The sequence below is a fragment of the Lethenteron reissneri genome, chromosome 27 (assembly GCF_015708825.2).
Source record: "Lethenteron reissneri isolate LAM-NWPU_2019-01 chromosome 27, ASM1570882v1, whole genome shotgun sequence".
Taxonomy (NCBI): Eukaryota; Metazoa; Chordata; class Hyperoartia; order Petromyzontiformes; family Petromyzontidae; genus Lethenteron; species Lethenteron reissneri.
The window spans coordinates 13,080,294-13,196,650 of record NC_083805.1 but is presented as its reverse complement, the minus strand read 5'-3'; the positions used below and the strand labels follow the sequence as shown (position 1 = coordinate 13,196,650).

General features: G+C 46.3%; 2 protein-coding genes and 1 long non-coding RNA gene across 5 annotated transcripts; 1 reads left to right on the top strand and 2 right to left on the bottom strand.

Moving 5' to 3' along the window:
* Positions 1-2,696: 2,696 nt before the first annotated feature.
* On the bottom strand, positions 2,697-22,086 carry B3GALT2 (beta-1,3-galactosyltransferase 2). Of its 3 annotated transcripts, none has more exons than XM_061561486.1 (2): positions 21,460-22,086; positions 2,697-10,458 (listed from the first exon to the last, which is right to left on the bottom strand). In XM_061561486.1, the coding sequence occupies exon 2, from the start codon at positions 9,767-9,769 to the stop codon at positions 8,306-8,308; it is 1,464 nt and encodes a 487-aa protein (XP_061417470.1). In that variant the 5' UTR covers positions 9,770-10,458; positions 21,460-22,086; the 3' UTR covers positions 2,697-8,305. The 3 variants fall into 3 exon arrangements, with proteins under 3 accessions (XP_061417470.1, XP_061417472.1, XP_061417471.1); XM_061561488.1 differs by having other exon boundaries at positions 21,945-22,086; XM_061561487.1 differs by lacking the exon at positions 21,460-22,086 and adding an exon at positions 12,641-12,772.
* Positions 22,087-56,115: 34,029 nt separating this feature from the next.
* LOC133348566 (calmodulin-regulated spectrin-associated protein 1-like) lies at positions 56,116-110,664 on the bottom strand. The gene is made up of 18 exons (XM_061561453.1): positions 110,392-110,664; positions 91,586-91,707; positions 87,142-87,254; positions 85,394-85,525; positions 80,499-80,669; positions 74,708-74,782; positions 72,217-72,319; positions 71,002-71,141; positions 69,840-69,930; positions 68,861-68,906; positions 65,780-66,602; positions 65,427-65,592; positions 63,918-64,779; positions 63,234-63,319; positions 61,358-61,451; positions 58,946-59,037; positions 58,637-58,755; positions 56,116-57,420 (listed from the first exon to the last, which is right to left on the bottom strand). The coding sequence occupies exons 2-18, from the start codon at positions 91,698-91,700 to the stop codon at positions 57,097-57,099; spliced, it is 3,552 nt and encodes a 1,183-aa protein (XP_061417437.1). The 5' UTR covers positions 91,701-91,707; positions 110,392-110,664; the 3' UTR covers positions 56,116-57,096.
* On the top strand, positions 78,456-82,098 carry LOC133348608 (uncharacterized). The gene is made up of 3 exons (XR_009755813.1): positions 78,456-78,557; positions 80,517-80,660; positions 81,695-82,098. It is a non-coding gene; the product is annotated as an uncharacterized LOC133348608 (long non-coding RNA).
* Positions 110,665-116,357: the final 5,693 nt, after the last annotated feature.

The following is a 116,357-nucleotide window of genomic DNA, read 5'->3' as shown; positions in this document are numbered from 1 at the left end:
GAAGTTTTGCTTTAAGCTTCGTGGCTTCGTCTAAAGACATTTTGCCAATAATCGGCACTTAAGTCCAATGTGGAGAAAACCTTGACCGTGCCAGATTGCCTTATCCAACATGCTAATTTTATATAATTTTGCCAAACAGACTGAGTGTCTCCCATGCCAATTGCTTGTTTAATTATATCGGTCATGCCCAAATCATATTTAGAATAACGTAAAGCATTTTTTCTGTCCTGAGTTACTGTCGGACTGCTGTATTCTGTTTGCAGTTGGCAATTTTTTCTTGGCATGCATGCTGCTTCATCTAGTACTGATACTGGAGCCATGAGTGTTCTTTCGCTTACAATCACCGGCTGGCTAGATGTTTTGAGTGTACGTAACAACCGTGGCCGATTTCGCTTGACCAGTGTCTGCCAAAACCAACGTAGAAACGAACCATCACTGCTGCTCGAGGGGAAGTCGATATGACCCAGTCCTGTTCAGGAGTCGTGAGTGACGTACGAAATGCCAGTGGCACCAGTATCTACAAGCGAGGTGGAATCACAACCACGTGGACCACCACCTCCTGGACAGGACAGTGATTTTCTGCATCATAATGGGGGGTCGAATAAATGGAAGAACCCACGTGGGTGTCTCCAACGACTATTTTCCCCATATCTTTTATGACATTTTGCCCACTATATTAGTGCCGATAATACAGGACACCCTCGACGCTCATGACACTAAGAGCCAGAACGACAGGAAGCATGTGGCCCTTACAGAATTTCAATTGCTGTTTGTCCCAGGATTCCCAATGAGCTTCCATTAGCCACGTACTACATATGCTTGATCCCATTGTTTTAAGGCCCATACTGCCTCTCATCCTTTTCGGTCATAATTTTCCAAAAGTCACTTCTTACCGTGGTTGCTACAGATCTCGTGCCGCTTAACAATTTAACCGTAACACCATTCAACAAGCCTGGTACGAAGGATGATCTGGCCACGAATAATCCGATTCATAGTGCTCTATGTGGTCAATGGCTTTTATAAACTAGCTTGTTCTCACGGTTGGTTGGTCTCTTAAGTTGACCATTATTCAGTTATTTACGATGCCCATGTATGTGACGGGAGACTAACGAATGTGCAATTAATCAAATCAGTTTAACTCCTTTTTTCAATAGAACAATTATTGAGACATCGTTCGGTCGAGGCATTTCACGCCTATTAAAATACAGGCGGGCTCCTATTTACAATGATCCACATTTGCGACATTTATAGAATGGCTCCATGGATCGATTTAAAACTTTGCTATCTCTCTCCGTTCCTCCTTCTCCTCGCGCTCCATCCACGCTTTCGCTCATTTTCTCTTCTCGCCCCCGTTCACTGGAACAAACTGCCCCTCCACATTAAACAGTCACCTTCACGCACTAGTTTCCGCTCCGCACTTATTGTTCCCGAGCTCACCCCACGACACCTTAATCTCGCCCTCACAATCACCACCGTTACTCTTCCCTCTTCATAGTCTCCTTATATGGGTATTACTCAGTCCCCGTTCCTTCAATCCATTCATCATCATCATTTACGGTCGTAAATTTCACTTTCACCGAATTCACGCACAACAGATTCGCCCCATTGCTTCGTCTCATCTATTTCATTCACCTCCTCTCCACCAAACTCTTTGGCTCTTTCGGTAAAGTCACGTAGATAGAAAAAATCTAACAAAAAATCACGACGTTTCGATCGCAACACAAGCCATCGTCCTCAGGTGAAAACGTATAGCAAGAGAGCTGCTGAAGCAGCAGGGCGTTATATAGGCCTGAGATGGGTGCAGCCCAAGGGTAAGTGGGCGGGGTTAGAGACGGAAGATGGAGGGCACCCCAAAGCTGTTGGGCTGGCTATTGTATCGTGAGAGATTAGCGTGTCAACGTAGCTACCGCCACATCGAGGCCTGAGATAGATGCAGCCCACTTACCCTTGCGTCTGATGGCTTTGTTCAACACGGTTGTATTTATTTGAGTTTGATGACCGCTTTTCTGAACACAAAGGCTTGGCTTCGAACAGGTTCTTTTTTTCAGTGGGGTCATTTTTAGGGAGGTAACATTATTATGAGATTCAGCGTAGCAGCGATGGATGTTTTTTTTAAAATCAAATAGTTTATTTTTTTTGCATCTATTCGGACAGCTACGCAGCTGCATGAGATTACAATACAATGCAGATACAGGTCGTGTGTAAATGTAACAGCATCTCAAGACAACGGAAAACACGTTTGGCGGGAGGCTTTTACTCCTAAAACCACATTAAAACACATTCCTGCAGAGGGAGCTCGTAGGAACGTTGGGTTGCTCGGTCAATGGCCTGCAGGGTCAACGGCGGCGTGGTGTATTCCGCAAATATGGCCGACTGTGAGGGCGGGCACAAGCCGGCGTGAGTAGGTTAAACGTTGAGTTTTATAAGGGCACCACGGGGTGACCAGCCCCTCCCCACCCAGCCCCACCCCTCCCACCCCCCACCCCGCCCCACCCTCCCCACCCAGCCCCTCCCCACCCTCCCCTCCCCACCCACCCAGCCCCACCCTCCCCATCCAGCCCCTCTCAACCCTCCCCTCCCCACCCAGCCCCTCCCCACCCTCCCCACCCAGCCCCTCCCAACCCTCCTCTCTCCACCCAGCCCCACCCCTCCCATTTTTGGATGCACGACAGACGGACGGACGGACACAATGGGCTGGTGTAACCAGGAGGTTCCTACCAGTATAAAATATGTGGTTTTGCCTGTATTTATGCATCGGGGTGCTGGCAGAGGATTGATGTTCGAACCAATATAGACATCAGACAGATTACATCACTTAGACCAGCAAAGCAGGAGGTATACGGTAAAACATTTTTAAGGTAAGGTGCGAATGAAAACACTTCGTAGATTAAACAAATGGGTGGCCATAGAGGAGGAAAATGAATTACTGGTTCTAACGCTATAATGGAATTCACGCTCTGACTCAAGGGAATCAGCTCTTCCCTTATGGCAATGAGGGTCCGAATACAATTACTTTCAGAGGAGTATTTGATTCTGTCTCTCACATTATGGGATTCTGGCTCTCACATTATGGAATGTTTGCTCTTAACTGGCATCGGAATTGTGTTCTGAATAGTATGGGATTTATAGTATGACTCGCCCTTTCATGCATCATGCGCACTGTTATGGACTGTCATGATATATATGATAGCGATGAAATTACGTGCAAAATCTTCAACACTTGTGGAGGGTCCCCTTTGACTCCTAAAATCAACTTAAACAAACAAATCTTGGTTTTTATTCGTGTATATATGGGAGGGTGAGTACATGATCCATGTTTTGACAAGTATGAGATTCAGATAGATTACTTTAACAACGGATTTTGATTCTAAATGTGATTTTAACCCTCACTAAAGTGGATTTGACGCAATGACTTGTGGGAGATTCAGGCTGGGATTGATGGAGGGCACTACCCTGTCATAAAAACTGTGATTGACACAATGCTGAATACTGACATACTTAGTTGCCTAAAGATGAAGAACAATGCATCAACATTCATTTTCATCATGCATTTACAATTGTGACACTCAGCTATAGAAGTCATGTTGACTGCATCCTGACTGCAGGGCGTGATTATCGATGTTATCAAAGTCAATTCAGATCAAGGTCACTAACATAGTCCACATGCCAATCCCCATCATGTCTTGAGTGTCACATAATTTGACCAGATAGTCACGACAACGTCAATCATTACCACTGCCATGTGCCTGGCTTATCAGGCAGATTATTTATCGGACGTGGTGCCACATTCCCATAGCCACTAGAAAAGCAGGCCAGCCGAGTCAGGAAGCCCAGATTTCCATGGTAGCAATACCGTGCCAAGTCAGCGACAAACCCAGATGCATGACCAGATTTGAGTGGGCAGTGTTGCTTTGATAAGGAAGCTATAACACATTCACCAAGGCCGTGGGAACATAGCATTAGTGAGCAGAATATATTAATGACTTGGATCTCTGCTTTCGTGGTTGAACAACTTTTGGGCCTCTCCCCTTCCATATACTGTGACATTAAGCATGTTTCCAGGGGGAGCAGTGACGCAGTGGTTCGCGCACAACACTATGGACCTGGTGATCCGAATTCTATTACTGTGGCGAGTGATATCCGAACCATTGTATACCACTTTGCGGGAAAGCAGCCGTAGTCTTCCAATGGATATCCTGGCCCCCACCAACAGAATGTGGAATTTCCACCACTGGCTCAGGCCCACACATTTTGAATGGACACTGACCACTCCTACCAAATGAACCTCATGGCGGGACCCCGACGTCCAGGAAATAAACGAAAGTAAAAATCGAAATTCATTATTTTTTTTGGCGACTCCATCCCACATAAACGCCGCGACCCACCTGGCGCGGATCATTCTGTTGTCATGTCGTCGTCCAAGCGCAGCAGCGAGGACGAATGCGCACAAGAGCTGAACAAGCGAATGCACTCCATGCTCGGGTACGGGCAGGATCATAAGTCTTATCCAAAGCTGCTCAAACTGCCGACACGACTTAAGTCCTTTATTTGTCATAACGTTATGCGTAACACAGTGAAACTGCTCTCTTATCCTCATTATTATTTGTGACCTACCAGTGTCTGCAGCCAGGATCAATCGATGACAATCCTATTACCTGCAGATATTAAACAGATGAGATGCGTTGCACCGTCAATTTCTCCTGTTTTGTAATACTTCTCTTGTCCGTATACATCTGCGCTGATAGTTATTTTTTGCGGTTAAGCCATAGTCCCCACATACCGCTCGTATCAATGCGGATAAGAGGAGCGGCGACCCACTACTCGGTAGAGTAACATTGGTATAAACGCTTGTTACAATATGAACAGCGCATTGAAAACGCTTACTATTTTATGTATACAAAGTGTGTTCACAAATCCACACTGAGTAGCACGATGATTGACAGGGGTGTAAATCATTTTTTTGATAGTGTAAGTAGTTTTCAGTTTCAAAGGCATAGTTTAACAAGACAACACTTGCCACAATCCTTCAAACCCATTGGTGAAAAAAAGCAAAGTTTTTGTTTACATTATAATATAATGTATATGCGAGAGCCGGGGGCTTATGGGACCCCGGGGTCCCGCCATAAGGTTCAAATGTAGGAGTTCATAATTACTTATCCTAAGGTTGCAGACAGCAGAGAGAAGTACAGCAAAAATCTACTGTCATGCTGTACTTCCATGCTCCCATATCTACGTGCCCTGCCTTCACCAACCAGTTAGCGTGGTCAAGCAGTGGCGGATCCAAGGGTAAGGAAATTATGGAGGGTGATCGCCCCCACCGCTCTTGAGACCCCAAAATTGGTATTCTATTGATATTTACCATAGAGAATACAATGTGCTTGTTTATTGACGTTGGGCAACTATGTTTTTGGACCGGCCTCCCCACTTGGATAGTTTGAGATCCACCTCTGTGGTCAAGTCTGGCCTCACAACACGCATTACTACCATGGCATGTATGTTCGTACACATGTTGAGCTTCTTTCGAACCGTACGTAGCAAACCGTGCGAACCGGAGGTTACGGCATGGGGAAGGAGCCCTCGTGCAGAAGTGGTTGACAAAAGGGCTGTGCATGTACGTGCACTTTGCCTCGTGGTGGACCATCCTCGTTGGAAACATTTAATTGTCTTTACATCTTGCACTCCCCCGAGTCTCAACACACCGCAGGCCGAGCCATAAGCGAGACAACACAAGCACGAGCTCAGTTTTATTTCACGAGTGCTGGCCTCTGCTAATTTGCGGCCTTAATTGCACCCTGTATGGTCAGCACACTGTACTGTGAAACTTCATGATAAATAACCGTGTAAAAAAATTCCATGAATTCACATCCTTTTATTTAAGCAGGTGAGAGCCCATTGATATTGTATGTACACAATTGCAACCGAGTAGTCAGTGGGTAGTTACGCTGCACTCTGCATCACTATGACGCCCTAGGCCTACAGCATGCAGATAATATGAAAGGCCCAACACCATAATTCATAGTGCATATACACGTACGTTACATTTCATAGTGCACACAGGGGCAAGGGCTGCACACACACACACAGTGAGACACGTTATAGGCTGTGAGGTTCAGTTTTCAATCGATTCTACATACCTACCAAGGGCGCCTTCAAGACATCAGCCTCAAACAGGAAGGCCCCCTTATCCCCTAGACTGTCTTCTGCAGGGACACTTGATGGTAGAGTGCATCACATTTTGATCCGAGATCTCTTTCGGGCCATAATTTGCGTGGAAACAAAAAGGCCATGCGAATTGGCTACAGTAATACTAACTCACAATATTATTGGAAATGGCTTAAATTGCTCCTTGGGATGTGCATCAAGAACTTGAGTTGATGAGACATCGATTTGATATCGGGAGAGAAAAGGTCAATCAATCAATATGGCAAGGTTCAAACTACACACGGTAGTGATTAGCGTTTGGGTAAGCGCCGGATGTGTTAGGGTCAGGCTAAAGACGTGCCTTGTTAAAGTTGACTGATAAAGGTTAGGCTTGTTAAGTGTCCTATTTATGGTGAAAGATGCCAGGCAGGGTTAAGACTAGGCGTGTTGGGGCTAGCAACATTTTAGAATGGGGTTTTATGGTTCAAGTTACATACCAGGCTTGCTGACATTCAACTTGCCTCCCACACAAAAGTCTTTCTTAAAATTTATACCGAATCACCTTTTATCATTTCAGTTCCATTTATTTTATACGAACCTCTCATCAATTTGCCCAATTTTCGATTCTGTTGTAAGGTTTCGATAGCGTATTAAAGTTTCATACGAACATCAATTATTTAAAAGTTCACGACAAAAAAGCCACAAGAAATGCCCTTTTACGATGTGGGATACTCCCGAGGCAAATTATTTGCATGCACTGGGTGCATTCAGAAAATTTGCATTCGGCGGCATAGCTATCGAGTGGTACAATTGTACCTGGGTCCACGGTTTGAAGATATGCAGGCGCTAGCCTTCAATGTGTGAAGGAAATTGGAGAGGGGACTCCATTTGATTCCCATGTTAACCAAACTGCAACACGATCTGCACCAAGCCCTTACCCAAATCGTCATGTAATTGTGACACTTTGGGTTGGGAGTCTAACGCTGTGTAGAGCAGTAACGTTGAGAAATCGGAGAGTTATGGTCACAGGCTCGCACGACCATACATTATTTAAAATGCTCAGCTAAAACACCTTAAAACATGAAAACAATGTCACTATCGTGTGGTGAATTCAACAACGAATCAGAGTAAAACTCAGCACTGCTGTATTTTCCTTTCGTGGCTGCATAGGACTCGGTGTTGGGGCACTGGCGAAGAAGCCCCTTAATTCAGCAGTGGATTGAAATGGCTTTTAAAAAAACATCCTGATGACGATCACTACCCCTTTGGCACTGCAGCACAACACCACAGCTTACCACAACAATCGTGGTGTTCATCAAGAGTCTTGTGTAGGGGATGACAACAATCCCATACAAGATGATAATCGCTTGCAGCAGTGTTTGTGGCAACTGTCACACTTTCCGGTAGGTGACTGGTGGCATAGTGGGTGAGCTTCATTTCGGTGGGCCCAACCAGGCCTGGTCGACAGTCAGATGTCATGAAAAACACTCATTCATTGGCCCCAAAAGCGCTACAGTGGACCCATAGTTTGTTTAAAGATAAACTGTACTGGGCACTTCATGCTATACGATTTCATTTTATCAAATCTGTATAAGTTATAAAATGTAAACAATTTCTGCAAGGACGTTTAAAAATAAATATAGGGAATTGCCGAGTCCAAACGGTGTCACATCGAAATGTGTTGTGTGGTCTATGAAATTAAACCATAATCTTTCCAGAAGCATTGTTCAGGCTCTTGTCACCAATTATGACTCCAGGTTCTCTCATCTACTGCAATAGAAACGAAATGTGGCAAATGACTGCCCTACTTAGATCAGACGTCATGGATATAACAGCAATAACATCCAAAGGCAGGCAAGGTCACTCGGACATGTGAATCAGATGGGACACAGATGACGTCATGGGAAGCAGTGCAAGGAGTAAGTGCAGCAGGCAGGAGGAAGGTGGAATTGTGATTTTAAAAAAATGGCACAGGGGAAGATTCTGCATGAAAAAAAAACCCTCAAATGCATTACGACAGGATATCCTGGAATGCCGAGCGGAAGCTTGCTGTAAATCGGCCAACATCAAAAACCTAGATCCCTTTCATATTCACGTTGTACGAGCACAGAAATTCAGCGTTCGACATTCCACGTCCATCCATTGGTTCCTCTCCAGGGGCCCGTCAGTTGATGTGAATCGCATTCCGGGGCAGCCTTTCTGGAATCTCCTGCCGGCGCCGACGGGCTCGAATGTTCCGGTTGCGCCCCTTGCCACGCCTGCCCGCGCACGGGCTGCTCCGGTGCTGCTGCAGGTGACCCCAGTAGCGGCGCAGCTCGGCCGGGGAGAACTGATGCGACGTGACCAGGTGGCTGTACTTGCACGCCGAGTAGGACACCCGCCAGTGGTTGAAGAGAAACTCGCTGGGCGGAGCGGTGGGCGTCACGCGGAGTTTGGCCAAGCACAGCCCCACGTAGACGTCCTCCAAGTGCAGCCGCCGGATGGTGAGGGACACGCGGTAGACGCGAGCGGCCAGCGTGCCCGACAGAACGTAGCCGGTGCCCGAGCAGAAGGTGGGGTACCTTTCCCCCGGGTACACCTCCACCGGCATGTACCATTTGCTCTCGGGGTTGCGGTTCGGGGAGTAGCCGCGCATCAGGTAGCCCGTGAAGTAGTCAGGGAGCGAAGGCTGATGGAGCTCTGGCTTGAGAACCGTGCTCACCAAAAACTCCACATTTACAAACATATCGCTGTCGGTCTTCATGACGTAGGCCGCGTCAGGGCAGTGCTCCGACACCCAGTGGAGGCCCATCATGGTCTTTAGCGTCAGATTGTAGTAAGTGTCCACAAAGTTCTGCTGCAGGAGGTCCCCGTGACGACGGCTCTCTTCCTCGAGGAGCGACTGCACACGCAACGATCCTGCCTCCGCAGGCGCCGCTCCCAGCAGGAAGAGCCGTTTGATGACGATGCCCGGCACCAGACTCTCGTTCCCCCACGTTTCACGGATAACCTGGCGGGCGTCGAGCTGCGCCGGCACGGAAGATATGAGGAGCACGAGAAAGGGGTGGCTCGGCATACACTTGTTGGGCTCGTTGAGGATGTACGCAAAGTTTTGGCTCTCCATCGGAACATCGTTGTCACCATCGGAGGCCGCGTGGGCCACAGAAAGGTTCTCGGCAAACTCCACGTGACCCATTGACACCAACCTGTGGACTGCTGGCCCCGACTTTGAGGTGTTCACCTTCACCGCAGTGGCCTTTGCATAAGCGGGTTTCCCGTCGCCCGCGTAATTCGAACGCCCGTCTGTCCACTCCGACCGAGCCCGCAGCGTCCACGCTGCTAGCGCGTCGGGGTTGCGGCGCCGTGTGAACCCCCGCGCGCGGTAGAAGACGCCTCCGTCCTCCCCCACTAGCAGCGGCGGCGGCTGGGGCTGTCGCTCACTCTCTCCGTAGTCTGGCGAAACCGGAGAAAAGGCGAAAGGGGCAGCGTGCCGCGAGCTTAGCCACTGTGGCGGGAAGGCGGAGAGGACGACGAAGAGGCAGAAGATGCTGAAGGGCCCCACGAGGTGCGAGCGGCACCCAAGGTGGCCGCGTTTCACTGACCAAGGAGGCCGCAGGAACCGCACCGGGCGGTATTTGCGTACCGGCATGGCCGAGCAGGGTCCTCAAACGCACGTGTGTGCGTTCCGGTATCGAGCGCCTCGGTCAAGCGCCCCGTCGCCTTAGTGGCGCTCTGGTGGGACGAGCTGAGCCGGAGCCAAGTCGAGTGGACCCCCCTCGCTTGTCTTCAAACTCGATTGAAGACAAGCCATTGGTTGGCCCTTCCTTCGCATTTACGGCCGAACGTGTGCTTGGTCGCACTGTCGAAGCAAGCGCGCTAGTTGAGAGATGACATCCCTTCTTCTTGTGTGAGGAGGCTTTTGTTGTTGTGATAGGACAATTCGGAGGCAGGTGCATGAGAGAGTTCATCTTTTGGTTGACCGGATTGATGAATATTGTCTTTTGAGTGCATGTAAAAGAAAGTGCACGCTTTTAGAAGACTCTACCATCTCATAAAGGTCACACACCAGTGCACAGACATGCTACAGCAGCTGCATTGCAGCCATTCCATTTTTTACCTTGATTTTATTGTAAGGGATGGAATTTTGTGACCTCCGACGATTTGAGTTCACATTTCACCACCGGCAGTAGCATCCCTATTTCAGTCTTATTTTGAGCCTCACATTTGCTTCCGATGATTTCCTTTGTTGTCAGTTATATTCAGCAGCTCCAGACCTCTGCCCGTGTATGCTGCTCATTCCTCGTTGAGACGACCCGGAGGACTTGGTCATCATTCAACCTGGAAATGAGATTAATTCGTCAATAACATGTTAGTCCCGATCTTTATTCTTTGTCACTCCCTAAGTCAGCTTTGTGAACGTGTCTGCTCGTGTTCATTCATTCACTTCATTAGTCACGTGTGTTTTTGGGTGTGCGTGCATGCACAGGAATCCCCCACTGTGCGTAAAGCGATGCGTTCCTGGGAAATGTCACTTGACCCGAAATTACTTAAAGTGATCTTTAATTTCCCATTGACATAATGTTAAAATCAGGGGTTGCGTTCCTGGCTGTCTTTTATGGGGAAAAAATGCGTGACTAAAACTAACGAAGTGTACAAACAATGCACATGATATTAAGTTAACATACATTTTAACGAATAGTAATTAACAAATAATTAGATAAAATTTAGAAAAGATGGTTTGCAGAGCTTCGCTGATTTTTATCTTCAATCCAGACACTTAAAAGTCTTTCCTTAACTGCTATACCAGTTTCACAGCTGCTATATGACTTGTTATAGTGGCAGTCAAATGTGCCACATTTTGAGCACATTGGAGAATGTTTTCCGCTTTAACACGACTAATTCTCACCGAGGTCAAGCATTCTGGCAATATTGACTGCCTTATTACCTGCTCCAAAACGCTCTACAACTTCGAATTTAACCTCTCGATAAATACATCTCCTTTGCATTTTCTTGCCAGAGGCACTATCATCATCATCATTTACTGTGCGTTTTGCACTCATCTTTCTAATCCCTTGGTACTCTTTTAAGACTACCACCGCACGCTTTTTTCCTACCTTAACACGTGATCAAATATCGCACGAAACGGCGGGCTGGCAGACGGAGACTGAACACCCAGGCAGAGGGATCTTCGTTGGTACAGGCTACGCGCTTACGTAACAAAAAATATAGTCCGTTTTTACTTGCGTTCCAAGTAAAGATTAAATAAATATATATTGCGCTTTTTTTTTTTTTTACAACGTAGGGCAAAGCATTACACTTAAAAGGAAATATGTTCACTCACGAATTGGCAACGCACATGTGAGACAACGCACAATGCAGCAACTTATAGCGGGGAATTCCTGTACTGGTATATTGTGCCACTACGCACACATGTAATTTCCTTTGACTTGCATGGTGTTTGCAGGTGTTCGCGTCTCATGCTTGTGTCTGCGTGTTGCATGATGAAGCGTGCGGTGGTGGCGCAGTGGTTCGTGCACTGCCCTGCGTACACTGGCGACCTCGATTTGATTGCCGGCCACAGCCAACACCGTTCGACAGTTACATCTGAACCGGTCCTGGGCCTCCCCCCTGAGGTCAACACACGCCTTAACAATGTAACTTGATCTCGTGTGGAAACATAAACACTGGGAAAACAAAGGTGCGCCGCACACAATTTGTTTTATTTATTTCTCACTCAATATTTATTCCTAACGCTGGTCTTAGCGGGTGGCTTGGAGTAGCGATTGTTAGCATAAGGTACTACCACTGGTGTACAACGTACGCCGATACATAATCCTATCTTAAGGATAGGGAAGTTACGTTGGATTACTGTTCTAAAGCACAGCTGGTAATCGTAAGCGCTATTCACGCATAATTTTTGCTCACCTACACGCACACGTCCGCGGCACCATAAGGGAAAATTAGGAATCTGAATATTTATCCGGGAAGAATCCGATGAGCTATGAAGCTCGTTTTCACGGATGAGATATGTCAACACGATACCTGGAACTATTGCTGGCTAGAATCAAGAAGCACCGATTGTGATCAGGAGTCGAGCCGAGATGATCGCAAGCCGTTACGCTTTCTTCACCACCTTGCCTTGCCGACCTTTAATAGACGCTAACCTTTACTCAGCGTTTGCTGATTATTCACAAAGCATTGTGAAGGTCGACTGGTCTCTGAGCGGGTGTGTGTTTATCTTCGTGGTAGGGAGGGTAGAGGTAGTGCAGTGGTTAGCGCGCTGCGCTATGAGCCCGGCCACCCGAGTTCGATTCCCGCTCACGGCCAACACTAGCGATGACAATTGGAATCGGTCCTAAGCCTCCGGGGAGACAAGGGCGGGCGGGCGGGCGTGGCGTTAGCCGCAGCATCCCATCGTGTGTCGCGACCCTCTTTCGAAGGCTGCTCGCTAGCAGCACTTGCCCCAAAACATTTGTCAAGGTTATACGGGGGATCTTTGGCTGTGTGCGTGCATGTGTACCCGCGCGTGACTGAACGCATCACCACCAGCACCACCATCAATCCCGCCCGCGTCCCCGTGACGCAGCATCTGACACATTGTTAATGAAAAGGATCCTGACACGCTCCGGGCTTAATTGAGGGTTAGGGTTAGGGCCCATGCCCGGGATAGCGAGCCCTGTTGCTGGTGGCTGATGTTTGATGTTTCGAGGTCGCGAGGCTGTCATTCCTTAGTAATACTAATTTAGCACTTTGGTATGATCACGGCCGCGTCACGAAGACACGCCGTGTTTCACAGACCGATATAGTCTGCTAGCAGAAAGAAGGCGATGTTGCTATGCGGTTTTAGCCAATTAAGTAATCGGCAGTATTTATTATAATTTGCCATTACACCGAAACCCACGGCCTGCGCTTTTATGGATCACGTCACTGATTCCGTTAACGTCCACTCGACGGCGCGCGCGTGTGGTTAACTGCAGTGGCACCTTGCAGCTATAACCAGGGCGGCCTTTGGGGGTCGAACCGCGCGCGTCTGCAACACGCAAGCAACGTTGCTGCCACTCGGTCATATCACCGCCGTTGTACAACGGATGTTGGCCTATTCATACCCAGATTGTGCCGATAACGCCCTATCTATCTCGTAGGCTGATCTGCAGGGGCTACATCCTCGGCATACCACGGCGCAGCAACATGCGAGTGTTGGGCCGTGCTGTTACGCTTCAACGTCTATGCTTCCTGCTTTCACCAACCCGTACTGGCCAGTGTGGTGAAGTATGGTCAGACTTATCCCCCACCCTCCTTCTCCTCCTCCCCCCCCCAAGATCGGCACGTCGCGGGGTGTTGGTGACCCCCCGCAGGTGCTGGGGATCAATGCGTTACACTGACCGCACACCTGCTTAAATGCACGAATTAATGAATTGCCACGTGTGGATTGGTTTGGTTGCCACATCTCGCCCGTTGGCTCCTGCAGACAAATGAAACGTCTGATTGTCAGGGGGTGATGAATGAATGCAGCAGAGCGGATCTCGTGCTTGGCACACAGGTTACAGCATACGACGCACACACACAATGCACTCACACGCACATCACTCACACACTAATACATGCATCAATCATATATAAAAGTACACACACAGGACACCCCACAGATAGGTCACTCATATGCAATACACACACACACAGTACCCTCATGCATCGATCGTACATACATCACTCATATACAACACACACAATTCACATGCATACATGTATACATACATCACTCATATACAATGCGCACATACAATACACTCATGCATCAATCATACATACATCACTCATACACAATGCACACACAATACACTCATACATCACTCACACAATGCACTAATACGTACTGTATATGAATACACTAATACATACGCAGTTCATACGTAAGTAAATACTCACATGCATACAGACGTAGTTCATACAGACACCCATCTATAAAGATCCCCCATTTAGCCTTAACAGACTGTAGGGGCAAGTGCTGTTAGCGAGCACCTATAAAGGCCGGCACGGCACACGAGGGGGTAGGTGGCCAACACCACGCCCGGCCGCCTTTGTCTCCCTAGTGTCGATGTTTACACATCGCACCAGATACTCATTTGAGGCTGAGTCGACCTAGGGGAGGCCCAGGGCCGGTTCAAATAATCGTCACTGATATTTGCCGTGAGCGGGAATCGAACCCGGGTCGCCAGGTTTGTAGCGCAGCGTAGCGCTAACCGCTGCACCACCGCTCCCCACAATCCATACATACTTTGATACGTACACTCAGACATGCATTGCTATCTGCTTTATATCCGATCCCTCCACTTTCAATGTTACTATCCATGACTCAGAATCAATCAGAATATGTGTTTATACTGGATGAATCCGATGAGCTATAAAGATATTTTTCACAGATGTCCAGGATAATTGGTTGTTTTATCATTTTATCTGGCAACAAAACTGACACCTATTTTACAAGGAGTCATGTTTACATAGATCACAATACCTGCAGTCGGAATGCAAACAAAAAACACAACTCTGATAATGTATGCACTGTCCTTGAAGTTGATTGGTCCACACCCGAGACAGCTTTCCTTAGAGCCTAGTCTCACATGGTGTTGGACCAAACATGACTCCTTGTTGAAAAAGGTGTCAGTTTTGTTGTCAGATAAAAGGGTAAAACAACCAATAATCATATTTTGCTACTGGCAAATGAGGTTCGAATGATGTAAATGCTTACCCCGAGCTCTCATACTCTGATGATGCATTGTTTTTTAGTTGTGCGCCTTTTGGCGTCATCTGTTCCAACACCATGTGAGACTAGGCTCTAAGGAAAGCTGTCTCGGGTGTGGACCAATCAACTTCAAGGACAGTGCATACATTGTCAGAGTTGTGTTTTTTGTTTGCATTCCGACTGCAGGTATTGTGGTCTATGCAAACATGACTCCTTGTAAAAAAGGTGTCAGTTTTGTTGCCAGATACAAGGGTAAAAAAACTATTATCATATTTTTCTACTGGCAAACGAGGTTCCAATGGTGTAAATGTCCAGGAGTTTCACAGATACCGATGCCAGTTCAGCAGCACATTGATCACAAACTGCTGTTGATGATGATGACGACATTCAAACATACAACTTACACTACTGAAATACATACGTTTATACATGCACTCAGATACAACATCAAGACAAAGACAAACAACACCCGTATAGCCTTAACAGACTGTAGGGGCAAGTGCTGTTAGCGAGCACCTATGAAGGCCGGAACGACACACGAGAGGGTGGGTGGCCAGCACCACGCCCGGCCGCATCTATCTCCCTCGTGGCGATGTTTACACACCGCACCAGGTACTCATTTGAGGCCGAGTCGACCCAGGGGAGCCCCAGGACCGGTACAGATAATCGTCACTAGTGTTGGTGGCCATGAGCGGGAATCGAACTCGGGTCGCCGCGTTCCTGGCACAGCTACCCCGACCGCTCCCCCGACCGCTTCTCGTAACAATTTTAATTCATAAAGTGCCCTTTAACAATCATCATCATACATATATGTGCTGTGCATACACATGAACAATGGATGATTGTTTTTTTACCCTTCTATCTGGCAACAAAACTGACACCTTTTTTTACGAGGAGTCATGTTTGCATAGACCACAATACCTGCGGCCATAATGCAAACAAAACACATAACTCTGATAAAATATGCACTGTCATCTGGTCCAACACCATGTGAGACTAGGCTCTAAGGAAAGCTGTCTCGGGTGTGGACCAATCAACTTCAAGGACAGTGCATATATTATCAGTTATGTTTTTTGTTTGCATTATGGCCGCAGGTATTGTGGTCTATGCAAACATGACTCCTCGTAACAAAGGTGTCAGTTTTGTTGCCAGATATAAGGGTAAAAAAACAATTATCATATTTTTTACTGGCAAATGAGGTTCAAATGATGAACAATGGAGTTCACCTCCTCGATCTACGGACGATGCGTGCCACTGATCAATAGAGCCCTCGACTCACAATTATAATGGGACGAGTTCAAATCCAGGTCAGTAGTTCGCTCAACCCATCACTCCCTGGGCTCGATAAAATCAACACTATATTGTGGTAAGTCAATAGTGGCTGCCCTCCAGCCAGAATAGCTTCTCGCATGCCATAGTAATGTGGAATTTCCACCGCTGACTAAGGGCTGTAAAAAAAATAAGCGCCGCTCCCCGCTCGTCGGAGCTGGAATCCACTTTGACTCGTTTTACCTTCACGATGTAATGGCAATGCATCATCGCTTGCAGTGCTTCGTTAATCCAACGCTGGGTGGTGGATGAAGAAAGACCTCTACACGCCGTATCGGTCATGAGGAATGCACGCCCATGCTTCACAAAGACGAAGATCTCCCGTCTAGCCTTTACAGACTGTTGGGGACAATTGTCGTCAGCGTTATGCTTCTACGCGCCAGTGGACACGGTCATTGGTAACATCAAACTAAACTATGAACTATTTTTTTTTTACCAGATAAGGCTCCATAGGCTTCTTTCTCAGCAGCGGCCTGGCACACTAATGGATAGCTCAACGCAGTGGTACATCGTGTGGCATTTATAGAAGCCATCTACTCTAAATGCGTGCCGTTGATTCTAAATGTGGATGGAAACTTCGGAGGACATGGAAGGAAATCGACGCGACCATGGGGATAGAGACACCGCAAACTTTAAATATACAGCAGCAGGCGTCAGGGTGGGAGGATCAACCCCACAAACCTCCTGTATACCAGGCGAGGTAGTTAACATCTCTCGCCACCGTGCTCAATACGGTGCTATATATCGACTTACCACAATGCCATGCCATCGTTGTGCATTTTCATTACTATGCACATGACATACACAACAGCACAACACACGTTCTGTGCAACATAGACACGTGCATACATCGTAACGTAGACCGAATGGCTCTTGTTGATGTCATGCATAATATGGACAGGGACACGGTTTGCAGCTGATATTGCGTTATTACACAATAAATAAACAGACGATATTGTGACCCCTTTCACACGGATGCGTCTTTCCACATGAAATAAAAAAACAACAACAACATTAAAGTTGTTTGTTTTCGACAAACCCCAATCTGCTCCTCGAGCCATCCGGGAGTGCGTGATGTCAGTAGCATTGGTCCGGCACAGACAACATTCCGGTACGGGTCCCGTTGCACGTATCAGCGAGGTTATGACATCAGAAATAGCACAGATATAAGGGTGTCGCAAATACCATCGGATGTCGCCGAGTTACCGCACGCACGCACGCCTCGACTGTTGCAATTCTCTGCCGTGCGGAGGGAAACGCCGAGCATCAAGAAACGTCTCCGGTGTCTCCAAAAACAGCCTCCTCGACAGAGTCCATCACCCCCCACCCCGCCCACCCCCCCCATGGCCGCACCTTCCACGAGATATGGAAACGTCGTGAAGGAGCTTGCACCGGTTGGTTTCCAGCGCGTGCGAGAGTCCGTTTCAAGGTCTGTATGTATTTACCGCAAGGCCGTAGCCACGGAGTCAACATTGGGGGGGGACCAAATCTTCCAGGGGGTCTGGGTGTCCCCCCCCCCCCACCAGAAAAAAAAATCTAAATTTGAAAACTCATTTCCTGGCATTTCCTGCCTAAAATATTGAAAAATTCACTAACACATGGGATGGACTTTTTATTTATTTTTTACAATTATGCCTAATAGTGTATTGTATTACATTGCTTTGTTTTTTATTTTTTACTTTTTCTTGTTTCATTGTATGTAATGGCAGAGATTAGGGATTAGTAAAGTACAACCATAACCACAATCATATAAACAGAAATCTATTTTAGAGCAATATATTGGGGGGGGGGGGACACATTTTGAGCATATTTGAGTATTTGGTGGGGGGGGGGGGGGATATGTCCCCTACAACAATATATTATTATAATTACGGTCTTGCTTTACCGAGACGGTACGTTGAACTTCTTTGGCACCGCACGAAGTCAACGGCGCCAATCGGAGGTGCGGTATTCGCTTTAATAGCAACCACCCCACTCGAGCGATGCCATCCACCCATCTGACACCATCACGAAACCCACGCGAAACTGCCGTTATTGACTTGGACTTGCTGCTGCTGCTGCTCTGTTGTGACATCCGCTCGGCTGAGGACAGAACGGAGTTGTTCATCTGCAGCCATGGTGGCCTGCGACAGTCTCTTGCCTAACGGAATGCGGTCCAGCCAATGGGCCATTTTAAGAATTTCGAATCTTTATTTAGACCACAAGAATCCGATGAGCTATGAAGATTTTTTTTAATAGATGTCCACTATGGGCGGGTCAGCGAGTTACAAACAGCAAATAATAGCCAAAAAACTGATAGGAGTGAATTTTTTTTGTAAATGATTAGCAAGTAACAAAATATAAATACGTAACAAATGAATGATTTACGTCCCATTCATCAAGATTTGGCAAGGCAACAAAAAAACAACAACAAAACAGTCCCAGACCACAACAGTCCCTCAATAAAATGGCACATGAACATTGAACTATCGATACACAGGTAACGGTCAAAGTTACAAATCACATTTACAAATGCGATTGTATCCAGCACGAATCAGACCGGACACAAAACATATATTTTTTATTTTTGCTCCGCACGTTAAGTTACATTTTCTCAGAGCCAACCGCGCTTCCCGTCTTTGTTTTTTAGCTGATTATGGCGCGTTATAATCTTGTATTGAGAGAGATATAGATAGATACTGGTGAACTGCCAAATGTTACAGGCAGGGACGTTCTCTGCGTACGATATGGGTGCTGGTTCGACTAAACATATATAAATACGTAACACAAAATAGTCGTTTGCTATCGTTGTGAATAATATCATCACAAATTAGACGAGCAGATAATGTCACCTTTATACATCTGTCCACATTCAATTAAGTTACCGTATCTGTTTTTAAAACAACCCATTGCCTCCCCCCCCCTCGCCCCAAATCAAGCACTCCCAGAGGGCCCATGGTTTGTCTAACTAACACACAGGACGCGGTTATTGGCCACGCACAGGGGACAAGATGTGCGAATAAATGATTTGGTGGCGCTTCAAGCTGCGTTGGCTGTGGGTCGCACAACAAAGTGAACGCCTTTGTCAATAACGCACACCGCTCGTGCAGAAGACACGACTTGAACATAATAATTATCGTCGCGGTCCCCCATTGGTGCAATGTTGCAGTCGCCAACTCGTATCCTCTACTCCGTCTCCATGAATGTGCTACGAGGAAGGGCCTTTGCCCAAAACGTCACCTGTTATGTGTTTTTTTTGTAGATATGCGAAGGAGACGTTGCGTGCTCATCTATTTATAAACATACTGTGTGTTCTCTACAGCGACACTGACGATTATTTGGCATTACGTTAGCGCACACACACACAGCAACAAAGATAAACGACCTCGTTTAGTAGAGCACTCTGACCTGGAGAGTGCTGTTAGCGAGCTCCTATTAAGATCCGGCAACGGTTTGGGTCAGCGCCATGGACGCACACACGACCCGGGCCGCCTTTGTCTCCCCATTGCTGATGTCCACGACAATGTCGCACCAAGTTGCTTCTATTTGGCTGAGTCGACCTAAGGAACACCTCGGCCGTAACTCGTCTAGACCGTAACTAATTTATATTTGCCGAGTGCTTGTGAAACTCGGTGTCCCGGTATCGAACCCCGATTAAATTAGTGATGTGGACTAATTACTGTCACGTCGACCTTTATTATTTCACGCGCGCGCTGTGCAGCCCACACACACACAGGGCCCTCCTGGAAACGAGACTTCAACCTGAGCGAGGCTTTCCAGAGTACACACTGCTGAATGAACAACTCCCCTCAATCCCCATCGCCATCCCTCACTATGATAAAAACTAAAATTGAAGCAACACAATACATTTGTTGAAGATATCATAGAAGTAATGGAGCGCAATCAAAGATGCCTCGTATAGCCTGAACAGACTGTTGGGGCAAGTGCTATTAGCGAGCATCTATTAAAGCCGGCACGGCTTTAATATATTCTGGCCGTAAATAAATATAAAGATCCCCCTTATAGCCTTGTCAAGACTGTTTGGGGTAAATGCTGTTAAGGAGCACGAGGGGGCTGGGTGGTCAGTACCATGCCCGGCCGCCTTTGTCTCCCTTGTGGCAATGTTTACATACCTGCACAAAGTACTCATTTGAGGCTGAGTGGACCTACGGGAGTTCCAGGAACGGTTCACATAATCGTCAGGTGTTCGTTTGCGCAGCGCGCTAACCGCTACACTACAGCTCCCCAGCGATAGAAATACACACACACATGAAATAACCGTGTATATGTGCTATAAAGAAGGGTCATTGCCCGAAACGTCACCTATCATGTTTTTTTTTGTTATTTCTGCTTCTGCATCACTGGCAACGTGGTATCACCAACTGTTTTGTTTACAATTATCAAATGCGTATACAGTACTTCACACACACACACACGTATACAGATACAAAAAAAAAACACAATGCAATGAACATAACTGGATGTGGATATGCGAATTGCAAAAATAAAAACACACGTACAATTCTGCGTCTTTTCAACGTAGATTGACGATTGTTTGTGGAATTGAAATGATATCTCGCGCGCACACCCGCACGCATTAAAGCGAGGAATGTAAACACAGGGCCACCGTGTCGATGCGGTGGGAGAGATAACGGCGACACGGGACGCTCCATCAGAAAAGCGCCACGCTCGTCCATACAGAGACTCGCGACGACTCCCGGACCCGCGTCACCTCGCACAGACAATGTCCACTCGTCACCATCAACACGCTCGCATCAACAAACACACGCGGAGACAACGGGACGTTAATAAGATCACCAAAATGCCAAAGACCACCCGTGTGCCTTAATAGACTTTATGGGACGAGTGCTGTTAGCGAGCACCTATGAAGGCCGTCACGGCACACGAGGGCGTGGGTGGCCAGCACCACGCCCGGCCGCCTTTGTCTCCCGATGTTTACACATCGCTCCATGCACACATTTTTGCCTAAATCGACCGAAGCAAGATCCAGGACTGCTTCAGATATTCTCCATCGGTGTTAGGCCGTTCTATTCCCACGAACGCACACACACACACACAACGCCTGTCTCTCGCATGCTTCTATGACCAACCTCGCAAGCGAGGCTCGCTCTATCATTGCTCCACGCTGAGCCGCAGAGCCATGCAATGCGATGCGCGTGTGCGGCCGCGCGAGCGATGGTGATGCTGTCGATGATGATGGTGGTGGTGGTGGTGATGATAATGGTGTGTGATGATGTGCGGATGGTGCAGATAGGATGAGTTGGGGTCACCTCTGTGTCGCGTCGATCTCTTCCTCCCGTGCCTCTTCTTTTTAACAGTCGGGGGCATCGTCCCACGAATTTGGGTCAAGCGCCGTCGATGATTTTATTTTTAAAAAAATATATATATATACGCGTGCGTTACCGTCTTCTTTCTTAGAGGAGAGGAATTCGCAAATCGCGCCGCTGTTGATGCCAGCTCGTTGCCACGGAATAAACACCCCCATCCCCCCCCCCCCCCAAAAAAAAGAAAACCCCACCGCCACCACATCTGCTGCAGTGGCTCTCTGCACAGTGGCCCAGATGTCATTTAATTCATTCATATAGAACACACACGCGCGCACCCGCCGCACGCACTGTATATGACAAACCCATTAATTGCCTTGCGCGGTCTCATTCCACCCAGACAATGAATGCTTCATGGGCGCGCAACGTTCACGCGAGCGCCGGCAAAATAAAATATTGATTACATTGTTTTTTTTGCTGTTTGTTCTCACCCCGTGAAAATGGTAATGCCACGTTCACGACGCCCCCCGGTCTACACGAGGCGTCGGCGACGGCCGGTGCGACGCCGGGGGATGGCTGCCAGGAGCCGACTGTGTCCCCCCCACCCTGCCCTGCCACACCACGGCGCGACGTCCCGGACGTTTTCAGGGATTATTTCATTTTATTCCTCTTCCTCTCTGCTGCCGGGGATGAGAAATTGAGCTTTCTCGCTCTCTTCTCCTCCGGCGCGGCGCCTCCACGCCGACTGCCCCTCCTCGCCTCGATCCGCCGTTCATATTCCGCTCCTACTCCTCCTCCTCCGCCGCGTGCGTGCGAGGTCGTGGCGCGCGCGGGGAGCGGTGGGGTTGTGGTTAGCGCACTGCGCTACGAACCCGGTCGCCCACGTTCTAAACCCGCTCACGACCGACATCGGTGGCGGCGGATATTTGAACCGGTTCTGGGCCTCCTCTGGGGGTCGACAGCCTAAAATGAGTATCTGGTGCGATGCGCAATGCATTAGCACCGGGGAGACAAAGGCGGCCGGGACGTTGTAGTGAGCCGTCCACCCTTCGTGCATGTGTCGGGGCCTCCATAGGTGCTCGCTAACAACACTCGCCCCCAACAGCATGAGCACGTTTTGTGTTGTTGTTGTTGTTAAAAGGATATTTGTCTTTGCGGGATGCGTATGCGTACGTGGTGTGGTGTGTGTGTGTGACGCGAGAATGGAATGTGCCTTATATGACGTGTCCACGTGTGATGCGTGCGCGTGTGTGGATTATCACCTCCTCCGCGGGTGTGAGTGTGAGTCTTTTGTGGGTAATCTGTGCGTGTCGCGTGCATTGTGTGTGTTGTTGTTGCTTGGAGTGGTTCTTGGCCACGATGGACGCTTTAAGGCGCTTGCGAACAGGATTTTCCCCATCAGTCTATTCCGGCATAAATGGGCATCTGTCTCTTTGCACATATTCTGCATTTGCGTTTGACCCTGTTTGGTAATGGTATGCGTGTGGTCTCTGTGTACATACAGTACAGTGTACGTGTCGATACATAATGGAGCAATAGCATGAGTGTTCCCTTTATAATGATATAGCGGCTGCCTGTGTGAGTGTGCGTATGTAAGGTTTGATATGACAATCTATACTCAATATTAATACTGCACACACACACGCCACAGTGAGCACACACACACAGACACAGTAGGGGAGCACACATAGCTGGGAATGTATGACCATGGCATTCACCGGCGTGTTACAATATTCTAATACTCGTAGGAACCTCCTGGTTACACCAGCCCACAGGGGATTATTGTGTCCGTCGTCCGTCGTGCAGGGAGGGCTGGGTGGGGAGGGAGGGTCTGGGTGGGGAGGGGAGGGTGGGGAGGGCTGGGTAGGGAGGGTGGGTCTGGGTGGGGAGGGGAGGGTGGGGAGGGGCTGGGTAGGGAGGGTGGGGCTGGGTGGGGAGGGGAGGGTGGGGAGGGGCTGGGTGGGGAGGGTTGGGAGGGGCTGGGTGGGGAGGATGGGGCTGGGTGGGGGGTGGGAGGGGTGGGGCTGGGTGGGGAGGGGCTGGTCACCCCGCGGTGCCCTTATAAAACTCAACGTTTAACCTATTCACGCCGGCTTGTGCCCGCTCTCACAGTCGGGCATATTTGCGGAATACACCACGCCGCCGTTGACCCTGCAGGCAATTGACCGAGCAACCCAACGTTCCTACCAGCTCCCTCCGCAGGACAATGTGTTTATGGATGTCGTGAGGACTCCTTTCACGTGGACACCGAAGAGCAATACCCTGACTCGCCAGCAGCACGCAGCACAGAGAGGAGTGTGAACTGCTATGTAGGTATGTTTCACTTCTTTCGCACCGTACGATCATCCGTCCCTTCTGTATGGCATAGAGCGTTGCTCCCTCGCGTGCGTGGGGTTTCTCCCGGGTGCTCCGGTATGCTCCCACAACGAAAGGGATGAAAGTATTCTTCATCGAGAGCTGCACATCAATTGTTGGAGCCACCTCACTGCCTCTGTCAGTCAGCCTTTCACCTTTTCTGTGGTTCGTCAGCGATTGCGAGACGCTATATGAACGTAATCATGAAATAGATTTTTTAAAATGTTCCGTCATGGTCTATCCACCGCCGACTCGTACGATCCCGCGAAGTAAATAAAATCCCACAGAGAACCTGCACACGAGCGCTGATTTCAGAGCTCCGTCTCGTCTGTGGATGACCCCTCGGACGCGTTATATTCCTCGCCGATCACTCAGTCATTACCCTTTTGACTATTGGTAATTTAATAATGCAAAAAAGCAAAGAAGATCAGAACTCCGCCTTTTTCACACGTAAATACAAAAAAAATCATGCTTGTTGCGTCCAAACCAATATCGACATTTATAACGCAGCGACGTGTTGACGTGTTGCGTCGCATATGTCATCTCTGCGTGTTTTTATTTACCCGCTGTTACAGCCGCTATGAAGCCGTGGTCTATGTGAAACATGCGCATGTGTGGGCACTGTCTGATATAATTACGATGTAATAATTCACGGCACCTTTGTCAAACCACTGTTGGATGAAGGTCTCCCACACGCCGTGTCGGTCGTGGTGATTTCGGGACCATGCTTCGCCACGTGTGGGCTGGTGAAGGTGGGGGGGGCGGGTGGCGAATTCCTAGGACTAGTTCAGATATGTATGTTAAACTTCTTTCGCGCCGTACGTAAGCCAACCCTGCTAATCGAAGGTGCGGGGGAAGAACAACAAACTCAACACAAGAAGTAGTTCTAAAGAAATGGGGCTTTCAAACTAGATTTGAAAGTGCATAGCTCCAGTGGCTTCCTGATATCGGAAGGAAGAGCGTTCCAGATGGTCGCAAAAGCGCATCATTGTTCGATGGCAGTGCCGGATTATCCTCGCAGCAAAAATAGCTGCATATGCTACGGGCTCCGCACTTTCAAGGGCCCCGCGCTAAATGCTTTCAAGCTATCAATTCCGGTTCAGTGATTCTGCACTTGCTCTATTACTGTAGTACTATACCGCCTTCAACATGTTAATGAGCGACTCGGTGTTATCTGGCTGGATAGAAAATGAGAAAAATACAATTACTTTACTACGCAAGTTAAACATTTGTGTTTTAATATTTGTGTATTTTTTTCAATTTAGGGCCCCTTTATAACAGATGCTACGGGTCCCGCACTCGCTCAATCCGGCAATGTGGCAGGCCAAAATCTGCTGCAGCGAGGATGACCGGAGTTCTCGTGACGGTTTATGCTCCTTGACGAGATCGGCAAGGGTGTTGTATCTTCTTGGTTCTTTCGGTAAAGTCACGTAGAAGGGAAATAATAAAATAATAAAAATAAGCACAATAAAATACATTTTACTATGTTTTCTTTTTATTATGTTTTAGATTTATTATTTTATTATTTCCCTTCTACGTGACGACTTTACCGAAAGAACCAAGAAGATGAATCCCTGCAGTCACGAAAGCTTTAAATCGAAATTGAAGAGTATTGTAGTTCATTTGTAGCAAGCACTTTGTATGTGATGAGTGCATTCGTTCGGCAACCTGATGCCAATGCTGCTCAGCGAGCACGGGACAGATATTTCGGATCTTGCAGTACCCGTCACGACACGGGCCGCGATGATTTCGCCACTAATGTTGGCCGTGCCCGGGGGGAAGTGGAACTCGTGGCATCAGTTTCATATCGCAGTGCGCTAACCATTGCGCCACCGCTCAACCCCTTGTGCATTACATGCCTCTGCCGTACGCATATAACGGCGCAAAGGAACTATGCGGCGTGCATGCACATCGTGTGTTTACATAAAGCGTTGTGGACGGGGAGCGGTGGCGCAGTGGTTCGAACACTACGCTGTGAACCCGGTGACAGCGTATCTGAACCTCCCCTAGATCGACTCAGCCTTAAAATGGTACAGTGCATATTCCGCTGTGTATAATGCGTCATTAGCAGGTAGACAAAGGCGACCGGGCGTGGTTATGGTCACGGCACCTTTGTGCGTGCCGTTCCGGCCTTAATAGATGCTCGCTAACCAGAACTTGCGTGAGCTGCGTCTATTGAATTTCGATTTAAAGCTTTCGTGACTGCAGGGATTCATATTCTTGGTTCTTTCGGTAAAGTCACGTAGAAGGGAAATAATAAAATAATAAAAATATAAAACAATAAAATTCTCACGACGTTTCGATTGCAACACAAGCAATCATTATCAGGTGTGAAAACCACAGCAATAATTTTTTTTACATTTTTTACATTTCTTGCTGTGGGTTTCACACCTGATGATGATTGCTGGTGTTGCAATCGAAACGTCGTGAGGATTTTATTGTTTAATTTTTATCATTCTATTATTTCCCTTCTACGTGAGCTGCGTCGATTGCTTTGTTTGGAGGTGTCCGGCTAACCGCAAATAAATAAACGCACGGCTAAATTTAACATCGCGTCCACACGTAATTTAACACCTCGGGTTCCATCAACACTTACTTACAAATAAATCAAATATACGCCGCACAATATTGTCAACTTGTTAAAAAACCGACTCGAGTGGTGAACACTTCTCCGCAGAGGCCGCTTGATAATGGATGAGTTGAGTGAGTGGCAATGTTCACATTTAACGGCGCAGTGATGTTTGCGCACGCCACGTGTGGGTCAAGTGCGGTGTCAATGCACCGTGGATGCATGCTGATGATATGCAGTGGAGGTGCGTGCGTGTATGTACCCTGCGCACATCGACAGCACGGTCACGTTTGTGTGAGATACGCGTGTGTGTGTGAGTGCGCATGACACGTGTCATATCGTATGTTTATTAGACACGTGTGACAGTGCCTCTGTGTGTGTGTGTTATTATGACGTGGGGAGCGGTGGTTATGGCACTGCGCTACGAACCTGTCTGCTGGAGTTCACGACTAATAATTACTAGAGTATATTTTTAACCGATCCTGGGCCTCCCTTAGTTCGACTGAGCCTCAAACGATTACCTGGTGCGGTGGGTAAACATCAGCTCTGGGCAGACAAAGGAAGCCGGGCGTGGTGTTAGCCACCCACCGTCTCGTGCATGTGCTGGACCGGCCTTCGGAGGTGCACGCTAACAGCACTTGCCCCAAAGGCTATACGGGCGATCTTTGTTTCGTGTATTGTGTGTGTTCGTGGGGAGCGGTGGCGCAGTGATTCGCGCAATGCGCCACGAACCCGGAGAATCTGAGTTCGGATCTCCCAGCCTCGGTTAACATCAGCGGCGGAAGGCGGTGTCTGTGAACCTGTTTGGTAGCCTCCCCTAGGTCGACTCAACCTTAATTGTGATACGTAAACTGCGGAGATAAAGGGGAGACAAAGGCGGCCGAGCCTGATGCTGACTGCATTCGCCCATAAATAGGTGGTCGGTAACAGAACTTTCCTCGACAGTCCACACCTAAAAGGCTCACAGTATGTAATAGCAAGACTCAATATTGCTTTGGCAGGATCATGAGAGGTGTCTTGATACAGTAAATTTGGCTGTGACGGTCCCACCTGAAGACGGAGACTTGTGTTGCCTCCGAAACATGATTTATTTTAGTTATTTTCATTTATTATTATTTTATTTTATTACTATTATTTTTCACCTACGTCACTTTACCGAAAAAACCCAAGAGTAGGTGCCCACCGGCTTTGAGAGCTTCGTCCAGCAGTGGATTGATCACGGCTCATTGCAATTGATACGGAAACGTGCGTTTGACACGTGTACACACATCACGAACACCACACACACAGCGTGTCATTTGTATCGCTGCGTTTCGCTTTTGTTTAAATAATTACGCGGATTATACAGTAAAAGAATATTACGCAGTATGTTTTTATTTGCGAGCACAATATAGCAAATACACCCATAAGCTGTTTATTTCTTCCATTGGAGTTATGCAGTATTATATATATATTGCTTCGCTTGCAAACACTCAATAAAGGCAATTCGCTGTGTGCATCTGGTATTTAATTAAGTCTGCGGTGTGAATGCATCAAAGCGCTTTTATCTCCTCGGTTCATCATCATTCATCACCGGTGAACACACAGACGCAGCAGCGAGCACACACACACACAGCAGTGAACACACACACATACACAGCAGTGAACACACACACACACAGCAGTGAACACACACAGCAGTGAACACACACACACAGCAGTGAACACACACACACAGCAGTGAACACACACACAGCAGTGAACACACACACACACAGCAGTGAACACACACACACAGCAGTGAACACACACACATCAGTGAACACACACACACACAGCAGTGAACACACACACACAGCAGTGAACACACACACACACTGCAGTGAACACACACACACACAGCAGTGAACACACACACACAGCAGTGAACACACACACACACAGCAGTGAACACACACACACAGCAGTGAACACACACACACAGCAGTGAACACACACACACAGCAGTGAACACACACACACAGCAGTGAACACAGACACACAGCAGTGAACACACACACACACAGCAGTGAACACACACACACAGCAGTGAACACAGACACACTGCAGTGAACACACACACACACAGCAGTGAACACACACACACAGCAGTGAACACACACACAGCAGTGAACACACACACACAGCAGTGAACACACACACACAGCAGTGAACACACACACAGCAGTGAACACACACACAGCAGTGAACACACACACACAGCAGTGAACACACACACACACAGCAGTGAACACACACACACAGCAGTAAGCACACACACACAGCAGTGAACACACACACACAGCAGTGAACACACACACACAGCAGTGAACACACACACACAGCAGTGAACAAACACACTGCAGTGAACACACACACACAGCAGTGAACACACACACAGCAGTGAACACACACACAGCAGTGAACACACACACACAGCAGTGAACACACACACACACACAGCAGTGAACACACACACACACACAGCAGTGAACACACACACAGCAGTGAACACCACACACACACACAGCAGTGAACACACACACACAGCAGTGAACACACACACACAGCAGTGAACACACACACTGCAGTAAACACACACACACACAGCAGTGAACACACACACACAGCAGTGAACACACACACACACACACAGCAGTGAAAACACACACACAGCAGTGAATACACACACACAGCAGTGAACACACACACACAGCAGTGAACACACACACACACAGCAGTGAACACACACACACCGCAGTGAATACACACACAGCAGTGAACACACACACACAGCAGTGAACACACACACACACAGCAGTGAACACACACACAGCAGTGAACACACACACACAGCAGTGAACACACACACACAGCAGTGAATACACACACACAGCAGTGAACACACACACAGCAGTGAACACACACACACAGCAGTGAACACACACACACACAGCAGTGAACACACACACACACAGCAGTGAACACACACACACACACAGCAATTGACACACACACACACAGCAGTGAACACACACCACAGCAGTGAACACACACACACACAGCAGTGAACACACCCACACACCGCAGTGAACACACCACACACAGCAGTGAACACACACAGCAGTGAACACACACACACAGCAGTGAACACACACACACAGCAGTGAACACACACACACACACAGCAGTGAACCACACACACCACAGTAGTGACACACACACACAGCAGTGAACACAACACACAGCAGTGAACACAACACACACAGTAGTGAGCCACACACACACACAGCAGTGAACACACCACACACAGCAGTGAACACACACACACACAGCAGTGAGAACACACACACACAGCAGTGAACACACACACACAGAGTGAACACACACACACAAGCAGTTGAACACACACACACAGCAGTGAACACACCACAGCAGTGAACACACACACCCACAGCAGTGAACACACACAACAGCAGTGACACACACACACACAGCAGTGAAACACACACACAGTCAGTGAACACACACACAGTCAGTGAACACACACACAGCGTGAACCCACAAACACAGCAGTGAACAACACCACAAGCAGTGAACACACACACACACAGCAGTGAACACACCACACACACACAGCAGTGAACACACACACACAGTAGTGAAACACACACACAGCAGTGAACAACACACCACCCAGCAGTGAACACACACACACAGCAGTGAACACAACACACACACAGCAGTGAACACACCACACCACACAGCAGTGAACACACACACACACAGCAGTGAACACACACACACAGCAGTGAACACACACACAGCAGTGAACACACACAGCAGTGAACACAAACACACACAGCAGTGAACACACACACACACAGCAGTGAACACACACACACAGTAGTGAACACACACAGCAGTGAACACACACACACAGCAGTGAAACACACACACAGCAGCGAACACACACACAGCAGTGAACACACACACACAGCAGTGAACACACACACAACAGTGAACACACACACACACAGCAATGAACACACACACATCAGTGAACACACACACAGTGCAGTGAACACACACACACAGCAGTGAACACACACACACAGCAGTGAACACACACACACACAGCAGTGAACACACACACACAGCAGTGAACACACACACACAACAGTGAACACACACACAGCAGTGAACACACACACACACTGCAGTGAACACACACACACACAGCAGCGAGCACGCACATACACAGCAGTGAACACACACACACAGCAGCGAGCACGCACATACACAAAGACCCCTCGTATCGGCTTAACAGACTTTTGTGGCAATTTCTGTTAGCGAGCACCTATGAAGGCCGGAACAGCACACGAGGTGGTGGGTCGCCAGCACCACGCCCGGCCGTCTTTGTCTCCCCAGCGGCTATGTTTAAACACCGCACCAGGTACGATACTCATTTAAGGCTGAGTCGACCTCGGGGAGGCCCAGGACCGGTTCAAATAATCGTCACGGGTGTTGTCGGCCGTGAGCGGGAATCGAACTAAGGTGGGGGGCCGGGTTCGTAGCGCAGCGCGCTAACCACTGCGCCACCGCCCCCCACAACCTTTGACCCCACATTCTACCCCGTACCCCCCCCCTCCGCTAGAACTCCTACCCCTGCGCGTAGCCCCCCCCCCCCCCATGCCCCCCTCCCCCGCCCCCCGCAGTCAATCGACAAAGAGCTGTAAATAATTGTTCACAATAGAGGGTGTCTTTTGGGTGAGATCGCGTAAAATATAAATGCGTCATTAAACCCGCCACCACCCGACACGGCCAATCAGTGAGGTTAGCCACGTAGACAACCCGTGCCAATTAGTTGCTGTTTCAGCGAATCGAAAATTGCGTCAAAAATATATGCGACATTGGATTCATCACCATTGAGAACCCGCAGATATTACGGTCCACAGACGCAGGTTAAAACAACAAAAACACGCGCACGGATGCACGGAGGATGAAGTAACGCCGCCTCTTACCACTGGGGCTCACCTCTCGGTGCTGGGCAACCCTTTGATCGGTTTGGCCGGGGTTGCTTTTATATCGGGTAGAGTTCCTAATAAGTGACGCTACTTTATAACCAACGTTTCATATTCTTGGTTCTTTCGGTAAAGTCACGTAGAAGGGAAATAATAAAATAATAAAAATGAACGTTTCGCTGTCCGTGGTGCTGACGTTAAGAAAAAAAACGCCACTTTTTTCAAAACATTTTCTTGCTGTGGGTTTCACACCTGATGATGATTGCTTGTGTTGCAATAGAAACGTCGTGAGAATTCGATAGTTGTATTTTTATTATTTAATTATTTCCCTTCTACGTGACTTTACAGAAAGAACCAAGAATATGAATCACTGCAGTCACGAAAGCATTAAATCGAAACCAACGTTTCGTTTATACGGGGTTCAGCTTTTACCAGGGCAGACAGAGATACGTAATGCATTCACGACATGCACTTTAGAAGCATTAACAAGTAAAATATATTCCGAAATCGAGGGCCACAAACGATTGCTTTCGTAGCTTTTAATTAAATCTGTTGTCGAATTTGGATTTAACTTCGTTAATAACTTCCAAATACGAACCCCTTATACGCTTTGGTGAATACCCATATCAGTACATGGGTTTACCCTCAAAATCGTAAAGTTTGGGTTTCAAATGTATCTGGTTGTTCTCATAGACTGGACCATAATACAACTCTGCAACATCTTCAGCTTCATAGCCCTTGTAGAAGAGCATAATAAAAATGACAACCGTGTCGCATATTTTTCGATTTAAAGCTTTCGTGACTGCAGGGATTCATCTTCTTGGTTCTTTCGGTAAAGTTACGTAGAAGGGAAGTAATAAAATAATAAAAATAAAACATAATAAAATAATTCAGGTGAAAACCAGGTCTGTCGACAGACCTGGTTTTCACCTGAGGACGGCTGCTTGCGTTGTGGCCGAAACGTCGTGAGAATTATTTTATTATGTTTTATTTTTATTATTTTATTACTTCCCTTCTACGTGACTTTACCGAAAGAACCAAGAAGGTGTCGCATATTATTTAGATACCCAGTAGTGAGTGGGAATCATACAAATGCAATAATATACTGCCCCGTGCCACTCCGCCATCATCTTTGATGAACACGGTTGGCTACGTACGGTGCGAAAGAAGTTTAACAAGCATACATCATGGCAATTGTTTGACCATACTTCACCACTGATGCTGACCAGGGCTAAGATTCGAACCCAGGTGTCCAAGTTCCATTGAGCAGTGCCTTTTGTTCGCTGCATATTTTGTCTTCACCACGAGCAAATCAAGAAGACGACCCTTCGGCTACTTTGTTCATGATGATCATCGACAACAGAATGCCACTGCTGTGAGTTTTACGTGACGCGAGAATGGATCTAATTGAAAACATATTTACCATATTCTACGGGTAATAAGACGCTCCAAAACGTAAGTGGCACCCCAAAACTTATGCCCGGTGTCAATTAAATTATACCGATTTGGTCACAAAAGACAACGATCCTCGTATAGGCTTAACAGTCTATTGGGGAAAGTCCTGTTAGTGAGGACCTATGAAGGCCGGCACAGCACAAGGGGGTGGGTGGCCGACCGCCTTTGTCTCCCAAGGTGAGATGTTTACACCACACCAGGTGACCAAGCACTTTCTAGATTTGAAGTGTTCGTGACTGCAAGGATCCATACTCTTGGTTCTTTCGGTAAAGTGACGTAGGTAAAGAAAATAATTAATAAAAATATATAAAAATAAATAAAATTTAACCACGACGTTTCGATCGCTTGTGTTATTTATTATTTTCTTTAACTACGTGACTTTACCGAAAGAACTAAGCGTATGACCAAGTACTTATTTGAGGCCGAGTCGATTTAGGGGAGGCCCAAGACCGGTTCAGATATTCGTCACTGGTGTTGGCCGTGAACGGGAATCGAACTCGGGTCGCCGGTTTCCAGGGAGTGCAGCGTAGCGCTAACCGCCTGCACTGGTCACACGCACAAACCCATCAACACTCACCGGATTATCCGACGCACCAAACAATCTTTGCTTTTAAATACAGAGGGGGGCGGGGGTTAAAGTGTGTGTAATGATCCGTAGAATACGGTAATAGTGGCACTACAATATTTATACCAGCTGTGGAAATTCATATTTAGCAAAATAGAACTTCCCATCAGGGGTAGCGCGTGTCGGGTTTACTGCATTGTTACTGCTGGGATAGAGTCACTAACCCGACACCAGACAATAATACGTTCTGCCAATAAATAACTGGGCAGAATAAATGAATAATTGCACAATCGGGTTTGGCAAGGGAGATGTATACAGGCGTAGGTAGAGTTACATGCACACGTGCGCATGTACTTGTGCGTTCCTTTTGTCAATACATTGCTAGATGCGGACCTTCCTACGTCGCGTGGGTCGTGGGGGGTTACATGGCCATTACACAACCGCGAGTGGTCAGTGCGGGTCGGTTAGTTGGTCAAGTTAGGGGCCATTCGTCGTGAGAGCACAGCTGAGGGCAGCAATGGATTCTGCTGCATTGGCTTCTGCTCACAATAGCGACAGTTAATAGCATAGGCATTAATACTGGTAAGGAACCTCCTGGTTACACCAGCCCACAGGGGATTATTGTGTCCGTCGTGCAGGGAGGGGCTGGGTGGGGAGCGGCTGGGTGGGGAGGGGAGGGTGGGGAGGGGATGGGTGGGGAGGGTGGGGCTGGGTGGGGGGTGGGAGGAGTGGGGCTGGGTGGGGAGGGGCTGGTCACCCCGTGGTGCCCTTATAAAACTCAACGTTTAACCTACTCACGCCGACTTGTGCCCGCCCTCACAGTCGGGCATATTTGCGGAATATACCACGCCGCCGTTGACCCTGGCCATTGACCGAGCAACCCAACGTTCCTACCAGCTCCCTCCGCAGGAATGTGTTTATTGATTTGAAGCTTTCGTGACTGCAGGAATCTATACTCGTTGGTTCTTTCGGTAAAGTCACGTAGGTATAAAATAAATTAAAATAGATCACGACGTTTCGGGCGCAATACAAGCATCCGTCATCAGGTGGGAAAGCATGGTCTGCTGCTGATGCAGGCTGGGTCGAGTGATGTTAATGTGAGAAATTAGCATGTAACTGGGTACGGAAGTTGCTATGTTAATGTGAGAGATTAGCATGATGTTAAATTGAGAAGTTAGCATGTAACTGGGCACGGAAGTTGCTGGGAACTTCATGTCGTGACTGGGACTGTAAGGCAATACATACAATTGGCTGGTTTGTTGTTTTTGGATTCAAGCTAAGACACTGCCACACACAATGGCCTTTGTTTGCGAATGACTCGGATGTCAGGGGATCTTTGACGTTGTCCTGAGAACACATGTCGGGCTTCGGTGAACGTGCTGCAGAAAATGAATGAGCAGGTGTCGGTCATATTTATCTGTCCAGGAGAGCTTCACCGAGTCTCAGGACTTGTTTTATCTCAACTGTTACTCGTTGAAATGATTGGGATGTTTGGGAATTTTTTTATTGTTTGGGCAAAATTCCATTTGTGACCGTTTTGCTTTGTAAAAATAAATAAATACATTTTATCACGACGTTTCGATTGCAACACAAGCAATCATCATCAGGTGTGACAACCACAGAAATAATTTTAGTTTATATATATAAACCCCTCGACTCCCGCTTCTCTCCCACTTAAGTAAAACAATGTATTGTTGTGGTTGTCACAATTGATGATTGCTTGTGTTGCAATCGAAACGTCGTGATTTAATTGATTAAATTGTACTTTTTCACCTACGTGACTTTACCGAAAGAACCAAAGAGTATGGATCCTTACAGTCACGAAAACTTCAAATCTAGAACGTTTTGCTTCGTGTTGGAGAAAACACGAGTACAGTATTCGGAGAAACCAACGGCACACGGGGAGGGGAAACCCTTCCACGCTCCCACACACACACGCACACACACACACGCGCGCACACACACACGCACACACACACGCATGCACACGCACACACACACGCACACACACACGCACACACGCGCGCACACACACACACACACGCACACACACACGCATGCACACGCACACGCACACACACACACGCGCGCACACACACACACGCACACACACACGCGCGCACACACACACACGCACACACACACACACGGGGTTCAACAGGTCACTCGCCGTACCGCCCGTCTCACGGTCATCTCAGAATGCAGCGAGGTTTGGCAAGTTGTACAAATGCATATCTACGTGAGCCACCAACCATTTCCTTTGCAGCGATCGATTAAAGGCGTGCATAGCCAAGCCCTGAATCGATGCTGGTAATAGGATTCGAACCATTGCACCTCGTGTGAACCGATTCAGTGGCGAGTACACGGCCTTCTTCGCGACCCTGAAGTATTTTCATGTCGACTGAGCCATGCGGCACAGTCAGTTGGTAGTGGATGGTTCTCGAAACGGACAAAAAATGTTTACCTTCCTCGGTGATTCCTTTGGCTTATGTCATTGTTTTATTTTTTTGTCTCTGTGAGGGATTTTTGAAAGTCAAGAGTTGCCCTTTCTGACCCGCATTCCTCTTAGAACGCCCACCGCCTTCCCATCCAGCTCCTGTCCACCCTCCTTCAGAAGTGACTTCGATCCAATTCTCCTTTCAGCCATGAGAGGTCACTACTTCGACCTCTCGCTTCTGTCTTAACCCTGCCTCTATCACTGTATTACCAGGTTTTATTGTTATACATGTATTCTATACTCTATACGATATTTAAGCATCCCATAATTTTTGGTGAATTAAATAATTATAGTAGATTAAATTTACAATGTCCGGTATATAGGCCATGAAGAAGGACCATTGCCCAAAATCACCTAATATTACGCCGTTGTCTGTTCAAAATGTTTAGCGTACTTCCCGACATGCAACACACTTGAAATTTGCCATGTGGGTACTTTCCAGACTGTACATCATGCAAAAATTATAAAAATAGACTTTTGTATTTTTTTGGGGGGTGGGGGCGCAATAATGCATTTATTTAGCACAGCAAGTGAGCTGTGACGTCACATCTGTCACGTGACCCGCGCATGTGGAAGCGTAACGCATTGTAGTGTAGCGGGTAGCGCGCTGCGCTACGAACCCGGCGACCCGAGTTCGATACCCGCTCACGGCCACCACCGGTGACGATTATTTTAACCGGTCCTGGGCCTCCCCTAGGTCGACTCAGCCTCAAACAAGTAACTGGTGTGTTGTGTGAACATCGCCACTGGGGAAACAAAGGAGGTCGGGCGTGGTGAATCTAAGTCCCGGGCGAAGCCGGGTAGTAAAGCTAGTACGTTATAAACGAATTTGAGTTTTTTTTTCCAAGGACAGAGATGAGAATCCTTACGTGGATGTTGATAATATCTGTATAGAAAAATTAGGAATAAAGAAGTTGGAGTAATGAAATAATCGCATGTGCAAGATTGCAGGATCGTGAGAGATGGTGTAAATATTGCACTCCTCATGGCAGGACTATTCTCCATAGCATCATCAATGTTGACTTCCCACAACATTATTTATGAGCTGAATCGACCTCCAAGCAGGGTGTGAACTCGCAACCTCCTAAGGGAGTTTTGCGCTCAAATGACCTCCATTTGAGAATGATAAAAGTTGGGCGGCAAGTAGCCAAGAGGACATATGGAGCCAGTTGAGTCCTCTTGAGTCACCATGGAATGAGGTCAAAAGGATTCGGCTCATCTCGACACCTATTCGTGGTGGTGGGGGTGCACGGCCTTTGGCTTTCCCCCTTTGTCTTTCCTTTCCCACATCGCTGGGATCAATGATCCAGATTTGACAAGACAACCGCCTATCCCCACAACTGACAAACACATAATCCTGCGTGCGATGTCAAGCACAGGAAATTGCCCTTCTCCAATCTAAGGGAAATTTCCCAAATCGTTTTCATGCATTTCTTTATCAGGCCTGCTCTGAAAACAAAATTGAGTACCCCTTGAAATTAATCTCGGATTAATATTTACCGACAAAGCGGTACTCATTTAATCACCCAGAAGGGATGATGGGCTGAGTCAATCCCTCCAACCAGGATTTGAACTCGCAACCTTCCGATTCAGAGCCTTTCGCTTTACGGCTCAGCAGAGGTCGCAAACGGGTTTTGATTCCTTACCCGTACCCATACCCGGCCGCACCAGGGTCGCAAATGGGTACCCGTACCTTTACCCGGCCGGGTACGGGTACCCGTTCCCTACCCGTACCCTACCCGAAATGAGTGACAAACGGTTACTCACCAGTGACTCACGGCCCACCCGTACCCGTACTCGGCCGCACCAGGGTCGCAAACGACTACCCGTACCCGTACCCGGCCGGGTACGGGTAGCCGGGTATCGGGTACAGGTAGCCGGTTGTGACCTCTGCGGCTCAGTCACCCGTCCGTGTGTTCAGGATGGTCACATTGGCAGCTTGCCAAATATTCCTTTGCTATCAAGTATAGTCTTCACGCTATGGGGAAGTGCTTTTAAGTATTTGCCTAAATTATTCAGAGAATCGGGCAAGTTGTGCACTCAAGAGTCAGCAGATAAGATGCCACTTTAAAGTGATAAGGATACAATTTATAGTGCAGAGATGACTATCAGAGGCATGACATCGTGGAAGTCAATACCATTAGAAATGAAGTAAATTGGCAGCCTTGGCCTCGTTCAATGAAGCCTGCATTTAGAAATGCATCTATTTAATGAAAACATCTAATTTTTGCTCACTGCAACATCGCTTTTAGGATGGCTGCTAAGTGTGCTTATGCAAGACATAATAACTTAAAGTGGTTTGTTTTAAACAACACATACACGTGTAAGACGCCCACGGCACTCTATGCAAAAGCCATCAGCATGTCCTGAAGGAGTGCATTGTGGTCCTCTGGCTTTGGATCACCATCAAAACACATTTCAACAAATGCGACCGCCCGACAGGCAGCAGCAGGGATAGAGCAACACAACTGAGGGCCGGTTTTATCCTTATTAGGACTCATCAGCACAGTATAGTCACTAATGTTCACTGCTGAAAAGTCTGTCTCGCAAATCACGTAGAGGCTTTGCTTCCACACTATGGGGCCCATTAGCTTGGCTCATGCCACCAAACACATTCCTCCTGCGGAGGGAGCTGGTAGGAACGTTGGGTTGCTCGGTCAATGGCCAGGGTCAACGGCGGCGTGGTGTATTTCGCAAATATGCCCGACTGTGAGGGCGGGCACAAGCCGGCGTGAGTAGGTTAAACGTTGAGTTTTATAAGGGCACCACGGGGTGACCAGCCCCTCCCCACCCAGCCCCACCCTCCCCACCCTCCCCACCCAGCCCCTAACCAACCTCCCCTCCCCACCCAGCGCCCCCTCCCCACCCAACCCCTCCCCTCCCCACCCAGCCCTACCCTCCCCACCCAGCCCCTCCCTGCACGACGGACACAATAATCCCCTGTGGGCTGGTGTAACCAGGAGGTTCCTCCCAGTAAAACCAAATGTATAAATGGGCCCTTTGTTCGAGCCACTGCTACATGATAGTCTCCCACGCCGTGTCGTTTGTGGGAGTTTGTCCAACATATGCTGACCATTGCGGGTTGGTGAAACAGGCGGGTTGGGTGATCCAGGGCTCGTTTATATATCACCCGTCACTGATGTTATCCGTGACCGTAAATTGAACTCCGGTCATTGGGTTCATAGCACAGTTCACTAAACCATTACGCCGTTGCTGCCCCGCTGATAGCGTGGATGAAAAAACTAAAATATCATGACCCTCGCATTAATACATACACTTTGTTCTAAGGAATGGCCGAGCATCAATAACTGTTCGTAACAGTTTGAGTAGTGTCGTTTTTACATTGTTCAAAACGTGCCAACCTATCCATTTAAAAATCACAAATACCTATGAACTTCGTGAGATTTTATGTTCCTATGTAGTAATTCCCTGCCACGCAATGGCGTTTGTGTTGATTGAATTTAAACGAGTTGCGCAAATAACAATGCTCGCAGCTGTCGCTGGTCTATGGGCATACAGTATTCTGCATAATTAGACATTTTGGTAGTGAAATGAGCTTTCTTGATACAAATGTGCACGGTGCGCGATATAATCTTGTCCTGGCCGGAACGAAGCCAACTGAAATTGCCCTCATCTTTAGACCTTGGAACCGAAGCAGAATTGAGCCCTTGATGGTGCTACTAACATGGGCATCCGCCAAACACAAAAACACCTGTTCTGGGCTGCTGCGGGGTGCATGCCATGGGCAGCGCAGGAAAAGCCATTGTTGTAGCGTACTATGCTCTCAAGTCAGGACTCTGCAATTCCGAATCAGCGTGGCGATTAGTATGGCGAGGTCACCAAAGCCTTGGCATTCATGGCTTAGGGAGGCTCTCATCCAGCAGTGGATTGAGAGGGGAAAAAAAGCCTGGACAAAGTGTTGATGCCCCACGGCTCCACAAGCCAGACGAATGCATCTGGCTTACTTGCACAACGTGAATATATTCTGGGCAATTTTACCACTGGCACTACTGCATTAGTAAAGCCATTGTACTTGGAATTACATAGAGACTGCAGGAGATCATAAGTGCATAACATCGTTCAAAATAAATGTACACACAAATGGTGAGTTGAGCCAGGACACATCGCGAAGAGATGATGGATCAGTCAAAAACAATGGAGTGGCAGCCAGGGAACGGAGCACAACTGAGTGTACGTCCACCGATGTGATGGAGCGATGAATTCAGCTCGTGTGCAGGTGCTAGGTGGATTAGTACATCACACGATCGTGACAGATGGTGGCACCTTGGAGAAGCCTTCATCCAGCAGTGGAATGACCATGGTTGAGGAGGACGAATGCAGTCAGAAATAATACATTTATTTTTTCTGCAGACAGAATTCGAGATGTGCAAGGATTTTTTTTTACCACAGCCTAAATTGGCTACCCATGTCAGACATCGCCAAAGGAGGCACACTGTGTAAGTGGATATTCAAATGTACGGCGCCGTATTGACTACATAATGACTGGCCTCACCTCCAATGCTGTGGGGACAGTGCAAACTACGCAGCATGCCATGGAACTTCCGAGACTACTTTGATTCATGTGGGTTTATTTTTTTTTAAGCAGACGGGGCAAAATGCATGAGCATCCAGGGCAAACGCACGTTTAGTTTAAATAGCTCCAACCCTTCACTCTGGCTGACTATATATATCACTGGCTGACTATCAGAGTGAAGGGGTTAACTTAGACTTCTGGTGGGGATAAAATTACATTTCAGCCGTGTGGCAAATCAGCTGTAGTTGTTCTTTGAACAGGACGGTCCCCTGTATCAGGAATGTGGAATTTCCACCACTGGCTCAGGATCCCAATTACAATGAGCACTGCCCCCCCCCTCTCCATATTCAATGGAGCATGGGGACACTTTTATTCCGGTTTAAAAACTAGAATACTTGGGACAAATCAAATCGCATGCGTATGTTAAATGTAACAATTTAAATGCACCAACATGGCGCAAGTAAATTCAGAAGCAGTAGGAAATTCGAGACAAAAATTATGCTCGTCACCGCGCGAGACTCTTGTTGCCTCAACGCATTAGACTTCAACATAAAAAATCAACCCGTAAAAACAAAGTTTTTCACTATAAATCCTTTATATGCGTGGCATCGGTTTTATTTTATTATTCATTTCTGTTTTTCTTGAGTAAGAGTTTCATTTTTATCACATTGGTATTTTAAATTAAATATGACATTTTTTTTCTTCTAAAAAGTGGAAATTTTTTGAATTTTTTTTTCACGAAAATAATTTGTCACGCACAACGAGTATGTGTGCAAAATGTCAGCTCGATTGGATCACGGGAAGTGGGTTAAAAAACGACCGAAAGATTTGCACGGTCGTAAGCTCGCAAGCAAGTGAACTTAATATAAAGGATTTAAAAATTAACCCGTAAAAACAAAGTTTTTCATTATAAATCCTTTATATGCGTGGCATCGGTTTTATTTTATTATTTATTTCTGTTTTTCTTGAGTAAGAGTTTCATTTTTATCACATTGGTATTTTAAATTATATATGTGAAGTATGGGAATTGACGGCAGGAACTTCTTGACGGGAACACACTTTTATTAAATCTTTACGTATCAAAATACAACGTGTAGTCTCCTTTTTTCCGACTTCACACTCCACTACTCTCGTGTAAACTCTAGGCCTCTGGCTACACACGATACCCTTCACTCGTGTAGACCCTACGCCTCTGGCTACACAATACACTCGACTCGTGTAGACCCTATGTCCCTGGCTACACAATACACTAGACTCGTGTAGACCCTATGTCCCTGGCTACACAATACACTGCATTCGGCTCGTGTAGACCTTACGCCTATGGCTACACACACTACACTCGCCTCTGGGTTACACAGAGTCCCGGTCCCGTTAGGACAGCGGGACTAGGTACCGCAGGGCCCTAGGTCTTCATCCCCGTCTTCATTCTTCGCTGGTTACACACTGCCCTCACGCCTGTGTGCATCCCCTTTTATAGCCCCTGCTCACGAGAGGCGGAGCTGATGCGTACTTCAACGTGAGCATCGCTCCTTAATGAACCAATCACGACGCACTCTCTCTACGATCCGTTTTCCCCAGCGCGTGTTAACACTCCTCCACCAATCACACCGCGCTGCCACCCGATCACTCCCTCTCAGCACGTCACCCGTCCACAGCCAATCAGTACCCCGTAACCCACGACCCCGCGCTGACCCCTGATCCTCCACCGTCAGCGCACGTCACCACCTACACAGCCAATCATTACGCGCTGGCATACGATCTCTAATCCCAGCGCGTATCACCTCTACATCACCCCCTCCCACATAGCTTGCAGCCGGCCCGGCTGTTAACCAACAACACAACCTAACGTCAATGCAGTAACAAAGAAACTCCACCTCTCAGTGTGCCCCGTAACGCAACAACAACAACACAACACAACACTTAAATATGAAGCAATATACAGCCCGACGAACAACACAATAAAAGCGAACACCGGAAAACGAACACACTAAAAGCGAACACCGGAAACCGAACGCGCCAAGTGTCTCTGTGACTAAACGCAGTGCCGAGGCGCTCCGGCTGCCTCGACTCCTCACGTGGCAGGTCACACAAAGTAGCGCGACCTAGCGCGAGTCCGTCTGGCCGGTCCGTCGTATGGGACGGGACGTTGGCGACCGTCCGGTGGCTCCGGCTGCTCAAGATCCGGCCGCCGGTGGTCGGCAGCTGTCAGTTCCGAGACACCTGGGAGCGGATCAGGCGGAGACATGTGAGGAGCAGGCAAAGACAATTCCCCCTCAGGGTCGCTGGTCACGTCACATGCTCGGCCCTCATGACACAAGGGGAGGCCATACGGAGGCGAGAACGGTTTCAGTCGGGAGGGGTGGACGTACCAACGGCGTTTTCCCCATTTTATCTGAACGCACTGGGGGCGTGCAACCCGCACGACCTCCACGGGTCCCCGCCACGGCTTCAACAATTTAGGCGACGTAGCCAAAGGTGCCTGCGGGCAATGCAGCCGGGCCTTGTCACCTGGCTTCCAATTGTGCACGGACACCTTCCGTGCCCGCAACCGCTCGTTTGCAATTTGGCGAGCCCGTGAATTAAGCCGTGCGGCCTCCCTTGCCTCTGTCAGCTTATGAATATTAAATTTAATATGCTCTGCCAATTTCGAATTTGCTCGTGGTGCGGACAGACCCAGCTGCGTTTCCATGGGCGGGTCGGCTTCCCGACCGTACATCAGATAAAACGGGGAAAATCCCGTAGCTGCATGGGGGGCCATTCTATACGCGGCGAGGACCCCAGGGACCTGCAGGTCCCAATCAACATGCGCCTCACACACCTGCTGGCACAACATAGAAGTCAATGTCCTGTTAAGCCTCTCCACCATCCCGTCCGTCTGCGGGTGGTACGGGGAGGTACGCACCTTCTTGGTACCCAACAGGTCGCACACCTCTTGCAGTAATTTACTCGAAAAATTCTTCCCTTGGTCAGTCAGCAAGCGTTCGGGAGCCCCCTTGTCCAGGACGTAGCCCTGGACAAAGGCGTCCGTCACAGCCGCCGCCGACTGGTTGGCGAGTGGCCACGCCATAGGCCACCGGGTAAAATATTCGACCCCCACCAACAGGTACTTATTACCCCTAGGCGTGACCGGAAAAGGCCCCAGAATGTCGAGTGCAACGAGCTCGTTAGTGCGCGAGACCTGGATGGATTGCAGCGGTGGATTAGCTGGCACAGGCGGTGGTTTCCGTCTGGCGCACTCAACACAACCCTTCAGAATGTTCACCACGTCACCCCCCATTCCCGGCCAATAATAGTCACGCTGAAGCAGGGCAAGCGTTTTGTTAACTCCCAAATGCAAGAGGCGTTCGTGTGCGGCCAAGACAACCTTCCCCCTCACAGCAGCAGGCACCACAATCGCATGCCGCCGGGACAAACTGTCCCATCTCATCAATAGGCCTTGCTTAAGCTCGTAGGAGCCAGTTCGGTCGTGGTTACCTTCGGAACCCCCCGTCTTGCGGCGCAATGCCAGCAGGGAGCTGTCCGCCATTTGGAGACGGCCCCACTCAATCAATGACATTGAGAGCAGCGAGTCCTGACCCCCAGGGGTAGCGGGACCATCCCCAATTGGTGTGCTCGCGGCCGCAACCAACGCCTCCCTACCTTCCGTAACCGGCGGTTTACAGCGTGCCGATCCCGATAAGCACGCACATTTGTGACAAGGCAACAACCGCGACAGGGCATCGGCATTTGTGTGTCGCAAGCCTTTACGGTACGTAGTCGTGAACTGATAGTCCTGGAGGACTTCCAACCACCGCGACAATTGGCCCGAGGGCTGGGCGACCCGCAATGAATACTGGAGCGCCGCGTGGTCCGTCCGGACCGTGAAATGACGACCATAGAGATATGGCCTGAATTGTTGTACAAAAAAAACAATGGCAAGCAGTTCGCGACGGGTGACGCAGTAGCGCTGCTCTGCCGGCGACAACACCCTGCTACCATAGGCGACCACTCGTTCGACCCCTCCAACGACTTGGGACAGCACTCCCCCAATGCCCGTGTTGCTAGCGTCCGTGTCTAGCAAGAAGGGACTCGCGAAGTCCGGATAGCGCAAGGGTGGGGCCCTAACCAAGGCGTCCCGGAGGGAGCAGAATGCAGCCTCCTCCTCCGGTCCCCATCGGAACTTCACTCCTTTCGCCGTTAGAGCGTGCAAGGGTTTTGCAATGGTGGCAAAGTGCTCAACGAATCGGCGATAATATGAAGCAAAACCGATGAAACTGCGTACGTCTGACACTGACGTGGGCGTTGGCCACGAACTGACACAGTCCGTCTTCGCAGGATCGGTAGAAATCCCCGAAGAGTCGACAATGTGACCCAAGTACCTCACGGATTTACGAAAAAGGTGGCATTTGGCCGGTTTAAACTTTAATTTAGCCGATCGCATTCGCAAGAACACCCCCCTCAATCGCTGGAGGTGTTCTTCAAACGTTTTACCGAAAACAATGACATCGTCAAGGTAAATGAGGCACGTATCCCACTGCAAGCCCGACAAAACCAATTCCATAAGACGCTGAAACGTCGCCGGAGAGGAGTGAAGTCCCATGGGTAACCGGTTAAACTGAAACAGGCCCCCTGGAGTCCGAAATGCGGTCTTAGGCTTAGACTCTTCGTCGAGTGGCAACTGCCAGAATCCGGATAATAAATCAAGAGTCGAAAAGTATCGCGCACCAGACAATGCATCGAGAGACTCGTCCATCCTGGGGAGCGGATACGCGTCGGCCACAGAGATCTTATTCAGGCGACGGAAATCGACGCAAAATCGCAGGGACCCGTCCTGCTTTTTAACGAGCACAATAGGCGCTCCCCAAGGACTGGAGGAAGGCGAAATAATGTCGGCTTCTAGCATATCGTTAACTGCCGACTGAACATGTTCCTTCTCAGCAGGACTCAGTCGGAAGGAATTTTGCCTGACCGGTGCCGCATCGCCCGTTTCAATGTGGTGGCGTAGCAGGTCCGTGCACCCAATGTCATACTTATGTTTACTGAAGACATCCGAAAATTCAATGAGCAACCCGCGCAGCGCACCCAACTGTACCGCTGATAAATCGTCAGAGTCCGCGCACAGCGAATCAACCCAATCGAGGTCCTCCTTCAATGTAACGTTTTTCGTGGGACTCGGATCCGCCTGCGCAACCAGCCTCTCCTCCGCAGGGACCCGCGCCGCGTGAGCTAGCACGGTGCCCTGCTGAATGACGGCCGGCCGCGCCCCAGCGTTTAAAACCATCACAAACGGATCCCTGTCAGCCCCCACCAAAGTGTGAGCCACCGACAAATCGAGACCTTCAACAGCCCTATTAGAAGGACCCAAAAGCATGCCCTGTTCCGAGGCCTCCTTCACCCATGGCTTCCGCAACCGGAGGGGAATTAACATTTGTGAACCCGGGGGCACGTGCACGGTCTGTGTCGCTAACGCCTGTATGGTAGCGCACGCCGTCCGAATTTCATTAGGGCTCGTCAAAAATGAAATACGGCGACCCGATGGTAGTTCAATGCAACGCTGATCAATGAGAATTTTGATGGGCATTTTTGCCAAAAAATCAGTGCCCAATAGACAAGGGACCGCCAGGGAGGACGAAACAAAAACGGGTCCCGACAATTTGATATCACCAATGCAAATGGATGCCCTAATCTGACCGATAATGCCCAAGGATCCCCCATTAGCGGCGTAAAATGGCACATCCACCGGAAGAAGCGGACGACATTGTACAGGGAGAATATTATAAATGAGATCCGATATAATAGTCGCCGATGCCCCCGTGTCCACTAACACCCTGACCTCGACCCCATCAATAGATCCGGTAACTACGGATGAACCCGCTGAGGCAGCCACTATTCTGTGCCCCAACTCCGACCATTTAATGTCTCCCCGGTCCCGGCCGAATCGCCCTCTCTGAACCGAATCCCCGAACTCTACTCGGCTCTCCCCCGCCGCAACGCGACGACCCATATGTGCCGAGTATGCGGGCCGAGCATGTGAGGTGCCGCGACTTGCCGGGGTTTGCAGGGACGACTTGGGGCCTTGGTCGTCGTCCAGCCGAGGTCCCATGGCGCGCTGACGTGGGGCGCGGCAACCGGAGGCCACGTGGCCCCGGAGGCCGCAGTTATAGCAGGTGATGACAGTCGTCGGAGATCTCGGTTGCTCCAGCTTGCGGGCCGCTCGCAGAGGCGAACGACCCCCCGATCTCCAGTCCCCCGGTCGTCCCGCGATGAACGCCTCCTCTCGTGGGCTGACGACTTGGGGCACGGTGACAACTGGGCCCGGAGTTGAGGCCACGGCAGCGTTGCAGACGACTCCCTGTTTACGTTGAAGGACCTCGTGCGCTTGTATGCTTGTGGCGACCCGTAAGGATGAAATATCGGTCTCATCGGCCGTGTTGATGGGGACCCCCAGGTCCTGCGCCAACTTGAGCAGCTGCTCCAAAACCATGGCATCTTGGCCCTCCTCGTCCATACGAGGGAACGCGGCGTCGGCGAGAGCAAGCAACGCCGTGCGGTAGGCGAGCACGGTCTCCGTGTCCGCCTTCCGTCTTGCATAAAAATGATGGCGGCACGCGGAGGGAGGACCATAGACCTTGGCCATGAGAGCCAGCGCATCTTTGAGCGTGGAGCGGTCCGACCTGCGTGCGGACGTGAAGGCCGCGAGCGCGTTGTCATCCAGCATGGCAGGCAGTGCCCGCAGTGCCGTAGCGTCGGACCAGGCGGACATCTCCTGATGCGCCAAAAATCTGCGCTGAAATTGGCTCCAATCCCCGCCTTCCGCCTTGAAGGCTGACAACGTGGGAAGGCGCTGCTGAAAAATGAAGTCGTCCTCCTCCTCGTGCTTCCTCTCTGCCGCCCCGCCGGTGTGTAAGATGGCGGCCCCATCGGCGGGTGTGTGATGGCGGTCCGCCGCGCGCGTTGGTGACGTCAGCGGGCGCGCATGGAGAACCGCTGCCACGTGGTGATGGCCGTTCCCGCCAAAAGTCGGTGCAGATGAAATGGCGGCCATCGCCAAATCGTTTTGGCGGGAATCTGCAGGGCGACCCTGCAGAACGTCGGCCGTCGTTCCCGCTCCTCCCGACGAGCTGATCTCCGCCAAGATGGACGCGGCGGCGAGCAGCAGCTCCGCCAGACGGGAGTGCGCTTCGCGAAGCACGGCGTCAGTCCCCCGTGGCTCGTCCGGCGCCGTCGGCGGATCCTGCCCCGTGGGCAACTCCTCTTCCTCACCCCCCGATGCCAGTTGACCCGCGTCGTCGAGGTTGTCCCCGTGGTCAATCCCGTGGGTCCGACGGTTCCTCCTTGTATCCATGCTTGGAAGACCGTTTCACTTCTGACGCCAGTTGAAGTATGGGAATTGACGGCAGGAACTTCTTGACGGGAACACACTTTTATTAAATCTTTACGTATCAAAATACAACGTGTAGTCTCCTTTTTTCCGACTTCACACTCCACTACTCTCGTGTAAACTCTAGGCCTCTGGCTACACACGATACCCTTCACTCGTGTAGACCCTACGCCTCTGGCTACACAATACACTCGACTCGTGTAGACCCTATGTCCCTGGCTACACAATACACTCGACTCGTGTAGACCCTATGTCCCTGGCTACACAATACACTGCATTCGGCTCGTGTAGACCTTACGCCTATGGCTACACACACTACACTCGCCTCTGGGTTACACAGAGTCCCGGTCCCGTTAGGACAGCGGGACTAGGTACCGCAGGGCCCTAGGTCTTCATCCCCGTCTTCATTCTTCGCTGGTTACACACTGCCCTCACGCCTGTGTGCATCCCCTTTTATAGCCCCTGCTCACGAGAGGCGGAGCTGATGCGTACTTCAACGTGAGCATCGCTCCTTAATGAACCAATCACGACGCACTCTCTCTACGATCCGTTTTCCCCAGCGCGTGTTAACACTCCTCCACCAATCACACCGCGCTGCCACCCGATCACTCCCTCTCAGCACGTCACCCGTCCACAGCCAATCAGTACCCCGTAACCCACGACCCCGCGCTGACCCCTGATCCTCCACCGTCAGCGCACGTCACCACCTACACAGCCAATCATTACGCGCTGGCATACGATCTCTAATCCCAGCGCGTATCACCTCTACATATGAAAAAAAAATTTTCCTAAAAAGTTGAAAATTTGGGAAACATTTTTTCACGAAAATAAATTGTCACGCACAACGAGTCTGTGTGCAAAATGTCAGCTCGATTGGATCACGGGAAGTGGGTTAAAAAACGACCGAAAGATTTGCACGGTCGTAAGCGCGCAAGCAAGTGAACTTAATATAAAGGATTAAAAAATTAACCCGTAAAAACAAAGTTTTTCACTATAAATCCTTTATATGCGTCGTGGCATCGGTTTTATTTTATTATTCATTTCAGTTTTTCTTGAGTAAGAGTTTCATTTTTATCACATTGGTATTTTAAATTAAATATGAAAAAAAAATTTCCTAAAAAGTGGAAATTTTTGGAATTTTTAGTTTCACGAAAATAAATTGTCACACACAACGAGTCTGTGTGCAAAATGTCAGCTCGATTGGATCACGGGAAGTGGGTTAAAAAAACGACCGAAAGATTTGCACGGTCGTAAGCGTGCAAAAGCAAGCAAGCGAACTTAATATAAAGGATTTAAAAATGACTGCAACAAACTGATCGCCTGAAACTTTACAGACAATCCCACCGGCTTTACTTGTATTTTTTATTTATTTTAACAGCAAATAGAGAATACAGTATACAGATGTTCAGATCATATACCATTAACAATCCCAGTCTACATTTAACCGCACAAAACTGCAATAGTTCCTTATTCTTAAACAAAACTAGCAACCCCCCACGAGTTCCTGCAGTCATGAGCATTCGCCGGCAAAAAATATATTTGAGAGGAACAACAGCTAACCCACAAGTTTGTACCCAAAGGCCATAAAACGGAGTCCTTTTTTGCGCCGTTTCAGAGACATTTTTGAACAAACACAGCCTCGTCATGCACAGCCCCGTGTTGCCTGTAAACACGAACATATAAAATAAGTTTAAACAGGCCAACATTTTTTTGTTTAATCAAACATAAATTACAGTTACAAGACACGTACAGCACAGTTACACTTGACTAATTTTTTTTTTTACAAAATAAAATGACTCAGAGGGCACAAAATATACACGCCTTAAGTTTTGGCAAAGGAAAGCCTTTTTGAAAGTTTCTGTTTAGTGGCGCGAGACAACCTTCAACAGAGCGTCTGCAAAAGTTAAAAAGGGTCCTGTTAATTTTCAACAAGCAGCACATTTCTCTTAAACTACTTTTGAAACAATGTTTTCATTTTGATTGCGAAACCTCCCCACTTAAATGTGTTTTTTATTATTATTATCAAACATACAAAGACTATGACGGGCATTTACAAGAAAATGTCCTAGTCTCGAAACAAGAACCAGGATCAACAATAGTTTCTGTACTGTGTCCAAAAGTTCTCGTCACGTCACATTCGCTTTCAGTAGCACACTATCATCCTCCCAGCGACACCATTCGCACCGCGGTTTCGAACGACATTTCGGAGGAAACATGAGTTTGGCCTGGGCCGCTGCCTTCCTCATCGCTCTGCATTTATTGCTTTGGCCGAGCCACTGTAGCGTAGTGATGAGAGATGGAGACGACCGAATACAAAATGGGCTGTAAGCAAGAGGTTGCATTGGCTGTGCTCACCAGCATTGGACGGACTCACACATTCATTCTCGCACAAAACGAGACAAAACAACCCATTTAGCTTTACTGCTTTTAGCGAGCACGTAAGGCTCACATGGCACATGTAGGGGGTTGTGTGGCCAGCACCACCACACTTTCTTTGTCTCCGCGATGCTCATTGTTACACACTGCACCATGATACTCATTTGCGGTTGAGTTGACCTAGATGAGGCCCAGTATAAGTTGAGATACCACTGGCCATTGATGTTGTGCGTTATCAGGAATCAAACATAGATGACATGGATGTGCACTAAATACTACACCGACACACTCGCGAAAGAAAAGATCCCCCTTATAGCCTTAATAGACTTTTGGGGCAAGTGCTATTAGCAAGCACCTATGAAGGCCAGAACACTACACGAGGGGGTGGGTGGCCAGCACCCGTGGCAATGTTTACACACTGCACCAGGATCTAATTTGAGGCCGAGTCGACCTAGGGGAGGCCCAGAACCGGTTCAGATCGTCACTGGTGTTGGTCCGGAGCGGAAATTGAACTCGGGTTGCCAGGGCTCATGACGCAGGGCGCTAACCGCGACTTCGCCGCTCCCCTCGCAAACACTCATACACACACTGGCACTAACACACAAATAAACAAAAATCAAGCAGCTTCCTGTTGCAACATCCATTCTTTGACATAGGAAAGTCAGTGGTTGTATATAGGGCTGAGCAACATGACAGCGAGTCATGGCACCTAATCTGTCATGAACAGATGCTTATATATAAACCTGGATCCAGACGAGATACTCTCCAAATGGACCCCAATCCTCAGTGATGTTGAAGCCACCACCAGTACTTAATGTGTAGTCAGTTTATGAGTGGTCACATTTCTTGTGAACATGGTATGAAAATAAACCAAACAATTGATGTACAACGCCCTAAAGATTTTACAGAGCTCTATTTTAAAAGTTTCAACTTTTTGTTGTGACTACATTTAGTCATCCGATACGCAATTCCGTCGCCCCAAATTTTCTACTCGAATTTGATCAAGATACAGTATTAAAAAAGTTTCCTTTAAAAATAAATGTGACACTTATTGTGTGTACTACAGTAATGTAACCACCCCGTAAAACCTTCTTGAGCTCTCCCTGTACATTGGTGACGTTTAATAATAATGCCCTTACACAAAACAGCACATCCAAGTGCGGTCAACGTGGTCTTCTGGGTAAGGCCGCAGGATAAAGATCTCTTCTCTCAAGCTTTCCATGCACGACAAGGGGCATCTTCAGGAGCCGAAGACACCCGCAGGAGTGTGGGCAAAGGCAACAACGTGTTTAGCGCATCTTTTCTCAAGCTTTTGCCACGCAGCACTATGGGCATCTTCATCAGAAAATTAATACTTTCCGCATTCATCAACTCGTGAAGAGGGTCTCAGTCGTGTGGCAAAACCTTGAGAAAAAGAAATGCTCAACACGTGGCCTTACTCGGCGGCCCCGACTTGGATTACGAGTGGGCTGCGGAAACCTACGTGCTACTACAATAGCACCTGTTATCGCAAGACGATCTTCCCGATGATAGTTGTTTTGCAGAGAAAGCCTGAAGTTGGACACGAAGTCCATTTCTCGCCTCACCGCAGCCACCGTAACGAGGATATGTGGAGTATGGTCTTCCTCTGTCGCATCAGCTTCGTCAGCATGGAAGGTGTCATGCATTTTTTTTTTGCTTAAATGCATTATTAACACCGTGATGTCGGGTTGGCAAGGCACTATCGCTCCTTGTGCTCATTAGCAAGCCACACGCGGGGCCTACATGTCGGTTGGGAAATTCGTGGTGTAGTTACCATCAGAGAGATGGGCAGCAGTACACGGTAGCATTCTAAAGAATGCAATCGCTTGCTTAAGAAAGTACACTCAGACATGGCTGTCAACCCACACGGGGAAAGCGGATCGGCTGCTAAATTGCACGAACGCAGAACAGGAAGAAGAAAAACTTACATATACACGCACGCACGCACGCGAGTTCCCTGGAGGTTGTAATGAGAAAAAATAAGCTGTGATCATTAAAACAGTGATTTGCATCGATGAGCATGGTTGATGCTGTAGTAATCAATTCTGGTAATGATTCATAATCAGAAATATCACGGTTTGGCTTCGAGAAATTTAGGATGAGGAACTGAACTTGGGTTGCAGGGAAGGCTCGAGTTTAGCCAATAGGAGGATTAGGGCTCGGTGTCTTCTCTTTAATGTTCGGGATAGAATTATGCATAAGGTTATGGTTAAAATTAGAGACAGAGTATCTTCTTAATTGCTAGGGCTAGGATTATGGAAAAGGTTACCCTTAATCCTAGCCTTATTAATTCCATGGAAATAAATTATGCCACAGTCTAAGACCTTGTGTTAAGATTTTTTTTTAATAACCAGGGTTGAAAATTATTCGGTCAATGTCTGGGTCTTTTTAAAGGGTTGGTCTAGGTTTGTAGCAATTTTTAATTTAAATTTGATTCATTTTCTACCTACGTGACTTTACCGAAAGAACCAAAGAGTATGGATCCCTGCAGTCACGAAAACTTCAAATCTAGAGTTGGGTACAGGTTTGAGATTTTTTAAGCTTTAGTGCTAAATTTATAGTGAATACTAGAGTCAATGCCAAGCTCCAGGTCAGGGTCTCTTTACGTTAAGCTTTAGTTCAGGTTTGATTCTTTAACACAAATAGCATTTGTCATGTTCTACCACCGCTCAATACAGCCACTGCAATCCTCGGAAGCTGTCTCAGGTGTCAGGCCGAGAGCTGTGGGGCACGATGCGTGCAGAGGTGTGATCTGTGCTGCCAGCCTGACTTAGGTTAGATCCAATCAAGGGCAAGTCTGCAGTCCATACAGTCAAAACACCCATCCGTGTCCAAAGTTGCTCACACAAACAAAGATCCTCCATAAAGCCTACATGGGCTTCTGGGGCAAGTGCTGATAGTGAGTACCGATGAAAGCTAGAATGGCACACACGAGGGTGTGGTGTGGCCAGAATCCATGCCTGGACAAAACTTGTCTTGCCAGTGCTGAAGTTTACAAACCATGCCAGGTACTCAATACCGAGTATACCTCGTGGGTGCCCAGGACTGGTTCGGGTATCAGTCACCACTGATGTTAACTGTGGATGGGAATCAAACCAAGGACGGTTCGCAGTTAAGACAAATATCTCCTGTATAGCCTTGAACAGACTGTTGCGGCAAGTGCTGTTAGCGAGCACCTATGAAGATCGGCACGGCACGCGGTGGAGGGGGGGACCAGCAGCACGCCTGGCTGAATTGTCTCCCCAGTGCTGAGGCTTACACACCGCACCAGGTATGGTACATCCTCTATTTACTTTGGGGAAGCGTCCCTGGAAAATGCGACGTTTGGCTAAACAATGTAAATGGAAACCAATTTATACAATTGACTTAATCACATTAATTTATGATAAGTTCCCGAGGGTAATTTTTGTAGCAAAATTTTTCTAACATTTTTAATTAAAGATACCAAAAATAATGTTATCTAACAAGTTTAAATACATTTTCTAAGTTCATACTGAGCACTTACCGAAGATGGTGACAGAGATTGCATTTCGAGGCCTAGTGTGGGGTGAAGGGGACTTGAGAGGGAGTTGGGGTATGGGGCACCGCCGCGTTCTTTTCTTTCAAATTTTCCAAAACTACGTCGTTGTGAATTCAATGCATTTTGAAGCAAATTACTTTCCCCAGTTCATTGGCGACGACCATAGTGAAACAACGTAAATAGGTTCGACGTATCATAGAGGATATCCTGGGTTCTTTCGGTAAAGTCATGTAGATATAAAACAAAAAATATAAAAAATAAAATAATCAATTAAATATAATTTTTTTAATAATAATAATAAAGAAAAAGAATAAATTAAAAATAATAAAAGCAAAAAAACCACAATAAAATAAAAAAACATTTCAAGTAGTAAAATTACATTTAAAATAAATTGAAAATAGTAAAAGCAAAAAACCCATGACCTTCCGATCGCAACACAAACGGTTTTTATCAGGTGGAGAGTGGTTTTTTGCTTTTATTACTTTCAATTTATTATTTTATTTTTATTACTTTCAATTTATATTTAAAATATATTTTTTTAGTTACATTTTTTTTATTTTGTGTTTTCTATCTACGTGACTTTACCGAAAGAACCAAGAATATGAATTCCTGCAGTCACGAAAGTTTTAAGTCTAAAAGTAAATAGAGGACTTACTGCACTCATTTAAGGCTGAGTTGACCTAGAGGGACACTCAGGACCGATTAAAACAATCACCACTTTTGTTGGTCGTGAGTGAGAATCGAACTCGGATGCTGGATTTGCAGCACAGTGTGCTAACCACTACACAACCGCTTACTCCCATGCACACACAACAGCACACAAAGAGACACACACACGCACGCACGCATACGTGAACAGGTGTAATAGTAACACCGGCATACCGTGCACGATGGGAATGAATGCACACGTGTAACACAAACATTGTACAAATACTGTCTCAAACAGAGTGTTGAGAGACTTGAGTGTTCCGTGATTGTAGATCTCACAGTGTCAGTTTGAGGATATGTCCTCGGTGGCATGATCTCCAAAGCTTAAAAGACTGGATGCTGATCATTATACACAACGATGGGCATGCGTGCACACACGCACGCACACCCAATGTGAATCACAACATTACTGTATTGGCATTAGTGGAGATTAACAACCCATAGAACATGTGGTTTTACCAAAATCACCTGCAACAGACCATCACCCCAACCCACCCATCAGCCCTGAGCCTTTTGAAATAATTAAACTTGATTCATCACAAAAAACTCCCTCGTGATTACTTGGTTACTCAAAACGAACCTCCCCGTGTAAAGTCTACGAGGCGTCAACTGGCAGGTTAGTTATTTTCATATTTACATTTGTCATCGACTCGCTTTTGATATTTTACACCAATCTCGATGTGCCACTGCCAAACACAATCGCACGAACAGCAGCTGTCTCTTAATACTAAGGTCTGCGTTTCACAGCGCAGACGAAGCAACATCAACAATGTACATTTTTTTTGCCCATTCTCATAATATCTTGTACAAGAGAGGTCATAGTTTTAAAAGAACAATTGTTAGCTCTTTACAATTTACTTGCAAGGAATTTTCAGATTTTGGCTAGGACACTAGCACCCAAAAGCTCACTCGTACAATGACATCACAGTTTACAATCCACTTTAGAGCGCACACCAAGCTGTAGTATGAAATATACTGTAGTGAAGGATTTAAATACTGAGTGTCTATCTTTCGGGATAATTAAACCTTCAACTCCATGCAAACCGGCTCGGTGGAAAGCTTGCGGATTGCTAGGGTATCCAACCTCGTGGTTTTTTTCTCTTTCTGGGATGAAGGGGTCCAGGTCTGATTAGTCTGCATCGGAGATAGACAAGCAGCCAATACGCAGAGCCTGACGACAACATTTGTAATTCTGTCAACTGCACAGCGCCCACATAAATACTTCACAGCCTCATGTGCATGAGGGCACTAAATCTGCAAAGTTGCAAACGAATGGCTTGGGTCGGCTTTAGAGGTGAAAATCTGTGAGACGGAGACATGGATCTGATGAACGTTGGTAGTTGCTATAAGGCCGGTGGGGAAAGCTTCACAATTACGGAAGCTACAATTGTATTGCTGGAGGCATTGCTCATTTTAAGGAAATGGATTGCAATTTATAATTTTTCTTTTAGATCCTTGGCCACAATTGATCAATATCCCGAGCGAGTTGAGCACAGCATATTAACTACAGTGAGACAATTTAACAATCTGCAGAGTGGTTTCACAAAACTACTTAATTTTATGGCCATTTTATAGGATTGCATTTTAGCTCAACTGAATTGGATGGAACTGACAAAAAAAACATTGGCACAAGGACAGTAGGCAATTACAGCCGATGAAGTAGCTTAAAATGAACGTTTATTTTAATGAGAAAATACACTCTTTTGGCCAACGGCCTTTCACTTACTATTTTTTCATGTTGGATTTATTTATAAAAAAAATATATGCTCTAATTTATGGAAAATTCTGCTGCTTTAATACCAATTTAATTGTGGTCACCAATTACAGAAAATTACTATCCAGGTGCTATTCAATCTATGCGATTTTGGAAATCTTTCCACAGAAAAAACTCACTGGGTCTCAAGGCTTCAAGAAGTTCCTGCTTCGGATATTTCATTTCATTTTGAGGTACTTACACAACTTGGAGGAAATTGCAATGAAGGGAGAACTCACACTCTGCACAAATGGGGTGCCCTCACCTACTTTCTGTACTGCATACTCCAGGTATACCATACATCAAGGTCCCATCTATACATGACCACTCAGCTTCAAGAGTGGCCACGACTATCTGCTTAGGAACATAACGAAGTGTGCTGTAGCCAACCTCCCTCATAGACACAGCAACGATGCTGTGGGAAGCAAACCTTGGATTTTACAGCTTACGAATAAATTGCACTCGATTGCTGCACACATGCGTGCGAGCACACACACACAAATGCAATAATCGCGCCTCTTCCTCAGTGGGGACTTTCAAAAGATGCTTAATGTCCTGTTTCCCTTGGCTGCCATTACCTCTGATCCAATAAAAAAAAAGCCATGCGCGTGCTCAAAATATCTGTCCGTCTCTCTCAACACACATCACAACTGTGCAATAACCAGGCACTGTGTGTGGCAGCTGCCAACAATGTCCACACAAACCCTGGCAGGAGGGGTGGGGGGCAGTGGTGATGGGGGGCAGGGGGGGCAAAGGAGGGACTGACAGTGCCGACCGAGCCACGGCCCAATCGCACGTACCCTGGCTTCTGTCCTCACCCTGCTTTCAGCAGGCGACCGCCATAGCACACCCCTGTCCCTCCCCCCTCACTGTGACCCCTGGCCCCATTTAGCAGTCGAGCTCCATGGCCGATGCCCACTTCCGGCGGTCGCTCACAAAGCCCTGGTTCTGCTTGAGGGTGAACGCGTCAACGCTCGGGCCCAGGCTGCGCGATGCCGGCAGCTGCAGGAAGCCCTTGTGTGCAGAGCTGTACTTGTAGAGAGCGGTGGCGCGCTCCGTCAGCGAACCAGCTGTGAGGCTCGCGGGGCCCAAGCCGCACAGTCGCCACACGGCACCCGTTTCCGGGTAGTGCGCGTAGAGCGCGCGGAACTGCCAGCCGCCGCCCGGCCGAAACAGAATGAGAAAGTGGGGCGCGTCGCACATCTCCAGCTCCTGCAGCAACGAGAGGCGATGGGGAAGGTTGAGCGAGGATGAAATGGGGAGAGAGAGAGAGAGAAAGAAGGAATGGTGAAAAGGTGAGTGGGAATTGATTAGCCGGGGGGAAGAGGGGGGGAAATGTCGGCAAGCGTGTTGAGCGTGGGATAGGTCAGAGCGTTTTTCAAAAGGACGCAGGTTGAAGAGTCAGTACGAGCACACACGATGCTATCGGCTTACAGATGCTTGAGATGCATGTACCATTCGTCTAAAGTGCATCTGGATTAAGGTTCTCATGAATATGTACCTCTGATGTATACCTGTTAGTCAATAAATCAATGACTGCAAAAAATTGCGGCGCATCCGAAAAAACATTGGATGCATGCAGCAAAAAAGACTTCCACACACGGACAAATATCCAGGACATGTGCAGTGGAATAAATGAGGTCGAGAAAAATCATCAATGCCATTGTTGTCATTAGTAAACACACCACAACTGAAAAATATTAAATACGTTTACAATCACCAATGATCCTTCCAAAGTTGTATTTCATCTGAAATATTGATCAGTTTTGAAGCTGTACTTATTAATGCCAATGTGCAAGCACAGGTTGAAAAAAGTATTTTTATCCTGTGCTGCACACAGCCAAAGCAGTGACCTATAAATGTAAATTACGAAATACCTACTCCCACAAAAAAAACCTCTATTATGGAAAATACGAAATAGATATTTTTCGGTTTTTATTAAACCCAAATCAACAGTCATAACAGAATGGCACATGAGCGTACGAGCAAAGCTTGCTTGTCTCGGGATTAAGCCCTCTGGGTAAGTCTTTCCTTCCTAAAGGAGGGCTTTTGTTAAAGTTTTCATTTTATAACGAAGGTGGGGAGTGGGGACTGTGTGTGTGTGGGGGGGGGGGGGGGGTATGACGAAGATAATGAGCAAAATAAAGATAAAAAGGAACTTGAGGCCCACATCCACCCATTCTCCTGCTAGGATCAGCTGTCATTAAAGTGTGTCCTGGGGCCCGTCCCCCCACCTCCTCACCATTTCCAAGAGCTTTCTTGTTAGGAGTTCATATCATGGCATCCTCGGGTAGCACGAAGTAGATATTTATACCCAAACGCAGAGGCAGATAGGGTTATGGGGCCAAGACATGCACGACAGAAACAAATTCACCGACCAAGCTACTGACGGGTGAGACAGAGGCGCTTATTTGAGTGACCAACTGACCTGTAGCACCTTCAGTTTTTGATTTTCGTTCACCTTGCCAGCCAGGCAGCAGTGCGACACCGCATTCTGCACCAGCGAGCGGTTCGTTTTACTGCTCGGCTCCACAAACAGCCGGGGGCCTGCAACACATCACCGCCGACACCAACGGCAACGTTACCGTTTTCACAATCACCGAAATCCTTGTCATCGACCCACACCCATCCCAACCCAGCGACCTCCCTCAGCCACCCACGCAGCCACACCACCCACCACCATCCCAGTGTAAGGCACTGCGTTGTATGTCATCCATCATGTGATAAATGCTCGTACCTGTGTATGTGGAAGAGCCAGTTGATTGACTGTCCCAGTCCCTCTCCTCGCTTGATACTCCCTCCCCATCCAACACCTCCATCGACCCACACCTACAGAGACACACACAAGCACACACACACACACAAGCACACGCACGCACGCGCGCGCGTGAGCACATGCATCTATACAATACATGTCTGTACAGATGTTTCTGTACAGATGTTTGAGATGCGGTTTCATTTACACAGTAAATACTTCGTAATTATTTTTTTTATACATCACAAAGACAAAGATCCCCTGTGTAGCCGTTGGGACAAGTGGTGTTGGCAAGTACCTATTAAGGCTGGAACCACACACAAGAGAGTTGTGTGGCGAGCACCATGACTGACCCAATCTGTCTTTGTGATGTTTACACACCGGCACCAGGTACTGATTTAAGGCTGACTGGACTGAGAGGAAGCCCACGATCGATACTGATATCACTCGCCACTGATATTAGCCGTAGTCGGAAATCTAAGTTAGGTCGATGGGCTCATGGTACAGTGCACTATCCACTTCTTCACTGCTTCCCACGTGTGCTTATATATATATATATATGTGTATGTGGAGAGCAAGTGCAATTAGAAAATACCGATTAAAGGGAACAATATATACAGAGGGTGTGCTGGGGCTCACAATATGCATACCCCAACCACTCCGATGTTTGTCGTGGTCAAATCTTGTAATCAAAATTTAGTCTACTTCGTGTTGTCCAATCTATACAAAATGTTGCACACGCACTCAGATCCGGTGACAATGTATGCCTGTATCGATTAATCAATTAATTTTCTCCTTTAAAGCAATTCACATTTTGTATGGATGCCTTATTATTTATATGTGTGTAGGTGAAAAACGCCGCGGTCCCTAAACTCTGGAATCGCCTCGCCCAAGAAGCAGGCGGTACGTGTCTCAGGCGCGCCTGCTCTGTGTGAACGAGTTACGGAATAAATGAATTCAAGTAAGCGTTGATGTGGGGGGAGCAGGCGCCGCATCATTGACGTACTTCTCGACCGTGGAGTTTAACGAAGTTGTTCAAAAAACCGTTGTTCAAAATTTTTTTTTTTAAAGGAGTTTATTTATAATAATTGTTTTTTTACCCTTTTATCTGGCAACAAAACTAACACCTTTTTTACAAGGAGTCATGTTTGCATAGACCACAATACCTGCAGTCGGAATGGAAAAAAAACCACAACTCTGATAATGTATGCACTGTCCTTGAAGTTGATTGGTCCACACCCAAGACAGCTTTCCCCTTAGAGCCTAGTCTCACATGGTGTTGGACCAGATGACGCCAAAAGGCGCACAACTCAAAGACAATGCACCATCAGAGTATGAGAGCTCGGGGTAAGCATTTACACCATTGGAACCTCATTTGCCAGAAGAAAAAATATGATAATTGTTTTTTTACCCTTTATCTGGCGACAAAACTGAAACCTTTCTTACAAGGAGTCATGTTTGCATAGACCACAATACCTGCAGTCCTAATGCAAACAAAAACTCTAATTATCAAAAAAAAGGTGTCAGTTTTGTTGCCAGATGAGGTTCCAATGGTGAGTTTATTCATATTTAACCTGAAAACAGGGTCCCCTATCGATGAGAAGTAAAATACTCAATTCATCTTCATCAGTCTGCATGTGGCGTATTGAATGTCGAGGGCCTCATCACAAGCAAGGAAGCAAGGGCACGATGTGAAGGCCTCAACAGAACTGACCATGACCTTTTAACCATCACACATTATGAAGTCTCTCCTCCTTGGTTAGTGTTTGAGAGATTAAAAAAACCGGGGGCTGAACGGAGGAGTTCACACAAGAATAAGCGCACTACTGGGCACAGTACACTTATCCCATAGCCATTAGTAACCAGCATTGCACACTCTTAAATCATTCAGAATTTTTTAAATAAATTAAAATAGGCTCATAATTGATTCAAGTAATATGAAACCTCTTAGGCATATAAGAAATTGATTAATAGAATACGAGTGTTTTTATCTACAAGAAGTCTGCCGACAGCGTTTGAATGCAGAAATAATTATATTTTGGGAATTTGACCAGAATGACATTGATTCAAATGACACGAAATTAGATTTTTTTTTTCAAACCCTAGACAGACTTCACATTTGGCTGAATCAAATTGCTCTAAATTGCTAGAAGATATCGCCCTGGTTTAACGCACCACGAGGAATATTAACAGGCCGCACCTGACAGTTCACCATCGGCAAAAAAGTGCAAGTGAAGCACCATTACATGGAGAGGGGGAAAATAATAATGCGCGGCAGGTCAGCTGTCAGCCAGGCAGGCATTTTTATTGCCCAATTATAAAGTGGCGATGTCATGAAAACCGAGGTGTGAGTTTATATCGGGAATCCCCGCTGTTCAGAATGTATGTTTTTACCTCTTGCGAGCAGCAGAACCACGCCCGGCACTGTGGGCAGGCAGCGATGCCAGCGATGCGCACGAAGTAGACTGCAGCTTGCTTATAGCGGTCCCTGTTGAGCATGTTAAATGTGCACACAAACAAAACAACAACCCCCATTCGCCATCAAGTGGCAGTGATGTCACCACGGCACTTGTGCCAGGCTATTAAGGCCACACACACACACAACCCATGCACACACACACGCATTCATATTGTTTGTGTAAGTTAATAATCTTTGGAAGGATTTGATAAACCATTTCGGGTCTTAATTGATTATGTTCACGCTTACGGTGACTTTGAGACCGCATTCCATTCTCTTTCTCTCCCCCCTCCTCTTTTCCGAACATAGATGGACTCGTCCATCTGAACAACTGCCAAATCGCTGTCCGTGGTGCTGACGTTAAGAAAAAAACACCACTTTTTCAAATTTTCTTGCTGTGTTTTTCACACCTGATGATGATTGCTTGTGTTGCAGTCGAAACGCCGTGAGAATTTTATTGTTTTATATTTTTATTATTTTATTGTTTCCCTTCTACGTGACTTTAGCGAAAGAACCAAGAATACGAATCTATACATACTCTATGTCAGCCTGTGACCAAATCACCTGGGAGGTGCCCCGATCCCATCACACCCAGGAAGCCAAGCAGGCTGGACCCTTCACAGAGCTTTTATGGGTGACGATCATGTATGATGAGATTATTATTGGAGGTGTGTGGTGGGCAGCAGAAGGCGGTATAACAAAATCCATTATAGTACTGTACTTCGATGCTCACACATCTCTCATACCCACCTTGTCCAACCCGCACTGACTAGCAGCTTGGCCAAGTAACCCCCACGGCACGGGGAGGTACTCATTCAGCACAGCACGAACACAAGGGCTGTACTCATGTACACCAAAGGTCAAACAAACCAACGCGCGCATGCAAAGCTATGCCTTGAAGCAGTTTTGTAGGGGACACCTTTACAGCTCAGCAGAGTGCATGCATATTTGCAGTGATCAAAAGACGACCCACTGATAGTTTAGCCTGTAGAAATCTGGATTTGCTGTTCGTGAGCATCTATTAAGTTCTGTGGTCGTTGGGCCACCGCATGTATTCTCAGTATTAAACTGTGAACACACCTTGTATTGATTTAGGCAATGTTTACCTCGCGTAAAATGACAGTTGTAATGTATTTCTATGCTGCAATGTCTACGCTCCCCACCTAGCCAAACTGAATTGACACAGCATGGCTGGGTATTGTCAAAACCTCCCCCATTACCCACATGAGCAGAGGGGGCCCTCATCCAGTAACGGATTCACGAAAATCGGCAAAACATTTACATCACCTAGTGGTGGCTCAAGCCAAAGTCTGATGCTAATTGCCGCTGGTGTATTGTACAACCAGTGATGTAGCTCAGGAGGCAGTGCGCTAACTCAACAGTCAAGTGAGCACGCACAAACACACCCAACAACACTAAGACAGCCGCCGTTTGCCACTAAGAGGTGACGACGTCGCCACGGCGCTTGTGCCAGGCTAGGTGCACTTTGACGACCACATGGCTGGCACGGATATGTCTGCCAAATGTGCAACTTTTAAAATCGGTTTTGAAAAGAAAAAGTCAATCGCGCAAGCCGCCTGGACCAGCTTATCGTGCCCTGTGTCCAGAGGTATCAAATACTTAATGTTGCCATCACGAACGCTGCATGCCGGTCCCGTGCTAGTGTGCGAGAATGGAACAGCTGGTGGGCATCCTTGTGTGACCGTGTGTGTGTGTGTTGTGTTTGTGTGTATTTAAGTGGCCATAAGCGTGTACATTGCTATCCACAACCTGCCTGTAATTAGTGACTCTGCATGTGTGTGCACTATGTACCCGTAGTGCGTGACTGGTCAACTCCTCTCCCTGGTGTTCTCCTTTTAGACAACAAGGGTTCTGGAGTGTCCCTCCCGTCTCTCCGTCTATGACACGCACATCAAAACATGCACGAATACAGGTAATAAATACAATTTTTCCCCATTTACAGACAAAAGATGCTAAAATCTACTACTTATCCAGGCCAGCACAACGACACAAAGGAAATTGTGCCAATAATACACACGTCTGTCCGGTCTAACTCCCCAAAATTGATGGTCATAGTTGTCCACACCAAGCACTCATTTTACATACCAATTGCCACTGGTAAACAGCCAGGAATTTAACCAGGGCCTCAAGTGCACTGTACTAATAGATAGTCCGATAAATATGCACTCATTTACTTGATACAGCTGTCGTGGCTGTGACAGTTCCACCTGAAGACGGAAGCTTGTGTTGCCTCCGAAACGTCGTGATTTTTATTTTATTTTACTTTTATTAATTTTAACTTTTTACCTACGTGACTTTACCGAAAAAACCTAAGAATAAAAATATGCAGGCATTGAAGGATGCAATACCACATTTGTAATTTACACAGCCTTGAAACCTAAGCAGGCGCCGATACCGATGAATACAAAAATAACACACACATCAATCGGAACGCCAACCAAACACAAACACACAGAGCAGAACTCTCTTGCCCACCTCGGCGTGCTCCCGCCTGCATTGTGCGGCGTTCCTGGTCGCGGCTGCAGCTGCTGCTGCCTCGAGTTTTCACCGCTCAGGTCCGGAGTCGACTTTGAGTTGCGTTTACTGAGCCCGCCTCCGCTCGTAGCGTCCCCCCTCTTCACGTCGCCGCCACCTCTGCCGTCCGCCTTCGCCGACCGAATCTTCGCGGCCGCGGTCCCAACTCGCGGCTTGGGACTGGTGACCACGGGCGTCCATTCCTCGTTACCGTTTGAGAGCCGCCCCCCCCCCTTGCCCTCATTGCCGTTGAGGCCGGCGCCGGCCGCGGGGGACGTGGCGTCCACGCCGGCGTAAAACCGACGGAGGTGCGGTGTCTGCACGCTGCTCGCGAACGGCCGGGGGCTCAGCAGCTGATGGCGGCGAGTGATGCCGACGGTCGAGGCCGAGTCCCCATCTCCACCGAGGCGCACGTTTAAATTGTGGTCGCGCTCCGGACTGCGGTTGCGGTTGGCGTCTCTCGCGCGCGACTTTTTCGACGGCAGGGTCATCGAGTTGTAGGTGCCGGACGTCGGTGGCTTCTGGGCCACGTGCCTTGCCGGCAGGGGGTGGTGTTCTCGGCCCTCGAAGCTCGGGGTCTTTGGAGAGGGCTGGACAAACCGCGCTTCGCCGCGTCCCAGTAAGTTGTCTGACGATTTGGCCCGAGGAAGCGTGGATGATAACTGCTTCTTGGGGTTGACTGGGGTGGTCGGGCGAAATGTGTCCACCTCCTTGGGTCCGTTTCTAATGAGGTTTTCCTGCTCCAGCGAGAGATGCTTCATGTCACGTTGCAGGTCCAGCAACGTCTCCACAAGGCGGGTGATTTCCTCGCTGTCGCTATCCCCTGCGCAAAAAAGCCAGCGAGCAAGTTGCACAGGTCGCATTCATTGTTCTGTATTACAAAGCAACTTGAGAGTCACTAGCAGTGCTGTGATCTTTGATGTGAGTGTGTACCAAGTAGACTATGAACAAAACTATTCACATCATGGGATCTCCTTTGCCAGTACCAAAATATGATAATAGGTGTTTCCCTTTTTTTCTGGCAACAAAACGGGTGTTAAGATGTTAAAACACCAAACGTAAACCTTTTACAAGGAATCATGTCTGCATTGACCACAATGCTTGTGGTCAGAATGCAAACAAAAAACACTGATAATATATGCATTGTCCTTGAAACTGATTGGTCCACACCAGAGACAGCTTTCTTTTGAGCCTCGTCTCAAACGGTGTTAGACCAGAGGACACCAAAAGGCATACCAATCAGTTTCAAGGACAATGCATATATTATCAGAGAGTGTAGATGTGAGAGCATAGATGTAGAGTACAATACTTTTTGCTGCACTGCCATCTGCTGCCCACAATGTAATCCCGCAGTGTCAGTGTAAAACAGTGTTCGTGTAACACTGTACAGTGGAACATGTTCTTGCAGCGTTATATTTTACATCTGTTTTAACAGCTTCACTCTGCCCGTGCTACACATGTTACACCCACCTTGTGCATCATCATCCTCATCGCCGTTGTTATTGCCACAATCATCTCTGCCATCCTCCTCAGCAGAGCTCCCACAATGCACTGCTTCCCCTCCCTGGGGCTGTGGCCGTGTCGCCCTTTTGCGTTTCTGCTGCCGAGCGTCTCTCCGAGCGCACAGCTCGCTCACCTGCGTGTGAGCAAACACGCACAGAAGACAGAGATCACCTTGATTAGCTTACCTAGACTGCTGGGGTAAGTGCTTTTAGTGACCACTTATGAAGGATGGTACGGCCCAGACCCCATGTCCCTGTGTTGCTGGCCACCCCAAGCGTGCGGTAGACACTCGACGTAGCCAGCCATCTCCACCCACGTACCTGCAGTGTCAGCGCCTGCATGGCCATCTGCTTCGCCTCGAACTGCGCCTGCACAGCCAGAACCCTCTCCTCGAACCACCCGCGCCCGCCTACGTCGCGCTCCGGCAAGGCCTCGTGCCCACGCGGCCTCGTCAAAGGCTGCTTCTGCTGTTTTTTGGCGCCACCGGCCAGGGGGCTGGACGTGGTAAAGGGCGAGTCCAAGTCGTGCGGTGCCTGCACCGTCCCCGTGCCGAAGCTACCGAAGGCCGAGTCGTCACTCTGGGAAAGGACGCCCGAGTCGTGGTCGCAAGAATCGCGGCTGGCCTGGCCCTCGGTGCCCGGCACCCGCGGGGAATCCAGAGTGGCGGCACCGCCGCTGTCGGCGGTTCGGTCGACTGCAGCGCTCCCTCGCGGCGATCTCGACGCCACCTTCGGAAACATGAATGTGGACGTCTCGGGTTTCTTTGAGAAGCCCCGCGGCAACGTCGAAGAGGCCGCCGGGAACCCCGATGAAGCGGGGGTGCCTGCCTTCGCATCGCCTTGATGCTTTTTCCGCTCGAGTGTCTCGAAAAAGTTTCGACGGTTCGCCACGGCAGGGCCAGGGCTCAAGTTTGCCAGTTCGTCGGCATGCGGGGCGGCAGGTTGCTGCGCGGGTCTCGGTTTCAGGTGGTGACTCGACGCCGGCATTGTTAGTTTTTGAGGGGTGGACCTGGATGGGGGTCCGTGACCAGGAGCCGGGTCCGAGAGTCCGGACAAAAAAATGTTGTCCGGCTTTTTGGGTATCGCTGGCTTGATTGGTGTTGACGTTTTGTCAGAGATTTTTGAAGGCGGGTTGGAGAAGGGACTGCAGTAAGGGGGAAGGAAAGAGAGACAAAAGCATATTTATATATTGATGAATGTGATATACACAGCCTTTTTTCAGGAGCTTTGAAGTAAAGTGCAATTCCATTCTGAACCTTCACTCAAATATGAGAATTCCCTACTGAGAGGTCAGACACGCTGGAGATTGGGAAACAGCAGATTTACCCTACGCTGTCTCAATCACTTTCTGTCATCTGCCCTGTAGAGGTTTTTACCAGTATGAGTGCATGAGTTGTAAAATATGGTGCAGCAGTTCCATTGGATAATATAAAATGTCTGTGCACTCAATGATAACTGGGTTGACATCAAGCTCACTGTGCAATAACTGTTATTTATTTATTTACCAAGAGCTGTAGCAGGCTTTCTCAGAATTGCTAGCTCAGTGCCCTGAAAGAGGCATCAGAGCCTTAAGCGACACTCAGTCCCATGGCTTGAACCAAAGAAACCATGGCACATTGCTCCAACATGCATGCATAAGCTCCCCTCAGAGACCAATAACCAGCCCCAGGGTTTGAACCCAGTTCCATGGCAGTGCTGGTTCAGTGCCGGACGCTACTGGGTTACCTAGGCACCTGGGTAGGACGCTATTTGACAAAGCTTGGCCTTATCTAATAGAGGTTATATATCTTGACTTACATTATCTAAGACTGTTTACTGCATATGTCATGTGTAAGTGGACGGTGACTAAAACCCATTGAAAGTCATATATGTCTACCATCAATGCTTAACACCTCTGGATTTGTGTTGCGTAATGCAGCACTACACAGCAATTATTACAAAACAAAAATGGCTAACGATCTTGATGCAGTCAACTCTGCTTAATTAGGGGATATGGGTTACTTAAGGTCAAGTTATTTACATACGGAAATTGGGTGGTTAAACAAACATTTTAAAGTCTAAATTGTCATCACTCGTGAAAAAATAAACGTTCAGGTAGCATTGATAAAGTGGGTTCAATATAACATGGGCGGAAAATATTAAAAGCCATGATCTTTACCGTCGAAGAAATTGCATAATTAGAAAAAATAATTATTCTGAAGGAGTTCACGAACACCTTTGAAACGTTTACAGTTATTTAATAACATATCAAAGACTTCAGCAGAAGCTTGGTAATTTTTGCTACCTCTCTCCATCACAAGGTAAGATTATGTATGAATATATGTGCAGTTATTATATTTCCTGCCCACTCATTTTGCGAAATATGTGTAGGAGACCATATTATCAGAAACCCATTCAGAGCGATCCACCCTTAGGAAAAGTTACACTTTGTTATCACAGGTCTCATTCTTTCGAAATTATGGGAACGATTTTTTTTTACTTTTATTAAATTATTTTAACATTTTTGTCAGTAATACGTTTCTGGAAAGATCGGCTCAAAATGAGTTAGTATTAGAATGCTCATGGTCAAGTATAATGAAAATGCAGGTCGACACAGTCGTATTTTTGAGGCTATGGGTGCAATTTTAGAAGGACCATCTCGGCTCCAAATTGTCACAGGGTAAAATGTTGGCTGTGTTCATATTCCATCACTGTGCATATCTGATTGAATTTTTAATATGAGATGGTCAAGTGCAAGACATCTGGTCCCATTTAAGTGGAATGTCTTACATTTTTTAAAATTAAGTTATTTAAAAAAAGAAAAATATATATAATTTAAAAAAATGGTCAAATTGTGACCCTGAATAGGAATAATTCATTTCATTGCTGGGGGTGCGAATCATTGCTTGTCTAGTGATTGGGTTCGCGAGAGATCTGTATCATTTGCCCACAACTTTCAAGAAAATTTATACCATTTTAGATGGACTTCCCAAAGATTTTAAATAGAAATGGAGTCATTTTTTTCTTTCTAAAAGTATTACATTGTTAAATTTCTGTTGGATAAACTCTTGCCCGATAATTCCCAGATGCTTAAATGCCATTTGATGATTAAGGCAGAAGAAACGTTCATAATTTAGAGCCAAACTACGATAGCATTCTCAAATGTAAAACAAATATATAACTAAAAAAATATCTCTAAAAGACAAGAGAAATTAAATGGGTCAATATTTGTATCTCATGGGAACATCATGTCAATGCAGCAGGACCTTAATTCGCATTGCAAGATTATATTTAAAGCCAGTTTACACGAATCATATGAATTGAAATGTTAATTCCGGTGAATGGTTGTGCCAACAAATAACATTCAGATGAGTGTGACGTGTAAGAATAATGATGAAAAAAGGACAAATACAATCAACTCACGTTGCAAAGGAGTCCAGCCAGCTGTTGTTTGGAGCTTTGGAAACCTCTTCAACAAAAACAAACACAAGGGCATGTCACGAATATGTCACGCTAAAAAGTCGGCACCGTTGTCACTGCAGCTGTTAGTCATGTGACATTTGCGTTGGAGGAGGTGGTGAATTGACTCCATGTAAAAGATAACTTCCTCGCCTGGCATGACAGAGGTTGTGGGTTCGAGCCAGACCCTGATGCCTGTATAATTGGAGTTTGCATGTTCTCCCCGTGGTCGCATGGATATTTCTCTGGTTCCTCCGGTTTTTCCCTCCACATTTAGAAACAAGCATTTAGAGTATTTGGCTGCTATACGTTTCCACATGATAAGCCACTTTGTTGAGCTATCATTTGTGGTCAGTTAGCGTCTGAAAAAATAGCTATATAGCTCAGTGGGCCTTACTTGGTAAAATAAAAATAGTATTTTTTGTGTGATTTTGTTTGTACGCAACGTGAACATTAAGCGATGACAATCCAAACAAAAAATATTTTCCGTATCGTTACGAAATATTGAATATCGGTACCCTTTTTCAGGTTGATCCAAAAATCAGTAACATATTCCTAGTATGTATGCATGTGTGTGTTGGGAGGGTGTCTCTGTGCAAAAATGTGGGGAGTGGTAGTGCAGCGGTTAGTGCGTGTCGCTACCAACCCAGCGACCCGAGTTTAATTCCCACTCACGGCCAATAACAGTGACAATTATATCTCAACTGGTCTTGGGCCTCTACCCGAGGTTGACTCGGTCTCAAATGAGTTCTTGGCGCGTGTGTAAAAGTCGCCACTGGGGAGACAAAGGCGGCCAGGCGTGGTGCTGGCCATCCACCCATCGTGTGCCGTACAGGCATTCATAGGTGCTGCTCGCTAACAGGACTTGCACCAACAGTCTGTTAAGGCTACACGGGCGATCTTTGCCGTTGTTTAGTGTGTGCAAATACCAGCGCACACACACCTTGTGTCTCCGAAATGAGCGGCTGTACACAGTCTGGCCGGCATTCATCCAGCCACCACAGCAGCTCCACCACGAAAACCAGCAGGTTCACCTGGGAGGGACAATGAGGCAGGTGTGGGAGAGCAGATGACACTTGCCAACCACCATCATCACCGATTTAATTTGTAAAAGTGCCCCCTGCGTGCCAGACTGCTGCGGTATGGCGATAAGTGAGCTCGGTAATGAGCCAGTTAACAATTGATTCTCACGGCTTATGTGTTTTTGGGGAGTTGGCATGGGCCGAGCGGTTGTGAGTTTGCCACTTTTTGCAGAGATTTGCGGTTCGGGCCCAGCGGGCACTCTCGTTAATACCGAGGTGTATGCATTGTACAATATGCGCCGTCTGCTTCACAGTGGATGTCAAAGACGCATTTCTAAGAGTAGGCGATTGTGTGCCGGCATCATGGTCATACATTTGGCGATTTAAAAATTATAACAACTCGCAAATTACTTCATTGAGAAATGCACAGCAATCGTTGTTGCTCATTGGGAGGATCTTGTAAAAACTTAGTATGACCCTCGCTAGTAAAAGTCTTGAAACTCAGTGATGTTGTGCACAGGTGTATGTAGAACTTCTTTCACACCGTACGTAACTAACCATGTTCATCGGAGGTGTAAACAAGTGTAAGTCGAGTAAGTAATATGACAACAACACCATATGATGCAAAGTAGATGTGATTGAACCTGTTGAAGCATTGTAGATCAGTGTCAATGCCCACATTAAACGCCTAAATAAGTGGTTGCTATGTCTTCCTTGCAAAAGATAGGCGATAGGGATTTCACCGCTTCACCCGCTTGAGTAGTGCCTCGCTAATATTACTAATATTACTTGCCCCAGCAGTCTATACGACTAAAAGGGACTTTGTGTCTTTGTTGTTTATCTACGTATTTTTTCCGACGTGTGACGACGTTATATAAGCTATAACAAAGCAAGTTGGCACAGTAGGGAGCACATCTGCCAGTCATTCACTCAGTTAACCCACAAGGCCTTGGTCTGTCCCTGTAACCTGACTGCCAACACTTCACGTGGTCTCAAAGTGCACTTTGCCTGGCACAAACGCTGATGGTGCTGTCCCTGCCGTTTGATGGTGAATGGAGGCTGTTGTTGTACATGACAACATACCTTGAGTGGAGGTGGCAGGTAGAGAAGGTCTCTCTCATTCAGGTGTAGACAGTCTCCCAGGTGAGCGCGCACAAAGTCAACAAGCAGTCTGGCATTGTGCAACTTGTCCTGAACGCTGAGGCCCTCCCTCAGCCTCACTTCTGTACATTCCAGTCATGGATGATAAAATAACTCGGTTATCATCCGTTAGGCTACTGTAACAAACGCCGTTGGGAAGCACATTCAGCCCAACATAGCACAATCGGGTTTGGGTGGGGACGGTACGAAACAAACATGGTTACGTCTCGCCAATACCAATGTTGATACATCACACCGAGTATTCATATTAGTCTAAGTCAATGAAAAAGATCCAGACATGGGACTGGATACCATTAGTGTGCATAGGTATGACTGAAATCTCCGGATTCAGGAGTGTACTTGAACATTTATCCACCTTTCTAAAAATACGTTTGTATGCATGCATGCATGTGTACTTGCACACACGTACACGCACACACCATCTCTCCTCAATGGCATCCTTTCCCTCACTTGCTTACAAAAGACAATGGCCCCGAATAGCAGACAGACTCTTTGGTGAAGTGCTTTTAGTGAGTACCAATGAAGGCCGGCACAATTCATGAAGAGGTGCTATGGCCAAAAGTTTTCAAGTTTCATTGATTAGGTATAGCCCTGTGAGCCATGCGGCTCTTAAGTCGGGTGCAACCGCAACAAACAAAAAATGAACAAAGAACATCCCAAAGTGACGACGCGCAACAGAAACATCCTTGATAAACCAGCAAATATAAAAAAAAACTTCTTAAAACGCTGTGTGCAAAAATAACAATGAAGCACCGAATCAATCTAGGAGAGGCAGTTAACAGATTCTGATATGATGTACCACTCATTTTATGTCCCTGCAAATTTAACTCGGCACAGTGCGCTATCCACTAAACTGCCACTCCCGACACTCATAAGCAAACACGTGTGCTGAAAAACAACGTGTGTCACCAGGGGGACCTGAGACGGAGCCTGCCCACACTCTGCACACCACTAACTCCAAGCAGCCACAGAGACCACAGCAGGACCCATAGCCAGATCAAATGGGTTGATTATGAGTGAACATTGGTGTGGGTCAGCTTTGTGTGTCTGAGTGCAAGAAAACGAGTTGAAGAGGACACACTGCCCAGCAAAGTGTGAACGTTCTCGAATGTAATTTGTGTTTATTGTGTTCCTTACCTTCTAGCGGCAGTGCACGAGGGCAGTAGAAGTGGATGCAAGACAAGAGGGCGCGGCAGTCGGTGGCATCATGCAAGCTCCTTAGGGTTGGTGGGGGGCCACGCTGTACACAGACGCAAGCACATAGCCACACAAATTTACTACTTATGCGTGTGCATACACACGTACTGCATTTTGCGAATTTGTGAATGCCGAGCATTGCCTTAAAATAGCGCTGCCCAGACAGAACCTCAATAGGAGAAAACATTTTGAGACGCGGCGCGGAAACACGATGGAAATAGCACTGCAACACAACTCTCTCTGCCGTGCTATTTTCATGCAGAATCTCAAGAGCTCACAAGAGTACGGTAGATGTGTTTTTAAAACGCACACGAGACACAAATGCCCCGTTTCACCTGCATAGGCTACAGGGTAAGAGCTGTTAGTGAGCACCTATTAAGGCCAGCATGGCTAAAGAGCAGGCGGTGTCAATTGTGTAGAACAAAATAATATTACTCTAATAATGATGCTGCTGGTGACGATCGTACCAATGCTGGTGATGATGACAATCACAATAATGCTGATGATGGTGTCTTTATTTACACACGTTTATTGAACTCGCCTTGTTATCTGTTTACATTCTTTCAAATCTTTGACGGTTAATATCTTGGAATTTTCTACAGACTCGTCTCACGTGACAATTCAAGATTCCATTTAAAAACCGGTCCAGGTCCTGTCGATCAAGGGCCTAAGCGTGTTTTTTTTACAAAATTTTAATAATAAGGCCCGACCGAATTAGGCATGTTCCAAGTCCGGATGATTTGTTCATAGGCATTGAGGGTTAAATCTTGGTTTGAAGCTTTCGTTACTGCAGGAGTCCATACTCATTGGTCCTTTTGGTAAAGTGACGTAGGTATAAAATTAAATAGATCACGACGTTTCGGGCGCAACACAAGCATCCATCATCAGGTGGGAAAAAGCATGGTCTGCTGAGGAGGCAGACTGTTTTAAAAGGTTTGAAATGGGTGTAGCTCAAGGGTTATAGTGATGCTGTTCTTAACAATTAACATTTCACGCTGGCAAGATGTTAACTACCTCGCCTTGTATACAGGAGGTTGTGGGTTCTATGCTGACCCTGACGCCTGTATATTTAAAGTTTGCATGTTCTCCCCGTGGTCAGGTCGATTTTTCTCCGGGACCTCTGGTTTTTCCCTCCACATTTAGAAACATGTGCTTCGAGTATTTTGTTGCTATAACTTTCCACATAAGTCACTTAATTGGCTTCTCATTTGTGGCCAGGTCGCTTCTGAAAAACAGCTATACATCTCTAGTGGGTCTTACCTGGTAAAATTAAATAGCAGTTAATTACTCTTTTGAATAACAATGGGTGGCTTCCTTTTCGAAATGTTTAATTTTATTTATGCAAGCCACCCACTTTTATTCAGCACATCAAATTCGATTAATTTCTAAGGTGAAAATAATTTATTTTCTACTAATAAAAGTGTGCGCATTGAAAAACTTGTTTCCTACGTAATTTTTTTTTCTAATTGATATTCTCTGGCCAAAGGAAGGCATGCTACAAAGGAGTGTGAACCGTTAACATGTTAGAATATTCTCCAAAGTAATTTCTCATACAATCATGTGTGCAGCTCTCTCAAGCAATTGCAAGGGACATCATGAATCATTACCGGAATAACTAATGCTCTTCGGGCAGTTTGAATTTTGGAAGCAGATTTTATTCCACGTAACTTTTGGCAGACAAGACTTTTAAAGCAAGCTGTCTGAAAATGTTTAAGGAAGACATGATCTGTGTTGTATCAGCCGCATTCTGTGGTCCATTCATCCAGAAGTGAAACAGAGGGATTCGCCCTATAAGACTGCAAATAAAGCGAGGAAGTATACTACCAAGCCACACTTGTTTTCTTATTCAGCAGCGTAATGCGATATTGATTCTGCTGCCGTGCTTAGTTAGCTTATGAGACTCGTGAATCTCCTCATGTTAATTAAGTTTGTTTATTAATAATTGTATCCACTGTCGTCTCTGCAGCCCTTCCAGTGATCCTGGCAGCAGTGCTTTAATTAAAGAGCTGGGCCATTTCCACATTACACGTGTATATACCTAATGCATCGACTGAACATTTTGTTGGTCACGTTATTGCATGGATTTTGACGGCTGTGTTGCGTAGTCGTCCACAATGTTTTTTCGGGTTGTACTGCGTGTTTCTCGGCACGATGTACGACACTCCGCTCCCATTGCTGGGAGCACCTTCAGTTCAAGTCCTGAAAAAGCTCCCAGCACGCAGAGAAAATCGTCGGACATCATGTCGAACAATACGCGGTAAAACCCGAAAACACAATGGAGAGTTAGTGACTTTCATATGAAAATCTCACTAAACTGCTCATACATCAATGGTGCTATGAAATGTTGCTGCGTAATGTATATATGCTTGCTGAACTTCTTACGCACCATACGTAACCAACCGTGCTTATCGGAGGTGTGCAGACACGTTACCTGCGTGCGCTTGTGCGATGCGAGGTCTGCTTGCTTGCCGTCCTTCTGCTGTACGTCCCACAACCTGGCGTTAACCTGAAACAATGTCACACACAACACAGCATCTTACAGACTGTAGGCACAAATGCTGTTAGCGAGTACCTATTAAGGCCATCAGAGCGCATGAGGGGGTGATATGGTCAACACCAGCGGTCCCCAAACTTTTGGCATCAGGGACCGGTTTCGTGGAAGACAATTTTTTCACGGACCGGGGCGGTGGGGGTGTTCATCATTGGGTCTTTCCCCCTTTTCAAAGAAGCTCTCCAGCGACGTTTGTTTTTTACTCATTGTGGCTACTAGGGGTTAGCAGCTTGTGGGCTTACCAAAACTGTGACTGAGATAAGTGCACAGTGCGGGAAAGAGGCGCGGACGGAAGTGGTGAATAAAATAATGGGCGGGCCACGCGCGGACTAAAATAAGTGTCGGATTCTGACTTCTCATAAGCAGCGCGCAACCCAGACCCCTGGCATGCGCAGTTTACACAGTAGGGTTCGCGCTCCTATGAGAATCTAATACCGCCGCTGATCTGACAGGAGGCGGAGCTCAGACGGTAATGCGAGCGATGGGGAGCGGCTGTAAATACAGACGATGAAGCTTCATCTGTCAATACAGACGATGAAGCTTCGCTCGCTCGCCCACCGCTCACCTCCTGCTGTGCGGCCCGGTTCCGTACAGGCCACGGACCGGTACCGGTCCATGGCCCGGGGGTTGGGGACCCCTGTTCAACACCATGCCTGGGTGCTATTATCTCACCAATGCCAATGTTACTACACCAGGTACTGAGAGGCCGAGTTGACCAAAGGAAGGATCAGGATTGGTTCAGATATTATTCGGCAATGATGTTAGCCACAGCCAGGAATCGAACTCAGTGTAGTCAGCTAACCACTGTGCAACCACTATGCACGTCAAAGTCCCTCATTCTTCTGTTGTGCATGTGCAATTAACGAAAAGCCATGATGTCATGACAAAGCCGTTGTGGAGATGGTGCTTGGCTGCCATCATGTCATCAGGTATTGTTATGTGTGGAGTTGAACGTCAGTGTCAGTACTGGGACAGAAAGCGTACGGAATTCTCTCCTTAACACATGCAGAAATATACACGCAAACACACTCGCGCGCCAAGATGTAGATCCCGTTTGAACTAATAGACTAAAGGGGGAAGTGCTGCAATGGGAAAATTATAAAGCTGGAATGGTACACGGAGGTTGTGCAGCCAGCAGCATAACCGGCTGTCTTTACCTTTCAAGTGCTGATGTTTATACACCCCAAGGAGATATTTTATGGAAGACCTAGGAGAGGTCGATACCCACCGCTTTCCAAAGATGTTATCCGTGGTTGAAAATCAAACAGATCACGATTTCTAGCTTTGTATAGAATGCAAACCAATTCACCAACCTCCCTGATAAAAAAAAAACCCACAAAGATCTCCCCTGTAACAGACTGTTGGTTCAAGTGCTGTTGGCGAGCAGCGCCTTCAAAGGCCAGCACGACACACGAGAGGGTAGGCTGCCAACACCAAGCCCGGCTACCTTTGTCTACTCAGTGCTGATAATTACACATCACTGGTGTTGGCCATGAGCGGTAATCAAACTCGGGCCAACAGGTTCGTAGCGCAGCATGATAACCACTACATTATCTCCCACATTAATACATACAAATGCACACAAAGATAAGCGTGCCCTGTTTAGACTGAAGAGGATAGGCTGTTACTGGGCTGTTAATGTGCACCTACTAAAGCGGGCACAACACAGTGGTGTGGGCCAGGGCTATACAGTATCTGACTGTCTGACTTTCCATTGCTGATGTTATTAAAGCATAAGAGCTACTCATTTAAGGGGAGACCGTGGACAGATCACAATCCACGACTGATGTTATCCCTAGTAAAAAATTAAAGACAGATCACCAAGTTGGTGGCATTATGAATGCAAACCACTACCACCTCTGCTCCCCATACAAAGACAAAAGATCCCCATAGAGACATTCACAGAATATTGGGGGCAAGTGCTGTTCACGAGCACCTATGAAGGCAGGCACGCCACATGAGGGGGTGGGTAGCCAGCACGATGCCTGACCTTCTTCGTCTCCCTCCTGGCAATGTTTACACATCTCACCAGGTACTCATTTGAGGCCGAGTCAACCTATACATACAAAGATCCCCCTTATAGCCTGAACAGACTGTACGGGCATGTACTGTTAGCGAGCAACTATGAAGGCTGGCATGGCACACGGCAGGGTGGGTGGCCAGCACCATGCCCGGCCGCCTTTGTCTCCTCAGTGGCGATGTTTACACATTGTACCAGGTACTCATTTGAGGCTGAGTCGATCTAGGGGAGGCCCATGACTGATTATGGTAAATGTCAATTGTGTAGTGCAGCGCACTAACCATTGCACCACCGCTCCCCATACATACAAAAAGACAAATACACCAGCATGCATGCATGTGTAATGACAGTACGCCATCTGGTGGCAATGGGGGCTAACCACGAGTATGGGTGCGGTATAGAACGACACATGCAAGCGACCACAAGGGGGGGCGTAACTGGGCCAAGGGTCAAAGAGGGGATCGAACTGGAAGCTCCTGGAACACGCGAGAGACTTCCAGAAGAGGGGTGTGGCCAAGGGCGGGGCTTGGCCTCGCTGGGTGAATATAAGGGAGAGGCAAATGGGGGTTCGGGGTTGTCGTGGGGGTTCGAACTCAGGTTGAGAGGTTTGTAGCGCAGTGGGTGAACCACTGTGATACCGCTCGCACCAATCATCCACACACATTTATCCTGATGGAATTAATCACGTATATGTTATAAATATATGCATCGATTGTTTACAAAAAAAAAATTTGAGGTATATTGCTGTTCTTTTTCTGCGTGCAACTCACATTTTTTAATGAATCAACGACCGAAAATGTTTTTATCACACACCACCACACGCACAAGAGTGTGAATACACGGCTGCATAAATGTATCATTCTACCGGCCAGGCAATGCACCTATAACCCCCGCGTCTCTGCAAAATGCCCCACTCGAAATTGGTAAGCATTTCCCATTCATCTCTCGTTTCTCTGCAAGCGTTTCATTAATAAAACCATAAAAGAGCTCCGAATGATAAGGGATTAATAGCATGATAAAAATTACTTCCATCCCGCGCAGCCATTTGCTTCACACGCCTAGTCGGAACAACTCACGATATAATTTCGAGTACATTCATCTCCGTATCACTCTTGTCTATGTGCTCCAACAGATATCACCGAGTGCCTAGGATGATACCCTTTTTTATTGAAAGTGCCAATTGAAATTGTGCAGCACTTGCAAGGCAGCCAACAGCAATGACCTCTCCTCCCGTGACAAAGAATTGCCTCCTCACTTCCCTCGAGTACATTCCATTACACAATTTTGAGGTCAAATAAAAAAATAAACCTCCATAGCACTGCCTATCCCTCAAAGTTGCGAGCAGCTTAGGGTCCACGGAGAATATTAAATCTGTCGTGCAAGCATGCGACTTTCGTTCAGTTGTGCGTGCGTGTCCGTCGTATTTTGGTATTAGATTTGGCAATGAAGGTGGGATATTAACTCAAAGGTGCAAATTATCATAAACTGCACCTAGCCTGGCAAAAGTGGTGAATTGAGGCTGTTGCATGGTTACTACTACTACGAGCTGCCCGTCAAATAGACGATGCCTTGGAGTTAATTTCTGAATCCCTTGTTTACTTATTATTTTAAAATGTATTGTCTTTGATGCAGGAGCATTCATGGCTAAGCAAACCGATCCAGCTGACACAGATCCTTCTGATACATATCCTTCTGCAGTAACTGCCGGGGGTAAGCAGACAAGTGCTCTTTGTCCCACGCAGTGCACCATTGTATGATTGCGTAGGTGTGAATTTAGTGTGCGAGTGCATGTGTACGTGAATCTGTATGCGTGTACGTATGTGGGGAGCGGTAGTGTAGCGGTTAGCGCGCTGCGCTATGAACCTGGCGAGCCGGATTCGATTCCTGCTCACGGCCAACACCAGTGACGATTATTTGAGCCAGTCCTGGGCCTCCCCTAGGTCGACTCAGCCTGAAATGAGTACCTGGTGCGGTGTGTAAACATTGCCACTGGGGAGACAAAGGCGGTCGGGCGTGGTGCTGGCCACTCACCCCCTTGTGTACCGTTCCAACCTTCATAGGTGCTCGCTAACAGCACTTGCCCCCACAGTCTGTTAAGGCTATACAGGGGAACTCTGTCTTTGTGTATGTATGTATGTTATGAATGTATTCATGTCTTTGTGTATGTATGCGAATGTATGTGTATGTCTATGGATATGTGAATGTTTTAGTGAATGTGGCGAATCTGCGTGCGCTGTTAGTTTTGCGTGCATATGAATATGGGTGAGCGTCCATGCGCATGGATCTGAGCGTGTGCACACGCATGTGAATGAGTGTGGGAGTGTATATTTGCATGCACTCGTGTGTGTGTGCGAGCGTGTATGTGCACATTTTTATGTATTCCTGCAGGCATGTGATTGTATATACGTTTGCATACATCTGTGTGTATGCGCATGTACATGTGTGCTAGTGTGTGCATCTGAATGCATTCCCATGTATGCACGTATAAATGCGTGCATATCAGAGGTCGCAAACGGGTTTTGATTCCTTACCCGTACCCGGCCGCACCAGGGTCGCAAACGGGTACCCGTTCCCGTACCCGGCCGTACCCGTACCCTACCCGTACCCGGCCGGGTACGGGTAGGGTACGGGTTTCGGGTACCTGATTGCGACCTCTGGAATGAAGCCATGTTGCAGGCGCGGGTGGGTTGATTCTAGGAACTTGAATTGTGAGAAGAGACAAGACGTTGGGAAATGAGTGACAAACAGTTACTCACCAGGGACTCACGGTCTACCCGTACCCGGCCGCACCAGGGTCGCAAACGGGTACCCGTACCCGGCCGGGTACAGGTAGCCGGGTACCGGGTAGGGTACAGGTATTGGGTACCCGGTTGCGACCTCTGGTGCATATGTACAAAAGCGTCCTTTGTGCCTGCGAGTGAACGCGTGTACTTGCATGTGTGCGGCGAGCGGTAGTGTAGTGGTTAGCGCGTTGTGCTGCAAACCCCGGTGACCAGAATTGTATTCCTGCTCACGGCCAGCACCAGTGACGTCTATTTGTACTGGCCCTGGGTCTCCCCTCGCCTCAAATGAATAGCTCGCAGGGTGTATAAACATCATACAAAATAACAAAATTTAGCAGTCTTTTGAAATACGTGGTCAACCAGGTGAGTGTCTAACTGTATTGTTGGCCGACTGGTTTGCATCGCGTTATGTTTCTAAGGTTTGTTGAGTTCTCGTCTCCCATCTTCTTGCTGCATTTGCCTCCATGCAGTTCGCCGTTCTCTGTGTGCTATGCACGCGGTGTCCCCCTGTGTGTTCCCTCGCTATGCGTTTTACCCCATTTCCACCTGATGATGAGCGCTTGTGTTGCGTTGGAAACATCGTGATTTATTTTAATTTAATTTAACCTTATTTGCATTTTATTTTATTTCTACATACGTGACTTCACCGAGAAAAACCAATGAGCATCATTTCTGCAGTCACGAAAAAACTTCAATTCTGAATAAACATCACCACTAGGGAGACAAAGACGACCGGGTGCACTGCAGCCCACCCACTTTCCGCCTGTGCCACACCGGCCTTCATTCGGTGCTCGCCCACAGCAATTGCCGCACAAGTCTGCCGAGGCTGTGTGGGGCATCTTTGTCTTCGTGTGCGTTTGTGCCTCACCTCATTGACCCACTGCAGGATGGACATCTCCGCGTTGCCGTAGGCTGCTGCGGGCGAGCGCGACCCCGCCGTGACTCCGACGCGCTGCAGGCTCGCGGCGACTTTGTCACCACCCAGCTGCTGGGTGCAGTAAGCCTGCATGATGGAGTCGGCCAGCGCGAGGTGGGAACTCTGGTGGCAGCAGAAGGGAATAGAACCGAGTTCAGACGTTGGATGGCAGTGCACACAGCCACACAACAACGTGGCAGACGCGTGCCGGCGATGGGTAACTGGAGGCAGTTGTTAATCACGAATCGGGGACAGACGCTTAATCGTGATTTCATCCTCGGTCAAGGAATCAACATCATCTTCATCACCATTATGTGTAAAGTTTGCAATTTCCCATAAAATTAGACAGTTATGAGTTATAACATGGAAACAAGAGCTCTAAGATAATGATAGTAATATTGCCACAAAACATGATCAATCTGTAATAAATTCTTGTCACTATTATCACCTTTATGGACATAATCCATCATTACCGTAAGTTAATATAATTAGTTCCGAACATCATCTACGTCGGTTTTTGTGGTTGTGCTGTCGAGCCCTGCAATGTGTTTTCGGGTTGTACCATGCATTATTTGTGTTTAGCATCATTTCAAACACTTCACACCACACGCTGGGTGCTTTTACAGGAACTGAGCATCAAGCTAAAAAACAACACAAGGTACAATCAAAAAACCCTTTAGACATCAACATTATCAGTGAGAAATCACCATTCGCAAAGTCACAGCCATCGTCACCATCATCATCATCATCGATGTGGAAAGTCCCGCCACGTGACAGTGCACACACTATAAACTGCAATTCAAGTGCCACAATTGTTGAGTGCCTATTCTTCAGAAAACACCTCACACAGCACAGTGTAAGAGACACCAAAGCTCAGTCATCCATCTACCTGTGAGCGACGATTAACCCGCGTGTGCAAGCGTGCCGTTTTTTGAGCTGTGCCAATTAGACGATTCATCATCCAGAAACAACTAGAACTCACCCACTCGCAGGCGCTCGCAAGCAGACAATTTGTAACACAAAGACTCCCCATTTAGCTCAGTCGAACGTATGGTCTGCGCTTCTGGAGTAAGCCTAAGGCTGTGTTGCGTGACACGGGACACAATGGGTGTGGTTTTGACAGCTATGTTGGCTTGATGTCTCTCCAGCGCTCATGCTCACTGGACATCTCAGCGGACATTAAAGGTGACGCAGAGTCCTCCTCAAAGAGGCCCGGGGGCTGGCAGAGATAACTATCATCGTGAAAGAACATGAGGAGGAATCGTTAAACACCGGTTTAATGGATATGCAAAACAGAATGTTGATCAACAAAGATGTATTTGTGGTGAAGCACGTACAAAACACTCTTTGGGATCACCCAAAAGAATGGTTCCAATATTAACGTCCCCACGTCAAATGGAAAACTCTAAAATCAATGCCTCCCCCCGCAACTTCCCCTGTACGCCGTGCTATAAATCAACCCGCGTTCAGTAGCAGCACTAATGAGGCCGTGTTCCGCGCTAACAATTAACTGTGGAACGCATCATGTTCTGCAGGGGAAGCGAGGCTGAATTCTTCATTACATTAAAAGCTCCATCGGATTTCTTTCCGCTGCTGGTGTGTGCGAGTGTGGAATCATGCGTGCGTGGAAAGGGGTGGACTGCACGGTGACGCAATGTGCAGATGACTGTCCTGGGTGTGGTGCATGTCCTCCTGCGAGTACGGATCAAACCGACTGTAATCAGCTTAAGTGCCGTGTGTGTGCGTGTGTGTAAGCACGCATGTCTGAAGTACTGAAAGTGGGGACAGAGGTTTAAGCCCCGTGCTCCCATTTAATAAAACGGAGTTAGTTTCCTGTCCACAAACAAAACCACTGGCAATAGCTCCGTGGTTCCAGAAGTGCCCCCTCTTGAGGTTAAATCAGCCTAAAATCATAACCTGTCACACAATGATGATCGTCGTAGTTTTCTCCGCCATGCTTCCTGTGCGTGCAGTGCAGGTTGGACAATTGTGCCTCGGAAAAGTTAATATATCACTTATCGCTAAGGTTCATTGCACAGTGCGCTAACCACTTAGCAAATTAAAGTGTTGTCAATTACACCACGTGACCCACGCGGCGCGAGGAGGACTTCATCCTGCAAGGGATTGGCAAACAGGCTGTACATGGATATATATATGTTTGGTATTCTCCACATTAGCACTGCAAAGATAACAATAGCTGGGAAGTGTGGTACTGGTCACGTCACTCTTTCGTGTGTCACATTGCATATATGTATATATGTTGAACTTCTTTGGCATCGTACGTAGCCAACCTTGCTAATTGGAGGTGCAGAGGGAAGGACAACAAACTAAACACAAAAATCGGTTCTCAAGAAATGAGTTTTCAATATGGATGATTTAAAAGTGCATAGCTCCAGTGGCTTTATAATATCGGAGGAAGAGCGTTCCAGACGACCACAAAAGTGCATCTGACTGTGCGCGTGATGCATTGACCGTCTTCGTTCGATTGGTAGCCAAAAGCCGCTGCGAGGATAACCGGTGTTTGCCTGATGGTTTATGATCCTTGACGAGATCAAAAAGGTATTGTGGTTCATTTATGGCAAGCACTTTGCGTGTAATGAGTGCAACTTCATAATGTATTACGTTCCGCAACCAGAAACCAATGCAGCTCAGCGAGCACTGGATGGACATGGTGGGATTTTGCAGTACCCGTCACGGCACGTGCCAAAGGATTTGTCCATTGGTCTTAATAGCTGCTCACTAAGCATCACGTATTAGTGGTAGTCCAACACTACATGTGGTTTGAGTTGTACGCCTTTTGGCGTCATCTGGTCCAACACCAATGGAGACTAGGCTCTAAGGAAAGCTGTCACGGGTGTGGACCAATCAACTTCAAGGACAGTGCATATCATTAGCATTATCAGAGTTGTTTCTTTTTGTTTGCATTTTGACTGCTTGTGTTGCGGTTATTGCAAACATGATGCCTTGTATAAAGGTGTAAGTTTTGTACCAGTTTAAAGGGTAAAAACCTACTACTACATGTGGAATCTGTATTGCGGTAACAGGCAAGGTGATTGCACAAATTTAACTAAATGCCTGTGAAAGGCGTGCATGCGAACATTGTTGTGGGAAAGATATAATGAATGATGACATTTAGATACGTTTTCTTTAGACACAATATAATCGTAATGTTCCCAAAGACATGCTAGTATTTACAATCAAAGCATTATTTTAAGTACTCAATAGTATGATCATACTTTAATTATCCAGCATCTCGAACTTTGAAACTCTAATGCGATTAAAAGTGTTTCATGTGTATTGTTCTGGGCGTGACTGCTGCCTTACTGTGTGATGTTGAATCATTAGGAGGCTTCTGCTGTGATGTTGCACAAAACTCCATTTACAATAATATACTTTTCCGCATCAGCTTACATTTTGCAAGGGGAAACCTTGTGTCATTAATACACAAAACCGGGGGAAATGTGCATGTAGTCAGAGGATGTGTGCATATATATGCAAGACAATGTTAATGTGCATGAATTTGTTTCGGTGCATTTGGTCCCCAAGCCTGTATTTGAAGCTGTATGCTTATACATATCCATGTACAAGTTCAGCCCTTTCATCAATACAATGCTGGATGAGGGCCTTGCCACGCCCCGTACTTCCTGGCGGTTATTACACTATACTTCACCATGGTAGTCAGTGAAGGTGAGGGGCATAGAAATGGGAGCAGAGAAGTACAGCACAACATAGTTTTTTTTCTGCACTGCCCTCTGCTGCCTGCAACATAGCCTGCAGAGGCCTACAACGCCTGCTTTACGAATGGTGATCGCCCCCAACCAAGGACTACCCAGGCTCAACCCTGGCTATTCAGGGTGATTTGTTCACAGACATCCATAACAACTTGTAAGTGCGTGCATACACACATATGGGTTGGTGCAAGACTCCACAATCTGGGTGACACAAGTTAGATTGCTGGCATTGCGCAACATCAACAGCACATACTTTCCATCTGCACTGAGTCTCCCCTACATGTAATACACCTAAATGAGGCAAAGCTGGGCCTACAGCGCGTTGGCCACACCACTAGTGCATTACGTGCTCAGCCTGCCTTAATGGATGCTCGCTAATAGCACTTTAACTAAACGGCTGCGGAGTTTTGTTTTGTTTTATGCGCATGCGTATTAGAAGGCGCGCATGGGAGTGGGTGTGTGGGTGTGTGTTCACTCTTGTGTGTGTGTCGAGATCTGGTTCTGCCGGTAAGAGTCTGTATCATGCCAAAGGGCACACGTGACACCCTTCACATTTCACAACCCATCGCGCTGTGGCCGGTGATTGTACCAGTGAGTGGTGGAGATGGCACTGTGGCAGTAACAAAGTTGAACGGTGGTGTGTTTGCCGCTTGTTGTAGAGGTGCACGGTTCAAGCCCAGCAAATCGCACTGGATAGTACTGTGTATGTATTATCCATGACAGGTGGCATTTGCTTTATTGTGGATGTTAAAGATCCCGTGACATAATTCGAGTAGGACACGTGTGCCGGCATCACGGTCCAAATTGCCGAATTTTGAATACCACATAGCAATATCACTCCGAGTGGAGGTGATGTTCGCACCTCCGATTAGTACGGTTGGCTACGTATGGTGCGAAAAAAGTTCAACATACACACATATATACACATACATAGTGGCAACCTAATACCCACTTGCAAGCCGGTGCTGTGTTCACCCTGTGCTGCACAGGGACAACTGCCACCAGAGGTCCTCCTTGGCTAGACTGCTGCAGGGAACTGAGGTGTATTGTATGGAGGCGCGGTATAAATATGAGGTGGTGGTGATGGTGATGATGATGGACGCGTAATTGACTCACCATGCGCAGTGGCATCTGGAGGAGATCAGACGCTGTCACCGGGTAGTCGCCCTCCTCGGTCACGTACAAGCCTCGCCTGGACAAGGCCTGAATGACAGGCCAGTGGCCTGGGGATGTATTGTACCCTAACATCTGTGTTCACACACAAACACAGACAACACACAAGTCAATGACCTCCCATGTAGCCATACGGACTGTTAAGTCCTGTTAGTGAGCATTTCGGAAGGGTGGAATGGCGCATCGGGATATCGTGTAGCCAAGATCATGCCTCGGCACCTTTGTTTCCCCTGTGCCAATGTTTACACACCACACCAAGTACTAATTTGAGGCTGAGTCAACCAAGGGGATGCTCAAAACCAGTTCATAAATTCACCACTGACATTATCCGTGGTGGACAATCGAACTCAGGATGCCGGTTTAGTATCACAACGCAACTAATCACGACACTTATGGTATTCGCACAAATACACACACAGTCCAATGCACATGCAAGCAGGTCCATCAACATGCCCTCATATGGGTTAGGATTAAGAGATTAAGCATTAGAGGTCACACTTTCATTAAGTGAATGTTTTAAAAGCCTGCTTTTACTGCAGGAACATGAATGTTCCCACAGGAGGAGGGGGAATTACATTACAAAGCAACAAAATCGGGGTTTTTTTGTTGATCAAAGGTATTTTTTTATAAAAACCTGCACAATAAAATCTCTATGGTTAATGATGCCGTTATAATTCACATGTTCCCTCAGGTCTGAATAAGGAAGTAACCCAGAAGATGCCATTCCATTATGTGGCGATATACATGTACACAAAAAGCCCTTTTGTCAATCCACTGCTGGATGAGTGCCTCCCCACGCTGTGCATGTTTTACGTGACCATAATTCAAAACACCCGTTAATGTGGGTTGGTGAAGGTGAGGAGAATAGACAGAGAAGCATAGCAGTGCAGTATAACAGTGCATTTTGGCACACTGCCCTTTACTGTGGACCACATGTGGCTCGATGATTAAGGCAAATGTTTGAAATCATTTTGATTGCTGGGGACTCCGATTCACATGGAGGCCAATGTGCCTTTGTTGGCAGAACTTGGCAAAAATCTGCCAATGTCTCCATTGGAAACAGTGAGACAAAGCACCCTGGTGACCTGTTTTCAGCTGCCTCATCAACACGCAAATTTGGCCTGAGGCCTATCCAATTAAACATATGGAAATGAGAACAACAATGTAATAATACAGCCCGTAGACCCATTGTCTGCTGCAGGTTCTGACTGCTGACTGATCAAGTACACCACCATCGCCGACAGCAGGGAGATCTATAATTCTTTAACCCGTTGCCATGCATTCCAGCCACCGTCACAGCTCGAATGCAGTCACACAGTCTGGCTCGCTCTTGAAAACTAGGACATCTACAAAACGACAAGGTCTGACGCAAGGACAAACCTTGACCTATTTATATGAAGAAAAAAAATGAAATGTCACTAAATTGAAAATAATGACTTAAACGGCACTGCTATCAATGGGTGATACTTTTTTTTTTTTAAACAGGCGAACACGTTCAAGCGAAATGCTCACACGACTGTACTTGTCCCCCGAGGCCAGAAAGCAATCAACACGAAGAACACTAACGTGTGCACTCAAGACACATACATACACACGCACGCACATGCACGCACGCACGCACACCCAGTCTCTACATGACAGTTAACACCCCCTGCTAAGCTCAGCAATTGGAGCATGCACTCGCCACTCACCACACGTGAACACACTCGGCTGTACACGTCCCCCGAGGTCAAAAGACGTTCAACGGAGGTCTTCAGCCTCCCATCGTCCCCGTAGGGGTCTTTCAGGTCCGCCGAGATGAGATCTGGGGGGTGTAGACATGGTTGCAGAACCTTGGTAAATGCAATACAACGCCCATGGACAGGTGATGACGATGCCACGACGCATCTGGTGTACACACCTGTTGTAGATGGTAAACCGGTGAAACGATAGCACTGTGGTAATGTTACAATGTTTGCGATGGAAATGATTCACGCCTTTTGTGTGTGCAAACAACGCAATGTGTGTAACACACGTTGCCATGAGCATAAATATGTTTTGGGACCGGCACAGTAAGCTGTCAAAATAAAAATAATTTTTTTTTGTGAATAACACATCTACAGGCCTCTGAGTCTACTGTTGGGAGAAGGCCTTTGCCATGTCTTGTCGTTCAGGGGGGGGGTGGCCAGATTCACAGCACACTGCGCTAACCCCACGTCACTAGAAGTATGGTCAAAGAACCTCTATGGCGGACAGAGACCGTCATCTGGCACGGATTGACAAAGGGCTGTAAAATAAAATGGAATATATTAACATATTTTACAGGAACACATTATTACCACGTGTGCCTTGCTTGCAATCCTGTACTTTAACCAAATCCTCTGAAATAGCAAGTTCATGGTTGCAGCCCATTGGTTCTAGGCTGAGAAGTAGATGTATTTAATTGATTTGTAAACCCAAATAGAATTTTACTGCATAGCATTCAGTCACCAATGGCTTCACGAAAAGCTTCATTCCATGAAATGTGTTAGACATGCAATTGTATATAATGTAGCTCACAGCAAACACATTTGATGGCCTGATATGAAATTGTAACTCTTCACATGCTATGCATGTGCAGTGTCTGTTGAGAAAGGCCGAATAAGCCGACTCAAGAGCGGATTTGTGGCGTAATATTTCAAGGGTCGTTCACCGATGTGATGCCGTACTGACTACAGCGGTTCTGCAAGGATGTAACTTCAGCTGATAACATGACACTGAAGGTGCAAATGTGATATCATTAGGTGTTAAATAATTTAAATAAATAACATTTTCAAACAAGAGGCAAGTATGCCTCAGGTTGGGGCATCAAAGCGAAATTCTTTGTTGAAGTCACTTTTCACACGACGAGATAATTCAAATAACCCTGAATGCAATGATCAAAAGCTTTACGGTGTTACAACATTACACAGACGGTATTAACATAAGACAGTAACACTAAGATGGCACAACCCCACCAACCAAGGGCATTTGTTAAAAGCAGCACAGCAGTAAAGCCTGGTGACATGTGACGGCTTAAAATTAATTCGCTTTGGGGTATTTAGAGAAACGTACATGGCAGCTGGGCAAAATTTAATTCAGCCATGGCTCGCTTTCTGCTCATCATCCTGCACATTCTGTGCCTCCATCAGCAAATACATATTTCTTTTCTTCCCCCTTTAAAAATTCACACCACACTGCATTACCGCAGGCACCAAGGCAAAGAAATATTTCGTCACGCTCAGTGACTTGTACTAGGCGCACGTTCAGTTGAGTCTGCCAGAACGGATCCAGTCAAGTGAAACATGGGAAATGTCTAATGCAGTAGTCGATGTGTCAGCGAGACTCGAACAGAAATTACGAGGATACCAACATGCCTCTGGGAAACAAGTAAAGTCTAAAGTAAAAACAATTACTGTGGAAATTTCCTTAAAAAATAATAAATCACGACTACACAATGAAGTTGTTGGCAACTATGGGTGTTAAATCATTAACTTGCTTTATTGCATTTGCTGCAATAGATAAATTATTAATTAAACATGCCAGGATGAAAATTTGCAAAGAATAATTTATTAACAATTTATTTAGTGTCAATTATATATACTCCCAAATTTAGACTTTCAACATTATTTTCAAATATATTACTACACTTTTGAAATTATTGTAAGAAGATTTTTCTCTAAGATAAAACACACATTTGTGCTATTATCTAGAGTTTCAATAACAGACCTTCATGTCTTCGTAAGGCGTATAGCTCCGACTTAACATGCATTTCAAATTCTCAGGGTTATTCAAACAGGCAGGAGGAATTCAACCACAAGAGTAAAGTTCAGCACGAGCATCAACTATTAATCACGACAACATGAAATTAAATAATGTGCACTAACCAATGTTGAGGAAGCACATGGTCTTTAATGAGCAACTCAGACCAAAAAAAGGATTGAAAAAATATTACCCAGCTGGAAAATTGGCACCGAGTTTTATGCAAGCTGAATTTACTGAGGATCCCGCTTTAAAGAGTCACATTAAATACCCAATTTGGCTTCTGAGATAGGGACGTGTGGAATTTTACAGCCCACGTGCGCACGATTTAATCGCCGAGTGGAATTTCTATAATTCTAAGCGGCAGACAACTGACCAAAACTCTAAATAGAAAAGGTTTCCTTTACTTAATGCATTTAATTTAGCATAACATTTTTTCAATTAAAAAGGTTTAGCAGCAAGCTCTATATAAAACATTACATGACGATTAACTCCTGTGTACTCCTTTTGCCCAACTTCAGTATGTTTTTACACCTAGTTTGCTGGATTGTTATAGATTGAAAAACAAATATTACGTTGTCAATTGGCAAATCTCAAGTTTCAAGTATGAGGCAACCATGTAATCTTAAGATGACAATCTCGCCACTGCAGGCGTCAGATGGCCAGATGTTAAATACTTCGCCTGATATGCAGGACTTGGGTTCAATCGCGACCCTGAAGCTGGTATATTTGGAGTTTGCATGTTTCGATTTAAAGCTTTCGTGACTGCAGGGATTCATCTTCTTGGTTCTTTCGGTAAAGTCACGTAGAATGGAAATAATAAAATAATACACATTTCACATAATAAAATACAATAAAATACAATTGTATTTTATTATGTTAATATAATAAAACATAATAAAATACAATAAAATACAATAGTATTTTATTATGTAATATTTTTATTATTTTATTATTTCCCTTCTACGTGACTTCACCGAAAGAACCAAGAAGAGTTTGCATGTTGTTTGCGTGTGTTTTTTCTCCGGGTCCTCCGGTTTTCCCCTCCACATTTAGAGTAATTGGCTGCTTTTAATTTCCAATTGATGAGCAACTTTTTTGAGCTATCATTTGTAGTCAGGTTGCTTCTAAAAAGAGCTATATAGCATGTGCCTTACCTTGTAAAATAAAATAAAAACAGTAAATAGTTTAGTTCATAGATTGCAGACATATGATCAAATGTCCTTTACTACTTCAGACCTTTTGGCAGTTACATAAACTGGAGCTAAGAAAATGTACTTAAGTTGCATTATGCAAATAACCCCAGAGGCGTTTTTACCATTGCAGTGAAATGTCACGCGCTTCTCTCTTCAGGCTAACACTCCGCAAAAGCCTGGCCCTCTCGCTAGCATTTTTCACTTCACTGGAGATGCCTATCTGAGCGAGTGACATTCGTCAGAGAGCAGGCATTTAAATTAATCAGACACTGCTGTTACGTGAGCCAGACCACAACTTCACAAATCACAACTGTATGTGAAATAGTGCAGCAAAAGCAGATACCTGTGCGACTGGTTTGTTTATTTCTTGCATACTTTCAGTGTCCTCCCACACGTGTAAAGCAACCCAACATTTACCATTCGAATGACTCATGGGCAAAGTGTCCATTTCGCAACACTGAGCCAGAGCATTAAGCATATTCCTTGGATTATAAGAATCTCCAGAAAGGAAGATCTTGTCACAAAGACAAACACATATACCTACTAGCTTACAAGATGCACCCCCAACCTTTGGTTTAAAGTACATGTTTTGAAAAATAATTGTAATATTTTAATCACTGCCAAACTGATTGGGTTTAAAAATCCAGGCATCAGTGATTAAATAAAGTTCAGCTTTCCATGTGTGAATGTTTCAGCCTAATCACTAATGTCGACCAAAAATAACCTAGTATATAAGTTTGACCAAGAATATGAGTTATGTTTTTAACTTAGGCTTTGCCAAACTCTAAGATTAAACTTAACAAGTGTCAGAATACTGACATGCGCCAAATCTCTTTTTTTATATACGGAGTGCCTCCCAGCGTTAGGCGACAGAGTCGTACTGAATTGTCTCCAATAAGTTTTATGGAATCATCATCTCTGCATTGAGGCTCGGCTGGCTGGCAGATTTCATCGGAATAATGAGGATGTAGTTGGTATTAAGATTATTTTATGAATAACACACCACAAATGAAGCAAATCACCAAAAAAGTTTCACAGGAATGCTTTTTGCACAGTACATCAAAGGCTTCTTAAAAATGTCGTGTGGGTCACATGTAAGTTTAAAAAAAAAATCAGCAACCGAAAGAATGGGCTTGCGGATAGATCACCGTCCAAGCCCGGGTCACGAGTCACCACTCACCTGCTCCGTAGGCCTTTGCGAAGAGCCATGCCAGCGTGGCCTTCACCTTCGCGCGTTCGGCATCGTAACTTTCGGCAGAACCCCCCCCCAGATCCTTCCAGACGCCTGTTTCCATCCCTCTCCTGGCACAAGAGCATGCACACACACACATACACACACCAAAGACAAAGATCATTCATCTTACCTATAAATGTCATTTTTCGTCCGTTTGTCTGTCTGTCCGTATGTTTGTGTGTGGATGAAACTTGCGAAGGATTTGGCTCGCAAACCATGGTGTTAACGTTTATAAAAAAAAATAGCCAGGTACCACGCCATAAGCCCCGTGGTGAGCCACCACTATTCCATTTTCCCGTCCGTCAACTTTAAAGTAGTTCAATGAACAATTTAGTGCTATTCATGATTATTTATTTACTTACGCCGCTCTGCAAGCGCCAAAGCACGACAAAGCTGACCGGGGTTTGCTCGGAGCAACGCACACTGCGCGATCTGTGGAGGGGGGTGGGGAATTCTCATTCGTGTTAGAAATGCTATAAAAATACACACAACACCGAGGTTAATTCTTCAAGGTGATGTCCTGTTCTCCCCCCAACCCACCCCAATGTGTGCAGTTACTACTATAGAGTCGGTAGATGCTACTACTATAGGCCGTAGATACTACTGCAGAGCGGGCCACCCCGGCCGGCTGGGCAATCTAGGCAAGGCCAGGGGCTCTGCACGGGACTAGGCCTCACCACGGCACTGTTAAGCAAGTACTATTTTCTTTCTTTTTTCGCTAAACTCAAGTAGATAGAAAACTTAGATTAAAAAATTCAGTTCGGAAATATTTAAATAATGTGTGTCGACAACTAATATTTCAATATTTAGTTAGTAAATCTTTTTAAAAAAGATGTTTGTGTCTAAGTCCTTCTGTGCGTGTGAGTCGATGTGCATATCTGCGCCAATTTGTGTGCATGTGTTACGTCCGTCTGTGCGTGTGAGTCGATGTGCATGTCTGCATCGATTTGTGTGTGTGTGTACGTCCGTGTGTGTGTACGTCCGTGTGTGTGTGTATATAAGTCGATGTGTGTGTGCAAGTCGATGTGTGTGTGTGCAAGTCGATGTGTGTGTGTGCAAGTCAATGTGTGTGTGTGTGCAAGTCGATGTGTGTGTGTGCAAGTCAATGTCTGTGTGTGCAAGTCGATGTGTGTGTGTGCAAGTCGATGTGTGTGTGTGCAAGTCAATGTGTGTGTGCAAGTCGATGTGTGTGTGTGCAAGTCGATGTGTGTGTGTGCAAGTCGATGTGTGTGTGCAAGTCGATGTGTGTGTGTGCAAGTCAATGTGTGTGTGTGTGCAAGTCGATGTGTGTGTGTGCAAGTCAATGTGTGTGTGTGCAAGTCGATGTGTGTGTGTGCAAGTCGATGTGTGTGTGCAAGTCGATGTGTGTGTGTGCAAGTCGATGTGTGTGTGTGTGCAAGTCGATGTGTGTGTGTGTAAGTCGATGTGTGTGTGTGCAAGTCGATGTGTGTGTGTGCAAGTCGATGTGTGTGTGTGTGCAAGTCAATGTGTGTGTGTGCAAGTCGATGTGTGTGTGTGTGCAAGTCGATGTGTGTGTGTGTGCAAGTCGATGTGTGTGTGTGCAAGTCAATGTGTGTGTGTGTGTGCAAGTCAATGTGTGTGTGTGCAAGTCGATGTGTGTGTGTGCAAGTCGATGTGTGTGTGCAAGTCGATGTGTGTGTGATGTGTGTGTGTACGTCCATGTGTGTGTGTGAATAAGTCGATGTGTGTGTGTAAGTTGATGTGTGTGTGCGTGAGTCGATACGTGTGTGTCAGTCAATGTGTTTGTGTTAGTCGATGTGTGTTTGTAAGTCGATGTGTGTTTGTGTAAGTCGATGTGTGTGCGAGTCGAGGTGTGTTTGTAGATTTATGTGTGTGTGTGTGTAGGTCGCTGTGCGGGTGTGTGTACATCGATGTGTATGTGTAAGTCGATGTATGCGTGAGTCTATGTGTGTGTGTGTGCGAGTCTATGTGTGTGTGTGTGCGAGTCACTGTGTGTGTGTGTGAGTCAATGTGTGTGTGTGTAATCACTATTTAACTCCATAAAAAAGTAACCTGCAGCGCCACACCTATTACCATCAATAGGGGAAAAAACGATGATCCAATCTCCGACCCCCAGGAACAGGTTTGCAGATTTGCTGAGCATTTCTGTGAGGTCCTGGGGGAGGGGAAATCCCTCATCCAGGAAAACATCGTGGCACAAAGTGGGGATGACCCTGCTGAGGCTGCGGTGCCTCAAATATTGGAAGAAGTCACCCCCTGTGAGTGGCTGGCTGAGGTGCCATCTGTTGAGGAAGTACTGAAGGCGATCCAGAGTCTGAGACCAGGAAAGGCACCGGGCAGAGATGATCTCCCAAGCAAAATGCTGAGGGAGGGTGGTGTTTGTGCACAGACTGCCCTACATGACATCATAACAGCAGTCTGGACCACTGGATGGGTTCCGCAGGATTGGAAGGATGCCCTGGTGGTCCCCCTCTTTAAGAAGGGGGACCGCAGAGACTGTAACAACTAGAGGGGCATCTCACTCCGCAGTGTGCCGAGAAAGGTCCTGGCAAGGATTATTCAACATCGCCTTGCTAGGCACGCTGAGGAGAGGCTTGCAGAGCCCCAATGCGGTTTCAGGAAAGGGCGGTCTTGCACAGATGCCATATTTTCTGTCCGTCTGCTACAGCAGAGGTGTAGAGAATTCCAACAAGACCTACATCTCTGCTTTATTGACCTGGTCAAGGCCTATGATACCATCAGTAGGCCTGGGCTCTGGGTTGTTCTTCGTGCTTTCGGAGTCCCTGACCCTCTGCTCATGAACATTAAGGACCTTCGTGATGGTGAGCGGGCCCGGGTAAAACTACTTGGCCGGGAGGCAGAGCCATTCCCTTTACACCTTGAGGTGCGACAGGGATGTCCTCTGGCTCCCACATTATTTAACATCTATTTTGACCACGTAGTTCGTGAAGCCTTCAATAGCTGTACCGGGGGAATTTCTATTTGGTATAGATATAATGGGAGGCTGATCGATGCCCGGGTGCGGTCAAGAGATGGCTCCCTATTGGTCAACCACGTTATGTATGCCGATGATTTGGTAATTGCTGCTCATTCACAGGAAGAGTTAGAGACGCTTCTGCTGAAACTGGAGTGTGCCACTAAGAGGTGGGGCCTTACCATCAGCCCCACCAAAACTAAGCACCTGCCTGGGTATTTTGTACCATCGGATACTCCACCCCCACAACTCCCAATCGGTGATGGGGCAGTTGTGGAGAGTGGAGAGTTTCCCATACCTGGGCAGTGTGCTCATGACCGGCTCCGGTTTGGCAGCGGAGGTCTCACTCCGAATCAGACGAGCGGCAATATCTTTTCATCGGTTGCGTAACGCTGTGTGGAAGCTGCCTGGTCTCTCGCTCCGCACGAAGCTTCAGGTCTTCTCGGCCAAAGTCATTCCCTCCCTTCTCTACGCTTGCGAAATGTGGACCCCCCAAATGGAGCATCTTTAGGCTGGCCTGCCTACGATCCATCCTGGGTTTAACCAGGCTGGATTGTGTGAGCTCACAAATCCTTGAAAGATCTGGGCAAAGTCCCATCGGTGAGCTCCTCCGGCAGGCAAGGCTGCGTTGACTGGGTCATGTAGCCCGCATGCCCAGCCACCGCATGCCTCAACAGTTTTTGTTCGGCCGGATCGAGGGGGCTAAATGGGCACGGCACGGGCTAGAGAAGAGATGGAGTAATGTGGTACAGGAGGACGTGGAGCAGAGTGGACTTGCTGATGACTGGTACCAACGGTGTCGAGATCGGCCTCAGTGGAGGAGGCTCGTGAAGGACGCTGCTACTGGGCAGTTGGAGGCAGTCGCCCTCCAATAACAACGGTGGGTGGAGGAGCGACGCTCACAACAACGAGCGGAGCGCCGGGTGGCTAAAGCAAAGCAAGTTGGCACAGTAGGGGGCACAGGTGGTGCATCAGCCAGTCATCTCGGTCATCTCCGTCAGTCAACCCGTGGCACCTGGGTCTGCCCCGTGACCTCCTGCCAGCGGGCATTCGACACTTCACGTGGCCTCAAGGTGCACATGGCCTGGCACAAGCGTCGTGGTGACGTCACCGCCACTAAGTGGCGGTTGTTGTTACAAATTGCACACGAATGGATGCAATGAATATCACGTCGCGGTCTGCTTTTCGCTTGATTTACTGCAATACGCCCGTCCTTGGACGGGCTATAGGCTAGTATCTATATATCTAAATAGGCTCAATCCTCCTGTAAATCATGTACATGACTTAAGTGTGGTTACCCCTATTATCAATCCCTCCCCAATCCCCACCCCCTGTGAAAACAGACGCTGTTCTGTGCAGCTCACCTCTACTTCCTTCCACCCCTCTCATCACCCTCTAATCCTTGACATCTTGGCTCATTCATTCTTTCTCCCGCTCATCCCCTTCACGCCGGGTGCTTCTTTCTACGCACTGCTCCTCTGGAGCCATGCCCTTTTTGTCTGTCTTGGGGACTTCCACCCCAGCATCCCTTCCCAGCCATCTTGCCCTGTCGGCCCTTTTGCACAACAGACTCTACACTCTCCTTCCTGTGGTGTGCCACAGGTAAAACATTTATAGGGTCAAACGAAATCATGTAAGGATGAATCATGTAAACATAAAGCAAACCACATGTATGATAGTAATTGAAACCATTTCCTGAAAAGAATCATCACTAGCCATACAAATTATATGCAAACAACTGGGATTAATGGAATAAACAAAACTGTATGAATGAGCCAGTAAGACAAGAATAGCATAGAATCACAGCCCTGAGCCGCGACAATTTATTTCACAACTGGGCGAGGTAAATTCATTACGTGACTATTAATCACCGCTCGTGGTGAAGCAACAAAATACGCATCCTTAAATGTTGAGCATTTATTTAAAAAATAATACAGAGCAACTATCAATGTTTCACTGACACCTCTCATAAAAACATCAGAGCCGGGCTGGGAAAGTAACTTACACCCCATCCCATACTAATATTTAGAAAAAGGGATTTTGTGCAATTTTGCTCAAAGGTATGCCAAGCGGTTATGGCCTGTAGAATACCATTCACGAGTTTCATAAGACTTTCATGAAATAATCGGGATGATGCGGTGGTTACTGCACTGCGCTATGAACTCAGAGACCCGAGTTTGATTCCCAGCTCGCATAAGAAACGTATTTTTTTCAAATTTAGACTGGAAGAATGTCCAGTAGGGGCAGGTCAGAAAGTTTCAACAACAAACAATAGAAAAACAGATAAAGTGCAAAATATAGTAACTAAATAAAAATAAGTAAAGTATATGGGAGACCATTGAATGTCGCGGGTTTATTGTTCGCGGTTTCGACCTATCGCGGGCAACCTCTGTGCATACCAATTTAGCTATCGCGGGGGTTCGTTTTGGCCTTTCAGGGGTATACTGTACACGTAAGTACCATATTGCGGTGTTGTGTGGCCAATACCGTGGCGTGGGGCGGGCGAGGGACGCAAGCAGTCGCACCTAAACTTTTGCCATGCAAGCTTTTCGCAGAAAAACAAAAAAACTAAAATCTCCCGTGAAGCACCTATGAAGGCCAGCATGGCACACGAGGTGGTGGGTGGCCAGCACTGCGCCCGACCGACAGAGTCTCCCTAGTGGCGACATTTACATACCGCACCAGGTACTCATTTAAAGCTGAATCAACCTCAGGGAGGCCCATGACCGGTTCAAATAATCGTCACTGATGTTGGCCGTGAGCCGGAATCGAACTCGGGTCGCCGGGTTCGTTGCGTGGTGCGCTACCCGCTACACTAGCACTCGTGGACCAACACACACACATACCTGCTTTGGATCATCAACAATGAGTACAATACTCCCAATACGTTCCATTCATTGGCTACCACATTCTGATAAGCTCCCCCCGCCTCCCCCTTAACTTGTATTTAAGAACTTGCATCTTGGTATCCCTGCCTCAGTTGATACAGCAAATCTGGCTGTGACGGTCCCACCTGATGACGGAGACTTGTGTTGCCTCCGAAACGTCGTGATTTTTATTATTTTATTTGTATTAATTTTTATTTCATTTTTTACCTACGTGACTTTACCGAAAAAACTAAGAGTATGAATCCTTGCAGTCACGAAAGCTTCAAATCTAGAATGAGTACAATATTTATTCAGTATTCATACTACTATTTATTGTCTAGGAATGTTTTTTGTATATGGTTTTTATATGTTAATTTCAATTTAGTTTTTAGATTATTTGGGCATACAGTCCAGAAATATATTTTTTGGTTGCCGTGTGCCTAACCCCATTATTTAGGTAAGGCCCAAGTATTAAATATTGCGGATTTTGCTTTCGCGGCACTTTCCAAGGATGTAACCCCCGCAATATTCCAGGGTCTCCTGTATAAGTACAAATTGTGCAAGTACATCAATTCTTGCCCATTTTTCAACACCAAATGTAAGCTTGGGCAAGACAGAAAAACTAAAAGTCCCACACCACACCAAGCCAACACACAGTCCCTCAAAAAAAATGTCCATTAAAATTGAACTATGGATACATGGGCAAGAATCAAAGTTAGAAATCACATTTGCAAATGTGGTTGTCTCCAGCACTAATCTTCTGCTTCAGAATATTTTTTTATGGAAGATTTATGATGCTAAGCCACAGATACCATCAGTACTGTGTGATATCTGAATCGATCCTGAGCATACCATTTCATAAACCCACACCGACCAGTGTGGTGAAGTACGGTCAGACTATGCCTATGGCCAACATAGCATCGGTCGACCTCCTGTCAGCAGGGGATTGACGAAACAAATTTTATGTTTAGTTTGTTTTCCTTCCCCCCCGACACCTCCGATAAGTACGGTTGGCTACGTACGGTGTGAAAGAAGTTCAACATATAGTAAAACCTTGGATTGCGAGCATAATTCGTTCCGGAAACGTGTTTGTGATCCAAAGCACTGGTATATCAGTTGTGATCACGTGACGCTCGGCAGACAAAGCATATACGTACGACTCGTATTGCAAGACCTCGCTCGTTTATCAAATTAATATTTATTAAAAAAAATTGCTCGTCTTGCAAAACACTAGCAGACCAAGTTACTCACAATCCAAGGTTTTACTGTACATACAAAAGGCAAAATGTACGTTTTTATATAGAAAATGATCAGCAGTGGTCACCATATCGAGAAGCTGGCCCCACCGCAATAATGTGGAATGACAAACATTGTCAGAGGAACTCTAAAGGGGAGGAGCACAACACAAAATTCCGTCCGCAGGAAGACACTGACCTTTCTATTTCGTCTTAGAAAGGTTAGGCTGACCATTTTCACTACACTAATCAACACCCTCCTGGAGTATCAACAGAGATCATCAAAGTCCACAATCATACGCACACTTGTTTATAGTTTGCCCACGGGTACATGAGGGAGCTGGAGGTGGGTGCAATGAACTTTGGACTGAGACAGCAAAAAAAACTACCGCAGCCACGTGCTTCTCCGAGACAAGGTACATAATGGTTAAACGATATAAAAGAACCTGTGAAAAACACCCTCAAACACGATGATGCACCGTGACACTCTGTACATGCTCTAAGTCAAAAAATATGCGTTCCAAGTCAAAATATCGTGGTGCTGGATTGCCAAGCCCATGCAGCACGAGATGGGACCTTTGGTCTAAAGTCTAAGAACGTTGCAATTGGTGAACGAGGCAATGACTTGCAGCTCCTGCCCTAGATGATGGAACCTCAATACGTATATATATCATATTCTTAGGTTTTTTCGGTAAAGTCACGTAGGTAAAACATTAAAATTAAAAAAAAATAAAAATCACGACGTTTCGGAGGCAACACAAGCTTGTGTTGCCTCCGAAACGTCGTGACTTTACCGAAAAAACCTAAGAATATGAATCCTTGCAGTCACGAAAGCTTCAAATCTAGAATTAAGTATATATATCACATCACTATTCCCATGGATATTGCTATCTAAGAAAGAGAGAGAGCAAATCTCGTACCCATCCATGTGCCACTGCAGTTTTCGTGGTCGTCATTAATTCAGAGCGGGTGAAGAATCTCGCCTTCCTTTCAAGAGCAGTCTGAGCTCGCCTCAGTCCTGAGCTCGTGGCTGAAATAACATCTTATTACGACCGATCGCTCACTGCTGACTTTCCACAAAGTGGCACTCAATGTAGAGACCCTGTGAGCAATGCAGGTTTGAGTGGATCCACCACCAAACAGCCATGTTTACTCATAACTGTTTTGTAAGTTCAGAGTTCAGCCCACAGGACCACCAGGCTAGATATACCTTTTCGAATCTAATACTGAACAAGATCACCCGCAAACGCTTGTATGTGTCAGGGGTTGAAGTAGAATGTAGTAGCTACTTTAACCTGACATGATTTTTTCATCGTCAGTCTCAATTACAGTTGGTAGCCGGAGAGCAGAACGACAAAACTGTCGCTTGTCAAAACAAAACGGAGTTACAAGCAAGGACAATAGAGCGATGCAAGTTACATAGATCAGCAACCCGAGATGGGATGACGTCTTTGAAATGATCCGCCCTTGGCAAGAGGGCATGCGACGCAATCTGACGCTATCGGCAGAATCCGTTTCATATCCGATACGATGTGGATATGAGTTACCCTTGTGTCTGTGTGTGCTACTGTATTGCTGGGTGTGGATGGTGCGCACCTGTAACCTAGCGTTTCGGTAGCAAGGACTGGTGGACTGAGCGGATTTGGGAAACTTCCAACTCCACGAAGCTGAGTAATGGCCAGAAAATGACAGATTTTAGTTCATGGGATTTCTCTAGGATAAATATTCAGATTTTAACATTTAAAAAATACTTAAAACTGATATTTTCCACGTACGGACACTTGAGACAAATACTGCTGATGCACAGTGTCAAGCCAGGTATGGGGGCCCCCCTGGAATAAGCATCTTGCTGCACCAAGAAGCACCTTAATCCACACAGGTTGGAACGTAAAAAAATGTTTTGCTATGTGTTTAAGCATTGGGATTAACACTCACGGCTGGCACAATAGTGCACATGTAAACACAACATGAACTAAAATGTTATGCTATTTACACGCTGACCTAGCAAAGTGGTAGGCACCGGATTAAAACGCAGAACAAGAGAATCGTTATTGATGTAATCAACTGCAAATTATTATTTGAGTGACCGATGGCAGAACATTTAAATGGTCTTCAAAAAGGTTCAGTCAGGATGAGCTTTTCCTTATATAACCAGGATCATTTTACTGAATCAAAGGGGTTTTTTTTTCTCAGAGAGATGGGTGAGGTGGGTGGCCCAGAGGACCAATACCGCGTCACGGACATTGAGCCAGATCCTATGTTTGCACACAGGAATATAAAAGATAACACAGCTTTTTGACATAACTACAAGAGTAGAATTGCAACTTCGGGGCCATTCCCCGAGGTGGAGCGGTGCGCTGCTCATGGCCGGGCTTCTGAAAGATGCCTTGCCTCATGACATGACGCTGAATGCACAATTGGAATAAAGGTTTGTAGTACGAATCAAGCATGCAATATGACGCATTTCACTTCAGCACAATAAATGTCATGTACGCTAGGTAGGTATTTACAACATTCACGATGTTAGCCTGGACCACACAGCAGATCGTCCTTATCTGAACAACCAACAATCTTTTGAAAGACAATATGCACATGATATCACATTGTTTGGAAATGTCAAAACTATTTTCATCTACAGATTAATCATCTGCATGGAATGGAATACAAGGACAAAGATCCACCCTGTAGCATTTCATGGAATGTTGGGGCAAGTGCTATTAGCGAGCACATATTAAGGCCAGCACAGTGCTCACAAGGAGGTGATGTAGACAGCACCAGTACCGGCTTCGTTTTTTCTCAACCGTGCTGATGTTTATACACCACACCAGGTATCCATTCAAGGCTGAGTCAATCCATGGGAGGTCCAGAAATTATTCAGACATTTGCCAGTGATGTTGTCCATGGCTGGAAATAAGACTTACATTCGTAGTGCAGCGAGGTAACCACTGTACCACCACTCGACCCTGACAACAGACACATAATCACATTTCTAACCCAGCTGAGTGTTGTTCATATGCCACCCTGCTGTGGGCTGCAGATCGTTCCTTGAATTTCTGTTCTTTAGATTTGACTGTCTGCTGTTCTCATTATGGCCTCAAGCCGGTATAAAATTACACTTGTTTGCAAGGAGGGAGTGAAAAAACACTCGTCTTGCCACCCACACATGATTTCCACTTGGATTTCAGAGCTATTCAACTGAGATAATCCTCCTATAATTAGTGCAAATGAGGGCTTCTCCCACACACGTAATAAGTAAAACAGAATGCTCAATGAGCGGTAAATGCACAAAACATCGCCTTGCCCAGGTACAACCAGCTGCTGTTTACCGTCAACATTATGACATTGTTGAGTAAAACACAATGACTGTTGAGTTGGCCTTGGTCTGGTTGGGGTATGCTTCCATAACTAGAATTTAACTCACAGAGCCTTATACAAAACTGTAAGCCACACACACCCTCTCTGTCCATAAAGAGACCAACTAATGAAACAAAGGCCACTGCACTGATGAAAAAAACAGGCAAAGGTGCAGCGGAGTGGAAGCTTCACAATCCCAATTCGTCACGGCAGCGCTGTGATCTCACACAAGGCAAAGTTACTTCACCAAACACCCGCTTTAAAGACGTTCACATACAGCCCTTTTGTCTACGCACTGCCGGATGAGGGCCTCCCCACGCCGTGTGGCCATGGGAGTTATTTGATCCACCACGCTGGTCGGTGTGGGTTGGGTAAAGCGGGGAGCATGAACGTGTAGCATATAAGTACAGCAATGTTTCGATTTAAAGCTTTCGTAACTGCAGGGATTCATCTTCTTGGTTCTTTCGGTAAAGTCACGTAGAAGGGAAATAATAAAATAATAAAAATAAAACATAAAATCCTTCTCACGACGTTTCGGTCACTATGCTAAATTCCTCTTGATATGCAAATTTCTTTGTCAAGGCGCTCTTCCCCCTCCAACCCAGCTTAAATATACGCTTCCAACCCTGGTGGTGTTCATTCAGACGCTGTCTTTCCGACAGACCTGTTCTTCACCTGAGGACGGCTGCTTGCGTTGTGGCCGAAACGTCGTAATAATTATTTTATTATGTCGTATTTTTTATTATTTTATTATTTCGCTTCTATGTGACTTTACCGAAAGAAGCAAGAAGATACAGCAATGTTATTTTGCTTCACCGCCGTCTGCTGCTCACCACATAGCCCTCTCTAAAGATGCGACCCACCTACTCTACCGAGGCTATCAAACACAAGTTTTCAGTTTCATTAACGAGACCAAAAAAAACCTATTAAAAGTTATTTTAGGTTTGCTCTAGTGCAGCGACGTGTTAAAAAGTATGACAGCTTCAGGTTACTTTAAAATATATTTTTCTAATTTTTATCTCTTTATAAATTAAGATTCAAACTTGTGTTCGACTGCCCAGGACACTTTGTTCTAAGGTAGGTATCTCACAAAAATGTATATCATTTTTGGATTGTTTCTTCCTCAAATCTGAAACCATAAAATACCGAGAAATCAAGAGACCAAAATGCTGAAAATACGATTCAGAAGAGCATGGGGAAAATAAATCAGACTTTCTTAAACCCGGTCAAAAGAAATGTGCAATGAGTGGAGGAATATCGCTATGAATGTGGCTTGGCAGTCAGACTAAACAGCCATGTGACCCTCATGGAACTGTGCGCATGTTTACTCATTAAAGAGGGGCAATAAAAAACGTTCATTCGCTGCTGATGATGATCACGAGACAGTCAATGCCATGCATAGAAGAAACTTTGTCTAGAACATCTGGATTTTCGTGAAAAACCTGACAGCGATGTTTCAGACACTCCCTAAAAGATCAGCTATTTTGTATGACAATAGAATTGCAATTGTCCTACAATATGTTACGAAACACTCACTGGGCAGCACCTCAAGCCGTTTGTATTATGGTTGAACACATAGCTTCAGCATTTCTCAAGCATTATGCAATCGTTTAAGCGATATTTCACAGGGAAGTTATGATTTGGATTCAATCAAAAGTCTGGCAATGCTATTAGGATATTTCTAGGGTACAGTGTACTGCCATCAGAAGTTCCTATTTCTAAAATGGCTCACACTCGGTGAAATGCTAATAATTTCCCATATTCCATGACAAGTATGTATGAAAATTCTGTTTCATTCACATTTTAACGATGAAGCATGACGAATATTGCATCTGCCACTTGCCCGACTGTAACTGCAACAAAATCCCCAGTTACTCCAAAACTTAAGTCTTCTATTTACTCCAACTGCAACCAGGCTTTAATGCTGTGCTCAAACACAATAATAAGGTGTCATTGCCGTGATTTGTTTCAGCCAGAAATCTCAGAAAAAACTAACAAAAATTTCGGGCACGTTCCAAAACTATGACAGACCACCCTTAAAATGTCACTGGTTAATTTAGATAATAAATATTGACTTGTGGGAACGATTCATTTCGTGTTGAGATATGCTGCAATTGACCATGCTGTCATGTAGTTCTGCACAGTACCAACTAAGTGGTTTTAAATGAATTTTAAACAGCTACTTAAAAAAGCTATTACTGCTAATGATTTGGTTTTCATGGAGATAAAACATCACGCTATTAGCCTCTGTTTGGTGCCATGCAGATAGCATAAAACCTTGTACTCAATGCACCAGTTGTGTAAGTTGCATAAATGTGATCAACGGTTGCTATATCTCTCTATGGGAGGAAATGAATGCATGTGCTGTAAAGCTGCATTAAATAGTCCTGAAAATTAGTTGTAACGACCTCAAATCAGCTTATTTATATCAAAAAAAGAACGTAAGCACTGTACAGTCTTCTAAAGGGCAATTGCAGCGAGTTGTATTGTCATGAATTACTCAACAGTGTTGGTGTGATATCTAAATGCGATATAAAAGCAGCAACGTGCCATATGTGAGACTTACTGTGCCAAGCAAGTTCATGAAATCAGGAATAGTGGTGACGGCAAACAATGACTGGGTCTGCCGAGGCGACTGGTTGAGATATTACTTCATGAACATCATTAAGTCACGTCAGTTGAGATATAATGAGAGGGACGCATTTTAAATAAGGCACATTTCACACGCATAAATATGTGTCGTTAACCCGCCACCACCGACAGTCAATTAGTAAGGTTTGTCAAGTTCAAGTTCATTTCAAGTTCATTGATTAGGTGTAGCCCTGTGAGCCATTCGGCTCTTGAATCGGGTGCAACCGCAACAAACAAAAAACAAAAACATGAACAAGAAAACATCTTAAAGTGAATATGTGACTAAGTGCAAACAGAAAATCCAAGAAAAGACAGCAAAATATTGCAGAAAAAAAACCGTACACCAACGCTGTGTGCAAAAATCCCAGTGGGATGCAAGTTAAACAACAACAACCATAAGACAACTTAGATTAAGGCCATCAGTCTAACTCTGTACTACAACAAACAAACATGGCTAAACCAATACACTTTTCGAAATCACCAAAATAAAGCCATGAAAGCAATGAAAAAGCAATCATAGGAACTGTGACAGAATTTTCACAATAAATGGCATAAACATGTACTACCAAAACCTTGCAGCTCCACAACAGCAGGAGCATCAATAGGAGTATTATAATTTTTCAATCACGTAAATAAAACCTGCCAATTAGTTACTACTTCAGCACACCGCTTGCGTGTTGGAGAGTAAACCCAACAACATTTATACATTTGAGTAAGACGTTTCTCGCTGGTGATTACAACCAGCTTCATCAGGCAATTTCCTATAATTGTTTAAGCCTGGATAGTGCTTGGATGGGTGACCAGCAGATAAAAAAACAAACTGCTACAGGCTGCTGCATGGCCACATTGTGGGCATCAGAGGGCTGTGCAACAAAAACCAGGTCGTACGGTACTTTGCGCCCACGTCTATGGCTCTTCACCAAACCCGCATGGACTAGCATGTTCACAAATAACCACGATAACCCGCAAGGCGAGGGCAGGCCCACATCCTGCCGTGGGTTAACAAAAGGGCTACAAACGTAATGCACGGACTACTTCGTGCATTTCGGTGGCGCCGGCTACATTTTATACATTTTGGGAATATTGTAACCATGTTGACTTTTGCAAAAGTTATATTTCCAAACTTCTCTGCAGTCAAATTAACGGGCAGCTCCAAGACTGCTGTTGTGGAGTGATTGGAGTGGTTTTGGTAGTACATGTTGTTAATGCCATTTATTGTGAAAATTTCGTAACAGTTCCTATGATTACTGTTTCATTGCTTTCATGGCTTTATTTTGGTGATTTCGAGAAGTGTATTGGTTTAGCCATGTTTATTTGTTGTAGTACAGAGTTAGACTGATGGCCCTAATCTAAGTTGTCTTGTGGTTGTTGTTGGTTGTTTGACTTGCATCCCACTGGGATTTTTTGCACACAGCGTTGGTGTACGGTGTTTTATTTCTGCAATATTTTGCTGTCTTTTCTTGGATTTTCTGTTTGCACTCAGTCACATAGTCACTTTAAGATGTTTTTTGTTCATGTTTTTTGCTTGTTGCGGTTGCACCCGATTCAAGAGCCGAATGGCTCACAGGGCTATACCTAATAAATGAACTTGAACAGCCTTTAACATTTAAGGCGCGCAGTCCATTTCACATCTGTACATTAGCCTCACAGTGTGAATGAACTTGGTGCTGACTCAAGCACTCATTAGGTTCATAAGTCAACCACCACCCTGCCACCTTTGGAGTAGACTCGAAACTCTCTTGCGGGGTTGTCCTCACGCTGTGTCGGGCGTGTTTTATTGGTACCATTCTCGAGAAAGAATGTTGTTCAAACCAGTTTTATTGGTTATAACAAATCCTACATTCCAGCACAAACGTACCTTTTAGCTGAAGGGCACAGGAGTGGTGACACATTGTGAAGTTGACAGAGTGGACTCATCAGTGATCATCTAAATTACGAATAAGAGATAAGATTTATGGTGGCAAAAGACCACACAAGCGTTTAAGTATTTTAATCTGTGTACAAACACGGCCAATTTTTGCTTTGATCTTCACCACTAAGGGAAGTTACATCTGAAAACTCATGCATATTCAATGTTCATTTGCAAGTGTAGCCTTTAAAGCTCCCACAGGTAATTCTTCAACAAACTAATGAGAAGGAAATTTCACTCACCAATGTGACAAAAATAACCCGTCTGGTGTATACAATAAGCGAAATGTTCAACTTGCCACATTTACATTTCTGGTAGACTTGCAAAACAATGCATATACAATGTTTATTGGTGCTTGGAGTCCACCCTTGTTATCCCAAACACCAGTTCTGAAAACAACCCTAAATTAACCAAACTATGCAAAACACAGCACATATACCCACCGATCTCAAAACCATGGGTGTGCAGAATAGTGAGGTCAGTCAAATGATAAAACTGCTCAAATTGATGACAAAGGCAATTGTTGAAGCCTAACCAATGTTTCAAAAAGCTACAGCTTACAGAACTAAACGTGAGTGGATTTAAAATCCCACAATCCCTTGTGAGCCTTGTGCTTTTTCCATGTGGTGTGGATTGATTTTTGTTAAAACGGAAGATTTAAGGACAGCCGTGGGTGAATCTACATTAACCCCTTGTCCATTGGGTCCTCCCTCACCCCTTTACAAAGGCAGTTGAGTTCAGTGGCATTGATGTGCAAACAGAAGTGTTTTTTTTTACTTTAGAGATAAGAAACTTCTGTTTACACATGAAACGTCCAGTCTTAACTCATTTACATTCTCAAACACACAGCCCTTGTCAAAAAAGGTAAAACGAGGATGGTCGTTAGTATTGCTATCGGATTTGTTTTGGGGGTTGTACCGTGTGTTGTTAAGCATGATATCCGACGTACTGGGAGCTTCTTCCGGAAAGAAATGGAGCAGCTGACATTCTGCTTTTTAGTTTTATAAAGTGCCCGGTGGCTGGTGTTCGATGTAGCCCAGCCTAATCTTGTTTATTTGCTTCGTACATTCAAACAGACTTTCTGTTTGGACATCAACGCCACTGGACGCTACTCCATATTAGGTGCGGCGAAGCCTCACTTGCTCTACTTCCATGTAATCGTCGGACATTGCGCCAAACACGCGGTACAACCTGAAAACACATCGGAGAGCTGTTTAGCACAACCCTAACAACGTACTTGGTGGTGGTGTCATTCGTACGGTTTGTAACATTGATACCGCAATGAAACGCAAATACAAACTCCGCCACCACTTGTCTTCAGTCACGGATCCCTGCAAAATCTGCTGTGTCACAAATCCACCCAAAGGAACTTTGAAAGGTCACTGTGCCTATACACGAGGGAGGTCTTTCCCAAGGGGGAAAGGGGCTATTAGATGTGCAAATGACACACAAGTCTGGGATTAAAATAGACAGTCAATTAATTTTCGCGATTTTCCTTCGACATCAAACACACAGGCAAGTAAGGGCACCAAAAAACAGTTCCAAATAGAATTCCCTGACTATTGAAGCTGCCCTGGTGACACAGCTTTACGGGAACACTTCAGATCATCTTCAATTGCTTCCTTTAGGTCAAGGGTTTGTTTTGCATTTACGAAGGGCCCTTTGCCTGAAACGGTCGCCACTTGTTTATTGTACGTGTTGTGTATTGGTAGTTCAACGTACAACGGCTGGTAGGCCATGCAGTTTTGTGGAAGCCCAATAAGTCATTCATTAAATTATTTATAGAAGAGTACACAGAAGTGTCGTCCAACAGTTCCTGGACACGTGCTAACGAGGGACACGCCTTTGTCAAACACTGTTAACCTCCCGGGAATATAAGGGGCAGACTCCAACACTGGTGGAGTGAATTTGAAAAGTCAGACCATTTTTATGATTAAACCGTCCGCGTGTAGCTCAGCCAATCCAAGGTGCGACTGACATTGTGGGTCGGTCACCTTACGTCACTTAAATTAGCCACTGAACAAATGGGTGAGACACGCACACATTCAGATGCACATGTTCTCACAGCGGGAGGGATAACTCGTCTCCGCCTTTGTGTTGACAGCGAATTAACAAAGAGGCTAAAAATAGCTGAATCCTGCAACACCCCTCAACTATTTAAACACGCGCGCACGTGGGGATGGTAAATTAGCAATTAAGCAACAAAGGCTTCGCCAGAATTTTAAGCAGATTACAACAGGAATGGGAAATGTCCTTCGAAGTTATCAGCATAGGAATGTCATGCTGGAGCATTGACGAAAACGACAATAGATTGTAATAGCAAAAACAACAACTCGTTAGTGTTCGCAGTAACGTAGTTCTCAGTTCAATTATGTTTAATAGGTTGGAGAATACTGTATATGGAGTCATTAAATAATGTAAATACTAACAAACGTAAAATTAGAAATGGTGATTATTATAATTGACGAATAGAAAGTGAAGAGGTAATTTCTGTTCAGAATGTGTGGGTAGTTGACGATAACAATTCTAATTTAGTATCCACTATTCCTATACAAGACTTGTATTTCTGGATTATCAACCACAATACATTTTACACTAAGATGAACAGCAGTGGCGACACGAGTACAACAAATACATTCATTATTGTAGGAATGCTATTTATAAACCCTATTGTGATTCGTGTGATAATGAAGAACGAAGTGAAACTAATATGCCGAATAATCAGCATTTATGTCTGCAAGTGTAAATGCTGTACAGATGTGATGATAACTTAACACAGTTCAAACTAATTATCTGGTGATGATGCTGCGTTGGCAGCACAAATAACAAAACTCAAAGCTCGTAAACAACACGGCCTTAAATGAAAATATATAATCGGTGACGTTTCGGGCAATGGTCCTGGCTTCAAAGCACATAGCACAGTATGGATAGTCATTCATATCGTTACGTTAGTAATGTATATAATTACAAAACTGCAGTTATGTGCAAAGTTTAGATTTAAAGCTTTCCGTGACTGCAGGGATTCATCTTCTTGGTTCTTTCGGTAAAGTCACGTAGAAGGGAAGTAATAAAATAATTAAAATAAAACATAATAAAATAAAATATTTTATAAAACATAATAAAATAAAAATATTTTATTTATTATGTTTTATTTTTATTATTTTATTACTTCCCTTCTACGTGACTTTACCGAAAGAACCAAGAAGACATATGAGATTAATTCTTATTATGATGAGGCCACGGCAATGATGGTAACCGTGTCGGTAGAAGGGAAATAACAACACCAGGTAACGATGATAAGCGAGGTAATTGTGGTCATCGACATCATGGTTCGTGAACTTTGATGGTAACGATGGTGATGGAAATGTTGACGATGGTAAAGAAATGTAAATAATGGACGATAACGCTCCTAAGAGGCAATGGTAACGATACCACAGGTGATGATGGTGATGATGGTAATGAGGGTAACTGGCTGTTAACGATGGTAACCAGGTCGTGATAACCTGAGCAGTAGTAATGTTGGCAACAAAGCCAATGGTAACGATGGTAACCAAGGTGATGATACCGATGGTCGCGATATCAACATAGGTACCGATACCAACCTCGTTGATGGTAACCACGGTAACCCAGGTAATCCAGTAACGATGGCAACGCGGGTGACGGTAACGATTCGAACCGAGCCAATCAATGCTAAGGAGTCACGCGACGGCACCCGCGGTAACGTTGGCAACCTCTGCGACGGTATCCACGGCAACCAAGGCGATGGTAACCGCGGTGGTAACCACGGAAACGCCACTCACCGGCTCAGTCGCGATCTTCACTGCGGGGTCGTTTCCGTTCCTCGTCGGCCCCGCGGCATCGTTCGCTCGCTCGCTCGCTCCCAACCATCGGCAAACAATTAGACGATCAATCTGCCATGATCACCGCCTCGCCGTGGCGAACAGCGGCAATGTGATTGCTGGCGGTAATAGAAGTCGCAGCGACGATGAGGACGAGGGGTTAGCGGCGCTAATAATTTAGCACGCACGGCCGCAGGAGCTCAAAGACGCACAGGTAACCACCCCACGCGCATGCGCACTGAGGGGCAGGGCCGATCACCTCTGTCTGTGGGCGGGCTTCTAATCGGGGGCGGGGGGCGGGGGTGTGGCGCAGACAGAAGCTTGTTGTTTATTTTTTTTCATCAATTTTTTTTTCAATTTTTTTTTATTATTTGCTCATGTTGCAACACACTGTTTCTATTGAGATATAAAATAAGTAAATAATGTGTTTATTTTGGACGCTATTGTGGGATTTGTTTTCATGCGGAATAAATACGTATTGATGTGGCGCTGTTGTTACTGGCCCCGAGGCATTTAAACCCAAGCCATGCTCACAGGCATCAGAGAAAGATGCAGATCACTTGAATAACAGACATTAACACCGCCGCATGAAATACAATGTTTTTTTTTTACACATCCCATCAGCAACATGACCTTCTGGGAGTGCGTTATATCAGCAGCATTGGTTTAAAACATTTAAACTCTAGAAACATGCGTTTAGATAACTTGGCTCCTATAAATGTCCACATGATAAGACACTTCGTTGAGCTATCATTTGTGGCCAGGTCGCTTCTGAAAGAGAAGCTAATTACTCAGTGGGTTATACCTGGTGAAATAAAAAATAGTTTATTTTCATGAATAGTTAAAAAAAATTTGTGATTTGTTCACCTTTCCTAGACTTTGCACTCCTCCCGTGTTTTGTGATGTTTGTTGTTGTAAATTTATGACTCGCCCCTACTGGACATCTGTGAAATAGAGCTTTATAGCTCTTAGGATTCCTCTACTGTAAATAAACACATTCCTGCGGAGGGAGCTGGTAGGAACGTTGGGTTGCTCGGTCAATGGCCTGCAGGGTCAACGGCGGCGTGGTGTATTCCGCAAATATGCCTGACTGTGAGGGCGGGCACAAGCCGGCGTGATCTTAATTATGGAGCTTTCGTGACTGCAGGAATTATTCTTTGGTTCTTTCGGTTAAGTCACGTCTAAAGATAAAATAATAAATTAAAATAAAAGCATATTACGACGTTTCGATTGCAGGCGTGAGTTCGTTAAACGTTGAGTTTTATAAGGGCACCACGGGGTGACCAGCCCCTCCCCATCCAGCCCCACCCCTCCCACCCCCCACCCAGCCCCTCCCTCCCCACCCAGCCCCTCCCCACCCTCCCCACCCAGCCCCTCCCCACCCTCCCCTCCCCACCCAGCCCCTCCCTCCCCACCCAGCCCCTCCCTGCACGCCGGACACAATAATCCCCTGTGGGCAGGTGTAACCAGGAGGTTCCTACCAGTATAAAGATGATCAGCTGAGCCAGGCTTGCATTAACCAATGCTGGTGTGCTGCCACGTGTTTATAGGCAAGGACCTTTTGTTTTAGCAATGCGTCCTAGTTCGACGCGAAACTCTATGGTATGTACAGGCGGTACAGCTATGTTACGCATAACACAAATGGCATGGCAACATGGTCTAGTAGTAGCGCGCTCTTCACTTGTTGCAGACATTTACGATTTGAATCGGTTCAAATCCATTGATTAATACTGCGGATGTAATAGGCATAGCAATCATAGTCCTTTACTAATGTCCCATATAGTGATGAGACTATCGTGGTCTCGTGAGTTCTCACGAAACGTCGTAGTTTTTTGTTATTTTTCTTTGAACCTATTTCAAGTGACTTTACCAAAAGACCCAAAGAATATGAATTACACAAAAGCTGTCTCTGGTATGGACCAATCAGTTTCAAGAACAATGCATAATCAAGACAATGCATAAATTATCAGAGTATTGTTTTGTGTTTGCATTTAACTGAAAGTATTGTGGTTAATGTAAACATAATTCCTTGCAAAAGGTGTCAGTTTTGTTGCCAGAAAAAAGGGGAAACACCCTATTAGTATAGCACACTTCTGTTTAGCCATTTACTATTGGACACTAGCGTACGTACATAGTATCAAGTCATTGCCATCGCCTCTTATAATGAACACTCAATCGAGTGTTCATTTAATAGAACTCTTCGATGTATGCTGAACTTATTTCGCAACGTAACTCCAGTGGCTTCCTCATATCGTAAGGAAGAGCGTTCTGAAAGCGCGTGATGCAGTGGCCGTCTTTGTTCGATGGCTAGCCAAACGCCGCTGCGAGGATGACCGGAGTTTGCGTGATGATTTATGCTCCGTGACGAGATCAGCAAAGATAAAAAATTAACCCGTAAAAACAAAGTTTTTCACTATAAATCCTTTATATGCGTGGCATCGGTTTTATTTTATTATTCATTTCTGTTTTTCTTGAGTAAGATTTTCATTTTTATCACGTTGGTATTTTAAATTAAATATGAAAAAAAACCATTTCCTAAAAAGTGGGAAATTTTGGAAAAAAAATTTCACGAAAATAAATTGTCACGCACAACGAGTCTGTGTGCAAAATGTCAGCTCGATTGGATCACGGGAAGTGGGTTAAAAACTACCGAAAGATTTGCACGGTCGTAAGCACGCAAGCAAGCAAGTGAACTTAATATTAAGGATTTAAAAAGGGGAGGGGAGGCGCTGTGGTTAGCGCCCTTCACTCTGTGGAAAAGCATTATCTGAACTGGCTCTGGGGCCCTCTCCATCACCAACCTGCACTGCCCAGCGTGGTGAAGTTCCATCAAACAAACTCCCAACGACCAATAAGGCATGGGGAGGCGTTCATCCAGCAACACGCGAATTCAAATCCTGTGTTAGAGCTGTAACTGCAATGGAGGTCTCGGTTTCTTGGCCGACTGGTCTTCAGATAATGTCGGCTTTTAGATTGATATAGTCTTACGAGTACTGAAAACGCAACACATTTGTCAATAACACTGCATGCGTGTCTTAAAAGCAGAAAATATATAATAGCCGACGTTTGTATAATAGGTGACGATTGGGTAATGGTCCTTTATAGCAAATAAATGCTGGAAACGTCGCCCATTATCTATATGTTTCACTTTTGATGCCATAGTGTTACTGACGAAGGTGTTAAGTTGTTTTTGTTGCGCTTGTACACCACCGTCAACGCAGAATCACCACGCACTTTGTTGAGAGCTATTGGGTGGGGTGGGTAGGGCTGGGTTCATGTTTTGAGCACAGCACTATTAGCAACAGTGATCAATCTATGGTGGGGTTTAGTTTTTTTTTTTGGGGGGGGGGGTATGCCCGACCCCCCTAATAGACGACACGTGCCTGCTATTCAGTGGCGACTCCTCGGTTTAGTTTGGGGTGAAAAAATAATAATAAAATGTGTATTAGTCCAACAGCCGATTATGGCTTCCCAGACCAATATTTGTTTAAGCAAGCAAATTCCAGACCAGGTTCGACGTTTTGGATCTCATCAGTAGGGTCAAGTCTGTTTCAACAAATGCTGCTTGATTTACATGATGCTATTGGCGATGGGTCCCCGTTCAATGCAACAAAAAAGCAACGCCGCACACAAACTTACGAACGACGCGTTCGTTTGCCATGGGTGGAGCGAAGGGAGCATTCGGCACTGCTCAGAGTCGCTTTGGGCGCACGCGGGCCGTGGTCCATGCGCACAGGCACCTGCTGATCGCCGTGGTGCAACGCAACTGTGTGGCGCCGCGCTGACGTCACGGTGTGTACACCTGACGTCAGGGGATGGAGGAGGCATCATCCTCCAGTGACTCACGTTGTAATTACGAACTGTCCAACTGCGTGCCTGTGAATGCTGTAGCAGTGCTATTTTGAGCAACCTCTGGCCCTAATCGTACGGAATGCGCCCAAACACCATCAGAGCTAGCAGGCTAAGCTAAGCAGGTTGAAGCCTGGATAACTTGTTGGCTATGTTGTGGACCGCAGAGGGCAGCTGCAGCAAAACACTGTTTCTGCGCTGTACCTTCGACATCAGGGTTCTTCTTTGCAAGGCCCGCGGCCCCTGACAATACACAAATATGAAAACACCTCTTGCAGGGCGGTGTGGCGGCCCTCACACTGATGCCTTATCGGTGAAAGTGGCCCCGCTCTGAAAATGTAAGAACACTATAATAATAGGGGTTTTTCCCTTTTTTCTGGCAACAAAACTCAAAGCTCTTTAACAAGGATCATGTCTGCATTAACCACAATAATTGCAGTCAAAATGCAAACAAAAAACATACTATGATAATATAAGTAGTGTGGTTAATGCAGACATGAATCCTTGTAAAAAAAGGTTTCAGTTTTGATTGCCAGAAAAAAGGGGGTAAAACCGCTATTATTATATTTTGGTACTGGCAAAGGAGGTCTAATGATGTAAGAACACTGCTCTATATAATCCTGCGCCCATGCTCCCTGCCTTCGACCTCCATTGAGCAACTTGGTGAAGTATGGTCAGACAACCCTCACGACCCACATGATGTTGGGAGGCTCCCATCCAACCGCAGATTGGTAACCTGATGCTCTTGTACATTGAGCTGCAGGTTGATGCCCTTATAGGTAGAGATATGGTGACTTCCTACTCACTCCACTCTGTTTACGTTCCAAATTGAGTGTGTGCCTCCAAAACTCTGACATCACACTGACAGAGAGCTTGCAAATCCAGGGAAATTGTCATTGATACTGACCTCTCGTTTTCTAACCACAGAAAGCAAATATTAGGAAGCCACTATGCACTTTAATTCTAGATTGAACATAATTTTTTTTTATAACTGTTTATTTGTGTTTAGTTTGTTGTCCTTCCCTCACACCTTTGATTAGCACGTTTGGCTATGAACGGTGCAAAATAAGTTCAGCATACATACATTACATCTAAACTTTACTATTGCAACTGCTCTTCTCAGCAGCCACCACATATGCCTCGTTTCCAAACTCCAGATGATCCAAAATGCTGCTGCCAGACTTCCCACCCATACCATTTAAGTGGCACCACATCGCCATAGTACTCCAGTCCCTCCACTGGCTCCCAATTCAATGTCAGATCAATTTCAAGATCATACTCACCTTCTTTAATATCCTTTAGCGCTCTCCCCTCTTATCTCACTGTCACGTGCTCACAGCCTCATTGCGCTCTCCTACCTACTCGCCGACACATACTTTCCACTCCAGTAACCAAGGCTTTCCGTAGAAGCCCCCAGTCAAACTCTGTTCAGTAGGTCGCTTATTCTCCTTTGCTGCTGCCACTCCGTGCCTCTATTCAAGCCCAGACCCAAGAGTTTCCTGTTTTCCTCTGCTCATGACTGACTGTATCTCTCTCTGTAGACAAATACATATCCCCATTGTTTATGTGCAACGCCTTGGGATGCGGTTGCATATATATGATTGATATCCAAATAATAGTTTAATTGTATTGCATTTCCCATCAAGGACAACCTTGTGTATTCTACCCACACACAAAGTCGTGCTGTGCCCTGCTTGCACAACTTATTTGAAGATGAATCAGGTCCATATTGTGACTGCCACTTCCCATGCAATTCAACAGGCACAGCAGCTCGTGAATTATCGATACGGTAAAGACATTTATAATCAGAAATTCGTTCTGTCTCCACATGTAATGACAACAAAATAGTCCATCCGCCTATTGGCTTTCCCAGACCAATATTATCCAGCAGCAGGGTTTCAGTTCTTGCACGGCATTTTCCGGAATGCTGCTAGGCTGGCATGCAGTAGGGGCTATCAGCATAAGGACATTACCACTAGAGTACAATGTACATCTATCCATAATAATTCTATATTATTGTACCCTATAGTCATATCATCATATCAACATGCTTATAAGAAGAAAACATTTGATTACAA

Excerpts from the sequence above, each read along its gene's own strand:
- B3GALT2 (XM_061561486.1), bottom strand. The coding sequence starts at position 9,769 with ATGCCGGTACGCAAATACCGCCCGGTGCGGTTCCTGCGGCCTCCTTGG.
- LOC133348566 (XM_061561453.1), bottom strand. The coding sequence starts at position 91,700 with ATGGAAACAGGCGTCTGGAAGGATCTGGGGGGGGGTTCTGCCGAAAGT. Across the intron at positions 69,931-71,001 it reads ACCTGCCACCTCCACTCAAG|GTGAACCTGCTGGTTTTCGT; the intron begins GTATGTTGTCAT and ends TGTCCCTCCCAG. Across the intron at positions 65,593-65,779 it reads TGCAGGCGCTGACACTGCAG|GTGAGCGAGCTGTGCGCTCG; the intron begins GTACGTGGGTGG and ends GCTCACACGCAG.